The sequence below is a fragment of the Zingiber officinale genome, chromosome 9A (genome assembly GCF_018446385.1).
Source record: "Zingiber officinale cultivar Zhangliang chromosome 9A, Zo_v1.1, whole genome shotgun sequence".
NCBI lineage: Eukaryota > Viridiplantae > Streptophyta > Magnoliopsida > Zingiberales > Zingiberaceae > Zingiber > Zingiber officinale.
This window is the reverse complement of record NC_056002.1, coordinates 35868353-36012531: the sequence shown is the minus strand read 5'-3', so window position 1 is coordinate 36012531 and position 144179 is coordinate 35868353. Positions and strand designations below refer to the sequence as shown.

Below are 144179 nucleotides of genomic sequence, written 5' to 3'. Positions count from 1 at the left end.
GGAACATAGTGAGTATTTCACTCAATTTTATAGATTGTTTACATGTAATATAGTTATTTGAATGTTTGCTAATCAACTTTTGGTCCTTTCATGTAGTGGATATATGTCGCCTGAATATGCAATGGATGGAATATTCTCAGTGAAGTCGGATGTATTTAGCTTTGGTGTTCTTGTACTGGAGATTGTAACTGGGAGAAAGAATCGAGGAGCTTATCAATATATCAACCACAAAAATCTTGTAGGCCATGTAAGTGAAACAAAATTTCACTATAAGATAAAAAAAATAGCTTTACTTCCTAATGCTACCACATTACTTCTACGATTATTTTCAGGTGTGGAGCCTGTGGAAAGAAAACAAAAGCTTAGAATTAGTTGATGAATCCATTGCTCAATCATTCTTCCCCGATGAAGTTTTGAGATGTATAAAAGTTGGACTTTTATGTGTTCAAGAACAGCCAGAAGATAGACCAACAATGTCATCCGTGCTATTAATGCTGAATAGTAATAGTTCTCTACTGCCAGAACCCAAGCCTCCTGGTTTCGTCATCACAAAGGAGCTTTCTGAAACTGAAACATCCACAAGTAAGGGCGATTCGTTATCTAGGAATCATGTGTCTATTACAATCTTGGATGGTAGATAAAAGTTCTTATAGATACTAGAAATTTTTTACTGAGTTTTGAGATAATTGTTTTTTAGGACTTTGAATGCAAAGCAAACTTGTGCTGTTTACTAGAAGATTATGTGAAGTATCTGTATGAGCAGTAACTTTGAGTGGTCTGAATATTAAGCGGCTGTTTTGCAGATGGAATACTTAAAGATTATTATCAATATTAATTACAGTGTCAGACATCATTAACATCATTCTTTAGACTAAGAATATTATTAGGAGTAGTTTAACTTTGTCATTTGCATCTAAAACGATAAAAGTTGTCTTGCATTCAACATGATGCAGGGATACCTCGTGGTCAAGACGAAAAAGAAGCAGACAAGGTCGTCTTTCTAAACCAGCTCATTTCGAACTATCGCTAAACATTAAGATCATAATCAATATAACTACAATAGAAAAAAAATTTAGATTATCCAACAGTTAGTAGCATCATATTATGTCTTTCAAAAGTAAGACTAGAATATAAAGCGTTAGACGAGATTGAGAAAAGTTTATATCATTGACACACTAAAATCTCAAACAACCCTACTATCAAACAGTTTGTTAGGCCCTTTTTTTTTTTTGCCAAAGTTTCAAAACGTAAATATTTTATTGGGGCTTATGGTTGCCTTCGGAAGTGTAACTCATCTAACCTCACGTAGTCACTCAATAATTCAAGTGTAAGACACATCCTACTGAGAAGAAAAAAGTATTACAAGTTGTTTAAAACAATAGTATTCGCTAACTTAGCGATTTGTTTTTAGTCTACTACATGTGCTAATGCTTCTTACACTGAGTTCTATTATCTCCGTAGCCGAGTTCAGAAACAAAGCTTGCACTTAGCAAAATAACAAATCTACTTGCCCTAGCTCTCCTAATAATCTATTAACAAACATGAAAGATTCTTTAACTAAATTCAACATACCTATACATTTGGCATCCCATTTCTTCTACTTTGATTATTAAATATTGACCTAAGATTGTGATCCATACTTGGTTTGAAGATGTGTATTGCATGGTACTTGATAATTTGCCTTACCATATATTTCTTGAATCAAGAAACCCCAGTTGGCTTGGTTTAGGTAGCAATACATTGTCACTTCCTAACGTTAATAGTATGGATGCCATGGTTGGTCTGTCACAAGGCCTCTCTTGAACACATAAGAGACTGATGCTTATGCATTTCATGACTTCTTCTGTGGAAAATGAAGTGCTAATTATCTCATCTATTGATTCCAAGGCTTTATCATTTATCCACAATCTCCATATCTACAATCACTTATTACAATTATGGTCACATCAATAATGAACCTTAAAGATTTAAATATATGATACTTTCATAATCTAATAGATTTAGATGTTGTGCAAAAGGAAGAACCTCAGTGTTCCTTTGGCTGCTCACGATTTCAAGTACCAATATTCCAAAACTAAAAGTATTAGATTTGATTGAAAATGTTCCATTCTTGATGTATTTATATCCACTGCCACAAAAGAGATGATCAGTGAACCATGCAATGTGATTTCTAATGATCGAATAGAATACCACCTACTATATTCCAACAACTCTGTTGTTCAACTATTTCATCTCTGGCAATTATTCTTATCATGCCAAAATATAATATTTTGGGATTCATATCTCTATCAAGAAGAACGTTACTTGCCTTCAAGGATGGAGCCATCACTATGAATGATTCCAAATCTCAATTTGTGATGAAGGTAAAGAAGGCCCCAAGCAATAGCGACAATTAATGATATTATAACTAAGTCTAGTTCAACCGTCTACTCTCTTAGCCCTATAGGAAAACAAAGAAGTTTTACTAGTCACTGAACACAAAACTCACCAAATAGAAGTAGATGATCAATTACTCACCAAATAGAAGTTTATCTTGTTGGATTTTATCTTGTTATTCGGTAGGCTTGGATGTTATTTTGTAACACATGGTTTTATATTATTATGAATAATCCCATTAAGTGATTTAATTGATGTTAATTATAGGTGTGTGTTATTGGATGTGAGTTTATATGTGTAAAATTTGTTAACTCACATTTTGTTATTAATGATGAGTTGATAACAGAATCGGATCTACTACTATATATAGAGTATGGTCCCCATAGGATTGAAGAGATCTCCCTACTTTCCATTAGTGATGACAGTATGACGTCTTAATCTTAGTTTCTGCATAAGATCCACCTACTATTTTTTTCATTATAGGATCATTGGATTTCATGGACGATGCTAAGACAATGGCAGATCTATTGCATTCATGATAACTTTATTTTAGTTGTTGTCTTATTGTTTAATTTAATTTGCTACTATAAAATTATGATGTTAACTAGTTCCTGTGCATGAATCTTTTCAAGTTCATATGGTTGCAAGAATCTTGATGTTAGCGAACAAAAACTATTGCACCTAATATAGCGAACAAAAACTTTTAATTCGATTAATGCACTTGATTAACAAGATTAGTTGATTGTCATATAGTAATAATCAATTGTTGTGCTTAAAATCGAGCATAAAATGTTTTTGAGTCGATTGTGGCATTCAATTGACTTGGTCAATCAACTACTATATAGTAATAATCGAGTGATGTATTCGAGGTTGTGCACAAAACTTTTGGATTGACTGGTGTACTTGATTGCCGTCATTAATCGACTATTGTTTAAGATCAGTCCATTAATGGTCATAGGATCGAGCACAAAAGGTTTGTCAATCAACTAGGGTATTTGATTGTTTGCATAATTAGTCGATTGTCATTAAGTATCAATAGACTAATGTGGTTAACCTTAGCACACTAAAATTTTCAATTGATCAACTCACTGGACTGCTAATAACATAGACTGCAACGATCAAGATTAAATTGTGCACAGTTTCCTTAACAATCAACTAATGCTCATTACATCAATAGATTTTTGGGTTAGCGCTCAACTATTATTAGGGATTAGTTGACTATCTCTGCTCAGTTAGGTTTCATATGGTTTCTTGAATCTATTTATACACATGTTACTAAATTGTGTTGGTGCAAGGAGCACTAGACGATCAAACCTAAGTTTTGATAATGGAAAAATGTTTTAAGTTAAGTGTTATTATTGTTCTAACAAGTTTAATTGAGTGTTCAGGAAAGTCCTAAGTAATCTTAGGTAAAGGGAAAGTCCTACCTGTGGTTAGACAATGAAGTCCTGGTCTAGGGTACTGGGCAAAGTCTTGGCGGGTTGAGAACGTTGGGAGAAATCCTAGAGTTGAGAACGCTAGGTGAAAGTCCTTGGGGTCGTGGACACTAGGTGAAAGGTTGGACGGATCAAGAATCGGGCGTCCAGCATGAAGACTTGATGTCTTGGACGCTAAGCAAAAGTCCAGATAGTCTGGAGAACCGGTTTGACAAAAAATAATTTCTCCTGAGAATAGTAGGCAAGGATGCGTTCCCCAAAGAGGGAACAGTAGGCGTTAGTCCGACCTAGAGTTTCAACAAAACTCAAAGTCAGACTAGACAGTCTGGAGATGGTCAAAATAATTCTTTATATAACTATTTGCCTATTATTCTAATTTTGTTTTGCAAGAAGACTAACATTATACATGTTAGGATTTTTTCTTTGTTCGGTCGACTGAACATCCGGATCGGTCGATTGAACCCCAAGCAAAAAGATTAGATTTTAGCTTATGATGAAGTTTTGACTGAGGGATCGGTCGACTGAACAGGGAGGTTCAGTCAACCGAACGGTGGATAAACAACGAGTTGATCGGACTAGATAAGCCAACGATGATAGTGGGATCAGTCGACTGAACAAAGATCTCATCTAAAGCGCCAGCATTTGGATGGAAAGTCGGGCCGATACAGAAGGATCAGTCGACCGATCAGGTGGATCGGTCGACCGATAAAACTCAAGTTATGAATAGTGATCCTGAGATCAGTGGATCGGATCAGGTTCAACTTGGCTATAAAAGGAGACCTCGACCAGCACTTCAAGACAGTCATTCAGAACAATCTTCTCTTGTATGCACTGCTCAAAAGACGATTCTACAATGCCGTAATACTACTCCGACAATGATTACGTAAAAGATCCAACTTTCTAAGTTGTTTATAAACGTTGTTTTATTGCAATACTTGTACTTGTCATTTTTGTACTCTATCTGTAAAGATTTTTTGAAACTATAGTGATTGTCTAATGAAAGCACTCTCACGTGCGGGTCTTGGAGTAGGAATCGTCATAGACTCCGAATTAAGTACAATTACTTGTGTTTTTTTATTTTTGTTGTGCATTATGTGTTTTGCGAAAAACGTGAAAGCCACGATCACTATTCATCCCCCTCTAGCACAACATCCTACAATTGATATTGGAGTGGGGTCATTTTAAATTGGTTAAACCACCGTTTAAGCATTGTTTTTGTGGTATTTTTTTCTTAGAGATGTTTGGAATCAGTGCCATCACCCCTTTTAATTAGTTTTTCGCAATCGAGTTTCTTTGCTTCTCAAAGTCAATGCAACACCACTTGAGTTCTTAGTTGTTTAATTTTTTACGCACTACTAATCCAAGACTCAGTCTTGGAACATTTGTTGTTTTTTCTTGTGTGCGAGGTTTTATCTCAATGGCCCACCAGGAAGGCTATAGTACCACACGCCTGCCTCTTTTCTCCGATGAGGACTTTGGATACTGGAAGAGCCAAATGGAGTACCGCCTAAAGACGCAAGTCAAAATGTGGATCATCATCCAAACCGGCTTCTCACTACCACTCGACGACACTGGAAAATCAGTATCATATGAAAACTGGGACCAAAGTATGATGAAGAAGATTGAGGTCGATGCCAACGCAATTCAAACACTCCAATGCGGCCTGACTAAAGAGGAGCTAAACCGAGTTAGCCATTTCTCAAGCACAAAAGAATTATGAGAAAAACTCATCGAACTGCACGAGGGGACCTCCGACACAAAGGTAAGTAAGAGAGATTTAATTCTTAATAAATTATATAACATTAAAATGTAGGAAGGTGAGTCGGTGAGTTAGTTGCATACACGCATCCAAGACCTTCTCAATGACCTCCACATAATTAGACAAAAAGTGGAGAACCGTGACATCATTAGGTACGCGCTAAACGCTTTTTCGAGAAATACATTGTGGGTATTAATGGTAGATGCCTATAAGGTATCTAAGGACATTTCCTTAATTAAATTAGACGAGTTATTTTTCAAATTTGAACTTCACGAACATACTAATGCACTTCCGACCCAGAAAGGTATTGTGTTGGTTGTAGGTACAAGCAAGAAAAAGGAGTCTAGGAACAAGAGCCAAACTGAACCCGAGTTTGAAGACCAATCAGACTCACAAGATGATGACGAAATCACCATCGAGCTCGTTAACCTAGCACAACAACTGTGCAAGAAAAGGAAGAGCTTCACACGACGCAAGATCAAGAAGGTGATCCAGTCAAAGATGACTCAACCAAGTCCAAACGCAAAGGCCAAGTTTGAAGTCACCTGCTATGGTTGCAACAAGAAGGGACATATCAAGGCAAATTGTCCAAACTAGAAGAAAATGAAGAAGCAACAGAAGAAGAAGACACTACAGGCAATGTAGGATGAATCTTCATTAGAAGATTCTAACGAAGATCTCCAACCGACAAGCTTCCTCGCACTTCTGGTTCAAGAACAAGTCACCGAATCCGAGTCCGAGATAGAATTAGAAGTTGAGTCCGAGTGAAGCCATGGATCTGTATCTGGTTCAGAAGGCTCCTAATCCACTGTAAGTATTTCTTTAATTAGATCACATAATTTAATTTTATACTTGTCTAGAAAATTGGCTAAATCCAACCTCCGGATCAAGTCACTCCAAGAGGAGGTCAAAGCTCTCAAAGAAGTTCAACTCAAGTTCAACAACTTGAGGAAGAAAATTCTAACTTGAAAAGTCAAGTCAAGGAACTTAGGGAACTCATTGGAATGATTCACTTTGGGTTCCAAGAACCTTGACCTAATTATTGGGAAACAAAGGGCCATATACAATCGATCCGGACTTGGGTATAAGGACAAACATAAATTCAAATCTTACCTGTCTTTTATTAATCAAACAAATAGAAAAGTAGTCCAAGCATGAGTTCCCAAGTCTAACTTGGTTAATTAAGTTGGACTTGATCAATATTGGATCCCCAATGATTAAATCCGTTACCTTGATAGACCTTATTGAAACTATGATCCAGGGTAGGAGTGTCAAAAATGAACCCGATCCGATGACTCAACCCGAGTCGACTCGAAAAAAATTAGGTTCATGTTGGACATTTTCGGGTTCTGGTCGGGTTCGGGTTGGAGGGTTGGAGAGTAAAAAAGTTTCGGGTTGGGTCGGGTCGGGTTCGGGTTGACTTAAATATAGGATTTTGAGGGTTTTTTTTGGGGTTAAATCAAATTTTATTTAAAAAATTTAGATATTTTTATGTATATTAATATCATGTTTGTATGATAATGATGGAGTATTGAGATAAAAGTGAAGAATTATAGGGAAAATAGCCCAAAAAAATTGTTTTGAACAGGATTTTCGAGTTATATGGGTCGGGTTCGGGTTGATCGGGTTGGTCGGGTTCGGGTTCAGGTTGAGGTGTTTTGGGTTGAACTCGGGTTCGGGTCGGGTTCGAGTTGGGTTAAAAAAAAAAACTCAACCCGACCCGACCCACCCGAATTGACACCCCTAATCCAGGGGGAGTCAATAGAAAGACCATCTTCATTATTAGATAAACCTGTTTGATGTTTGCTTTACTGCTTTCCTTATATATACTTAGATTAGGATAGATAAGGACTTAGGCTTGATCAACACTTATTTAGTTAGACCAAGAAATCTTAAAAAGAAAATTAAATATTTAATTTCTTTAAAAGACTTTGTCTAGAAGTGGTTATTGCTTCAATATCCAAGAAGGTCTAGTGTCTCGCCATATCTTGAAAGCCAATTATTGAAATGAATATTTAATGAACTAACTGTTAAACCTTTGTCTAACTTAAATATAAATTAATCCTTAGATTTTAATATAAATTGAAGATAAAATTAACCATCTCACAAAACTGATAAGGTTCCCTGATTGATAATTTAGAAAAGGATGAGATGGACTTAGGTTTAAAATTAGTTAACTTAAATTAAAATCAAATTAACTTAAATTACTTAAACTAAATCTAATTAAATTTAAATCAAATCTAACTTAAACTTAAATTAAATCAAACCTAACTCAATCCAATCAAATTAAACTCAAATTAATCATAAATCAAATTAAACTTAAACTTAAATCAAACTTAATTTAAATCTACTTTAAATCAAATTAAACATAAATCAAATTAAATTTAAACTTAAATCAAATTAAACTTAAATCTAATCAAATTAAATATAATCAAACTAAACTTAAATCAATTAAACATAAATCAAATTAAACTTAAACTTAAACAAATTAAACTTAAATCTAATCAAACTAAACTTAAATCTAACTTAAATTAAATTAAACATTAAATCTAAGTTAAATTAAGTTAAACTCAATTAATCATCTCACAATCACCCATAGATATAACATAATTGACAACCTAGATTAGATAAGATGGAAAATAAAGGGTTAAATTCAATCAATCTATCTTATAATTGTTGGTGCAACCTTAGGTCAAGGTTGACTTGGTTGACCTGACTCGAGTTGACCTGACTCGAGTTGTGTTTTGATGTTTGACGATGTTTGACGAGAAGAGAGTTGTATTCTTGATGTTTGACAAGAATAGGTGTTCGGGAGATTGTAGGTGCAACCTTAGGTCAAGGTTGACCTGGTTGACCTGATTCTGGAAAAGTCCAAGCAGGGAGCTTGGCACGCGAAAAGTCCAAGCAGGGAGCTTGGCATTGGAAAAGTCCAAGTATGGAGACTTGGCACTGGAAAAGTCCAAGCAGGGAGCTTGGCACGCGAAAAGTCCAAGTATGGAGACTTGGCACGGGAAAAGTCCCGTGAGTGAAGCCAGGCGGTGAGAAAGTCCTAACTGGGATGTTAGGCGGTTGGAAAGTCCCGGTGAGTGAAGCGAGGGAAAGTCCTAACTGGGATGTTAGGCGGTTGGAAAGTCCTGGTGAGTGAAGCTAATGGAAAAGTCCTAACGGGATGTTAGGCAATGAGAAAGTCCTAACTGGGATGTTAGGCGGTGTGGAAAGTCTGGTGAGTGAATCCGAGCAAGGAAAATCGATGGATCGGGATGATCGGACTTACGGTGTTGGAAAGTCCAAGTAGGTCAAAGGGATTGACGGACACTTGGCGGGGAGTTCTAGCAGTCGAGGGTGACCGGATGCTAGGGATGAAGTACCAATAGGTCAAGGTTGACCGGATATTGGTTTGAAGTCTTGGGACTTGGTTTGGGCAAAAACCAAGCTCGGATCGGTCACCGACCGATCGGTGATCTGTTTTCTTTGATCGATGCGGTGACCGATCGATCAAACGAAGCTCTGTTGATTCTTGTCGATCGGTGACCGATCGAAGAAAACGAGGCGAAAGGCTGATCGGTCCACGGATCGATCAGGGTATTCCCTGGACCGATCAGAGACGAGCATCGCGAGAAGGAAAGGAAGGGGATCGGTCTGTGGACCGATCCACCTCTTCCCTGATCGGTCTGTGGACCGATCAGGGTCCTAGCCGTTGCGACGCAACGGCTAGTTTCTTCACTGTTTCTTCTTCGCAGGTATAAAGGATCGGGGGCATCTGCTGTGCGTTACACTCCTTCTTTCTTCTGGAAGTTCTCTCCTGCCTGAAGCTTCTGCTTCTTCTGGTGCTCCGAGCTTTGCTGAGCTCAACCGCTGCTGAAGCTTCGCGTGAGCTTCCCCGACAGTTTTCTCGACTGGCTTGCTGTTGCATCTGTCCGTGGAGTTGCTACTTCATCAGGGACCTCAGTCGACGAGAAGGCAAGCTTGTTTGTTTTACATTCATTTTGTTCTTGCTATTCTCTTGTACTCTTAGCTTGCTGTTGCAAGTGATTGTGGCGAGGTTTCTCCACCCACAAGGAGTTGATATTAGCCGGTTCTCCGGGGACTCATCCACCGACGGATTGATAGGGCTCGTCCACCTTACGGACACGCCGAGGAGTAGGAGTATCATCTCCGAACCTCGTACATCGCTGTGTTAAGGTTTGATTTTCTTCTCCTGTTTTCTTTCTACTTTGTATTTCCGCTGCGCTAACCTAATCGTAGGAAGAAACGAGAAAGATTGGGGTCGGCTATTCACACCCCCCCTCTCTAGCCGTACGAAGGATCCCAACAATAATCCATTTAAATTAGATCCAAATCAAATACTTTATGTATAGGAACATAATGATTTAGACCAATAGATGTTGGATAGTGGATGCTCTAGACACAGGACTGGAGAATGATTGAAGTTCACCAAGCTAACTCAAGAACTTAGGGTCAATTGCATTTGTCGATGATGGAAAACTTAAGGTAATTGGAATACGTAATATTCGTCAGTTGCATAGGAGCCAGGTCAGCTGCTATATGAGTAGTCGCCTCTGGCCAGCCAACCTAAATTTGTACTTCCTCCTTCTTTTCATACACTAGGACGAGCGACTTTTCTTGAATGACGTTGACCTCCATCCTTTGAAATTTTATCCTCCAACTCACGTCGACACGTGGAGCTTCGTGATTAGCTAGGCTATGTCACATTTCAAGCGCTCGAAAGGGATCCAGGCGCCCGGAGCCTCTTATATAAGGAGGGTGAAGGATAGAGAAAAGATAACGGACAACACAAGATCTTCCATTGCTTTCTCTGCTGTGCTCTTGCGACGCTGCGACAGACAAAGTGCTATTTTTCTTTTTACTCTTTATTGTCCGTATTTCTTTTTCCTAAAAGCAATTATGTACTCTACTTTTGTAATATTTCGAATTGCTAGTGGATTGCCCAACGAAAACACTCAACGAGTGCGGACCTTGGAGTAAGAGTCGACATAAGCTCCCAACCAAGTAAAAAATTACTTGTGTTAACTTTGTTCTGTTTCGTGTTTTCCGTTGCTTACTCGCTTAAATTTTAAATCGATATTCACCCCCCCTCTATCGAATTACACGATCTAACAAGTGGTATCAGAGCAAGTATCGCTGATTTGGAGTAACCACCAATCAGACAGGGGGTGAAATTCTTTTCCATTTTCTTTTTCGGGTTTCAGTTTTTCGTTATATTCCAAATTGGTATCGTTATCTTTTTGGAAATCTTCTCGTAACAATTAATCTAAATTGGTGCAACACCAATTCAGTTTTACATATTTTTCTTAATACCACACTACTAATCCAAGATAAAGTCTTGGGATTTCTTGCTTTTGTTTGTGTGTGCAGGACAAATATGTCTCAAATTGAAGGCTTCAGCATAGTACGCCCCATATTCAACGGGGATGATTTTTCATACTAGAAGAAGTGGATGGAGGTCTACCTGAAGACCGATTTCGATCTATGGTTCAGTGTCACCAGAGGCTACAAGGTGTCGATCGAAAACTCTGGAAACCCACTAGACCCAGAATAGTGGACTCCGGACATGAGAAAGAAGTCCTCAATGGACTACAAAGCTCTCAACACGCTGCAATGCGGGCTGACGAAGGAAGAGCTGAACTTAGTGGGATCGCACCAAAACACTAAAAAGCTATGGGACAAGTTGATCGTGTTGGAACCCCAAGGTTGTTTTGGTGTGATCAACAAGTTAAGTTAGGTCCTGTGTTTCTAACCTTGTGTCCAAGTATACAGGAGCTTAGGAGCACAAGTAGTCGAGTGGAAGACGCAGCTAGTGAGAAGGACGACACGTAGTGCATCCGAGGGACGAGGCGCTGCGGAAGAGTACACCGACGGACGAGAAGGAAGCGTGCAGTGATGCCGAGGGACGAAAGCCGGAGCGGAAGACTGCTCGAGGAGAAAGAGACGCAGCTAGCGAGAAGGACGACATGCGGTGCGTCCGAGGGACGAAGACTGCTGATGAGTATGTCGGCGGGCGAGAAGGAAACACGCGGCGATTCCGAGGGATGAGAAGTCGGAGTGGAAGCCCACTCGAGAAGACCGGAAGTTGGGTTCGGGTGAGCCCTTTTCCGGATGATCGAGATCACCCAAGCGAGCGGAGCCGGAGTAGAAGGACCCGGATCGAGGCAAGCTGAACCGGAGCAGAGGGCCCGGATCAAAAGTCAACTAGAGTTGACTTAGGGGTCCGGGTGCCCAGACATCCGGGCACCCAGAACCACTCCGGGCGCTCAGAAGTCAATATTTGACTGATTGCCTTTTACGCGATCTAAACGTTGGGGGATAATTATCCCCCCAGGGTGTCCGGAACCCTTCCAGGTGCCCCGACTAAGGTTATAAATATAGCCTTGGTCCAGAAGCTTAAAAACAACTCAGAAATTATAATTCCAACACTTGTGCGCTCTCAGTTGTAGTTTAGCTTCTTTCCTTTGTGCTTCATCATTGTACGAGGCTTCTCCGCCTGAAGGAGTTTCTTTAAGTACTATCATCTTCCTTGGATTAACAACCTCTCCGGTTGTAACCAAGTCAATCCCAGTGTGCCTCGTTTTTCTGATTTACTTTCTGCTTATTTTAATTTACAAGTGTTAGTTTAAGAGTTCGAAAGGTGTTTTTTTGCTTTTTTTTACAGGGCTATTCAACCCCCCTTTTAGCCGGCTGCAACGGTCCTACAAGTGGTATCAGAGCCAAGGCGCTTCAAGAGGACTAACCACCGAACGAAGCAACGAGATGGCCGGACCAAGCATTCACCCACCAAAATACGAAGGAGATTTCGCCACTTGGAAAAAACTGATGCAGGTATTTTTCACAACAGAGTTTGAATTAGTTTTAACAATGGAACTTGGATTTGTAGCTCCATAGGACAAGGAAATACATCTATGGACAAAAAAAGAGCAGACTGACTATGTGGCGAATGACAAAACAGAGTACCATCTGTTAAGCGTTCTTCCGCCACAAGAAGTCAATCGAATCAGCAACTACAACTCCGCGAAGGAACTTTGGGAGAAATTCCTCGAGCTGCATGAAGGAACTTCCAAAGCTAAGCTCGCCAGACGAGATTTGCTTCGCAATCAGCTCACCAGCCTGCGACTTGGGGAAGACGAAATAGTCGCGCATCTGCACTCAAGAATTAAAGAGATCATCACTGGACTGCCGAATCTTGGAGAAAAGGTAAGTAACCGAGATTCGCTAAGGTACATGTTAAATTCGTTTCCAAGAAATTCAAAATGGGCATCACTAGTAGATGCCTTTTACATTTCAAAAGATTTATAAAAAATTTCATTAGAAGAATTTTTCTCGACTTTTGAAGTGCACGAATCAAGATGTGCAGGTTCGAGGAGCCCAAGAACAACGTCGCCCTCAAAGCTTCGAGAGACGAACCTGAGTCGAAATCTTCTCTCGACGACGAGGAAATGGTAATGATGGTAAGAAGATTTAAGAAACTTTGTAAATCTAGATCTACTAACCATCCGCAGGGGAAAAAAAGGACGATCTGCTGCTACCACTGCGACGAAGAAGGGCACGTCAAGGACAACTACTCCAAGTTGAAGAACAAGGACAAGGAGAAGGGTAAGAAGCCCATCCAAAAGTGAAAGGCCCTAAAGGCAACGTGGGATGATACGTCGTCGGAGTCGGAAGTCGAGGCATTCTCCGGACTTGCTCTAATGGCAAGTCATCAAGACGACGACTGCGAGTCAAGCTCTTCCGAAATGAGCATCGATGAAGGGGGAGCCACGTCGAAAGAAAGTAGCAGTTCAGGGGGAGAAACAGACAACGAGGTCGACAAGGTAAGTCAAGTACGATCTCTTCCTCCTGACAAAATGTTTAAGTTCATTAAGCTTTTAATAAAAAATTACTGTAAATTAGAAAATGAAAATAAAAATTTAAAAGTAATTCTAGCTAAGTCCTGCCCCTTAGAAGAACTAGACAAATCAAAATTAGAAAATGAGAAATTGAAATAAGAAAATAAAGATCTGAAAATTCAAATAGATAATTTGAAAAATCATGCATGCTCATCTAATTTTAGAAAATTTAAAAATTTGAATCGATATTATAGATATCACAAGGGACAAATAAGGAATATCTCTAGAAAATATGTCCCTAAGAAATTTTTAATCAACCCAGTAAGTTGTAACTTATTTTGGGTTCCTAAATCACGTTTAAATTAAACTATTGATTAGACTTAAAGCTTTTCAGTGAGAAAATTAAACATTGAAATTCTTTATGAGGCTTTGTCTAAGGAAGTGATTGTTGCTCCAATAACCAAGAAGGCCTAGTGCCTCGCCACGACATGGAAGCCAAAATATTGAAATAAATGTTTAATTAACTTTCTGTCAAAGCATTAAAATTAGAATTAATTAATGCTTTTAAAGTTTTTCAAACATTTTTTTTTCAAAATAGTTTTATACTTATAAAAATTTTCAGAAGATATTTTTTGCCTAAGTTAAAAGTAGTTCTGAAATTGAAAATTTCTGCTTAAATTTTTTAGAAATTTTGTTTCAGAAAATGTTTTTGCAAAGTTGTCTAAGTTAGAATTTTTTTTTATAATTTCACTAATAAACTTTTTTTAAAATTTTACTTAAAATTTTGTTTCAGAGACTGTTTATGTGAAAATTATTGCAAAATTTTTAAGGATCTCAAAATTTTCTAAGTTTTTACCCTTAGATTTATTCTTAGAACTCCATTTTTTATGTGATCAAAGGGGGAGAAGGAAAGTATAAGTCTAGGGGGAGATAAACCAAAAATTTTAACTTGTTTTATTTTTGCACTTAATTGCAAATTTAGTTAAGTTTATTTTATGGATATTTTTACCCTAATTTAACTTGGGTTGCTCACACGAAAAAGGAGGAGATTGTTGGAACCCCAAGGTTGTTTTGGTTTGATCAATAAGTTAAGTTAGGTCCTGTGTGTTTCTAACCTTGTGTCTAAGTGTGTAGGAGTTTAGGAGCACAGGTAGTCAAGTGGAAGACACAGCTAGCGAGAAGGACGACACATGGTGCGTCCGAGGGATGAAGCGCTGCGGAAGAGTACACAGCGGGCGAGAAGGAAGCGTGCGGTGGTGCCGAGGGACGAAAGCCGGAGCGAAAGACTGCTCGAGGAGAAAGAGACGCAGCTAGCGAGAAGGACGACATGCGGTGCATCCGAGGGACGACTGCAGATGAGTACGCCGGCGGACGAGAAGGAAACACGCGGTGATTCCGAGGGACGAGAAGCCGGAGTGGAAGCCCACTCGAGAAGACCGGAAGTTGGGTTCGGGTGAGCCCTGTTCCGGATGGTCGAGATCACCCAAGCGAGCGGAGCCAGAGCAGAAGGACCCGGACCGAGGTAAGCTAAACCGGAGCAGAGGGCCTGGACCAAAAGTCAACTAGAGTTGACTTAGGGGTCCGGGCGCCTGGATTTATTCCGGGTGCCCGGACGTCCGGGCGCCCGGAACCACTCCGGGCGCCCGGAAGTCAATATTTGACTGGATCGCCTTTTACGCGATCTAAACGTTGGGGGATAAAGTTTTATCCCCCCAGGGCGCCCGGAACCCTTCCAGGCGTTCCGACCAAGGCTATAAATATAGCCTTGGTCCAAAAGCTTAAAAACAACTCAGAAATTGTAATTCCAACACTTGTGCGCTCTCAGTTGTAGTTTAGCTTCTTTCCTTTGTGCTTCATCGTTGTACGAGGCTTCTCCGCCTGAAGGAGTTTCTTTAAGTACGATCATCTTCCTTGAATTAACAACCTCCCTGGTTGTAACCAAGTCAATCCTGGTGTGCCTTATTTTTCTGACTTACTTTCTGCTTACTTTAATTTACAAGTGTTAGTTTAAGAGTTCGAGAAAGGTGTTTTTTGTTTTTTTACAGGGCTATTCAACCCCCCTTTTAGCCGGCTGCAATGGTCCTACAAGTGGTATCAGAGCCAAGGCGCTTCAGGAGGACTAACTGTCGAACGAAGCAACGAGATGGCCAAGATTGAAGAGCGACAAATCAAAGACATCAAAGAAGAAGGCTCTCAAAACGACCTGGGACGACTCTTCCTCAAAAGAATCAGAGGCCGAAGATCAGAAGCACCAGAATCATCTCGCATTGATGGCCCGCGAAGCGGAATCGGAGGATGAATCAGAAGGCGGGTCCGAACCCGAATCGAGACACGAGTTCGTACTTGTTTCCGAAGGTCTCGAAGAGGTACATTTTAATTTGAACAAGAAATTTTTTAGAATTATCGCTTGCTTAAATAAAAAATTAACAGTAAAAGAAAATGAAAATAAATTGCTCATTGAGGAAAACCAAAACCTCAAGGAACAAATCATAAATTGTAATCCAACTCAAGACCTAACACTTAAGGAGGAAAATTTAACACAAAAATAGAAAATAATAAATTAAAAAGTATGTTAAAAAAATTTACAACAAGATCTAAGAATTTAGATTTAATTTTAAATAGTCAAAAAGCAGTCTACAATAAAACAGGACTTAACTACAAGTCAAGTTCAAATAAAACATTTAAATCATTAATAACCCAACATAAACAACAAAATAAAGCTTGGGTTTCGAAAGCGTGCTTAACCACTCAAGTAGGAATTAACTAATATTACATACTAAAGATAAAATATATTATATAAAATCTGATAAACCAAATTAAAAACCAAAACATAAACCTAGACCAACAAAATCAAAATCGAAAATTTTTAGAACCCATCAAAAATCAGATTATCATCAAGTTAAATATATTTATAAAAGTAACAGACACAAACCTAGAATTAAAACTTAAAAATAACAGACCAATAATTCAGGGGGAGACTTTCGAATAGTTGACACCTCTAAAATTAAACCTACCCGACAGGGTAACCAAAATCAACCTACCCGATAGGGTAATTAGGACTAGTTCAAAGGGATAATAGTTTAATTTGACCTACAGTACTGGTGAAGTTTTGGATGATAGTAGGTTAGTGAAGCTTCGATGCATATCTAAGAAGATATGGCTTCGACCTAGTGCATTTGGCTAAGTGGAACTAACTGAAGTTACCCCTTATGGATCCTAACCAGTTAGACCAAGGTTTTATACCAAGTTCAGTGGATATGACTATTTTGAAAACCTTGAAGTCATGGTTACTCTAATGATATCCAAGTGACTCACCATAACCCAGAAGTTTATCCAAAAAATGTTATTTGTTGAGCTTAAAGCTAAACCTGAATCTAACACAAAGTTAAACCAAACCCTAAAATTGAGCTAAACTTCATCTCACAAAAATTATAGGATTCCTTGATTGAAAATTTAGATCGGGTAAGATGACTAAGGAATTAAAATTAAATCAAATTAAATTATCTTATTTTTTTTTTAAAAAATCATTTTAAAAATTCTTTAAAAATCATTTTAAAATTTTTTAAAAATCATTCTTTAAAACTCATTTTAAAAATTCTTTAAAAAATCATTTTAAAAAATTCTTTAAAAATCAATTTAATTTTTTTTTAAAAAAATAATTTTAAAAATTCTTTAAAAATCATTTTAAAAATTCTATAAAAATAATTCTTTAAAAATCATTTTAAAAATTATCTAAAAATCATTTTAAAAATTATTTTAAAAACTTTTAAAAAAATTATTTTAAAAACTTTTAAAAAAATTATATTAAAATAATTTTAAAAATTCTTTTAAAAACTTTAAAAATTCTTTTAAAAATCATTTTAAAAATTCTTTTAAAAACTTCAAAAAATTAGTTTAAAATTTCTTTTAAAAACTCTTTAAAAAAATCATTTTAAAAATTATTTTAAAAACTTTAAAAATTATTTTAAAATTTTAAAAATTATTTTAAAAGCTTTTAAAAAATATTTTAAAAATTCTTTTAAAAACTTTAAAAATTATTTAAAACTTTTAAAAAGTATTTTAAAAATTATTTGAAAAAATTATTTTAAAACTGTAAAAAATTCTTTTAAAACATTATTTTAAAAACTTTAAAAATTATTTTAAAAAATTATTTTAAAAACTTAAAAAAATTATTTTTAATTTTTTTAAAATTATTTTAAAATTATTTTAAAAATTATTTTAAAATATTTAAAAATAATTTAGAAATTTTTATAAAAACTTTTAAAACATATTTTTTTAAAAAAACTTTTTAAAAACTCTCTTGAAAACTATGCTAACAAATTAAAAATCAATTTAAAAATTAAAATAAAATTTAAAATTTAAAACTTAAAACTTAAATTAACTTAAAACTTAAATTAACTTAAAAATGAAACTTACAACTTAAATTAACTTAAAATAAAAATTTAAAACTTAAATTTGAATTTAAAATTAAAGCTTAATTTATAACTTAAAATTGAACTTCAAACTTGAACTTAATCTTGAAATTTAAAACTCCATTTAAAATTAAACTAGATTGAACTTCAAACTTGAACTTAATCTTGAAATTTAAAACTCCATTTAAAATTAAACTAGATTAAACTAATTTAAAACTTAAATTTTAACAAATACTAAAAATTTGATTAATAAGTAAATAATTAAAGTAAAAACTTCAAACATTAACTGTACTCTAGTGTACTTAATTAACCTTACATTAAAAAGCTAATTAAAACTTAATTTAACTCAATCAATCTTAATTTCAACATTAATCAAAATCTTAATTTTACTCTAATTAAATCATAATTAAATATTGACTTAAATTGAACCTTAACATTATTTAACTTTGTTTAATAATTTTAATCCTAATTCAACGTAACTTAAGTAAATAAAAAAATAATAAATTGTAACTAATATTTTCAATCAATTAATATAAAATAAATTAATACTAAATTTAATCAAACAAGTCAAGTAAAATAAAAGTTAATCAATAAATCATTGAAAAAGATTAACTATTATTGAGTTAGTAACAAATTACTTATTTAGAATAATTAATTATTCATTAATTTCAATAATCTTATTCTAATCAAACAACTATATCAAGTATATAGAAATACTTATGTAAAAAATATACTTTATAAACATAGGTGTTACTAACCCTAAATCCCCTAAGGGGAAGAGATAAATTAAGGTCTTGAACGTTAACATACAGAAACCTTAGTGTTAATTTAAGAGGGAGAGATAAATTAAGGGAGTAATAAATTAAGGGAGTATCAAATTCAAGGAAAGAATCAATTTTTTTTTTTTACTTAAACATCTCTTTAAAATCCCTTAGTTTTTTTTATTATTCCTTATCAAACTTCTTTTTAAAATCTCTTTTTGAAAGTCCTACCTCAATTTTTTTAAAAAAATTATATATATATAAACCTTACTTTAAATTCTTTTTGCAAATATTTTCAATAGTTTTTTTTAAAAAAATACTGTTAGGTTTAAGGGGAGGATTAACTATTTTCATACTTATTTTGAAATTAGTCTTTGAATAATAATATTTTGTAAATCTTTTTTTTAATTATTAAACTAACTTTTATAAAATTAAGTTCTTACTGGATTAATTTTTTTAATTGGCTTTGAAATCATATTTTTAAAAATTGATTTTGAAAATTAGATTTTACAACTCAGTCTTGAAAACAGATTTTTACTAGTTTTAAAGTTGGTTTTGAAAATTGGATTTTCCAAATAGATTTTAAAAATTAGATTTTCCAAACATATTTTTGAAAATTGATTGTAAAAATTAGATTTTACAAACTTAGTTTTGAAAAATAAATTTTAACTTAGTTTTGAAAATTTGATTTAAAAATTAGACTTAGTTTTAATAATCTCCTGTTTATAAAAATAGTATATTTGAAAATTATATTTGAAAGATGTTTTAAATTTGCAAAAGCTTATTTCAAAAATTAGGTTAAATTTGCAAATTTTATCTTTAAAAATTACTCAAAAATTACAAAGTTATCTTTCTAAAGCTACCTCTCTAAATTTAAAAACTTAGCCAGTTTTTTTAGAAAACTAAAAGCTAAAAGTTTTTAAGTAAAATATTCTATGTTTTCTACTTTAGACTCCCCCGAGTCAATCTAGCCTTAAAGTCTTTGCTGCATTATCTTTTACTTTCTTAATTGCTTAGTTTTCTGTGTTATTTTTGATGAATGTCAAAGGGGGAGGGTTAGGTGACTTAAGTTAGTTAAAACAAAATATCAAATAAGACTAACTTAAAAACCTTATCAATGCTTGCTTTACTTGCATAATTTTTTACTAACTTAACCGAGGTTGTCATTGCATCAAAAAGGGAGAGATTGTTGGTGCGGTTAACACTAACTGTCTAACTCAAGTTTTGATAAATGATAAAGTAGGTTAAGTTAGTTTCATATTGATCTAACACTTCTACGAAGTATACAGGATAAGCCCAGACGGGTTGACGGGTTGATCTGACGTCTGACACGAAGTCCAACTAAGTCGATGGGCTAACTTGATAGCTGGCACGAAGCCTAGACGAGTCGACGGGCTGACCTGACGTCTGGCACGAAGTTCAGCTAGGTCGATGGGCTGAACTGATAGCTGACACGAAATCCAGATGGGTCGAAGGGCTGACCGGACGTCTAGTAGGTAAGTTAAGGTAAGTTACTGGAGGGGAGCGACTGTGAGGACGCATTCCCGGGAAGGGAACTTAGGCGCCGATTCAACTTAGAACCATTTTGGAACTCTAAGTTGAGATCTTGACTAGATTCCGATCTCAGTGAGACGGAATCTAATTACTATTCTGGTTGATTATAAACTATGCTAACACTCTACTTTGTAAGATATATAATTTACGTTTGCCTCGGACTAATGTTTCTTGCAGGAAGGAGATTGCTGGAAAACAAAGGTGTTAGTTGCTATTCGGAAAACCTAATGGTTCCATTGTACAAAAATTTTGTACAAAGGTTTGAACATTTTCCTAGCTACCATGTGTTCTTTTAAATTAAACTCGGATCGCCTATGGAACTTAACACGTTTGATCCTAAGTTTAATTTATTTGTTCTTTTAGGTTTAGACTTAGATCTTTTGCAGAACTTAACACGTTGGATCCAAATCACCTAAGTTATTAATTCCATTAAATATTAATTTCCAAAATTATCTTCCAGGACTGCATGGCGAGGCACATGACCTTCTTGGATATGGGAACAACCACCACCGCCTAGACAAAGCCTTTTAATGAAAGCTAATATTTAATTTCCTTAAATAACTTTAGGTCAACCAAAAAGAACAATCAAATCACAAGGATAAGAAAAATAAAAGAACACAACATCGAAAACTAATTCGAAATTCTAGAATCGCATGCCTCTTGTATTTGGTATTTTTACATGGAGATAAAACTAACATGATATGGAAAACAATATTAGTTATACCTAACTTAGTAGCTAATGACCTCTTGATCTTCTACCGTATTCCTCTTCTAATCTCGGACGTTGTGTGGGCAACGATCTTCCGAGACGAGGACCATCTAGCACCTTTTTCTCCTTCCTTCAAGTTTCGGCCAAGCTCAAAACTTCCAAAGGATGAAGATCTTTTTCCACCAACCAAGCTCCAAGGGATGCAAGCTTTCTCTCCTTCTTCTCCAAGCTAAAATCCGGCCACCACTTGATCTCCAAGGAGGATGAGAGGTTCGACCACAAGGATGGAGAGAAGAGAAAGGGAAGAGGCCGGCCACACCAAGGAAGAAAAGAGGGAGAAAATAATAGAGGTTGTTCACCTTGAAGGTACCCAAAACCCCCTCTTTTATAATCCTTAGCTTTGGAAAATAAGGAAATTTAATTACAATAAAATTTATAAAAGAGATATTTTTATTTTTAATCTCTCCAATAAATTATATCTTCCACATAAGAAAATTTTAAAATTAAATTTTTTTTCTAATTTAATAGGGCCGGCCACCTAAGCTTGGGTTCAAGCTAGGGTCGGCCACCCATGGATCAAGGCTTGGCCGACCCTAGCTTGGTCCTCAAGCTAGCTTGGTCGGCCCCTACAACATGGGTATGAAGGTGGGTATAGGTGGGTATAGTACTCTATAAATAAGAGGCTACGATAGGGACCAAGAGGAGGAATTGGTTTTGGTCTCCCGATAAAATTAAGCATCATGTGTTCGCCCCGAACACACAACTTAATTTTATCAATAATAATTCATTCCACTAGAGAACTATTATTGAACTACCGAACCAATCCCAAATTATATTTTGGGCTCCTTTTTATTATGAGTGTGTTAGTCTCCCTGTGTTTAAGATGTCGAATGTCCACTAATTAAGTGAGTTACTGACAACTCATTTAATTAATATCTTAATCTAAGAGTAGTACCACTCAACCTTATCGTCATGTCGGACTAAGTCCACCTGCAGGGTTTAACATGACAATCCTTATGAGCTCCTCTTGGGGACATATCAACCTAGATCAATAGGACACAGTTTCCTTCTATAATCAACAACACACACTATAAGTGATATCATTTCCCAACTTATCGGGCTTATTGATTTATCGAACTAAATCTCATCCATTGATAAATTAAAGAAATAAATATCAAATATATGTGCTTGTTATTATATTAGGATTAAGAGCACACACTTCCATAATAACTGAGGTTTTGTTCCTTTATAAAGTCAGTATAAAAGAAACGACCTCTGATGGTCCTACTCAATACACTCTAAGTGTACTAGTATAATTATATAGTTAAGATAAACTAATACCTAATTACACTATGACTTTCCAATGGTTTGTTCCTTTCCATTTTGGTCGTGAGTTACTGTTTATAATTTATAAGGTACTGATAACATTATCTTATGTATGTGACACCACATACTATGTTATCTACAATATAAATTAATTGAACAACTACAAACAAATGTAGATAATTTGACCAAATGTGATTCTTTATTCAAAATAAATGTTTACAAAAGCTTAGGCTTTTAGTATACATTCTAACAATCTCCCACTTATACTAATGACTAAGCTGTCATATCTGCTGCCATATATCTGATTCCCATCCCCTCCACATGCCGATCGAAAGCTTTTGCCGGAAGGGCCTTAGTGAAAGGATCTGCCAGGTTATCTGCTGGTGCAATCTTGGCGATGACAACTTCTCCTCGCTTCACGATATCTCTATCAGGTGGTACTTGCGCTCTATATGTTTACTTGTCTTATGGGCTCGTGGTTCCTTCGAGTTTGCAACTACACCGCTATTATCACAATAAATTGTGATGATTTTGGGCAAACCAGGAATCACATCTAAGTCCATTAGAAAGTTCCTGAGCCATACTACTTCTTTAGCTACCTCAGAGGCTGCTACATACTCAGCTTCCATGGTTGAGTCCGAAACGCATTTCTGCTTAACACTCCTCCATGCAATGGCTCCACCTCTTAAAGTAAACACATAGCCTGATGTAGACTTACTATTGTCCCTATCTGATTGGAAATCTGAATCTGTGTAACCCACAGGGAGCAAATCGTCTGCTTGGTAAACTAGCATATAATCTCTAGTCCTTCTCAGATACTTTAATATATGTTTTACCGCAATCCAATGTCCTTGTCTAGGGTTATTCTGATATCTACTAACCATGCCCACGGTAAAACAGATATCAGGTCTCGTACACAACATTGCATACATAAGGCTTCCTACAGATGAAGCATAAGGAATTCCTTTCATGTCCTCTATCTCCTTTGATTTCTTCGGAGACATCTCTTTAGATAGAGCTACTCCATGCCTAAAAGGTAAGAAACCTTTCTTGGAATTCTGCATGCTAAAACGAGCAAGGATTGTATATATATATATGAAGCTTGGGACAGACACAACATTCTTTTCTTGCGATCCCTTATAACTTTGATCCCAAGAATGTGTGTACAATCTCCTAAGTCCTTCATATCAAATTGTTTGGACAACCATACCCTTATGTCCGATAATACCTTGACATTGTTGCCAATTAACAAAATATCATCTACATATAGTACAAGAAATATCACCATGTTTTCGTTACACTTCTTGTATACACAAGACTCATCCGGACACTGAATAAATCTATATGACTAGATTACTTCATTAAACCGGATGTTCCAAGACCTTGAAGCTTGCTTCAGTCCATAAATGGACCGATTGAGCTTACACACTAGATGCTCTTTGCCTTTTTCAATGAACCCTTCTGGTTGCTTTATATGGATGTTCTCTTCAAGACTTCCATTAAGGAAAGCTGTCTTGACATCCATTTGCCAAATTTCATAATCCATATGAGCAGCAATAGATAAGAGTATCCGGATAGACTTTATCATGGCTACCGGTGAAAAGGTCTCCTCATAATCGATTCCCTCTTTCTGAGTGTACCCTTTCGCAACAAGCCTAGCTTTGAAGGTTTCTACCTGCATCCGACGGCTTTTACACCATCAGGTGGTTCTACAAGCTCCCAGACCTTATTAGAGTACATAGAGTCTATTTCAGAATTCATTGCCTTTTGCTAAGATGCTGCATCTATATCTTGGAGTGCTTCATCATATGTTTGGGGATCAAGTTCATGTTTACCCGGGATAAAGTTTGAAGACTCTCCCAAAAACATGAATCTCTCAGGTTCCCTCACAACTCTCCCACTACGACGAGGCACCGTCTGTGGTTGTGTATCATGTGTAACACGTGTTGCAGTCTCTTGTGGTACTTCATCTTGTACTGTTGGTACTAAAGTAGACGTGTCCTCTCTAAGTTCTTCTAGAACAACTTTGCTACTGGGCTTGTGATCCATTATATAGTCTTCTTCTAAAAACTGGGCATTGGTGCTAACAATGACCTTCTGGTCTTTAGGACTATAAAATAAATCACCTTTCGTTCCTCTGGGATAACCCACAAACACGCGAACTTCTGTACGAGATTCTAACTTATCAGCATCTGGTTTCAGCACATGTGCTGGACTATCCCAAATCTGAATATGTCTTACACTGGGGTTTCGCCCATTCCACAATTCTGTGGGAGTAGAAGATACTGATTTAGAAGGTACTAAGTTCAGAATATGCGCTGCCGTTTCCAGAGCGTATCCCCAAAACGAATTTGGTAATTCTGAATAACTCATCATCGATCTAACCATCTCCATAAGAGTCCTATTCCTTCGATCTGCCACACCATTCTGTTAGGGTGTACCAGGTGCAGACAATTGGGATTGAATCTCGACCTCTGATAAGTAATTCCTAAACTTTCCTAAGAGGTATTCGCCACCACGATCAGACCGTAGTGTCTTGATACTTTTACCTAGTCGTTTCTCCACATCAGCCTTGTACTCTTTGAACTTATCAAAGCACTCAGACTTGCGGCACATTAGGTAAATGTATCCGTATCTTGAATAATCGTCTATAAAAGAGACAAAATATTCAAAACCACCTCTCACCTAGATAGACATAGGACCACACAAATCAGAATGAACCAATTCTAACACTTCTTTGGCTCTATACCCCTTGGCCTTAAAAGGACTTTTGGTCATTTTACCTTCCAAGCAAGATTCACAAGTTGGAAAATTTTCCAACTCTAATGAACCCAAGAGTCCATCGGCTATAAGCCTTTGAATCCTACTTAAGTTAATATGACCAAGCCTTAGATGCCAAAGATATGCTTGGTTCATTTCAAAAGGTTGTTTACTCTTATTAGTGTTAGAAGATGTGTTATAAATTTCCATATTTTGCTTTGTGGGAGAAATTAGATTTAAAGTATATAAATTGCCAACTAATGCACCAGAACAGATAATCACTTTATTTCTCTTTATAACTACATTGTTATTAAAAGAAACAGAATATCCATCCAAAAATAGTTTAGAAACTGAAATTAAATTCTTTCTAAAACTGGGTACATAAAGACAATTTCTTAAAACCAATTTTCTATTTCTATTAAAAGATAAGTAGACGTCTTCCACTGCAACAGCCGCCACCTTAGTAGCATTACCCATGTAGACGGTTATCTCTCCTTCATATAATCGTCGGGTTTCCTGGAACCCCTGCAAAGAATTGCAGACATGATCAGTGGCTCCTGTATCTACACACCAGGTGCTGGTAGATAACACCGCTAAACATGTTTCAACAACCAGAGCATGAGATATACCTTTGTTGTTTTGATTCCTATGAGAACAGTCCGCCTTCCAATGCCCTGATTGCTTGCAGATGAAGCACTTGCCCTTCGGCTTCTTGACTCCATCTTTAGGTCCTGTACTCTGAGATTTATTCACCTTCTTTGCTGAGCTAACTTGTTTCTTCTTCTTCTTTCCTTTCGGTTTAGAAGTAGAACCATTTTCAGCATAGTGAATCTGAGAATTGTGACGAAACAAATCTTCTGCTGTATGAAGTTCTGTCAGTAGTTCCGTCAATGAATATACTCTTTTATTCATATTGTAATTCAGGCAGAATTGCTCAAAGCTTCTAGGTAGCGTTTGGAGGATCATATCGATCTGGGTTTCCCCATCAATTTTTCTTCCAAGGATTTATATTTCATTCAGATAAGTCATCATCTTTAGGATATGATCCCTCACAGGAGTACCCTCTTGCATGGTGTCACGCCCCAGAGGAGTCTCTGTCCGAAGAAATTTCGGCAGCATCTCCCCTGTACGGCGGACAATATGAAACTTTCTACATATCACATATACATCAGCCACAGGCGGCTGGAATGATAACAATAAATAAAAACAAACACCACGCAGTTTATAAAGATATTCAGCCTCTGGCTGTCACAACCACGCAGTTAATAATAGTAATCAATAACAATAGGACTCTGACTCAAAATCCACCCTACTCCACTACACTCGTAAAGCTCAAATCCAACGAACTCACCTCTTCTGCCGTCCAGGCAGGTACGTAGTAGAATGAAATCCAATACCATATCAAAAATCCATAAAAAGGTGTCAATCCATACAATATCTATAGGAAAAATCCAAAGACAATACTAAAACAAAGTCTGATATAGAAAAAGGCCAAAATAAAACCAATAACGAACTAGTAGAGAACTAGCTCTACGTGCATATGGGGGCCAGCGACTGGAACTGCTCCGGACAGCCTCAACCTGAAAATATCAACAATGGAGGCGGGGTGAGTCCAACACTCAGCAGGTACAACTGATATGCATAATAAAATAAATAACAGACAACACTAATCATGCGTACAGTCTCCTGAATATGAGGAGGATAAATGCAACTGAAATGAAATCAGAAGATAACTGTACTGACCGGATCAAAGTATAAAGGTAACAGGTCGTCAGACCGAGTGAGCCATAATCCTGTATGCATGTCAATCAATGCATCCAAACAAATGCAGCATATAAGTGCAGCAATCACAAGCAAATAAAAATGCAATAAATGCATATGTCAACCCCATACTCGAAATCAATGCTCCTGTGATGGGATCTTGTCGGAGTACTCCTGTCCTGTGACCCCAAATCATAAATGGGGAGCTCAATGCTCTCATCTCCGGTACACGATGACGGGGAGGATACCACGCTGAGTCTCCGACCAACGGAGCCAAACAAAGTCCACCATCTGCCGGCTACCACGCTACCCTAAATGCCAACGAGCCAAGCAGGCGGCCAGCTACCAGAGTCGCGACCAGGAGCCAAGCAGAACCGCCACACACCAGCCAGATATACAAATCCATGGGTGATGTGTGCATATAACTGGCGATGAGCTCAACCAAAGTAGAGCCGACAATCGCACAGCATGCAATCATGATGCATGATACTGAACATGGTAATCTCATGAATAACATGGCATAATCCATATAAATAGATACAAAGTGTGTACCACAAGAAGACGTATCAAATAGAAGGTACACAAATCGAAGAGGGTATCAAATAAACCCTAGATCCATAATATAACAGAGCATGTGGTTAGGTCACTACCTAAGGCATATGTGATCAGGTAGATAATATGCAGTGCAGAATAAATAAGCAAACAACATGTACTAATCATGTAGTGACCAACCGAAATAAACAGGTAACACAATTACTGTTATATGTTAAACATATTATCATGCATATCAAAAGACACAAGTCAAAGTACCCGCCTCCGAAAATAGAAAGGATCGTATCCGGTCCAAATCTAACATCGAGATATCGTCTCGCGTCAAGGTCCTGTGACAAACAAAAAAAAAAAATCTTTTTATTTAGCTACACTCCTATAAATAGCTAAATAAAAACCTCCTACACTAGATTAGGGCAATAACCCAAATCAACAATCACATAAACCTAACCCAAAAACCTTACCTCACTTCTCACAGCAAGAATGTTACTGGAAATTATGGCCAAAACAATCACCGCTGCTGTGGAACCCCGATCCTCTACCAGCGCAATGAACCTACAATTATAGATCACTATACTCAATGAGCATGATCTTCCACCCAACACAAGTGCTGCTCACAACACGAATCAAAGCACAAAACCAAAAACCAAACCTTAAACCCTTACCTCCAATTCACAGTCGTTACAAGAACCAATAGCCACTGATTCCAACCACAGCACAACCCCACAGCAAGTTCCTACTGCTGGAATCACAAAATTGCTGCCCAAATTAGAGTTGTTACTGCCGGAATCAGAAACACCCCACAAAACGTAAAAACCTCACCAATCTGTGACCTCCAAGATCAATAAGGCACGCGGCTGGAGGCTAGGGCAGAAGCAAGGAATCGGCTGGGGAAATTCGGGATGAAGGCAGTGGAGAGAAGGTCGGCACTGCTCGGCGTCGGCGGAGATGCTAGGGCACAGAGGGAAGGCTCGGCCAAATTTAAACCAGACACGGCACAATAAAGGAAGAAATGGTGCTCTGCCGTGGGGAGGAAGGGAGGCTCGGTCGCCGGCACAGAGAATCGGAGAGGGCGATGGCGCTAGGTTAAACCTAGTGGCCGGCGAGGTATCGGGAAGAAGAAAAGAGGGAGTCGCGGGGGCCGGCGTTGCTTCGATCCAGAGAGGGCAGCGGCGCAAGAGGGCACAGCGGCTTCGGCAGGGCTCAACGGCGGCCGGCGGATCGTGTGCGGCGGCGAAACCGTGCGGCGTCGGTTAGGGCTCGAGAGGGTGCGGCGGCGTCGGGGAAATAGGGAAGAGATGCGGGAAATGGCTCGGGTTCGGCGACAAAAGAAAATGAAAGAAATAAAGAAAATGAAAAGGAAAAGGATATATATAAATATAATCTTTTCCTCGCTTAAATCGGGTAGCCTAAACAGGCTTTTCCGGACCCCATTTTTATCCCCGTCAACTCGTCCGTACGAGCTCCGAAAAATCTCCAAAAATTCTGAAAAATTCCTTTATTAAGATTCGCCTATTTTCCGGTATTTTACACATGGTGGCCATCATTATCTTTCTCATGGCTTCTTGCCTAGAGGCCCGATCCTGGTGACCAAAGAGTTTCTTGAGATTGTTCATAATGTCATAGGCTATTGGTAAATCTTGATGTTGATGTTGCAATACATTTGACATTGAAGCCAAAATATAACACCGCGCCATCTCATCTGTTTTTACCCATTTTCTATGATACTCAATCTCCTCTTGGGTAGATTCACCATTGGGTGTATCAGGGCAAGACTCAGTCAGTACAAACTTATAGCTTTCAGCAATTAGAACAATGTCCAGGTTCCTTTTCCAATCTATGTAGTTAGGACCAGTAAGTCTGTTCTCTTTTAGTATGATGGCTAGTGGGTTGAAAGTCATCCTAAGAATCACAAATAACTTTTGGTCAGAACTCTAAATTTAGAATAATATTGATTCCTCAAACAATACTATTTTAAATTAACCAACACCTCAAAATACCGTGAATTTTGTATGCCACGATAGTGTGGACGTATATAAATTCAACATTTGTAAAAGGAGGGTTTAACCCATTAATTTTATTATCTTGTCAACCTAACTTTTTGACAAATAATATTAATAGTTGGTTTCGTTTGGTCACACGAATAATAGCAGTGACTCCGATGGGGAGGATACTATTAGACGTGTCTAAGTGTATACCATTACTTGACACTAAGTCCATTAATAATATTGTGCCCCTTCCGATGGGGAAGATCACACGCTCTTAATTAACTTCCTATAGTCATCCAAAATGGAAGTTTGTTCTAGTGATCCACAAACAAACTCATCCGATATGGAGGAAGGCACTCAGAGCCAACGCGCAAGTTTGTTTGCATCACTTACAAACCAGTAATGGAGACCGTGGAGTTTATTTAAAATCCCTCTCCCACCTAGTTATTTAAAGCGAGGAATTTTGACTATGCTAGCCTACTAAACATGTATACTAACATGCACACACAAGACAGTATAAAAGCAATAAATAGAAAAACTAATTTTCAACTATTATGGCTTTTATCTATTGGTGTCCTCTGTGTGTTGTCATCCCTAGCTGCTGCCATTTTTGGCCACCGCCACCGGGTCTAGTTGTCGCATCCATCTTGCTCCTTGTTCCGCTGCGCCTCTGGTCCTCAAAAGATTCCACACCTTACAAGATTCAATCCGCGACATAAATAGAATTTTACATTTTTCGATCCTATATTCCTCAAAGGAATGTACATGTATCTAGATCAAAAAATAAAATCCTAATAAAACTAAATACAACTCCTGCTGTATTTTATAATACAATCATGAACACACAATAAATGCCCTTGACATGTCCAAGGGTCCAATCACACACATAATAACTATAAGCCATAATAGTTGGATCCTGCATCCACAAAGTTAGCACATCCTACTATTAACCTACCTAAATTATGTATGACATGTGCTTAATTAAACTAATACCAAATACACAGAGGCAAAACCCTAGCTCTGATACCAATTGTTGGTTGCTACTCGGAAAACCTAATGGTTCCACTATTCAAAAATTTTGTACAAAGGTCTGAACCTTTTCCTAGCTACCATGTGTTCTTTTAAATAAAACTCGGATCGCCTACGGAACTTAACACGTTTGATCCTAAGTTTAATTTATTTGTTCTTTTATGTTTAGACTTGGATCTCCTGCAGAATTTAACACGTTCGATCCAAATCACCTAGGTTATTAATTCCATTAAATATTAATTTCCAAAATTAGCTTCCAGGATTGCATGGCGAGACACATGACCTTCTTGGATATGAGAACAACCACCACCGCCTAAACAAAGCCTTTTAAGGAAAGCTAATATTTAATTTCCTTAAATAACTTTAGGTCAACCAAAAAGAACAATCAAATCACAAGGATAAGAAAAATAAAAGAATACAACATCGAAAACTAATTCGAAATTCTAGAATCGCATGCCTCTTGTATTTGGTATTTTTACATGGAGATAAAACTAACATGATGCGGAAAACAATATTAGTTATACCTTACTTAGTAGATAATGACCTCTTGATCTTCTACCGTATTCCTCTTCTAATCTCGGACGTTGTGTGGGCAAGGATCTTCCGAGACGAGGATCACCTAGCACCTTCTTCTCCTTCTTTCAAGTTTCGGCCAAGCTCAAAGCTTCCAAAGGATGAAGATCTTTTTCCACCAACCAAGCTCCAAGGGATGCAAGCTTTCTCTCCTTCTTCTCCAAGCTAAAATCCGGCCACCACTTGATCTCCAAGGAGGATGAGAGGTTCGACCACAAGGATGGAGAGAAGAGAAAGGGAAGAGGCCGGCCACACCAAGGAAGAAAAGAGGGAGAAAATAATAGAGGTTGTTCACCTTGAAGGTACCCCAAACCCCCTCTTTTATAATCCTTAGCTTTGGCAAATAAGGAAATTTAATTACAATAAAATTTCCTTAACTTTCCTTGACATGAATTAATTAAGAAAAATTAAATAAAATTTCCTAATAGATCATGTCATGGCCGACCACCTCATAGAGAGCAAACAAGGTAATTTTCAATCAACAATTAAAATTCCTTATTTGTCTTCGGAAATTTTAAAAAATAAAATTTCCCTTTAAAATCCCTTCATGGTTGATAAAAAGAAATTTCTATAATTTTAATTTTTCAACATGTGAATAATTTATAAAGAAGAAAAATAAAATATCCTTCCAATCTACAAATAAGGAAAGAGATTTAATCTCTTTCTTTAATCTTTTGTAGAAACTTATAAAAGAGATATTTTAATTTTTAATCTCTCCAATAAATTATATCTTCCACATAAGAAAATTTTAAAATTAATATTCTTGTCTAATTTAATAGGGTCGGCCACCTAAGCTTGGGTTCAAGCTAGGGCCGGCCACCCATGGATCAAAGCTTGGCCGGCCCTAGCTTGGTCCTCAAGCTAGCTTGGCCGACCCCTACAACATGGGTATGAAGGTGGGTATAGGTGGGTATAATACTATATAAATAAGAGGCTACGATAGAGACCGAGAGGAGGAATTGGTTTTGGTCTCCCGATAAAATTAAGCATCTCGTGTTCGTCCCGAACACACAACTTAATTTTATCAATAATAATTCATTCCACTAGAGAACTATTATTAAACTACCGCACCAATCCCAAATTATATTTTTGGGCTCCTTCTTATTATAAGTGTGTTAGTCTCCCTGTGTTTAAGATGTCGAATGTCCACTAATTAAGTGAGTTACTGATAACTCATTTAATTAATATCTTAATCTAAGAGTAGTACCACTCAACCTTATCGTCATGTCGGACTAAGTCCACCTGCAGGGTTTAACATGACAATCCTTATGAGCTCCTCTTGGGGACATTATCAACCTAGATCACTAGGACACAGTTTCCTTCTATAATCAACAACACACACTATAAGTGATATCATTTCCCAACTTATCGGGCTTATTGATTTATCGAACTAAATCTCATCCATTGATAAATTAAAGAAATAAATATCAAATATATGTGCTTGTTATTATATTAGGATTAAGAGCACACACTTCCATAATAACTGAGGTTTTGTTCCTTTATAAAGTAAGTATAAAAGAAACGACCTCTGATGGTCCTACTCAATACACTCTAAGTGTACTAGTATAATTATATAGTTAAGATAAACTAATACCTAATTACACTATGACTTTCCAATGGTTTGTTCCTTTCCATTTTGGTCGTGAGCTACTGTTTATAATTTATAAGGTACTGATAACATTATCTTCTGTATGTGACACTACATAATATGTTATCTACAATATAAATTAATTGAACAACTACAAATAAATGTAGATAATTTGACCAAATGTGATTCTTTATTCAAAATAAATGTTTACAAAAGCTTAGGCTTTCAGTATACACTCTAACAAAAGGGCCCGGACGCCCGGAAGGGATCCGGACGCCCAGAGGCAAGTTTTATCCTCCAACGCACGTCGACACATGGAGTTTTGTGATTGGTTGGGCTACGTCACATTTCAGGCGCTCGGGGCCTCCTATATAAGGAGGGTGAAGGCTGGAGCAAAGATAACGGACAACACAAGATCTTCCATTGCTTGCTCTGTTGTGCTCCTGGGACGCTGCGATCGACAAAGTGCTATTTTTCTTTTTACTCTTTATTGTCGGTATTTCTTTTTCCTAAAAGAAATTCTATACTCTACTTTTGTAATATTTCGAATTCTAGTGGATTGCCCAATGAAAGCACTCAACGAGTGCGGGCCTTGGAGTAGGAGTCGACATAGACTCCGAACCAAGTAAAAAAATTACTTGTATTAGCTTTGTTCTGTTTTCATGTTTTCCGCTTCTTACTCGCTTAAATTTTAAATCAATATTCACACCCCCCCCTCTATCGAATTACACAATCCAACAATGATTTTACTCACTGAGTGGATTGTGTTGGTGCAAGGAGTATCGAAATTGAACCTATATTTGATATTGTCATAGGTTCAAAGTTAAGTTCTGTTATAATCTAATGAAATGATAAAATGTGTAGGATGCTTAATCAGGAAAGTCTTAGTTGAGGCTAGGTAAGGTAAAGTCCTAGTTTAGGCTAGATAAGGAAATCCTAGTTGAGGTTAAGCAAAGGAAAGTCTTAGTTGCAGCTAGGTAAGGAAAGTCTTAGTAGATCGTGGAAACCAAGCAGAAAGTCCAGATGGATCAAGTGAATCTGACATATGGCAAATGGATTCAATAAGTCTGGAGGATCCGATATCGAATAAAGAGGAAGCCCTGACAGGCCGATCTGATGCTGAGCAGTTTAAGTCCAAATAAGTCTGGAGGACTTGATGTTTGGTAAATGAGTGAGATAAGCTCCTTAAGAAGTTGTGTGTCGGTAGGGGCAAACCTTAGACGTTGATCCAACGGAGGTTTGTAAGTTTAGATTAAGATAATTCTAACTCCCATACTCATGCATCATTACTATTTATTATGCTAACTCTATTTTATAGAACTTCTATTATTATATATTATCTCTGCTAACTTTATTTTACAATAAAGTTTCAAAATTGATCGAAGGTTCGGGTTATCGATAGTTGGGATCAGTCGACCTATCCATCCAGTTTGGCACAGATCAGATCAAAGTCTAGCAAAGATGGTACGCAGTGTTTTCAGTCGACCAATCAGTGGGATTGGTCGACCGATTAGGCCAATGCGGCAATGATCAAATCGAAGCTCAGCAAATATTGTATACACCTTGTTCCGTCGACTGATAAGTTGGATCAGTCGACTGATCAAAATAAGAAAATAGCAGGTGATCAGATCGAATCAAGAAAAGAAGGAAAGTCTTTAGTTTCCATTGATGGATTAGTTTATCGATTGAAAGAACAATAGAAATAACTAGATTGAGCTGATCAGATTAGAGCAAACAAGGAAAGACACAGGATTCAGTCGACAAATTGGATGTTCCATCGACCGTAAGGATCAATCAACGGAAAGGGTGTTCAGTGAACCGAACGTAGCCTATAAAAGATCGTGGGACTTGGAGTAGCAGTTGTTATACTACGAACCAAGCAAAATGAGCTGTCTTTATTATTCTTTTATTCTGTTACTACTATTACTTTGATTTACGTTTCAAAGAAAAGATTTTAAACGAATGAGATTCACTGCCCCCTTCTCTCATCTACTACGATCCTTCAAATTATGGGTCATTCAACCAATTTTTATGTGAGGTACGTGCCTCATTGGGTTAATTGCGAGTTGTTCACCTATTCTTATGTGAGACATATTTCAGATAGATTAGTGATCATTTATAGTGACATAGTTAGGATTTTAAATTAGGGGTGGTTTTCAAAAATTTCAAACATTAATATAGATTGATTTTCACAACTAAAAAACTAAATTTCAAATTTAAGGAGAAAAAATTGAACTTAAATTTGAAAATTTCTACCTTGGCCCTGAGTTCTAGTTGAAACAATGATTCGTTGATTCCTAGAGTTTATCTATGACAAAGTCAAAAAATCATTTATGATCGTGCTTACTCATAATATTTAGCATTTTTACATATGAAACTTCCATTCAGATCTAAATAATCATCATAATTAATAACCTAATAAAATAAAGTTTATACTTTACAACTTTCCTTCCTACCTTCAATTAATGAAATAGAAAAAAAGAAAGTAACAACTTACTCCTTTTATTGTTGTTGTGGTTGGACAAAGGGGAAAAAGAGTGGCTTGTAAAGGGTTGTTCATTGGAAAAACTAAAAGAAGGGTGTTGCTTTTGAGAAAAACAGAGAAGATAAGATAATTCATTAGCAACCTCGATTATCTTCGATGAGCTCGGCAACGATACAAAAAGAGCAAGACAAAGCAAAATAGGACTATTCTTGCGATGCCAACAAAATCCTAGAAAACATGAAAAGAGGGGCAGTAGTTGATGTTGCATTCCTTGCATGCTGGAGAAGAGAAAGGGGAAGAAAAGAAAGCTATGGTACTTGAGAAGTGGAGAGGAAAAAAACGTCAGGTTTACAATCATTGGAGAAGAGAAGAAGATGAAAAAAAACTGGGAAGAAGAGGAAGGGAAAATAAAAGCAAGAAATTAGCATAGGCATGTCAATGGCGTACGACATGGGGGCTACAATGTGTATAGGAAGAAAAGGCAGAAAAAATGTAAGAGAAAGTTTTCACAAAAATACCATAATTCATTTTAAACCAATTGAAAACATTTAAACTTTAATTTCGTTCGATCGTAACTTGACCAAATCAACTCCAAATTAATCTTATTTGAATCAATGAAATCATTATCTCCGTGCCTACTCGTTGAATTTAGTTCAAACCCGATCCAATTTTAATTTAGCACTCTCACTTCGTGTTCTACATTTAATTTATCCATTTATTATTATATATTTTATTTTTAAAATTCAATATTTAACATTCCAAGTGGCGATATTTTTTCATAAAAGTGGTACCAATGGATAGCTTAGGTCAAGGGCTTTCCAAATATATCATCAATTTCAGTTTTCGATGACGAACGATGATGAATCAATAAGTCAAAGTAGCGGTGAGAATTTTTCAAATATATACTATTAATTTTATTTTATTTTTAATCCAGAGGGGGCGGGCATACCCCCTCTTCACAACGTGACTATGCAACTGATCATTCACCTTATATATGTATGTATATGTGTATACATAAGGTATAATTTATATTCGGCAATTTACCAAAGAGCGCATATAGAGATCTGAATTTACCAAAAGGCGCACTCTACTTTGATATTTACCAAAAAACGCACCTTTTTAAAAGCATTTCCTATTTTACCCTCCTGACAATTTGACTTTTTTTATCTTTTTCTTTTCTCCACTATTTTTCTCTCTCTTCTCTCTCATCTCTTTTTTACAGAACATATAAATAATATTAGTTAATCTTTTAATAACATTTTAATACATTTGAAGAAACAAAAATAAATAATGAATAGCATATTTGAACTCCTTGCAATTTTAGAAATCCACCGGAACTAAAATGAGTGTAATCGGAGCTCTCTAGGTCGATCAGTGGGTTTCGGTCAAAACCCACTGATGGACCTAGAGAACTCCGATTACATCCATTTCAGTTTCTATGGATTTCTGAAATTGCAAGGAGTTCAAATATGGTGTCCATTATTTATTTTGGCTGTTCATAGACGTTAACATGCAAAATCAAAGAATCGGCAAAAAAACCCACGTTGGGCCTGATATAATTCCATATCAGGCTCAACATGAGTTGTTTTTGACGATTCTTTGATTTTATGTATAAACATCTATAAAAAGTTGAAATAAATAATGAACACCATATTTGAATTCCTTGTAACATCAGAAATCCATAGGAACTGAAATGGGTGCAATCGGAGCTCTCTAGGTCCATCAGTGGGTTTTGGTCAAAAACAGCCCATGTTAAGCCTGATATGGAATTATATCAGGCCCAACGTGGGTTTTTTTTACCGATTCTTTGATTTTGCATGTTAACGTCTATGAACAACCAAAATAAATAATGGACACCATATTTGAACTCTTTACAATTTCAGAAATCCATAGAAACTGAAATGGATGTAATCGGAGTTCTCTAGGTCCATCAGTGGGTTTTGACCGAAACCCACTGATCGACCTAGAGAGCTCCGATTACACTCATTTTAGTTCCGGTGGATTTCTAAAATTGCAAGGAGTTCAAATATGCTATTCATTATTTATTTTTGTTTCTTCAAATGTATTAAAATGTTATTAAAAGATTAACTAATATTATTTATATGTTCTGCAAAAAAAGAGATGAGAGAGAAGAGAGAGAAAAATAGTGGAGAAAAGAAAAAGATAAAAAAGTCAAATTGTCAGGAGGGTAAAATAAGAAATGCTTTTAAAAAGGTGCATTTTTTGGTAAATATCAAAGTAAAGTGTGCTTTTTGGTAAATTCAGATCTCTATATGCACCCTTTGGTAAATTGCCGATTTATATTAGATAGATTATAGGTGATTCACCATATGTATATATGATACATCTGGTTGGAATGCGGCTTATATATACAATATATGCCATATTTTGGTTTTTTTTATTATTTAAAATTTTACCTTATGAGTATGTCATTTAGGGTTTTCTCTTTATTAAAATGAAAAAAAATTTGAGATGCTCACTAAGTGTGGGACATAATATATATGAGATATCAAAACTATATACAAACATGATATTCTGAACAACTTATCCTATATAACCATGGACAACATCCCATTTAGATCATGGTCAAAATTAAATTTTTTATTCTCCTCTCTCAATTTCATACAATTTTCTTATGTCTACTATATACAATTCTCTTATCCCTCCTGTATAACCAAATCTCTCCCCTATATACAAAACGGTACTGTTTTTTTTTTCTTTTCAAAATAGCATCAACATGGTGCTATTTTGAAATCAAAACAGCACCGTGCAATGCCTTTTTTCCGCGGTGCTGTATATAGTCAAATTTGGTTAGTTTTTATATTTATGTCACTCTAATATTGTTAAAATTCACACGCTGTGAGCAAAATTAGCGTTGCGACAAGTTAGCGCGTGTAAGACATGACAATAGAAGTTAGTGGGAGTAAATGAACTAAAATATTTATTCCTACTTCACCTCTAATACAAATGGAGGAACTTTTATTTATACTGAAATATTAACTCATATGATTGAGCAAATACCTTAGTCATCTTAAATAATTTATTCAATTCGTCGAATACTCATCTTTAAAGATCGTTATCCTTCTCATACAAGTAGTCATTGACTTTGAATCTTTAACTCTAATATTAGGTTAAATAAGGGGGAAAAAAAATCAAGGGACTCTGACTTTGATGCTAGCCTTCAAATTACACCTTTGTGGATTGATATTTAAGTTTTTAGTCCGCTTACGCACGTCATCTGCTCTGACTAGTCAACGGCCCAAAAGTTTTAAATTGTCCAAAAAAAAGAGGTACCGATCCAAAGCATAAATCAATAAAATCTTTAGCAAAATATATTTTAAAGGGATTTTTTTTAATTTTTTGAGACAGATTTCGGAAGCAGAGATTCCATGGAAAACATTCGAGCTTTCACCTTAACGATCCGCTGATTTCTACTTCAGCTGCGGTAGTAAACGCCTTTCCGGTGTTCCGCCATGATCGCGAGAATTCTGTTCCTTGTCTACTTGCTCGTTGCTGTCTTCTTCTCCGCCTCCTCCGCCGGCGACACCTTAATCCCCGGCCAACCCCTCCTTGACGTTGCGGACGCGACCTTGGTCTCCGCCGGAGAGACCTTCGAGCTGGGCTTCTTCAGCCCCGACGCCAACTCCACCAACCGCTACCTTGGGATATGGTACCACAGTTTGTCTCCCCAAACCGTGGTTTGGGTCGCCAACCGGGAGAGGCCGGTCGCCGGCCGCACCGGCCGGCTTTCCCTCTCTCCGAACGGTACGCTCCTAGTCACCGACGGCGGCAACTCTTCGACGGCCGTCTGGTCGTCATCGTCAGGCTCGCTCGCCCTCGCTAGCCCCGTCGCGCGGCTCCTCGACACTGGAAACTTCGTCGTCGGGGAGGAGATGACCTCCAGCCCTCCGGCGTGGGAGAGCTTCGGCTTCCCCACTGACACGCTCCTCCCGGGCATGCAGCTGGGGGTCAACACGACGAGCGGGCTCAGGACCAACATCACGTCGTGGAGGAGCGCCACCGACCCGGCCTCCGGGGACTACACCCTCGGCATAGACTGGCACGGAGTTCCCCAGCAAATGCTCTGGCGCGCAGGGCAGAAGTACTGGCGCGCGGGGCCGTGGAACGGCCTCTACATCACCGGCGCGCCGCAGATGGACACCGAGAACCTGTTGCAGTACCAAATAAGCGTTGACTCTAGCGAGTTCATCCTTTCCTACACCGTCAGCAACCCGTCGGTGGCTGTAAGGATAACCATCAACTCCTCCGGGCTGAACGAGATCCTCACGTGGGTGGACGAGCGGCAGGGATGGAACGTGCGCGGCTACGTGCCGCTGGATCCCTGCGACAACTATGCCCGCTGTGGCCCCAACGGCGTCTGTTCCCCCGCCATGTCGCCGCTGTGCCGGTGCCTGCCGAAATTCCATCCCGCGAATCCAAGGAACTGGGATCTCTTCCGCGATTGGTCCGGCGGCTGCATGCGAGACACGGACTTGGACTGCCGGAACGCCACCGACGGGTTCATCAAACAAACAGGGCTCAAGTTACCGGACACCTCGACGGCGACGGTGGACGAGAGCCTGAGTACTCTGGACGACTGCCGGAGTTGGTGCTTGACCAACTGTTCCTGCACGGCCTACGCCAGGGCCAACTTCAGCGGCGGCGGCGGCGGCAGCGGGTGCATCATCTGGACCTCGCCGCCGACGGACATGAAGTTCTTCCCCGACAGCGGAACCGGGCAGGACCTCTACGTCCGCCTGGCGGCCGCCGACGTCATTGCCGGTGAGCAGAATAGCCTTCCCTCACTTCTCATTCTCATCCATATCGTAGGTTAATTCATACCTCAAATCTCTGATTTGCAGTCTCAGAATCCAACCACTCGAATCGAAATCGTCTGGGAATAATTATAGGCAGCTCTTGCGCAGCAATTTTCCTCCTCGCTTTCGTTTTGATCCTATGGAAGATGAGAAGAAGTAACAACAAATGCACACACAAACTTCATCTCTTTTCTCCACTCTGTTCTTAGTCGATCCTATCAACCAGATCTCTTTTGTTTGACAGAGCACCACGTTCCTGAAGAAGCAGCAGAAGGAGAAGACCTCGACCTACCTCTGTTCGATCTCAAATCAGTCGAAGATGCCACTGAGAACTTCTCCATTGCCAACAAACTTGGAGAGGGAGGATTTGGCCCTGTTTACAGGGTATGCTAAACCCTTATCATATTGCAGTCTCAGCATTTACATTCCATGGATGTGTTGATTGATTGCAGGGTAAATTGAGTGAGGACCAAGAGATGGCGGTCAAGAGGCTTTCCAAGACATCCACCCAGGGAGTCGATGAGTTCAAGAACGAGGTGATGTCTATCGCCAAGTTACAACACCGGAATCTTGTTAGGCTTCTTGGCTGTTGCATTCAAGCCGGGGAAAGAATGTTGATCTATGAGTATCTTCCCAATGGAAGCTTAGATACTTTCTTATTTGGTTAGTCTTCCCCTAATGAGCAATTTGGTGATCTTTCCATGAAACTAACTACTAGTTTTTGAGAATTGAGCAGATAAGGATAAGCGTGAATTAGTGGATTGGAAATCTCGGTACAATATAATACTAGGAATTGCTCGAGGTCTTCTTTATCTTCATCATGATTCTAGATATAGAATCGTCCATAGAGATCTAAAGGCGAGCAATATCCTTCTTGATAAAGATATGAATCCAAAAATTTCAGATTTTGGCATGGCAAGGATATTTGGTGGTGATGAAACAATGAGGAATACCACTAGGGTTGTAGGAACATAGTGAGTATTTCAGTCAATCTTATAGATTGTTTGCATGTAATATAGTTACTAAAATGTTTGCTAATTAACTTTTGGTCCTTTCCTACAGTGGATATATGTCGCCTGAATATGCAATGGATGGAATATTCTCAGTGAAATCAGATGTATTTAGCTTTGGTGTTCTTGTGCTTGAGATTGTAAGTGGGAGAATGAATCGAGGAGCTTATCAATATATGGACCACAAAAATCTCGTAGGCCATGTAAGTGAAAAAAAAAAATCATTATAAGATCAAACAATAGCTTTACTTCATAATGTTGCCACATTACTTATTATTTTAAGATAAAAAAACTTCATAATATTTTCATATTATTTACTTCTATGGTTATTTTCAGATGTGGAGCCTGTGGAAAGAACATAAAAGCTTAGAATTAGTTGACGAATCTATTGCCCAATTATTGGTCACTGACGAAGTTTTGAGATGTATAAAAGTTGGTCTTTTATGTGTTCAAGAACAGCCAGAAGATAGACCAACGATGTCATCTGTGCTACTAATGCTGAATAGTAATAGTTCTCTACTGCCGGAACCCAAGCCTCCTGGTTTTGTCATCACAAAGGACATTTCTAAAACTGAAACATCGACAAGTAAAGGTGACTCGTTATCTAGGAATCATGTGTCCATTACAACCTTGGAAGGTAGATAAAAGTTCTAATACATGCTCCAAAATTTTTTCTGAGTTTTAAGATAATAAATTCTTAGAACTTTGAATGCAAAACAAACTTTTGCTGTTTACTTATTGATTCTGTGAAGTGCTTGTATGAGATGTAACTTTGAGTGTTCTGAATAGCTGTTTTGTAAGTGGACAGTTAAAGATTATTATCAATATTAATTACAGTGTCAGACATTATTAACATCAAGTTAATCTGAAAACCTAGCTGATAGCTAGGGAATAGAAGACTTCAACATCAATCTTGAGACGATAAAGGATATAGAGAATAGTGTTAGGAGTAGTTTAACTGTCATTTGCATCTAATAATGTGTTCTATTCAATGTGACATGGGGACACCTCGTGGTCAAGACCAAAGAGAAGACAAAAACAATTGTACATATGTTATAAAAAATCATTAAAATTTGTAAGAGCATTTGGATGTACAGGTTGACTTAGGTTAGAGAGATCTTATTAGTGCTAATTGTTAGTATCCGGGGTAGTTTTGATATGGTCAATCAAGTTCAGTTAGGTCTTGTTATGTTTGATCCTTGTATCTAAGTGTGAAGGAGTTTAGAAACATAAGAAGTCGAGCAGAAAACGCAACTACCGAGTAGAATGACACGGGAAGAGAGTCGACGGACTCGGTGCATCGAAGGACAAGATGTTGCCGAAGAGTACATCGACGGACGAGAAGGACGTGCGCGACAGTCCGAGGGACGAGAAGCCGGGGAAGAAGGCTACTCGAGGAAAAGGTCAGAGTTGGGTTTCGAGTGAGGTCAATTCCGGACGGCAGGAGCATCACCCAAGTGAGCGGAGCAAAAATGGTTAACAAGGGAAGTTAATCATTTTTGGATGAAGGGGGTCGAAGGCGCCTTCAAAGGCTTGGAAGACGTCTTCCATGAACAGTACCAAAGGCGCCTTCAAAGACTTGGAAGACGCCTTCCATAAACAGTACGAAGGCGCCTTCAGTGAATAGTACCAGCCAAAGTTGTCGTTTGTTGTCGTTGATTTGTGGATAAAACTTTATCCACTTGAAGGCACCTTGAACCCGTTTGAAAGCGCCTTCCAAGAGTTAGAAAAAGCTGTTGTTGGAGCTCAGAAATAAACAACAAGTATTGTACACTTTCCTAGTCTTTCTTTTTAGCTATCAACTTCTGTAAGAGGCTTCTTCGCCTGCAACAAAGGAGAATTCTAGTGGAGCTTTTTTCAACGCCTTGGATTAACAACCACCTAGGTTGTAACCAAGTAAATCAAAGTGTCCTCTTATTTTCTTTTATTTAGTTGTTCATTTAATTTATTATTGCTACTGTGCTACTAATCAAAAGAATGAGAAGGGGTTAATTTTTTAAGCAATTCACCTCCCTCTTGTCGGTCCCACTGTGCCAACAAGTGGTATTAGAGCCAGAAGGCCTTAGAAGGACTAACCGCTGACTGAAGCACCGAGACGATGGCTAAACTGAACATCTATCTACCAAAATTCGAGGGAGAATTCACGTTGTGGAAGAAACGTATGGAGGTATTTTTTAAAATTGATTTTGAAATTCTTTTGATAATTAAATATGATTTTGTAGCTCCAAAGTCCAACAAGGAGTAGAAAAAGAAGAGTATATGTGAACCAATAAGGAGTAAGCGGACTTCATAGCAAATGGACGAGCCGAATTCCATTTGTTGAGCATGTTGTCTCAACAAGAAGTTAGCAGAATTAGCGCATACAAATCAGTAAAGGAATTTTAAGAGAAGTTTCTAGAGCTACACAAAGGTACATCCAAAGTCAAGCTCGCGAAACGGGATTTGATCCGGAGCCAACTGATCAACCTCCGGCTAAAGGAAGGAGAATCAGTAGCGCAACTGCACGCTAAATTGAAGGAGTTGATCACCGGACTCACGAGTCTCGAAAAAAGATAACAAATCGAGATTCCCTAAGGTACACATTAAATGCTTTTCCAAGGGCACCCGAATGGTCCTCAATTATCGACTTCTATTATATTTTTAAAGATCTAAAGGCAAGCACATTAGAAAGTTTATTTTTCACTTTGGAACTTCATGAATCTAGATGTGCAGAATCAAAAGAGTCCAGACAGAACATCGCCCAGAAGGCAAAAACGGACGATCCAGACTCCGAAGCGTCAATTGATGAAGACAAAGCGGCCCTAATGGTAAGAAAATTTATTAAATTTATTAAATCTAATAAATTTAATAAGTCACAAGTGAAAAAACACTTTCAGAGCAAAAGGAAGGTTCGATGCTACAACTGCCAAGGAGAAGGGCACATTAAGGACGATTGCCCCGAACTGAAGAAGATAAAGAAGGACAAGGGCAAAAGACCAACAAGATCAAAGCACAAGATCTTGAAAGCCACATAGGATGAATCGTCATCCTCCGAGTCCAAAATCGAAGCCTACGTCGGACTAGCTCTAATGGCAAACCACTAAGAAGAAGATGAAAGTAGCTAAGAGATGAGCATCGATGAAGGAGCACTACAATGAAGGGGGAGACACGAGGTAAGTGAGGTATGTGCATTTTCTCCCAAACAGTCTTTCCAATTCATTAAAAATACTTTCAAAGAACATAGTACAATTAGAAAAAGATAATACTAGGTTAAAATTAAACATAGCAAAGTCATGCCCCTTAGATATATTTGATAATCTAAAGTTAGAAAATGAAAAATTAAAAGTACAAATAAAAAAACTATAAAATGACTGCATATTTGAATTCGAATATCTTTCGAAAATCAGTATTAAAAAATAATGCTAGAATTAATTCGTACATAAAAAATCACTAAGGACAAATTAGGAAAATCCCTCGAAACAATGTACCTCTAAAATTTTTAATAAATCCATTACGTAGGAACTTATATTGGGTTCCAAAATCTTTGTTAGATTAAATTTTATTTTTTTTTTATTTTTATTTGTCTCAATTAGAAAAAAAATATTTGAAATTTCTTTTACCGTTAAGTTATTTTCTATAAATTTATTAAATGTCTGATAATTATTTTTGAAAAATATTAGTTTGTTAAAAATTCTTGTTATGTACCCCTCGAAATTTACTTTAAAATTTTCTAACTGTCTATGTTATTTAATTGTTTTTATGTAATCAAAGGGGGAGAGATAGGTAAAAGTTAAGGGGGTTAAGAGGGAGTTAGGATCATTCAATTCCCATAATTTTTATCATTGTGTTTATTTTTGTTTAATCATTACTTTACTATTTCATTGCATTTTTTACCCTAACTTGAATTTGGGTTGATGCACATTAAAAGGGGAGAGATTGTTAGTATCCCGGGGTAGTTTTGATGTGGTCAATCAAGTTCAATTAGTTCTTGTTGTATTTTATCCTTGTGTTTAAGTGCACAGGTGCTTAGGAACACAAGAAGTCGAGCGGAAGATGTAACTACTGAGAAGGATGGCATGAGAAGGGAGTCGACAAGCTCGGTGCATCCGAAGGATGAGATGCTGTGAAAGAGTATACCGACGGACGAGAATGATGTGCACGGCAGTTCGAGGGACGAGAAGACGGGGAAGAAGGCTACTCGACGAAAGGGTCGAAGTTGAGTTCGGGTGAGGTCAATTCCAGACGGCTGGAGCATCACCCAAGCAAGCAGAGCAAAAATAGTTAACAAGGGAAGTTAATCATTTTTGAATGAACAGTTTAAATGCGCCTTCAAAGGCTTGGAAGACGTCTTCCATGAACAGTATGAAGGTGCCTTCAGTGAACAGTACCAACCTAAAATAACTGTTTGTTGCCATTGAGTTGTGAATAAAACTTTATCCACTTGAAAAGCCTTGAACCCTTTTGAAGATGTCTTCCACCCACGGATAGGATTTTTCAAAAGCTATAAAACAACTCCTGGAGTTAGGAAATATTCAAGAACTTGGGCAACAAGTATTGTACACTTTCTTATTCTTTATTTTGAGCTATCAACTTTTATAAGAGGCTTTTTCACCTGCAACAAAAGAGAATTCTAGTGGAATTTTTTTCAACGCTTTGAATTAACAATCATTTAGGTTGTAACCAAGTAAATCAAAATGTCCTCTTATTTTCTTTTATTTATTTGTTCAATTAGTTTATTATTATTACTATACTACTAATCAAAAGAACGAGAAAAGATTATTTATTTATTTTAGGTACTTCATCCTCTTTTTACCGACCTCACTGCATCAATACTAATATTTGTTACTCATTGTCTAGTTCATTTGATAATTTTGTAATAACTTTCTTAGTTGTTAGGTGAGGCAAAGTGACTATCCATGAGGTGTTAGACAAAACTAATACATTTACCCGAGCCATAATGCAGAGAATAAGATTGGAGGGCAAGACTTCCGGTTGCATTAGAAGGTAAGTCACAGTAAACAAATCCACATGACAATAAGAATGGAGAAAAGTTTATAGCATTGATTAGAGGCAGAGTTAGGAATTATAATTTACCCGAGCTAAAAAATTTTAACGAAAAATAAAATAATACATAACAATTAAAATCATAAATAAGATACCTGATCATTGTAATCTCAAAAAGTTCCTGATTAACAAGATCTTCAATGTTTTTGCTATAGAACTTGTAAGATTGGAAAGCATTCAATAAAAATTTTGACAATGTAATCATTTATATCTTCATCTGAAAGAAATTAAAAAACTTTAAATAAAATAAATATTTTTAAAACCAATCGTTCAATATTGATGATCCAAATTAAACATTTCTTAACTAAAGGATACAAAGATGCATGATCCGTATAAACATATACATACTATTGAAGTTCTAATTTATGATTTTTTAAAGTATAATATTCATTAATTATAAAATATGAGTCCGTACTTGAAGTCAACTCTCTTAATATAGATAATCATATAATTTATCAGAAAATCCTCTCTTATTCTATTACAAAGAACTATTTTAACATGCTTCATAGCTTAAAATGCATGCTAATCTTGTCATGCAAATCGACAAAGTTAAAACTAGATAGTTCAACTTGTAGATCAAATAATAATATTACAACTTTTTTGTTTTAAATAACTCTTAACACAATTATGAGATATAATGGATATTTTCTAAAAAAAATTCTCCTAACCAATTACATCGATCTCATAATATTATGGCTGACACCTCAAATAATGTACTTCATGTTCAATAAAATCCTTAGGATAATATTTCTCAATGAGAATACAAATCTGGTCAAAGTCAAACAATTTAAAATTATCTTTTAGATCCAAAGCAAAACTAAGTACAAGAAATTCTATTTGTTTCATCACTGAATCTAGAGTTTAACTCTTCCAATTGAAAATTTATTACAACATTAAATATATCATAATAAAAGTGTTGCTTAATTGTGATGATATCCTTTTGTTGGCATGCAAAATCCGGCAATTATGTTATCGAAGGAATAACCTTATTGGATTTTCTGGAAATTTTTAGATATTTTTCAAGATTTAAACGAAGTTCGTATGACACATTTAAGGGGATAGAGCTATTGGACTCGGAGAAAGCCTGTTTAGAATATCAATTAAGTTTGGAGTTGATTAATTTCATTTACCTAAGATTTGGATTAATTAACCTAAGGTATAAAAGCAAACACCTTAAGTTTATTTGCCCTAAATCCCTTTCTCCCGATTCTTTATCATCGGCCCACCTCTTCTCCTCCCGATCCTTCGTCGCCACCACTTGATCGTCGACGCCGAGCTACCTTTCTCCTTTGTCGATCCCTGGAGGTCGTTGGGTTGTCTTCCTCCCTGGGTCGTCACTCCACGCGAGTAGGTCTTCGGCCAAGAAAGGGAAAGGCCGAGCCCTAGTGTCGATTGTCCCTCGCTGCATCTCTGCGCATCGCGTCTCCGATCTTCATGTTGCACTACTCCGGTCGACCTTTTTCCTCCACTCCCCATCGCTGGTCAATCGCGTCACACCCGTACACAGCATCGCGGCACGATCGCATCATATCCCTGCTTGGTGTCGTCGATTGATTATGTTGACACCTCATTATCGCCGTTGATAGGAACCCAGGGGCCTATGACGTGGAAAAATCGAAAGAGAAAAATGTAAAGGGGATAGGGTGATCACTTCGAGGGGATCGACCTCCAATAATCAAATGAAATTGATTAACTAAAAAGGAAATTACTTGTTCTCCAAAATTACATAACGTCTCTTTAAATAGAGACCTAAACTACCTTTTCAAAAGAAAATGTCTAAAAGAAAAATAAAATAAAAATATATTTTCAAGAGAAAATGTCTTATTAAAACTTATCTAGAAAAAAAAAAGGAAAAGTCTAAAACTTATTTTAGAAAAGGAAATAAAGTTAAAGGATTTATTTGAATAGATCCATTAAAGGATCTTATCATTCCACCGCCTTTCAAAACAACCTTGTCCTCAAGGTTGTTTATAATAAACTCTGGAAATTTTTCTTGAATGGTATCATATAATTCCCATGTTACATCATTGATAGATAAATTGTCCCACTGAATTAATGGCTCAACCGTCGCTTGATTGTTCTTTTTCACAAGTCTCCTTTCTAAAATAGCATAAGGTAGAAATTTAACTTCACCATTTGAATTCACTTCAGGAAGGTGTTGTTAAGGAGTAAATTTATTACCTAATTTCTTCTTTAAACAAGACACACGAAATACAGGATATATTTTAGAATCTTGTGGAAGCTTCAAACGATAAGCAATAGGTCTAATACGCTCTATCACTTTATAAGGGCCATAAAATTTCGGTGACAACTTCATAGAGGTTGAAGGATGAATTGAAACTTGTTTGTATGGTTGAAGTCTTAGAAAAACCCCAATCTCCTATTGCAAATTCTCTTTCCAAACGATGCTTGTCGGCCAGTTGCTTCATTCTTGCTTGTGCATTGCATAAGTTGTTTTTCAAAAGTTGCAATATTTGGTCCCTTGTGCGTAGGTTTTGGTCGACTTGATGTACATTTGTTGATCCATGTGTGTATGAGCTAACTGAGGGTGGTATACATCTATAAACTACCTCAAATGGGGTAATCTTAGTAGCTGAGTGGTAGGTCGTATTTGTTAGAGTGTATACTAAAAGTCTAGTGATCCTATCTGAACGATGACTCAACGGACGCTGGGCACGTGGCGCTCTCCGAATTGCTGGCGTAGATCTCCGACTGGTCGTACGGACCTCCGGTGAACCTGCAAGGAAGTCGGGCCAGGAAGGGGTTCCCGGCGACGACCCTCCGACGCTCAAGTCAGGCAAGAGGAAATGCAGAAGTGGCTTTGAATACGGGAGAATGCGTACCTCCGGCGAAGTGTGAGGCTCCTTATATAGAGCTGTGAAGAGGCTCACGCACACATACCGAGGCGAATACGTGTCCTTTAACCATACCTCAATATGGGCTTGTCAGAAGAGCTTACCTGACATCATACTGCTACAGTCCAAGCACATCTCTGATGGGACAGCGGAACCCTCTGTCGTAAGATCCTGCGTATAGCCTGGTCGTTGAACATACCCGCTGTCAGAAGATGTTCCCTTGTCCTTTTGTCTCTTCTTACCCCATCCCAAGCATCCGGCCGGTCGGCAGTCCCTTCACGTCCGGCCGGTCGTATGTGCTAGTTCGCTTGGGAGATTTCTGGTTGTGTGCTCTGTGGAGACTGTTCGCAATATTACTACTTTATGCCTTCGGCCGAGCGGGTTACCCGCTCGGCCATACCACCCTGTTCAACATGAGCGTCGGAACCCCGACTCCCCGCCGGGGTGTCTTTGCTTCCGTTCAGAACGTTCGGCTGGTCGCCCCAATCTTTATCCGCTCGGACAAACCCCTGGTTGAACTTTTACCTTTCAACCTCCACATGGCGTTGACTCTGCTTAAAGGGGGGTCCCCCCTCCTTACTACCGGATCATCTAGCTTTTTGTATAAACATATAAGAATCACATTGGTCAAATACCTACATTTATGCTAAGTGTAGTTGTCCATTTAATTTATATTGTAGATAACATGGTGTGATGAGACACATAGAAGATCATGTTATCAGATCCTTATAAATTATAAACAGTTGCTCACAACCAAGATGGAATGGGACAAACCATTGGAGTGGTTGTAGTGTAATTAGGTATTAATTTATCTTGACTAATAAATTCACTAGTACACTATGAGTGTATTGAGCAGGACCAATTGAGGCAATATCTTTTTATACTGACTATATAAAAGAACAATACCTCTGTTATTATGGAAATATGTACTCTTAATCATGATATAATAACAAGCACATATACTTAGTATTTATTTCTTTGATTTATCAAATGGTGTGATTTATCTCGTTAAATCAATAGGCCCGATAAGTTGAGAAATGATATTATTTATATGGTGTGTTATTGATTATAGAATGAAACCGTGTTCTAGTAATCTAGGTTGATGATGTCCCCTTGAGGAGCTCATAAGGATTGTCATGTAAACCCTGCAGGTGGACTTAGTCCGACATGACGATAAGGTTGAGTGGTACTACTCTTGGAGCTAGATATTAATTAAGTGAGTTGTCAGTAACTCATTTAATTAGTGGACATTCAATATCTTAAACACAAGGAGACTAACACACTCATGATAAGAAGGAGCCCATATAGTAATATGGGATTGGTGCGGTAGTGCAATAATAACTCTTTAGTGGAATGAAATATTATTGATGAACTTAAGTTGGGTGTTCGGGGCGAACATGGGAAGCTCAAACTCATCGGGAGACCAAAACAAATTCCTCTTCTCGGTCCCTATTGTAGCCTCTTATTTATAAAGTCTTATATCCACCCAAACCCAACTCCTTACCCACCTTAAGGTGGCCGGCCAAGCTAAGCTTGGAGCCCAAGCTAGGGCTGGCCAAACCAAGGTTAGATGGGTTCAAGTTGTGGCCTACCCTAGCTTGTAGCCCAAGCAAGGGTGGCCGACCATATTGAATTCAAAAGGAAGTTTTATTTTGTAAAATTTTTCCTTTTATAGAGATCCATTAAAAGGTTTAAAAGGATGATTTTAATATAAAACTTTCCTTTTTTAGATCGGTCATAAAAGGAAATAAAAGAAAGTTTTTATTTTGTTGAAAACTTTCATTTTATGTTGGTTTTAAAAGAGAGTTTTAAATTTTAAAATCTTTCCTTTTATAGCTTTCTACAAAGGAATAAAAGAGATATTTGAAATCTTTTCTTATTTGTAGTTATCTATAATGTGAAAAGAAATATTTTAATTTTTTGATAAAACTTTCCTTTCTTGAAACCATATTTTATTTTAAATCTTATCTTTTATAGATATCCATAAAAGGATTTAAAAGAGAGAGATTTTAATTTATAAAACATTCCTTTTAGAACTATACACAAAAGGGATTTTTAAAAGAGAGATTTTAATTTTTTGTTTAAAATCTTTCCTTGCTTAGAGAACAAGCATGTGGTCGGCCATGACAATTAGAAAAGGAAGTTTTAATTTTTAAAACTTTCCTTTTTAGTCATTGGCAAGGAATATAAGGAAGTTTTAATTATGTTTAAAACTTTCCTTATTTGCCAAGACCAAGAAATATAAAAGAGATGGTAGAGGTGCCTCACCTCATAACAATACATCTTCTATTCCTCTCCTCTCTTCCTTGGTGGTGGTCGGCCCTTACTCTTTCTCTCTTCTCTTTTGTTTTTCCTCTTGGTAGCCTGCGGCATATTGGTGTGGAGATCCATTGATGGCCGGTTGCTTGAAGGAGAAGAAGAAGAGAAGGAGGTTCTCTTATCTAGCATCCCTTGGAGGAAAGTTAGTGGCTGAACTTCATCATCTCTTGGAGAAAGTTGGTGGCCGAAACTTGAAAGGAAGAAGAAGGCTTGGGTGGATTCTCGTCTTGGTAGATCGTCACCCACACGACGTCCAAGATAAGAAGAGGAATACAATAGAAGATCAAGAGGTCTATAAGTTACAGGAGATATAACTAGTTATTAGTTTCCGCATTATAACTAGTTCATCTTTTGTATAGATCTTGAAAAACTAAACACAAGAAGTTATCTATTTTAATTATCATTTTTATTATCGATTTTCGTTTCAATTTCATGTTTTGATAATATGTTTCTATTGAGGTCTCTATTGTTAAACCTTGTTTACTGTGAGAAGTTTAAATATCTGATTTCTTTGAAAGGCTTTGTCTAGGCAGTGGTGAATGATCTCATACCCAAGAAGGCCTAGTGTCTCGCCACGTTTGACCTGGAAGCCGATCCTTGAAATAGATATTTGATCAACTTCTGTAATATGGTTTAACTTAGGAAGATCACATTGGTTGAACTTAAAGTCAGAATATTAAGTTTCGTTCCCAATTCAAGTTTAACTTCTAAAGGAAAATTTTGGATTAATAATATTAAGCATCGTTTGCAATCCAAATTTAACTTTAGTAGAACACATGGGTAGCTAGGATAGTTTTATGCTTGTACAAATTTTTGTACAGGGGAACTAGGACGATATTCCGAGTAGCAACCAATAGTATTGTACCACTATTCTAAGTTATGTTGTTGACTTAGTTAATCATTTCCAGTCAAACCCAGGATCGAGACACTAGAAAGCAGTGAAGAGGATATTCAGATATCTCAAAGGCATAACAGATTATTGCCTCTGTTTCCAAGGATCATATATAAGCCTAAGTGGCTATACAGATGCAGATTGAGCAAGGGACCTTGATGACAGGAACTTCACTTCTGACAATACTTTCTTGTTGAATGGTGGTGTCATCTCATGGAATAACAAGAAGCAGGCTTGTATAGCCTTGTCGACAATAAAAGCTGAGTATGTGGCTTGTGCAATGACTGTGCAAGAAGCTGTCTGGCTAAGAAGGTTCCTGAAGCATCTGAAGATTGTTGAGAACGGTGGGAGTCATGTTACAGTGTACTATGACAGTCAAGCTATAATAACTTTTTCCAAGGATCCCAAATATCACAATAAAGGCAAGTATATAGAAATTAAGTATAATTTTGTAAGAGATATTGTTGACAAGAAAAAGATAATTCTTGAGTACATCCCTACACGAAATATGCTTGTTGATCCTTTTACTAAGTCATTGACTAAAGAGTCATTTCATGGACATGTGAAGTCTTTGGAACTTCGAAGAATATAATTTATTGTAAATATATTTTGATAAATAAAAAATGTCATGATCTATTCAGTGTATGTATCTTTGTTACATTCGAATAAAAAGTCTCGATAAGCATGTTGGTAGATTGAGATTGGTCAACTCACATGGACAATCATCTCTATTTGTTAAGTATAAATAGAAGTAAGACTGTTGCTTATGGGGCAGCTTATGCAACTGTGAATAGAGACATACTCATAAGTTAAGATCGTCTTAATAATTGTGTCAAGATGAGATCATTTATGTAATGATTGGAGTAAATGCACCCACCATTTACTGAATCTGCTTAAAGCCATATTGGAATTCATATGTTGAATTTAGGATTAGATATTAGGTATATCTAGATCAAAATCTATATGATATTAAATTTTGGGAAAAACTTGCGCTTTTTTTAGTAAAGAAAATTGTTGGGACCAAATATGTAGCTAGAGGGGGTGTGAATAGCTCGGCGCGATCTCGTGCTCGTCGTTGCTTGCTTCTTGTGATGAAATGCAGCGGAAAATACAAAGAAACAGCCACACAACGCTAACTCGTAGATTTACTTGGTATCCACCTCAAGAAGAGGTGACTAGTCGAAGAATCTACACACTCACGTACCCTCCACTAATAAAATACTCCTTTACGGTAACTACCGAAGGAGGAGAAGCCCTACAAGCTCACAGTACAAGAAGAAAGGGAAGGGAGATACAATACAAGCAAAAGCTTACAAGATATGCACAAGTAACCCTAACCCTAGCTTCTTCCTCGCCTCTTGACTTGGACGTGCACCAGCACAAGCCTCCAAGAACCTTTAAGTTCTGGCGTGAGAGCTGTGGAGAACTGCTCTGAAGATCTGAGTAGAGAAAGAATCGGAGCCGTGGAAGTTCTCTCTTGAGAGAATTACTCGCCCATGGCTAAATACGACGCCAACGGTCGAATCCCAATCGATTGGGGAGGCTTTCTGTGCGATCGGCGATTCTCCCAATCGATCCACCGATCAATTGGGAGGAGGCTTGTCGCGAAGACTCACCCAATCGATCAGTCGATCGATCCAGCTCATGATTTCGCCCAAAATCAAGTCTAAAGCCTCCTAAACCAACATCTGGTCAACCATGACCTGTTGGTCCATCATGCCTAGCATCCGGTTACAATTGACCTGCTAGGACTCCCTCACCAAGTGTTCGATCAATCCTTTTGACCCACTTGAGATTTTCTCCTCGTGCCAAGTGTAATACCCACTAAGCTTTTAAGATAAACATGAGAATGATGAACTTGCCTTAGAAAAAATATTAGTAGAATGTTGAACCAAAAAGGAAATAAAAAGAAATAAAAATAGGGAGTGGTCAAGGATTGAACCTTGAACCTCTCATGATGTAAATGATAGGATTAATGGGTAATAACCAGTTGGGATAGGAATGAAATATTGATAGCAAAGGAGGGAAACTCATGATAAGGATGAGAGTAAAAGCTAGCCAAAAGAAAGCAAGAAAAGAGCAAGAGAAAGGCAACTTGCCTTTCTTCTTTTCTCTCCCTCTTCCTTTCCCTTTGCCGTGACTTAAAGAGGAAAATTAAGGGGATTCATTCCCCCTTGTTTCATCATGAATGATGAGAACAAATAAATAAATAAAATAAAAAGAAAATGGAAAAAAAGGGGCTAAGGGAGAAGGAAAGCAAAAACCAATTTTGCTACCTCTTTCCCCTTAACATAAAAGGGAGCATGTAAAGAGAAGATTTTTATTTTTTCTCTCATTCTCTCCTCTCCATCACCGAGAGCCTCAACCCCCTCTCCTCCATTTTCGGCCCCCAAAACAAGGTTCCTCCTAGGATACAAGGAAGGTTACCAAGGGAAATCAAAGGAGGAGAACAATAAGAAGAGACTCTTTCTTCCATCACCACACTTTAGAACCACAAGCGAAAAGGATGTAAGTATCCCCTCACCTGTGGTACAAGTGGTTTTAATGTGTTTTTGGATTTTATGAGGATTTTAAAACCTAGAAACAAAGTTGTGAAAATTCGGCCAAAGAAAGGACTTGTTGATCCTAGGAATGTTTAATATAAGCCTTGATTCATGATAATTTTTCTATGCTTTGTAAGAAGGTTTTCTCTCATATTTTTATATATATGTGATGCTGGATTAGAGATGTACCTAACCCTAGAGTTTCGGCCAAAAAGATTTTATAAGGGCTAGGGAATTTATTTGTTTACCTAACTTGCACAAAACCCTCTAAATAAATGGTTAAGGATCCATTATTGTTTTCATACTTGAAGGTTACTTGGAACCAAAAGTACCCCACTCACAAGTTTCGGCCAAGGAAGGGTTTAGGTCTAGGAAGACTTGAATTTAAACTCACCATGTTTATATGATAGAATATAGAGTTTCTTAAAGAGTTGCATGCTTGTATGTTGATAGAAACTCATGAACATCACTTTTAATGTTTCGGCCATGGTAAGGTGGATGCTTTAGAATAGCTTAAACAGATTTTTAACATGCTCAAAACCTCCATGACAATAAGATATGAAAGTTGTTTGATGCTCCCATGCTTAATTAGAGTATAGGAAAATTGGTTGCATGATATATGATAATTATGACCACAAGGGTCCTAGCTTGTTTGTGAACCAAACTTATATGTATAGTTTCTTTGATATTTTTGCCATAAAACTTGTTTAGGTTTTTCCATACTTTAGGCCACCTAAAACCTAGTTTAAAGACTTGGAAGGTTTCGGCCAAACATATGTTATGAGATAAAGAAAGGAAAAACCTAGGAAACCTAAGACACAATTTAAATGTATGCTTATAGTGCTTGACTTTTATACATGTTATGAAATGTGTTATGACTTTCTATGCTTTTATGCCATTTGAACAAATTCCATGCTTGATGAGGTTCGGCCATGTAGGGTTTAAAGACCTAGAAACCTTAAAATTTAGACCTCATGTGTTAAAGATGCTTCTTATGAAATTGAGATAACATGTTGATTGTGTTCACATGCTTATATATTTAACTATAATTCAAATGGACACCTTAAAGTCTCGGCCATGAAGGGATACATGCCTTAGAAACCCTAGAACTTGCATTGAACATCCTCATGTCACTCTCCATGAAATATGAAATGTAGAGAGCTAAAAATTCACATGCTATATGTTGTTAGTGACCTAAATTGATGCTAAGGGAAGTTTCGGCCATGACCACTTGTATGATGCCATTTATAAATTTATACATGATGTTAGAGTAAGTTCACATGCTTGTATGCTTGCTTGAAAACCTAAATGAGTACTTGTAAGTTTCGGCCATGACATAATTTTAAGGGCTTAAAGGATTTAGGAACTAACTCAATTGTGCTTACCATATTCCTTGAAACAAATGCTATAAATATGGTTAAGGTTTCCATGCTTTATGTCATTTAGAACCTTGTTTCACACTTGTTAAGGTTCGGCCAAATGAGGTTAAAGGACTTGGAGAACTTAGAGTCCAAGTAAATCTTGTTTATAATACTTCCTATGAGAATGATATGTGGATGAATTAGGTTCTACATGCTTGGATGTTGTTTAAAACCTAAATTGGCACCTAAGAGGGTTTCGGCCAAGATAAGAATCCAAGGGATTAGGAAGCTTAGTACCCAAATTAATCATGTTACATTGTTCCTTTTGATTGGATGAACACATGATGCACTTTTATGCTTAGACATGTATGCTTGTGAACTATACAAGATGAGAAAGTCTACGATATGTTATGAGTTCAAAATATGCATGTTTTATGTTATGATATGTGGGTAAATTTTACATGCTTTGATGATATGATATGAGCTGAAAGTGATGCATGCTTATGTTATGATATGTGGTTAAATTATGCATGCTTTGATGTTATGTTTAGTGCTTAAAATATGCAAGCTTTCATGATATGCTATGTGGTTAAATTATGCATGCTTGATGATATGCTTTATGCTTAAGATATGCATGTTTTTATGATCTATGCCTAAGTGATGCATATTGTTATGATATGATGTATGCCTAAGTGATGCATACTTTTATGGTATGATGTATGCCTAAGTGATGCATGCTTATGTTATGATATGTGGTTAAATTATGCATGCTTTGATGCTATGTTTAGTGCTTAAAATATGCAAACTTTCATGATATGCTATGTGGTTAAATTATGCATGCTTGATGATATGCTTTATGCTTAAGATATGCATGTTTTTATGATCTATGCCTAAGTGATGCATATTGTTATGATATGATGTATGCCTAAGTGATGCATACTTTTATGGTATGATGTATGCCTAAGTGATGCATACCTTTATGACATGATGTATGCCTAAGTGATGCATACTTTTATGATATGATGTATGCCTAAGTGATGCATACTATTTATGACATGATGTATGCCTAAGTGATGCATACTTTTATGATATGATGTGTGCCTAAGTGATGCATGCTTTTATGATGTATGATATGTATAAGTATGACATGTACTTTACTTTATATGGCTTGTACCAAGGGTGAGCTCCATAAGCGCCCCGGGGTCGATGGAATAAGACTCGGGCCTCGTTAGGGATGGGCTCCTAAGTGCCCCTAGGTCGATGGAGTAAGACTCGGGCCTAGTATGTTTGCCTTGTAGGGTTCAAGACTTGCTACCTTGGACCTACATAGGTTGCGCGCAATATGTAAGTGGTACATAGCCGGGATCCCCTTTAAGTTGAGATTATGTTCAAGTATATATGTAAGAAGAAATGGTTTTAAAGATCATGAGACATACACATGTTTTTCAGATACATGTTTTTCAAAATCATATTGCATATACCTTATGATGATTTATGATATGCCATGGTTAGATATGATTATGTTATGTTCCATGATATGTCCATGTGTAGGATATGCCATGACTCCTTATGACGATATGCCATGATTAGATACGATTATGTTATGCTTCATGCTATGCTTTACGCTATGATATGTCATGACTAGTTATGATTTCTTCATGTTGCATGATATGCTTAAAAGAGTATGTTACATTATGTCATGACTAGTTGAAATGATGCCATGTTGAGACATTCTTTGATTATACTATGATTTTCGGTTTTAGTGAGTAGGAAAGGAACTTACTGAGCCATGAGTGCTCACAGCTTACTGTCCTTGTACCACAGATAAAGGAAAAAGCTGGATGAGCTAGAGGAGCAGCAGGAGAGGCAAGGAGATGTGTGTGACAGTGGCTAGGCAACCAAATAAGAACCTGCTTTAAAAACTTTTAAAGAACTACGCTTTGGTATCATGAATTGTAGTACCGTATGTGTGACTTGATGTTATGTTTCTACTAATTTTGATATCATGTTATCGAGGCCATGATAGTGTAGTTCGGATTTGATGAAAAGGAAAACAAAAGAAAAGTTTTTATTAAACTAAGAAAAGTATTTTTAAGTCTTCCGCTGTTTTAAAAAAAGAAAAATTTGTACATAGAGTATCGTAGCCCCGTCCCTTAGGGTTAGCAGGGAGGGCGGGCGTTACACCAAGTATCCGGTCAATCCCTTTGACCTACTTGGACTTTCCACCAGATGTCTGGTCAACCTTGACCCATCAGGATTTCCTCGTGCCTGGCTTCACTCACCAGGTCTTTCCATTGCCTAGCTTCACTCACTAGGACTTCCAACTGCCTGGCTTCACTCACCAGGACTTTCTAACTGCCTGGCTTCACTCACCAGGACTTTCCAACTGTCTAGCTTCACTCACCAGGACTTTCCTTCTGCCTAGCTTCACTCACCAGGATTTTTTTTCTACCTAACTTCCCAGTTAGGACTTTCACCTGGCTTCACTCACCAGGATTTTCCAGTCAAGTATCCAGTCAGCATTGACCTACTTGACTCTCCTTCACAGTCTTCCCACATGAATAATTGCACCTGTAATCTTCATGTGTTGTCTACATGTATTGTCAAACATCGAACCCCAAACATCAAGACTCGAGCTTGATTCAATTCAAGCTCAGTCAACCAGGTCAACTTTGACCTAGGGAATATTGCACCAACAAAAATAATATCGTAGCATGTGATTCATACCACATGTAATATGGGGACAAGAAGGGTAGTAGAAGAATGGATCCCTGCTTCTCTATTATGTGAGACCCTTGAGATTATAAGTTAATCTCATTTTTACCCTAAGTGATTATTTAGCTGTCTACTTGAAGTTCTGATCAGTGTTTGCTACTTTAGTATGTTTTTTATTGGCTATGGATGATTCAGTTTATGGAACATAACTAGGAAAGTGACGGATTAGAATGAATAGATTCTAGATAAAAATGAAGATTAAGATTGATTTACATATGTGACATTTATTCACTGGTACTAGTTACATTTTTAGTTCAGTATATAAAATGTAATTGTGAATAATATGTTTGATTGGAGATGGTGAACATGCTCTTGATATAATAGTCAATATGAGATATTAGAGATGTTCATATTAATGTAAATAATTTAATCTGGGATAAAGGCAAGTTATGATCTCTCTGATTCATTATATGGAACAGCTAAGTAAGGTGTGATAATCTTCTTAGCAATTAAATGTTCAGTGTGCTTGCTGTTGCACGAACCATTTACCCTAATGTATAGAATGGATGTTCTTATTTGGTTTTTGTGACTAATTAATTTTGCTCTGGTCTTCGTGATCTGATCACCTTGTCGTCTATATGACTGACATGGTCTATGTGACTAGATAACCTTTATGAATTGACTTGAACGAGTGAGAGATGTCGGAGATCGGCTACGTTGCAAATAATTTGCAACATTTACGTTGAGGAGATGATTGATTCATCTTCCTCGACGTATGCTGTAATAAAATGAGTCATCAAAGCATCGGTTGCAAACCGATGCTTTCAGTTGATAAATAGACGTCCAAGAAATCTCGAGGAGGGAGCGAGGTGATCGTGAGTGAGCAAAGACAAGAGCATTCGGAAGCAACAGAGGTTTTGGTTTGTGGATCTTAAGAAGAGCTTTTTGAATCAGTTTTGTGATCGCTCTTCGACGGAAAGCGGTGACAGGTGACCAAGTTCGTCTCGGGAGATCATTGTGAGTTGTTAGTATTTTATTTTGTGCTTGTTTCATGCTGTCAAAAAGACAACAGTATACCGGGTCGAATCTTCTCTCGCCGAGCTTATTGCCAATGGAAAAATTGTTGGCGGCATTGACAATGGCGCCGAAGTCAAATAAGGGGAGGTTCAAATCTTCTTCTCCAGCTGCTATAATCACGCACCTCTCTGCGTGCCGAGAAGAAGACAGTTTCAGCAGATGGATTAGCCTGAGAATTACAAGGTGAAAGGAGGGATTAATGATTTGCTCTTCCATTTCCATATGCAAAAATCAGCGATGGATAGCAGAAACGACGCCACCAAAGTAACTGCTACGATCAGCCCTACACGCCGCCGGCGAGGAGTGCTTGATTCAGAGTAGGCTACAAAACATAGATAGGAATACGTTGATATGGATGAAAATCGTGAAGGTACAGTAGACTAATTTGTTCACCTTCGATAAGATCGGCGGCGGCGAGCCTGACGAAGAGATCCTGCCCGGCGTCCCTGCCGAAGGAGAACTTGATGTCCGTGAGCTGCGTGGTCCAGCGAATGCAGCCGCTCCCGGTGACGTTGGCGCTCGCGTAGGCCGTGCAGTTGCAGTCGTTCAGGCACAGACTGCCGCATTCCTCCAAGGTCAAACTCGTGTTCATGACCGCGATCGACATGTCCGGCAGCTTTACGCTGCTTTGGGTGAAGAATCCGTCGGTCGTGTTGCGGCAGTCCAAGTCGGTCTTCCTCAGGCATCCGTTGGACCAGCTCTTGATCAGGTCCCAGTTGGTGAGGTTCTTGAGCTGGAACCCCTGCAGGCACACGCACATCGGCTACGAGTTGGGGGAGCAGATCGCGTTGGGGCCGCCACGGTGTCGCAGGGATCCATGGGAACGTATGCTCGAACGCTCCACTGGTGGTTATCCTCCGCCCACACCAGAAGCTGAACCTGGCCGGAGGAGTTCAAGGTGATTCTGGAGAGGAAGGAGCTGTCGCGGACGGTGTAGGAGTAGACGAATTGTTGGGGGGTCGCCGGCTCATAGTGGTACTCCACCAGATTCTCTTGCCCCATCTGCGGAACGCCGCTGAGGTAGAGCCCGGTCCACGGCCCCGACCGCCACAGCGGCTGCATGCCGGCCCACAAGAACTCCTCCGGCACGCCGTCCATGTCGACTCCCAGAACGTAGTCCCCCGGCGCCGGGTCGCTGAGGCTCGTCCACGCCGTGAGGTTGATATTGAACCCGCCGGCGGTGCTCCGACAGAACCTCATCCCTGGGAGTATCGTGTCCGTGGGCACGTCGTAGCTCTGCCACGCCTGATAGCCGTTCCCGGATGCCTCCCTGACGATGAAGTTACCATCGTCGCGGATCTGGGCCACCGGGTTGCTCACGGCGACGGAGTTGGCGCCGGAGGACCAGAATTCCGTCCCCGAGCTGTCGTCAGTGAGAAGGAGCTTTCAGCTAGTCGTCAATGAGAAGCGGCCGGAGCGTCCGGTGAGCAGTCGCCGGCGGTTGGCCACCCAAACGTAAGATGGAACTGAGATGTTGTGGAACCATATTCCGAGGTAGCGGTAGGAAGAGCCGATCGGGGAAAAGGAGCCCAACAAGTGTAAAATTAACGATATAATCTAACATAGACAAGAATGCAAAGTCAAAGGCACAGTCAATGAGAGAGGCAAGAACAGGTAGGAGATTTCCTTCAGAACTAGTTATAATCATTAAACCTAAACAGATTTTATTAAAAAAATAATAATTCTCCCAAACTCACTCAACTCCAATGGTTGTTTCAATCATATTTACATCATCTCAATAAAGAATAATTATGGAATAATTAGGACAATGCAATTACTTCTAACAATAATGCTAGTAATATATTGTTCTTATTAGTTTAAAATATTTACATCTTCACTTAATTTTTATTTGCAGAGAAAGCTAAAAAAAACCTAACTGGTTGACTTTACTATATCTATCAATTGGTTTTAAATGTAGACTACAAAGACTTAATCAAGAGTCAATCATTTGGTATGAGATTGCTTTCAAGCACCAGATAGACTCGTATACAATTCCAACAAAGAATCTGAAACTTCACCTCAGTACAAATTGTCTTTCTGCATCGTTTAATGTTGATCCTAAAAGGAAGTACTCAATCTGCAAGGATTTAGAAATGATCATAAACAAAAAATTTAGTTGAATGGCTTCCTTAATCATCTTTTGTTTAGAATCAGTAATTCAAATAATGTTTGTCAGAGCAATGCATCATGCTACTATCTGATTGCCTAAGAAATAGAACGCTGGCTGCGAGAATGGTCAACCGGTTCAATACTGTTTCGAAGCTCGGAGAAAAACAATAAATCAGTAGCCGTTAATCTGCCTATGAGTCGTTCCTGAGTAAAGCTCCTTGGCGCCAGTAAGGCGAGAAAAGGGAAGTTGATTCTGACCAGGAATCTTATTCTCTAGCCTACCATCGGAAACAGATCTCGAGAATGATTGAGCAAGCTCCAATGCAGAGGCACCTTTTCCAAATCGAGGTCCAGGAACTTCAGATTTTTGATTCTCTATGACGGGCTTGCGCCAATTGTCAGTATCCGCCCGAGGTTGTTCAAGTGGTTTGTCACTCTCTCTAGAGTTCTTTCTGTTATTATTTCTCCACAAAGCACTTTGCATATCTACTCTCTCATTATCCGGGCGATGGTCTTTGCTCTCCGTATCCTTTGCAGTCCTTTGCCCAACGGATAGCCTCTCAGCTCTTTCTCCAAGTTGGGTTGATGAATTTGGCTCTGTCTTGTGATCGATCTTCAGAAGATCATTCCTAGTCCTTGCAAAAAACGTAAAACAAACGACATGAGCTATAAATTAGCTTTGAAAGGCACCTAACAAACCCCATAGTTAATTCACAATTAGACAATAAGATAGGAAGGAGGAATGCACGTGTTACAAACCACCAACACAATTTATAGCCACTATTGAGAAGAGCAGAATATCAAATAGAATAAATGGACAAACCTACTCAACAGTGAACAGTTAATGCAGTAGAGATGTACTCAAGGAACCTAAATGTACAAACATGTGAGCTGTGAATCTAGAAAATAGTCATAATTTTTGTATCACACTGAACAACTCTACAAGAACAGTTAGATCAAAGTTACAAGAGTCGTGACTTAAAATATTAATATACAGACAAAAGGTTGGGAAAAATCAACAAAATTGCATTATACAGAAGTACAACTGTATTTTTATTGGCCCATAATGTTTTTAAGACCCACTACAAAGCAAGTCCTTTGAAGCATAAACTAAAGAATGAAAATATGGCAATGAAACACCTCTTCTGCTTATATAAATTAACAGTCATTTATCTTTCAATGAATTTAGTCAAAGAAACAAGCAACAAGATGAAAGTTCATGATACAGACAGTGACTACCTGTTGGATGATCTGATCATGTCAAGCTCATTAGCTGCAATATCTATGCCACGCTCCTTCAAAACCTGCAAAATTATGATTAATTGCTATATAACTAAAAGAAAGATTTAGAAGGCACCAGAAAACCCATCCTGCACTGGGACCCAAGAAGAGTTCTGCATATATAGATAAACAAAGAAACTTACTAGTTCCCGTGGTCGAGCTCCGCCAAAAACACTTTTCCTACAATAAAGCAAGGTAGTACAGTTCATAAGAAATCAGTTACATTGTCACTGATTCAAGGAAGATCTTTAAGTGTTATAATCAATGCGCTTGTGCAATATGAGAAAAGCAAAAGACACCCTTATGAATTTATAGCTAGCCAATAATTCGGTCCAGAATCAAATATCATCAGTGGATTAAAAATGTCAAAAAATATGACGCATATTTATACCTTTACTGTAAAATATAAAGCATATCCATGAGTGAAACCTAGGAAATAAGCTCCCCCTTCAAAAGCTCCATTTCCCAACCTCTCTACAAAACATTGTGCATCAAATCAATGCGATGACCCAAGATGCACAGGATTAGACAAAGTTACCCAGAACACTGATCCAATTGTTGAAATGTGGGCATATGCATTAGTAGTCTCGAACTAATACACTGCTTACCTCAGAGAATGGACAAAATGGGATTAGTAAGTGTAGTCTCCTATGTAAATATACTAGTGAAGCCTTTTGTGTGCTTGTGTGATGGTGACTTGGTGCCTAATGTGTTCATATGGTTCTTGAAATAGATGAAATAAAAGAGGAGAGGTCATTTCAGAACCCTTTTCCATATGTTTATTAACTCTTAACTATTTATATTGAAATCAACACCACCTATGTGGGTCTCAATCCCAGATGAAAAAAATAAAATTAAGTCGACAAGTTTGTGAATAAATCTCAACAGTATTTTTTGTAAACCAGGTCTTCATTTGTGAATCTGGATTTTAAGTAGAGAAATGGCCTTAGAATTCAATGATAGATAAATCCATGTAATCAATGACAAAAATTGAGACTCATCTTTTTGATCTAGAAACCAAATCATTGCATCATATTCAATCCCCTCAAAATGTTTACATCTTTTTCAACATATCAAAAAAGCAATCAGTTGGCATGATCTAAAAAATGAAGAGCCAAGATAAGTGATCAGTAAGAGTGAAATCAATCGATGGCTGAATAATCATTTTGGATATACAATTTTGTGCTTTGGCCAACATGACAATTTATCAGGTTGGTTTACACAAAATTCAAATAGAAAAGAGAAGACAACTAAAGCAGCTGAGAGAAATGTAAAGTTATCAGCTATCTGCAGAACAGCTACAGAACTCAAATATAAAGAACCTAAAAAATACAAACAAATAGCTAGACTCCTTTTAAAAAAAACTAATTTGTATCATGAACTTTACATGTTCTACAAATCTATAGTAAACTTTCAAACTTAACAAATCCATCCCAGAGTTAACTCTCAATCAAGTTGTCGATAAGTAATGATGTAACCTAATCGGCAATTTTGCTGACTCAGATTTCACATCACTCATAATTAAATCCAATCAATCAAAAAAAAAAAAATCAAAGTAATATCAACACCTGCCTTTTCCCTGCCGTCTCACCTCCCATTTTGCAAGGTGGCTGATACGGCAAGTAAGGTGGGACCTCCGAAATTGGGTTCGACGTCAAGAAAGTCAACTGATGTAACGATCAAAGTCAAAAAGAGGTCACCTCCCGAGTCGTATCGATGTCATTCCGAAATGAGCCCAGTGTCACCGCCAAGTGCTCTGGCCGATCGAACCAAAGGGCCGATCAGACATGCTAGGCACATCGCTCGGTTGGACCGAACTCTATATTCAAGTATAGCGGCCGAATGCAAGATGAACCCCGACATAAAGTCCGACCGGACAAATTGTCTAGGCATATGTTGAATCCCCAATCTCAGTCAGTCGGCCCACAGGACTTAGCTCCCCACTACACAAAGGCAGGGCCCCCAATCTATAGCCGATCAGCCCTAGAGCCGATTAGACTTACGGGGCCCAACTCCCCACTTCTCCATAGGCAAGGCTCTCAACTCACCATAAAAATGTGAGACAAATGAGTTTAGCATAGAAGAGATTCTGACCTCTCCCTGTCAGCACCTCCTTCTGACTGCTCAATAGTTTGTGACCGAGGCTTTAGATTCAGTTTGGGCCGTTCAATTGCTTGCTCCCCTTCATCTGCTCCAGCTGACTCTGGTTTTGGAAAATTTAAATTGCCATGCACTTCATGGGCATCGTTCATGGATACCTGATATGCCTACACAAGTGCCAAATAACAACCACACGTTGCAAACAATTTACCAACACAAGAAGATTGTCGAACAAAGGATACCACCTATACCTGCTTGTCATCAAAATCCCTAATTTGAATATCTTGAGATTCAAGTGGCTTTCTTCTTGGGAGAAGCTTAAGCTTTGGACGCTCGAACACCTCTGTCGCACCTTGCTTGTGTACTTTTGACCCACTGAACGTGCCATCACAGGAAGTTGGCCGAACACCCTCAAACAAGTAACCAATAGTTTGTTTCTCGTTCACCTCAGGGTACATTGGAGATCTTGCCCGATGCTGATCTTGTACCCTAACTGGATAAGAGACTGGTAAAGCCCTCTCCTTGACGTCTGCATAGACCACCTGCGACGAAACTGATTTTGGATTCTCCCTTTCTAGATCCCGATAGATGCCGTCTACAATTCTAACTGTCTCAACAAACTGCCTTTCCATGTCTTCCCTTTCATGGGGTCTGACAGTCTCTGCCTCTGGATGCCTTAAGTTCCATCTGCCCGATGACACCTTCTCAACTGCGCTCGCCTGTGCGAGCCTCGATGCCGAACATACAGGTTGGGTCGGCAAAGAAGGCGGTGGCTCACTTCCGACTTCCTTCCTCGGACCCCAAGCAGGGCCGCCGTTGTTGGAGGGACGAGGAGAGGGGGAAACATGGCCAGGGTTAGGCACAGGAGCGATGACAGGTGAGGGAACTATCGGACTCGAGATGGGGCGCTTGGGCTCGGATCTGGGAGGGGCAAAGGGCCGGAGAACATCGTCAGGGGCGGCGGCGCGGCGGGGGACGGAGGAAACGTCGAAGGGCTCGCGCTCATCCTCATCAAAATGCCTGCCGATGTGGGGCGGATGCGAGAGGAACTCAGCGGGTCGTTCCTCTCGGGCGCGAGCAGGGGCTGAAGCCGCACCTGCGGATCCGGGACGGGGGCGGAGAAAGTGGTGGTTTTGAAGGTCGGACCTGCCGGCGCCGGGTGGTACACCAATGCTCCAAGCGCCAGGTCGATCGGTCGGCCTAGCGGAGCTGCACGAAAGAAGGAAGAGGGGGAAAAAAACTCATCTTTTTTCCCTTTTGAATCGATCGGAAACTCAAAGAGAAGAGGCAATAGAATCAAGGAAAAGCAGTTGTACGCGTTGTTGATGCCGCTGCCAGGTGCTGAGGGGAGGACGAGTTGGGAAGGGATGGAGCCGCCATGAAAGTCCTTAAGCGTCATGGTCAAGGAAGCCTTCTTCTTCGACATCTTTTCTTCCTCTCTTTCTTCGGCACCTTTGGATTCTCCGCGATCTTGAGAAATGAAACAAGATGAAAGCGAAGCGAAAGAAGCGAGATCTCGATTCCCGATGGTGATGGAAGTGGACTGAACATATGGGCTTTTAATTGGGCTGGTTAGTTGGGCCTATTATTTTCCCAACGAACTCAATCAGTCATAAACTTCTCCTTTGTTACCTTTATTTTTCATTCAAAATACTCTTATTAATGTTATTATAACAATTTTAATTACAATAAAAATATTTTTCAGATAATAAAATAAAATAAAATATCCTTTTAATGATAATACAAATAAGAGCAACCTATTTAATTTTTTTGAAAAATATATATATAATTATCTAACTTCTTATGTCATTACAGTTGATAGGGTGAGGAAATGAGCGTTAGAGGAAGCAAATGATTTAGAGCTTCACTTTTCAAAATTGATCAATATTGTAATCCATCATTATTACTTTATCAGGTTAAAATGAATAGTTAATTCTTTGTGAGAAAGACTAACACAGGATAAACACACACGGCAGAAAATTAAAAAGAGAATTATTAAAATAATACTCTATACGTGATTTAATAGTTAAAATGTCCTATTGTATTACATTTTGGAACAAATTTGAGTAAATCAATCCTTGTATCCTCTAATACTATTGTAACTCATGAACCACCCTAGGGGTCCTACAACCTTATTATTCAAGGTATGGTTTATATATAAGGATCTAAATTTAGTCTCTATTTTCTTCTTTAATTCTTTACTTTTTATCAATCTCCAACGCCTAAGAGTAACTGAAGTGTTGAACAAACTTTGTCGGATAATTCTGACATCCTCTAACTTGTATTGCATTATTTTCATACAGAGTTCCTACTCCAACATCCAACAAATTTAATTTCTTACACATCACTAGATATAATAATAATAGCTATTTAGAGCTTTTGGTTACAACCCTACGCATTAATTAATTAGTTTGCCATTGCATTTAATTTGAATGGATTTTCTATTATTTAAATAAGCTCCAATTTTTTATTTTTTATTTTTTTGGTTTTGGTACTATCATTTGTTTAGTTTTGCAGGTGAGTCTCCTTCAAAGACCTTTGCTGGATCTCATCTTATTTTTGTTTCTTTTTCATTTGTTTGTATAAGATTCAAAAGTATTTGCTGTTCAAGCTAAGCTATGGATGATCATCGGCCTATGAATCCTTCCCGAGGCCTATGAATCCTTCCCGAAGGCAATGTAGTAGGATTAGTGTGTGTCAATAGCATAGGATGAAATTCGACTCGTCGTTTCTTTTTTACTCATTTTATTGTGTTCGTTCTATCAAAATTAGTCGCAGCCACTATTAAAAAAGTTATTTTTAACAACGAATATTAATGACGATATTAAATACCGTTATTATTGGTGGTTCAATAACAACGAGATTTAGTACCTGTTATTGATGTGTCTGCATTAACGACAATATTTATTCATGTCTTTGATGTTTTGTCATTAACGACTGTATTTGTTATTTTGGTCGTTATTGTCATGCCTTTAACGATAGGATTTTCTCCCGTCATTATTGCAAAATCTTTTATGATAGGATTTCCTCCCGTCATTATTGAAACATTCTAACTAATTAAGAAAAAATTATAATAAAAATTGACACAGTGGATAATATTGGTTCCGTTGATTTGTACATGAATATCAAAAGTGACATAAATATACCAAAAATAGAAAATACAAAAATTACTAAAAATAGCAGAAAAGTATTCAGATGCTTGAACAGTAAGACAAATCAAATTAAAGACACAAAATTATCTCCTGATTTAATGGTTGAGATGATCCAAATATGTTGACTCAAATTAAATCAAATTAAAGATACCAAGCTATCTTCTAATACAATGGTTGAGATGACTTTTGACTCAAATCAATTAAAATGACCACATATATGCATCGAACATCGAGCCCCCCCCCAAGGTGCGTGCATGACTTCATCTTCCTCGTGTGCTGCCATTGCCATTGAGCTCGAGAGATAGAGATCAGCAGGTTCGACGGGCAACAAGGGCGCGCAAGGTCGGCGGGCAACAGGGGCGCGCAAGGTCCGACGAGCAACAGGGGAGTGTGCGACTCTTCATCTTCCTCGGGTTCTGTCGTTGCCATTGCCGTCGAGCTCGAGAGATCAGTAGGTTCGACAGGCAGTAGGGAAACCCTATTCCTACAGTGACTTTGCTTACCTTCCCTATAGTTTTGTGTCCCCTTCCACCTCTAGGGCTTTGAGCACACAATAACGACTCCTCACTGCAGTTCCACCGTCGCAGAGAAAATCAAGAGATCGACAATCCGACGACAATCTCCAAGCTCCTATTTCAGGTGAGATTTTTGCTTTCTTCCTTTCTATTTCCTTTTCTATTTTCTCTTCATTTTCTATGACAAGGATCCTTAGAATCTGATTACTTGTATTTTCTCTTCATTTTCTATGTCAGAGAACCTTAGAATCTGATTATTTGTATTTTCTCTTCATTTTATATGGCAGGAATCCTTAGAATCTAATTACTTATATTTCCTCTTCGTTTTCTACAGTAGAGATCCCTAGAATCTGATTTGTAGTTAAATTTATCCACCTTTTTGAATATAGAATGGCACCCGATAAGAAATGGATGGATCTTATTAATGATCCACTTGATGAAGCATATGGACAGAGGATTGAAAATTTTTTGGACTATGCTTTTGAAAGAACAGGGGCAACAAATGAAAGTCAATGCCCATGTGTTAAATGTGTAAATGTACATTTTGGGTCTAGGGAATTCGTTAAAATGCATTTGATTGTTTATGGAATACTTCAAAATTATAGATTTTGGTATCATCTATTGGAGCAGGAACCACCAGATGATCGAACCTGAGTTTTGATTATGTCAAAAGGTCAAAAGTTAAGTTGTCTTATGATTTAACAAGGTTAATTGAGCTTGCAGAAAAATCCTAAGTTATCTTAGACAAAAGTCCTAGTGGATTATAGGCAAGTGAAAAACTTTAGGGGGAGGTAACCCTAGGTCCTAGGGGTGGTAACCCTAGGTGATGGAAAGTTCTAGCTATAGTTAGACAGGTAGAAAACCCTAGGGGTGGTAACCCTAGGTTATGGAAAACCCTAGGGGAGGTAACCCTAAGTGCTAGGGGTGGTAACCCTAGGTTATGGAAAATCCTAGGGGGTGGTAACCCTACGCGGAAAGTTCAATGGATCTAGAGAACCGGTCTGGCAATAGGTAGTCTCTCCTGAGAGGAATAAGTGAGGACACGTTCCCTATTGAGGGAACAGTAGGCGTCGATTCGACTTAGGATTTCTGGAGGAAATCCGAAGTCAGAACCGGACAGTCCGAAAGCTGCCAAGTTATTGATTTATATATCATTTACTTTTTTGTCTAACTCTGTTTTACAGAAACTAACAATTGTGTAGGATTAGTTTCAGCCTTGATCGGTTGACTGAGCCGGGGATCGGTCGACCAAACCTCCAAAGCAAACAGATAGATTTCTAGCCAGATAAACGGGTTCGAGTGAAGCACAAGTGATTTTGTAATACCTTTAGTTCTTCCAAGCATATTCATTACAATGTTGAAGATATTATCAAATAAATTTTTCTGAACATGCATCACATCTAAATTATGTCAAATGAGAAGATACTTCCAATATAACAACTTAAAAAAAAAACTTCTTTTAGTCAATAATTTGTCTCATCAAAATTAGGCTGAGATACTGGTAAGAATTCATAGCTGTCTATTTGGTTAATAATTTCTTCACCTGACTTGATTATTGGTGGAAGTTTTCTAACTACAATATTCATTATGAAATTTTTCTTATTTACCTGAAAGAGTGTTTAACTAGTAAAAATTTACGGTAATTATTGTTACAAATTATAAGTGCATAGTTACGTCATCAATAATATAAAAGATTATCAAACTCATAAGGACTGATTATAATCACTAGTGATCTGTCAAGTAGAATTAGCTAAATAATTGACAATGACAAGTTATGTGCTAAGTAAGAGAAATAAGGTGACAAAAGGTGAATACGCTCGCCCCCAGCGTCCCCGCCAACCCGTCCCAAGGCCAACACAGAGGAGGCAAATCACGGGTGGCTAGCTAAGCAAGAGAAATAAGATTGAGAATAAGAGAGAGAGAGAGAGAGAGAGAGAGAGAAAGTTGCTTTAGGGAGATATTCTAGGGGTTCGGTTTCATTGTGATGTGTATCAATGTATCATGGTTCACCAAGTATCTATCTTTAATTCACATGCACTTGTAGGAAGTTAGATTCATTACCGGCTCTCCCCTGCTGTGGTCAAGCCGGCATGATATTTAGATTAATATCCCTTGCTATGGACTAGGAATGCCTCCTATGAAGTCCAGTAATGGGTCACCCCTGCCACTAGGGCCCCTCGATCATAAATTATAAAAAGCACTCATACTCAATATCATTAGAGATAAAGATAGCAATTACGTGCAATTTCCTACTTCCTTGTTGGGAAATTGCTTCTCCTTTCAAGATCATACCCTAGATGTCTGTTAACAGGTTACCCTTGTCACTAGAGCCCCTTGGTCATACAATCTAGGGCATCCCCCTACGGGATCAATAATCCAATACAACAATTCAATCAAACATGAGAAATAAGATCAAACACAATGCATACACATAAGATCAAATAAATACAAAGCATGGTAATATCATCTAGATAGGAAATTGACATATCCATGAGTTCTTATATCAATCTACACCATAATTATTCCCTTAATCCTAGAATAATAGATCTACTTCATGGTTAGAAGAAAAAGATCCAAAGACATAAAGATTAAAAGTATATAAATCCAACAAGAAGAGGAAAGGAGAAGAATACTTATCTAGTTGCGTCAAGTGACTTTCAGATCCAATCCTTTGCTTACGGAGTCGATGTGATGATGGAAACGACGTCAGATCGTCGAACGAAAAGCATGGAGAGTGTGGATCATCACCAAGATGGATCTCCTTAAAGGAAGAACCTTCCTCCCTTTAAAAAGGGAAAGAAACCCCCTTATATAGTGCAGGGCATGGGTCTGGCACGGCTCGTGTCATGGTCGTGTGGAATTCACATAGCCAAGTTCCTCTTGGCTATGTTGGATATGCTCGATGCGATGTGTGATAAAACACGTTTCGTAAACATGTATAGCGAAAAATAAAATAATAATAATTCCTAAATTATTACATCACACGCATCACATGCATACAAGGATACAATATGTCAAACATGATCACATAATTAAATTTTTACGGAACATAAATTTACGTTAGGTGTATCTTACGGATGACCTGTAATGAGAAGGGCATCAACTGTAGCGACACTATCGAACCTCGCCTCTATTCTTATCCATGCCGAGCTCCTCAAGACAACTCCTTGAGTATAAGTCTCTCCTTCGGAAGTTACTAGCCATGAGCGAAGAAGAGGGATCAAGAGGAAGAAGAAGAGAAGCACACAAGGAAGATATTTCTTCCTTGTAGTGGTCACGATAACAAGGGAAAGGGCTTCCCCTTGTTGGTGGCGGCAAAGAGAGAGGGTATAAAATACCGAAAAAGGGCAGAAAATAATAAGGAGAATTTTCCAAAATTTTTAAAATTTTTTCGGGAATTTTTCAGAGCTCATATGGACGAGTTTACGGGGATAAAAGTGAGTCTCGAAAAGGCCTGTTTAGGCTACCCTGTTTTAGTGAGAAAAAGTTTTATTTATTTATTTATATTCTTTTCCTTTCTATTTTCTTTTTCTTTCTTCCCTCCGCTGATCCGTTTCTTTCCCCGCGTGCCGAACCTGTGCCCGTGCCCTAATCTCGTGCCAAGCGGTTTCCTTCCTCGCGAACAAAAGCCGAGCCATTTCTCTTCCTCTTCTCGTCTTTGCCCTAGCACACATTGCGCACAACATCTTCTTCTCTTCCTCCTCTCCCTCCCGAGCTCTGCCCTAATTTCTTTGTCGCCTTCTCCTCTATGCGCCGACACCGACCCAACGCCACCTTGCTTCGCCACTTCACCAAGCCGCGTGCCGATCACCGGCCACGGGAAACCCCAGTGTCGACTTCCCCTTCACATCGCTCAACACCGACGTCACTGTCACTATCCTCTCCGCCCACTGTCTTCCTCCTGAGCACTTGGTGTCGATCCGCTCCTCTACCCCCATTGATCGGCCACTCATCCCGCGTGCCATAGGTATATTTTTCACTGCCGCTGTGAGGCCTACGCCGACCATCACCAGAGCAACTGAGTCTTCCATTTTCTCTGGTCGACGCACTCCGATCTGCCATCTCCGACTGCTTCTATCGTTGAGGTGCTGATTTGTTGCCGATCCTCTTCCTTGCTGTTGATTGAGGTCTCGGTTGAAGTGGGAAAGATTCCAGCAGGGAGATTGTGCTCTATGGGGTGTTCTTGGTCCGACCCATCTTGTTCCAGCGTCAACAGTGCCTAGGTAGTGAGGTAAGGAGTAGGGAATTGTATCCTTGTTGTAGATGCTGTGTTGTTTGGACTACTGTAATGATTTTTGAGTTCCATTCCAATCTGGACACTAAAATGTAGGGTATTTGATTTAGAGGGCAGCACCATTTACCTCGCTTCAGTCAGGTTTATTCGCTGCAAGTTGTCTCCGGTTGTGGATTCACATAGCGGCTGTGAATTGAGGTAAGGTATAGGGTTTTATTTTGATCATGTTGTCGATGATTGATGGATGGGTTAATAACTAATGTTAACCTAGGTACATGTATTGAATTAGGGCTAAATCGGATAAGATGTTATGATTAACCATGCTTATTGCAAGTCCTAATTCGAATGGATTAGTTAGAAACGATTGAGGAGTTTAATGATTCAATTAGGGTTTATAATTGGATCTGGATTTATATTAGCTTCTCGAGGATTTGATTTAGCTAATTTATTTATATGTAATTAGCTAAATTTGGATACCATGTACTACAGGACTTTGACGCGAGACGAGTATCTCGACGTCGAATTTGGACCGGATTGGACATTTCTTATTGGAGGCGGGTACTTTGACTTTATGTCTTTTGATATGCATAATAATGTTTTTAACATATAGCAATGATTATGTTTCTCATTTGCTTCGGTTGATCACTACCCGACCTGTTACATGTTATTTGTTTATTTTTATGCACATCATGTTAGTATTTACCTGATCATACATGCTTATAGAGGTAGTGACACAACCATATTGTATATTATATTTAGGACCTAGGGTTTTTGATACCTTATCTAATTTGTGTACATTTGTTTTGATTCATTGTCCCGTGGTACACATTTTATAGTTATATATGGATTGTTCAGGATATTGCCATGTTTAGTGTCATGCATCATATTGCATGCTGTACGATAGTCTGCTCCATTATTATCGAGCACATCGCCAGTTACATGTTTACGTACACACCACCACTCATGGGTTAGTGGTAGATCAGATAGGTGTGTGGCAGTTCTGCTGTTTGGCTCCGTTGGTCTGGTGACTCAGCGTGTTAGCCGACAAACGGTTCTGTTCTGTTTGGCTCCGCTGGTTTAGTGTAGCAACGTGGTAGCTGGCAAGCGGTTGGACTTTGTTTGGCTCCGTTTGTTCGCTCATGAGTAGTGTGATGCAGCGTGGTAGCCGACAGAGATTCCTCCCCGTCATCGTGTACCTGGAGATGAGAGCATTGCGCTCCCCCATTTATGATTTGGGGCAGGAGTATGTGTGTACTCCGACAGCATCCCGTCCACTCGGTCACTCATTAGGAGCAGTGATGGCAGAGTGCACGGTTGTCACAGCCCTACCCACTCGGTCTCACCATTATGTGTGAGATGACTGACTGGCGTCAGGGGTGACCATGACATTGGCATCATATGTATGATGCATTTATTGTTTGTGTTTGCTGCATTTACTTGCTACATTTATATGGATGCATATGATTGACATGCATACAGGATTTATGACACTCTCGGTCTGACGACCTTGTTATACTTATACCTTGGTCCTGGTTAGTACAATTTTTCTCCTGCTTGTTTCAGTTGCATTTATCCTTCTTGTATCAGGAGACTGTACGCATGATTAGTGTTGGTTGTTATTTTCTTTATTATGCATATCAGTTGATATCCGCTGAGTGTTGGACTCACACCCTCCTCCGTTGTTATTTTCAGGTTGATGCTGTCCGGAGAGTTCCAGTCGCTAGTCCCCTGCAGTCCACGAGGACGTCGTGTTGAATTTTTAGTCTTTCTTGTTTAGACTATGTTTAGACTTGTTTTTGTCTTTTGATACTTTGGACTTGTATTAGTTTACCTTATGGACAATGCCGATGAGTTTTATTGGATTTGTTTTACTACACGCCTGCCTAGACGGCAGAAGAGGTAAGTTGATTTTATCGTCGAATTTGAGCTTTATGAGTGTAGTGGAGTAGGACATCGATTTTGTGCTTTATGGGTGTAGTTGAGTAGAGTTGTTTTTGAGTCATACTATCACTGTTACAGTTTGTTAAATTATTAACTACGTGGGTGATTGTTTATATTATTGTTATTGTTCCGGCCGTGTTGGCCGAGGTATATGTGGCCCAGAGGGCGATGTAGAAAGTTTCAGATTGTCCGCCGTACAGGGAAGATGTTGCCGAAATTTCTTCGGACAAGGACTCCTCCGGGGCATGACAGAGGGGGGAGGGAGAGGAGAAGAAAAATTGGGTTAAGGTTTTCCAAAAACCTTACAAACCAATTAATGATCTCATGTGTATAATCTTCTCTCAACCATATCAATATATAGCTCTTATTAATGAGTTGGATTAGAAAGTCCAAATTCAATCAATTATCCCTTAACAAAAAATTTGTCCATTAATCTCTTGGTTTAGTTCACAACTAAACCAAGTTGGTTCATGACTCATGATTAAACCAAATATGGTCCAACTCTTTCATAAGAGATGTGGCTCATTTGCGCTTCCATTGCGACAAATATTTCCATATTTGTCTTATGTATGGTCCAACCAAATATTTATCTCTTGATCTAAGAATCTTATTTTTTAACTTGTGTTACGTCTTTTAGAAACTCATTAGTACGTGTGACCCAATAGGTGTAGGAGATCAGTGGCCGCCTAGAAGGGGGTTGAATGGGCGACACCCCTAAATCGATAGCTACACTTGTTAGTTTGCGCAGCGAAATAATACAAAACAAGCAAACTAAAGACAATAAGGAAAGTACAAACCATTAACACGTTCATTTACATGGTTCGGAGATAACTTACTCATACTCCACGACTGTTTGTAAGGTGGACGATCCCTTAATCCGTCGGTGAATTAGTCCTTGAAAACTCTGGCTAGCTCAAACCTCATTGTGGGTGGAGAAACCTCACCATAACATTCACCAAGAACACTTGGATACAAAGGAAACCTTAAGCACTTAGTGACTACTAATTAGATTTTAACCAAGTCCAATTTCGTCACCTTAGCCGACCATCCCAAGTTCCTTTTTATAGAGCTTAAAAGAAAATAGCCCTGCTATTTTACCGTTACTAGTCGACTAGTCCTTGTATTAGTCGACTGGTGCCAGCCCAATGACTCTCTACTAGTCAACTGGTGTCTGATGTGCGTAAATTATATATACTTTTAATTATGTTTTGACACACATCTACTTGTATTTTATTAGTATAATCTATGTTTATTGTACCTTATTTCATTATAATGTCATATTTTCATTATATTCTATTCAGAAATGTGCTCTTTGCTTGTTTTGATTGATAGGACACAATTTAGAGCAAAAATAGAGCTTAAATGAAGTCTAGAGCTTCCAGAATGTCTGGGACGTATGGAACTCACATGGACATGTGAAAACTAAGTATTTTCATGTTCTGGCCGTGTGGAAGCCATGTGGGGGTCATGTGGAATCCACACGGCCATGTGAAGGTCATATGGAATTTTCAGCACTGTAGACTAAAACTAAAACATTCATAACTATGTGATCGGTTGGAGTTATGGGTTGTTCTTTATATCAAAATGTAGATAACTTCAAGATCTACAACTTTTATGAGACTTCAACCAGAGAAACCCCCATCTCGATTGTATAAAAGACGTTGCAATGAGACATAGCCATGTAGAGCCATGCCAAGGGCAATGCAAGGGGTGTGTGAGATCCACATGGCCGTGCAATACTTCCAGAGAGTAAGCAATGGTTGGACATGTAAGTCACATGACCGTGCAACATTTTCAGAGGTCAAAAAGTGTCAGGCCGTGTGAGCCACACGGTCGTGTAGCCCATCCATAACTAAAGCGGAACATGGTCGTGTGAGCCACACTACCGTGTCACCTTGGCCAAGAGAAAGAAGAAGGAGGTCGTGTAGAGGCCACACGGTTGTGTCATGAGTCGTGTGGTGCCCTTGCCCTGCTCTATAAAAGGGGTTTTTCTCCCCTTTTCACGGATCTTGGGCTTGGGGCTCTTCCTCATTGCTTGGGGAAGGGTTCTCCCCTTTGGGGAGTCCTTAGATCTTCCATCTTTAGCGATCCATCCTCCTCCAGAGTAAGGGAGCGCCTCCGAGGACGCCACGCATCAAGGATAAGCTTTCTCTTCTCTATATCTTCATGTATTGAGTTCTAGCTTGCTTTACTTATCCTCTTTGGTTGTAAATTCCCTTGCAATGGAGTAGATCTATAGATCTAGGATGTAGGAAGTAGTTGTGATATGCTGTGATGTATGAACTATGTATTTGGACATTTTCTTATGCAATGAAGTGTTTATATCATCATCTATGTGTTGGTTAGTCCTAAGAAAATTATACCGGTTCCACTGTACAAAATATTTTTTTACAAGTGTCGAACCTTTCCTTAAATAAACTATTGTGTTCTTTAGAAGTTAAATTAGGAATCACAGACGGAACTTAACATCATCGATTCCAAATTTAACTTATCTGTTCTTAATGGTTTAGATTTGAATCGCAAGCGGAACTTAACACTATTGATTTAAATCTACCTAACTTATTAATTCCATAAATATTAATTTCCAAAATTGGCTTCCAGGACTGCATGGCGAGGCACATGGCCTTCTTGGATATGGGAGCAACCACCACCTCCTAGGCAAAGCCTTTTAAGGAAAGCTAATATTTATTTCCTTAAATAACTCTAAGTTAACCAAAAAGAACAATCGAATCACAAATTCGAAAAAGAAGAAAACACAAACTCGAAAAAACTATTTCGAAAACTCTAGAATCATATGCCTCTTGTGTTTGGTATTTCCATAAATAACTATACAAAGAAAACTAGTATGATGCGGGAAACAATTACTAGTTATACCTTTCTTTGTAAGCAAAAATAACCTCTTGATCTTCTACCATATTCCTCTTCTAACCTCGGACGTTGTGTGGGCAACGATCTTCCGAGATGAGAACCACCAAGCACCTTCTTCTTCTTTGCAAGGTTCAGCCACTACAAGACTCCAAGAGAGGATGAGGTTCGGCCACCACCACCAAGCTCCAAGGGATGCAAGAACGAATCCTCCTTTCTCTCCTTTTCTCCAAGCTAGATCCGGCCACCAAAAAGACTCCAAGAGAACAAGATGGTTCGACTGCAAGAAGGAGAAGAGAGAAGAGGAAGAGGCCAGCCACCACATCAAGGAAGAGAGGGAGGAGAAGAATAATAGAGTTGTTCCAATTGAAGGCACCTCTACCTCCTCTTTTATATTCCTTGGTCTTGGCAAATAAGGAAATTTAATTAAAAACTTCCTTTATTCTTTTGCCATGAAAAAGAAAAATTAATTTATTAAAAATCAATTTCCTTATTTCAATAATATTGGTCGGTCACTTATTTCCCCAAAACAAGTAGAGTTTTAATTAAACAAGAATTAAAAATCCCTAATTTATTTTCATAAATTTATAAAATTTCTCCAATAATTTTATCCCTTCATGATTGGTTAGTAAAAGGAAATTTTATAAATTAAAATCTTTCTTTTAAACATGTGGATAATTTTCAAAAAGGAAAGTTATCTCTAAAAATTAAAATCTCCCTTGAATCTACAAATAAGGAAAGATATCAAATCTTTTCTTAATATTTTGTAGAAATTAATAAAAGAGAATATTTAATTTTTAAACTTTCTTTTAATTCATGAACATGGTTAAAAAGGAAAGTTTTCTCAAAATTAAAATTTCATTTCAATCTACAAATAAGGAAAGATTTCAAATCTTTTCTTAATCTTTTGTAGAAAGCTATAAAAGGAAAGATTTTAAATTTTAAACTCTCTTTTAAAACCATGATATCCACATAAGAAATAATTTTAATTAAAAATAAATTCCCTTTTAATATGGTCGGCCAATCAGGCTTGGGCTCCAAGCTATGGCCGACCAATTAACTTGGCTCAACCTTTGGGTCTTGGCCGACCCTAGCTTGGGTTCCAAGCTAGCTTGGCCGACCACCAAAAGTGGGTAAGAAGGTGGGTATATGGTGGGTATAAATCTCTATATACAAGAGGCTACGATAGGGACCGAGAGGAGGAATTGGTTTTGGTCTCCCGATGAAATTAAGCTTCCTGTATTCGCCCCGAACACACAACCTAATTCCATCAATAATAATTCATTCCACTAAAGAACTATTATTGAACTACCGCACCAATCCCAAATTACTTTTTTGGGCTTCTTCTTATTATGAGTGTGTTAGTCTCCCTGTGTTTAAGATGTCGAATGTCCACTAATTAAGTGAGTTACTGACAACTCATTTAATTAATATCTTAGTCCAAGAGTAGTACCACTCAATCTTATCATCATGTCGAACTAAATCCACCTGCAGGGTTTAACATGACAATCCTTATGAGCTCCTCTTGGGGACATTATCAACCTAGATCACTAGGACACAGTTTCCTTCTATAATCAACAACACACACTATAAGTGATATCATTTCCCAACTTATCGGGCTTATTGATTTATCGAACTAAATCTCACCCATTGATAAATTAAAGAAATAAATATCAAATATATGTGCTTGTTATTATATTAGGATTAAGAGCACACACTTCCATAATAACTGAGGTCTTTGTTCCTTTATAAAGTCAGTATAAAAGAAACGACCCTAAATGGTCCTGCTCAATACACTCTAAGTGTACTAGTGTAATTATATAGTTAAGATAAACTAATACCTAATTACACTACGACCTTCCAATGGTTTGTTCCTTTTCATCTTGGTCGTGAGCTACTGATTTTAATTTATAAAGAACCGATAACACAATCTTCTGTGTGTGACACCACACACTATGTTATCTACAATATAAATTAATTGAACATCTACATTTGGTATATATAAATGTAGACACTTGACCAATGTGATTCTTATAAATGTTTATACAAAAGCTAGGCTTTTAGTATACACTCCAACAATCTCCCACTTATACTAAAAGACTATGCTGCCATACATCTGATTCCCATCCATTTAACATGCCCATCAAAAGCTCTTGCCTTAAGGGCCTTAGTGAAAAGATCTATAGGTCATCATTTGATGCAATCTAGGCGGCAACAACTTCTCCTCGTTTATACGATTTCTCGTATTGGGTGGTACTTACGTTTTTTTGTGTTTACTTGCCTTATAGACTCATGATTTCTTCGAGTTTGCTACTGCACCACCATTATTACAATAAATTGTAATAATCTTTGGACAAACTAGACATCATATCTAAGTCCATCTTGAGGTTACTGAGTCATTTAGCTTCTATGACTGCCTCAGAGACTGCCACTTACTTAGCTTCTATGGTTGAGTCCGAAAAAGTACTTTTGCTTATCATTCTTCCATAGTTATGACTTTTCCTCCTAAAGTAAACACAAAAACCCCGAGGTTGACTTACTACTGCCCCTCTCTGATTAGAAGTCAAAATCCTTGTTATCCACAGGGATCAAATCATCTGCCTTGTAAGCTAGCATATAATCTCTTGTGCCTTTAAGGTACTTCAATATATGCTTTACCGCAGACCAATATCCTTGTCCAGGGTTACTTTGATGTCTGTTAACCATGCCCACGGCAAAACAGATATCCAGTCTTGTACACAGCATTGCATACATTAGGGTTCCCACAGCCGAAGCATAATGATCTACCTTCATTGTCCTTTATCTCCTTTGATGTCTTCGAAGACATCTCTTTAGATAAAGATACTCCATGCCTAAAAGGTAAGAAACCTTTCTTGGAGTTCTGCATGCTAAACGAGCAAGGATTTTATGGAGCTCGGGATAAGCACAACATTCTTTTCTTGCGATCCCTTATGTCTTTGATCCCAGGAATGTGTGCACATTCTCCTATGTTCTTCATATTGAATTGTTTGGACAACCATACCCTTACTTCTGACAACACTTTGATATTGTTTCCAATTACCAAAAATGTTATCTACGTATAATACAAGAAATACCTGTAGGACCGTTGGGCCGGCTAGAAGGGGGGGTTGAATAGCCCTGCAAAAATCAAAACGCAAACACCCTTCTCAAACTCTTAAACTAACACTTGTAAAATAAGAGAAATAAATAAAAGCATAAAAGTAAAAGGCACACCGAGATTTACTTGGTTACAACCGGGAAGGTTGTTAATCCAAGAAAGCGTAGCACTAGTATCTCCTTCAGGCGGAGAAGCCTTTTACAGCAATGAAGCGCACAATAGAAGCTTAAAACAGAAAAGCGTACAAGTGTAGAAAGAATGCTTGAGTTCTCAGTTGATTGATAGCTTCTGGACCAAGGCTATATTTATAGTCTTGGTCGGGGCGCCTGGAAGGGTTCCCCCAACGTCCAGAACGTGAAAGACGCGTTCTGGTCAAACTTCACGTTCCGGGCGCCCCGGGCTGCTCCGGGCGCCCCGGACAGTTCCGGGCGCCCCGGAGCAAAAAGTCAACTCTGGTTGACTTTTGCGTCCGGGACCTCTGCTCCGTTTTAGTCCCGCCTCGGCCCGGGTCTTCCGCTCCGGATCCGCTTACTTGGGTGATCTCTGCCATCCGGAAAAGGGCTCACCCGAACCCAACTTCCGGTCTTCTCAAGCGGGCTTCCCTCCGGCTTCTCGTCCCTCGGAATTGCCGCGTGTTTCCTTCTCGTCCGCCAGCGTACTCATCCGCAGTCTTCGTCCCTCGGTCGTCGACCTTCTCCCTAGCTGCGTCTCTTGCTCCCCGAGCAATCTTCCGCTCCGGCTTTCGTCCCTCGGAACCACCGCGCGCTTCCTTCTCGTCCGCCGGTGTACTCTTCCGCAGCACCTCGTCCCTTCTCTTGCCGTCCTTCTCGCTAGCTGCGTCTTCCGCTCGACTACCTGTGTTCCTAAGCTCCTGCACACTTAGACACAAGGTTAGAAACAACGCAGGACCTAACTTAACTTGTTGATCACACCAAAACAACCTTGGGGTTCCAACAATACCACCACACTTCCATCACACTACTTGTATACACAAGACTCATCTAGACACTGAATAAATCCATAGGTCTGAATTACTTCATTAGACCAGATGTCCAAGACCTTGAAGCTATGCTTCAGTCCATAGACTGATTGAGCTTGCACACAAGATGTTCTTTGCCTTTTGCAATAAACCTTACTGGTTGCTTTATATGGATGCTTCCTTCAAGACTTCCATTAAGGAAAACTGTCTTGTCATCCATTTGCCAAATCTCATAATCCATATGAGCAGCAATAGATAAAAGAATCCGGATAGACTAAAACATGACTACCGATAAAAGGTTTCCCTTTTCAACAAGTCTTGCTTTGGAAGTTTCCACCTTCCTATCTATCCCTCTTTTCCTATTGTAGACCTATTTACACCAAATAGCTTTTACACCATTTGGTGGTTCTATAAGCTCCCAGATTTTATTAGAATACATATATTCTAATTCTGTATTCATTGCTCTTTACAAAGATGTTGTATCTTTATCTTGGAGCGCTTCGTCATATGTCTGGGAATCAGGTTCATGTTCACCAGGGATCAGGTCCAAAAACTCTCCCAAAACATGAATCTCTTAGGTTGCCTAACAACCCTCCCACTATGACGAGGCACTTTCTGTAATTGTGTATCATTTGTGATACGTGTTGCAGTTTCTTGTGATATTTCATCTTGTACAGTTGGTACTAGATTAGACATGTCCTTTATTATTTCCTTAAGAACAAATTTACTTATGGGCTCATGGTTTATTACATAGTACTTTTCTAAAAATCAGTCATTGATGCTAACAATGACCTTCTGTTTTTTAAGACTATAAACCTACTTTCATTTCTCTAGGATAACCTACAAACAAGTGAATTCCTATCCAACTTATCATTGTCTCTCTTCAGCATATGTGCTGGACTACCCGAATCCGAATATGCTTCAAAATAGGCTTACGTCTATTCAGCAATTCTATATGAGTAGAGAGTTCTGACTTTGGAAGGTACTATGTTCACTTCCGTTTCCAGAGTATATCCTTGAAATGAATTTGGTAATTTTCTGAATAACTCATCATCAATTTACTCATTTCCTTAAGAGTCTTATACCTTCTACTACACCATTCTGTTGGGGTGTACCAGGTGTAGTTAGTTGGGATTAAATCTCGACTTCTGATAAGTGACTCCTAAACTTATCCTAAGAGGTACTTGCCACTACGATCTCACCGTAGTGCCTTGATACTTTTACTTTTGACGTTTTACTGCATCAGCCTTGTACTCTTTGAACTAATCAAAGTACTTAGACTTACAGCACATCAAGTAAATGTATCCTTATCTTAAATAATCATCTACGAAATATTCAAAACAACCTCTAGTCTGGATAGTCAAAGGTCTACACAAATCAGAATGAACCAATTCCAATATATTTTTGGCTCCATACCCCTTTGACCTTAAAAGCTTCTTGGTTATTTTTCCTTCCAAATAAGATTCGCAGGTTGGAAAGATTTCCACTACCAATGAACCCAAGAGTTCATTGGTTATAACCTAGCCTTAGACACCAAAAATATGATTGGTTCATTTCCGAAGGTTGCTATCTCTTAAAGTTAGAAGATGTGTTATAATTTCCATTTATTGCATCATGGGAGTTATTGGATTATAAATTGTCTACCAACATACCAGAACAACATACTTCCCTCTTTATCTTGATTACAACTTTGTTATTAAAAGAGGTAGAATATCAAGTTCTTTGAATAGTTTAGAAACTGAAAACTAGTTCTTTCTAAACTTGATATGTAAAGACAATTTCTCAAAAATCCATATTTTATTCCTATCAGAGGATAAACATCTCCCACTGCAATAGCTAGTACTTTTACAGCAGTGCCCATGTGGACGGTGATTTATATAGTTGTCGGATTTTCTGGAACCCTTGCAATGAATTGCAGACATAATCAGTGGTTCCTGTATCTACACACCAGGTACCGGTAAATAATACCACTAAATATGTTTCAACAACTAATAAAATACACCGTTATTGTTCTCAGTTCTGAGAGGGCAGTCTACCTTAATGTCCAAGTTTTCCAATCATTACAATTGGGACAACTAAGTCTATTCTATAATATAACAACTAGGGGATTGACTAACATTTGAAAACCTAAGAATCACAAAATTATTTGGTCAAGATCAACATTTCAAAATCCCCATGAATTTTATATGCCACATTAGTATGGACGTATACAAATTCTAAAAAGAGATTTTATCCATTAATTTTATTATCTTGTCAACCTATGACAAATAAAATTAATAGTTGATCTGTCTTTGATCAAATATTTGGTCAAGACTCTAAATTTAAAATAATATTGATTCCTCTAACAATACTATTTAAATTTATCAACACCTCAAAACACCGTGAATTTTGCATGCCACGTTAGTGTGGACGTATACAAAATCATCATTTGTAAGAGGAGGGTTTTACCCATTAACTATCTTGTCAACCTAACTTTATGACAAATCAAATTATCTCAAACACCGTTAATTTTGTATGCCACGTTAGTGTGGATGTATACAAAATCAATCATTTGTAAGAGGGATTTTAACCCATTAATTTTATTATCTTGTCACCCTAGTTTTATGACAAATTAATAGTTGGTTTCCCTTTGGTCACACAAGTGATAGCAGTGACTCCATTGTGGAGGATATTATTAAATGTGTCTAAGTGTATACCATTACTTGATACTAAGTCCATTAAATAGAATTGTGTCCCTTCAGTTGGAGAAGATCACACACATCCTAAATAACTTCCTATAACCATCCATTAAGGAAGTTTGATCTAGTGATCCGCAAACAAACTCATCCGTTGTGGAGGGAGGCACTCAGAGCCAACACGCAAGCTTGTTGCATCACTTACAAACCAGTAATGGAGACCATGGAATTAATATACTAATCCCTCTCCCACTTAGTTATTTAAGGTGAGGAATTTTAACCTATGCTAGCATATAACACATGCATACACACACATCACAGTAAATAAAAGCAATAAACATGGAAATTAATTTTCCAACTATTATGGCATTTTCATCACTGTCCTCCGTGTGCTCCAACCCTAGCTGCTGCCGTCTTTAGCCATCGCCATCGGGTCAAGTTATCGCATCTATCTTGCTTCTTGTTCCGCTGCGCCTTTAGTCCTCCGATAGCACCACGCCTCGCAAGGATACAATCCGCGACAAATATAGAATTTTACATACATCGATCCTATATTCCATAAAGGAATGTACATATATTCTAGATCGAACAAAAAATGTAAAATCCTAATAACTAATACAGCTCCTGCTGTATTTAATTTTACAATCATGGACACAATTAAATGCCCTTGACATGTCCAAGGGTTCAATCACACACAATAAAATTATGTCATAATAGTTGGAGCCTGCAACCACAAAGTTAGCACATACTACTATTATCCTGCCTAAATTATGTATGACATGTGCATAATCTAATTTGAAAACCAAACACACAGAGGCAAACCCTAGCTCTGATACCAATTGTTGGATAGTCCTAAGAAAATCGTACCGGTTCCACTATACAAAAAATTTTTGTACAAGTGTCGAACCTTTCCTTAAATAAACTATTGTGTTCTTTAGAAGTTAAATTAGGAATCGCAGACGGAACTTAACATCATTGATTCCAAATTTAATTTATCTGTTCTTAATGGTTTAGATTTGAATCGCAAGTGGAACTTAACACTATTGATTTAAATCTACCTAAGTTATTAATTCCATAAATATTAATTTCCAAAATTGACTTCCAGGACTGCATGGCGAGGCACATGACCTTCTTGGATATGGGAGCAACCACCACCGCCTATGCAAAGCCTTTTAAGGAAAGCTAATATTTATTTCCTTAAATAACTCTAGGTTAACCAAAAAGAACAATCGAATCATAAATTCGAAAAAGAAGAAAACACAAACTCGAAAAAACTATTTTGAAAACTCTAGAATCATATGCCTCTTGTGTTTGGTATTTCCATAAATAACTATACAAAGAAAACTAGTATGATGCGGGAAACAATTACTAGTTATACCTTTCTTTGTAAGAAAAAATAACCTCTTGATCTTCTACCGTATTCCTCTTCTAACCTCGGACGTTGTGTGGGCAACGATCTTCCGAGATGAGAACCACCAAGCACCTTCTTCTTCTTTGCAAGGTTCGGCCACCACGAGACTCCAAGAGAGGATGAGGTTCGGCCACCACCACCACCAAGCTCCAAGGGATGCAAGAACGAAGCCTCCTTTCTCTCCTTTTCTCCAAGCTAGATCCGGCCACCAAAAAGACTCCAAGAGAACAAGATGGTTCGGCCACAAGAAGGAGAAGAGAGAAGAGGAAGAGGCCGACCACCACACCAAGGAAGAGAGGGAGGAAAAGAATAATAGAGTTGTTCCAATTGAAGGCACCTCTACCTCCTCTTTTATATTCCTTGGTCTTGGCAAATAAGGAAATTTAATTAAAAACTTCCTTAATTCTTTTGCCATGAAAAAGAAAAATTAATTTATTAAAAATCAATTTCCTTATTTCAATAATATTGGACGGTCACTTATTTCCCCAAAACAAGGAGAGTTTTAATTAAACAAGAATTAAAACTTCCTAATTTGTTTTCAGAAATTTATAAAATTTCTCCAATAATTTTATCCCTTCATGATTGGTTAGTAAAAGGAAATTTTATAAATTAAAATCTTTCTTTTAAACATGTGGATAATTTTCAAAAAGGAAAGTTATCTCTAAAAATTAAAATCTCCCTTCAATCTACAAATAAGGAAAGATATCAAATCTTTTCTTAATCTTGTGTAGAAATTAATAAAAGAGAATATTTAATTTTTAAACTTTCTTTTAATTCATGAACATGGTTAAAAAGGAAAATTTTCTCAAAATTAAAATTTCCTTTCAATCTACAAATAAGAAAAGATTTCAAATCTTTTCTTAATCTTTTGTAAAATGCTATAAAAGGAAAGATTTTAAATTTTAAACTCTCTTTTAAAACCATGATATCCACATAAGAAATAATTTTAATTAAAAATAAATTCCCTTTTAATATGGTCGGCCAATCAAACTTGGGCTCCAAGCTATGGCAGGCCAATTAACTTGGCTCAACCTTTGGGTCTTGGCCGACCCTAGCTTGGGTTCCAAGCTATCTTGGTCGGCCACCAAAAGTGGGTAAGAAGATGGGTATATGGTGGGTATAAATCTCTATATACAAGAGGCTACGATAGGGACCGAGAGGAGGAATTGGTTTTGGTCTCTCGATGAAATTAAGCTTCCCGTGTTCACCCTGAACACACAACTTAATTCCATCAATAATAATTCATTCCACTAAAGAACTATTATTGAACTACCGCACCAATCCCAAATTACATTTTTGGGCTCCTTCTTATTATGAGTGTGTTAGTCTCCCTGTGTTTAAGATGTCGAATGTCCACTAATTAAGTGAGTTACTGACAATTCATTTAATTAATATCTTAGTCCAAGAGTAGTACCACTCAACCTTATCATCATGTCGGACTAAATCCACCTGCAGGGTTTAACATGACAATCCTTATGAGCTCCTCTTGGGGACATTATCAACCTAGATCACTAGAACACAGTTTCCTTCTATAATCAACAACACACACTATAAGTGATATCATTTCCCAACTTATCGGGCTTATTGATTTATCGAACTAAATCTCACCCATTGATAAATTAAAGAAATAAATATCAAATATATGTGCTTGTTATTATATTAGGATTAAAAGCACACACTTCCATAATAACTGAGGTCTTTGTTCCTTTATAAAGTCAGTATAAAAGAAACGACCCCTAAATGGTCCTACTCAATACACCCTAAGTGTACTAGTGTAATTATATAGTTAAGATAAACTAATACCTAATTACACTATGATCTTCCAATGGTTTATTCCTTTCCATCTTGGTCGTGAGCTACTGATTTTAATTTATAAAGAACCGATAACACAATCTTCTGTGTGTGACACCACACACTATGTTATCTACAATATAAATTAATTGAACATCTACATTTGGTATATATAAATGTAGACACTTGACCAATGTGATTCTTATAAATGTTTATACAAAAGCTAGGCTTTTAGTATACACTCCAACACTATGTGTGTTGTGCCTTGTATGTGTTTGACAAAATGTGTGTGAGGTCAATCCATGTAGATGTAGGGTTTAGATCACCATGTAGAGAAAGTGTCTTGGATTGTAAAACCATAGGACCTTGTGACAGAAGGTATCCCTTAATTTTTATGGCATTTCCTTGAAACGGGGATCGATTCTTTATTAGGAAAACTAATTAGAGTTTAGAGGGTTCTCCCAAATTAATGTTAGGAAGTGATATGTGTAATCTAGGAACGTGGACCGAGGGCCCTGGTGACAGAGGGATAGTCCTATAATCGGACTTCCTAAATTACCTCTTTTACTTAATTGCATTAATCTACCGTTAGGAAGTGATTTGTGTAATCTAAGAACGTGAACCGAGGGCCCTTGTGACAGAAGGATAGCCCTATAACCGGACTTCCTAAATTACCTCTTTTACTTATTGATGTTAGAACTTGGATAGACTCTTCAGTGCAATCTTCGCGGGGTTGTATCAAACTTTAGTTAGAACTCCTACACGAGTGTAAGTATGGAGTTAGGGAGATGAACAATGCATAGGGACATTAACTAACATCATAACGAAACTCAAATCCTAGTATCTATTCCCCTTCATTCACTTATGCTTTTTTACTCTCTCTCTCCTCTCTTTTCTTTCTCACTAGCGTTTATGAACCATTTTAGATTGTCTAGATAATTCACTGTGCAAAGTTAACTAGTGCTTAATTAACAGTCCCCGTGGGATCAATAATCTTTGTATTATTGATGACGTAACCGTGCACTTATGGTTCGTAACAGTGTCATGTACCAGTCGACTGATCTTAGTCGTTTCGGGCACAGAAGCTTTCTGTGCTCTCCCCCAGTCGACTGATCCCAGTACTAGTCGACTGGTACAACCCTAAACCTAGGGTTCCCTTTCCCGAGTATATTTCTCTCGCACTCGGACCCTCATGACTCACTTGAGTCTTCTTCTTTGTAGCTTCGACTTCTTGCCTCAAGCTTACTTCCTTTGGCTCTCGTCCCTCGGATGCATCCTAGCCCACGGGTCGTCCCAATGCCATCCTTCACCTATGTCTCGAAGTGCGCTTCCCTCGGCTCTTGTCCTTGCCGCTTATCCACGGTCCCTCGAATGCTCCATCCTTCACCGAACCCAAAGCCATCAAGCTAAGTTATATGTGTATCCTGCAAACTTGCACACTCACATACGCATATCAAATAACAAGAGTAATCCTAACTTAGACCCTTTGCCCAAATACCAAAATACATGGTCGCACAGACCATTGGGATTGCTCCAACAATAGGTTCCCGGTTTATCTTAGTCATCCATAATTAATTACTTAATTATAAAATAATCATGAGTAGCACCTAGTAAGACATCATGATCCCCAATTATCCAAAAAATTATAGTTGATCTTATAATTAATTCTAAACCCTTCAGCAGCTACAGTGAGACATGCTTCATTCCTTTCACTTGTCTTATACCCACTTGGTTCAGGACATGGTCTATGTATCTTGTCCCCACTAGGCTGACTACGTCACACCTATCTCAAATAATACTTCCATGTTTCGCGGATTCAAATTACTCGTATATGTGTACAAGAGTCTCGCACTTTTAATATGTGATGCTTTGGCCAAAAACTTTGAGTAATAATTCTAACGAGTAGCCATAGGATATATGTCTCCTCACAAGGAGTGGTGAATCCTCTATGGGCTATCCAAACACCTTCGGACACTTCAACTTATACCCAATCATCCCGGGTCCACACCTCAATGAGATGCTTACTTAAGATGTCCAAGTATAAGTCTCCATGACCAAGATGACTTGTATACCTCAAGTCGAAGGAAACTGACATTCGTGCTGTAGTAAGAACTTCACAGACATATCTATATATATGTAGAGAACCATATGAAGTCTTACAGTGAGTCACTTCAATAAACTAGTTACCATAACCAGTATCCACGTTTAACTCTTGACACCCAATGTCTTCAGCTAATGAGAAAATAACTGCTTAACCGAACCAAGGTGTATAACCCGTGCCAGTCTTACAGAATTGATGATGTCCGAATGCATCAATTCGACAACTAGGAAAATTTCAAATATTCATAATTGCACATATAGAGATAATCACTAGTTACGATTCAATCACAAATTCTCTCATGTTATAAATTATATTACGGGCATTCAGTAAATGAGTTTAAGACAATCAAACATATAATATGCAGTCAAATAGTGAATCTATACTTATCAAATAAATAGAAAAAATCATAAGACAATTATCTTAGGATATGCCTCAAATTCTAATAGTCTTCGAGTCAAGTGGCACGGTTGTGTGGAATCACACGGTCGTGTTCTGCTAAGCCTCTGGTCGATCCACATGGCTAGTGTCTGCATCAACCCTAGAAAGTTGCATGACCGTGTGAGGTCACACGGTCGGATTCTGTTTCTCCTCTAGAAGGGCACATAGCCGTGTGGATTCACACGACTGTAGCCAACTTCTTCTCTGCTTCATTGCACGACCGTGTGGAATCACACGGCCAAGGTCTTCTCCTTCTCTGCTCGGTGGCACGATCATGTGAGATTCACATGGTCAAGCCCCCTTTTCTTTGTTTGCTCCCCGGGATCATCTTCAAGCGCCGTTTTCACTCCAAAAGTGGCTCATGTTAATAGAAAAACACACAAAGAGCATATCTCTGACAAAAAAGAGTAATTATGCTAAAAATATAATAAGAGGTGTAAAAATGTACATATCAATTGTAAACAAAATACGTGAATGTGCGTCAAAGTATGCATAAAAATGTATATAATCTACGCACATCAATTATTAGATTAAAACACTTTCCCACTATAAGGTAATAAAATGCATCAGACTGTTATGCAATGTGAGCATACTAATTTACCAGTCGTGCTCCATCTTAACAACATTAAGTATACTAAAAAATCACTAATCATCCATAATAAGGTAGCTAGGAACATAAAGTTAGTTTACTTGCAACATCGTAAGTCTCCGAGCCTATATTACATAATTCATTCAGCTCGACAATTAGAGGCTGTAAAAAAATATATTTATCTTCTTTTTCGGATTCATTGGAATTGTAAGAAGTACGGTAAGGAACATAAATTTATTTTTCATCCACATCCATGGCTATAAGTTATACGGTGTTAATAAAACTGACCAAGATGAATATTATTGTCCTAACTTACTAAATAGCTGAAATCCATCTATAAAAAGTTTAAGTCTCGTAATACGTTATTCCAATGCAAATGAGGGAAATATTATATCAAGATGTTTCTACGCAAGGAAGTCACAAGGATGATATATTATATCTCCTTCGTGCACATGCTCATGATGTCACCTCATATGACTTGCTGTTGCAGCAGATACATATAAGCGTTGAAATCTAGTAGTTAACGGAAATTATACATAACATTTAATGTAATTTTTTCTTCTTATTTCCTGGTATGTGATTGTTAGGGTCGATTGATGCTAGAAGGGGGTGAATAGCTCGTTGTGCTCCGTTGGCTTGCTTCGGTGTTGTTGATATGCAACGGAAAAAACTCGAAACAAGACTCAGAATGCTAACACATAGATTTACTTGATATCCACCTCAAGAAGAGGTGACTAATTCAAGGATTCACAAGCAACACACTCCGATCCACTAATAAAAACACTCCTTCTCGGTAACTACCGGAGGTGGAGAAACCTCGTACAAGACTTATACAACAAGATATACAAAAAGAACAAAATATAAGCTAATATAATCGCAAATCTTACAAGATTTACAATGAAGAAACCCTAGCTTGCTCTTCTTCTAGCTTGAATACACCTCTTGACTTGTTTTGAAGTGCAACAACACTCCTCTCTAAGCCTCCAAGATCTAGTATATATGTATCAGCTTGGTGGAGAAGAACGCGTGCAGATGGGGATAGAGCTAGCGAAGAAGTGACGAAGAAATCACTCGTCAACAGCTTTAACCTGCGTAACGGTCACATCCCAATTGATTGACCAATCGATTAGGGAGGCTTAAATCGATCGGCTGATCGATTCAGAGCGCCTCTGTGCTGTACTGGAAAAGGCCTGAATCGATCAACCGATCGATTCAGGCTTCCTCACGATTAAGTCCAGATGGGTCAAGGAAATCCAAATGAATCAAGGATGACCGAACATCTGGTGGAAGGAAATTCAAGTGGGTCATGAAGCACCGGACACTTGGCACAAGATGGTAAGTCCAAGGTTGACCGGACATTTAGCACGAGGAAAAGAGTCTAAGTGGATCAAATGATTGACAGGACACTTGGTGATGGAGTCCCAACAGGTCAAGGTTGATTGGATGTTGGGTTTGGGTGCCCTAGACTTGACTCGGGCGAGCTAGGGTTGGTCAATTTGATCAAGTGATCAAATTAGACCGAGTCCAATCGATCAGCTGATCGATTGAACACAGTGAGCTGATCGATTGGGCACAGTGCTGCGATAACAGCATCCCAATCGATCGGCTGATCAATTGGTGGTGCTCAATCGATCAGCTGATTGATGGGGAAGTATTTTATGCTCGCGACAATGGCTCCTAATTGATCAATTGATCGATTGGGCTACAGTTTGTCACAGCACTGTGCCCAATCGATCAGCTGATCGATTGGACTCGGTCCAATTTGATCACTTGATCAAATTGACCAACCCTAGCTCGCCCGAATCAAGTCTAGGGAATACACACCCAACATTCAGTCAACCTTGACCTATTGGAACTCCATCACCAAGTGTACGGTCAATCTTTTGACCCATTTGGACTTTTCTGCTCATGCCAAGTGTCCGGTCAACCTTGGCCCACTTGGACTTACTATCTTATGCCAAGTGTCCGGTCCTCTATGACCCACTTGGACTTCCTTCCACCAGATGTCTGGTCATCCTTGATCCATCTGGATTTCATTGTGCCAAGTATTCGGTCACTCTTTTGACCTACCTAGACTTTCCAACATCAGGTGTCTGGTCAACCTTGACCCACCTGGATTTCCACGTGCCTAGCTTCACTCAGCAGGTCTTTTTATCTGCCTAGCTTCACTCACTAGGGCTTTCACCTAGTTTCACATACTAGGATTTTCACCTAGCTTCACTCACTAGGATTTTCCATCTACCTGACTTCACTCACCAGGACTTTTACACTGCCTGGCTTCACTCACCAGGACTTTCACCTGTCTGGCTTCACTCACCAGGACTTTCACCTAACTTCACTCACTAGGATTTTCACCTGACTTCACTCACCAGGATTTTACCACTGTCCAACTTCACTCACCGGGACTTTCACCACCAAGTGTCCGGTCAACACTGACCCACTTGGATTTTCCTTTCTGCCAACCTTCTTGTTAGACTTGTCTTTGCCTAACCTCCAGTTAGGATTTTCCTAGTCAAGTATCCAATCAATCTTAACCTACTTGACTCTTCTTTTCATCAAACTGGTTAAATTTTGACTATAGGAGAATTGCACCAATAATCTCCTCAATCGGACGATTGCATCTGCAATCTCCACATATTGTCAAACATCGAAACCTAAACATCAAGACTCAAGCTTAAGTCAACTCAAGCTTAGTCAACCTGGTCAACCTAACCCAGGGAATATTGCACCAATGGTGATTGCCATGCTTATAATGAGGGTGAGTACAGATTTTGCATTCATTCAATTCACTTTATTCATTCTAAAATATCATGAAGTTATTTATGTAACAATCAATCTTCATTGCAGGCAAATCTAAACTCCTCACTAATTCTTTGTACTGTAGAAGTTATCAGTTATTATGTGATCAGCAATGAGCAACTCTGACATCAATTGGCAAATGCTATCGTAACGTCATTTTGAGAAATGATGTTCTATTTTGATGTTTAATAACCTTGCAGTAGCTGATAGTTGAGAATGACTAGATGGAATGTTTTCCCACACTTCTCTTTCACTAGCCAATATGTCATAGAGTTTGAACTTCAGGTGTTGGTATTTCATCTATATTGGAATGATCAACTGCATTTATCACATTGTGAACCATTGATTATAATGCATTCTTATTAGATGATGATTCCCCTAGAGCAGTTGTTTCAAATGAAAAAATAATTGAAGTTCTAAGTCGATAAGGATAATAAGGCTCTCTATGACAGTACCAGTTATAGTAATTTGAAACAAATTATTTTTTATATAGATGTACTTTCATAGTGACCTCATCATGGAAATCTTTATTTTTTACATTTGAAATGATTACATGGATAACGTAACTCGATAACATTCAAATATTATGAATGACTCTTTGAAAAGTTCACAAATTCTTCAACTTCAGTAAAATATTCATCTCAGATAAAACTATTTTCTAATCTATTATACATTCAATTTTACCAACATTATATTTTATCTTAATGAGAATAAATTAACTTTCCAATATTACCAACACAAGTACAAGACTCAACAATTATGCAATTAATACAAGAGAGAGGTACTTCAAACCTAATTCCATATAGAGAGAGTTACTATACAACTTAGCATATTATTAAACATGCATCCATCAATACAAGAGAGGTACTACAAACATAATTCCATCTATTAACTAACAACAAATGAACACATAAAGAGTAAGTATACAAGAAGTTGCTCTGCTCTACAAACTATGTTAAAATCCTCCATATAGTCTTTAGGATTTTCTCACATTACCATCTAGTTGTGCCTTGTGCCAAGGCTAACATCGCAGTCGGCTGAGTCCTTTCGGTCGGACAAGTCCTTCCGGTCGGACGAGGCCTCATCGCTAGGGCTTAGGCCACGACTAACAGAGGGCTCACGGCCATGGCAGATCTAGCCGGCTAAGCTTGTTCCAAGGATTAGTCCGCCACCGACAGAGGACTCGTGGCCTAGGCAAATCTAGCCCGCCAAACTCGCGGCTAGCTAAGTTCTCTGTCGTAAGCTCAAGGTATGGAAAGCTCGGGGCTGGAAGCTGACAATCAGCTAAGCTCACAGTCGACCAAGCTCACAATCGCGAGCTCTCATCACATTAAAAATGAGACGAGTGGGAAGGTAGAAGATCATACTGAGATACTGAGATCGAGGAGGAGAGACCGTTGGAGATGCTAGAGATCAGAGAGGACGCTGGATTGGAGAGGCCACGGACGCTAGAAATATCACCGAAATGGAAAAATAGGACAGATATACAAGTTCAAAGTTTAACTATAATTTTAATCTCAAATTAGCGTCGTAGGTTCATTCTATATTAGAGATGAATTTTAAATTCAATTTTTAATATACAGAGACGGATATATTTAAATACTGGAATACTAATTAGTTTCATATTAACTAATATTTTTTTATTAATTTAACGACGGCATTAAAGTTTCGTCTGAAGAAACTCCGCCGCCAATATCGAACAAATGAAGCGTCGGAAAGGAGAAAAGGTAGTCGCCTCTCTTCCTGTGTGCTCGTCCAGCGTTCGAAATGAACTACGACCGGAGAAGAAGACGATACACTTGCTAGTTGCTAGAAAAGACAGCACTTCCTTTCTTAACAAGGACAGACAAATTGAACAACCAAAGAGGCAATCGAGAGAGAGATAGAGAGAGTACATCCCAAACTCCTCATCCTGATCATCATCCACGTCGGAAACCAACTGCTTCTTTATTAATTCCGACCATGACGCTTTGTTCCTGCTGCGAAGTCCTATGCGTCCACGATCTCCCCGGCGTCGGACGACGCCAGCACCAGCTCCGGGCGCACCGACTCCTCCCCGATGCTGCCGTCGATGGCGTTGGGCCGCCCCAACGCCTTCAGAGCCAGGTGCGCCGCCTTCTGCCCCGAGATCAGCATAGCCCCGAAGGTTGGCCCCTGCACGCAACCCAACCAACAGACCGAATTCCATCGGCAAAAAATCAGACCTTTACTCTTTTAGCAGATCAAAATCAAATCTTTCCGCTAAAAAATTGAAGTTGAGCAGGAAGAAGACAGTAATTGGGAGCGACTGCTCTGTTTCTTCCACCAATAATTGCTTAGGATTGAGTAGGAAAAAATTTTGATACCATTCTCGGAGAGCCGTCGATCTCGGCGACTTCCATGCCGGTGACGATCATGCCAGGCACGACCTCCCTGGTGAGGCGCACGATAGCGTCCTCCGCGGTGTTCATGTCGAGGGCCTTCATCCCGGGGACCGACCCGATCATCCCGATATCCTTGAGCCGCTTCACGCCGGTGGCGCCGAAAGGGCCGTCGTGGCCGCAGGAGCTGACCACCACCCTGGCCTCCATCACGTTGGGATCCATGCACGACTGGGTGTCGTGGTTCATGGACACCAGCGCCCAGTTGGTGACGACGCCGGCGACGCGGCCGTCCTTGACGATGAGGTCCTCTGCCGCGACGGCGTTGAAGAGCTTGACGTTAGGGCGGGCGAGGAGGCGGCTCATGATGGTGGAGGTGAGGAGGGCAGCGTGGCGGACGACGACGTAGTTGTCGGCCTCGTCGTAGGGTACGCCGAGCTCGTCGAGGAAGAGGTGGGCGGGCTTGCGGATGACCATGGCGGAGAACAGCTGGCCGCCGAGCCACGCTCCGCCGCCAGGGGAGACCGACTGCTCCACGATGGCCACGCGGACGGAAGGGTCCTTGGAGAGCTCGAACGCACAGGAAAGCCCAGCGGAGCCTGCGCAGACGACGACCACGTCGGTATCGGCATACGTGATCATGTCCGTCATGTAACGGCGCGTCATCTCTCGGGAGACGACGGACTCCTTGATGGGCGCGAAGCGGAAGCCGTCAAGGTCGTACTTGGGGGTAGCGATGGCGGCGGTCACGGAGAGGGAGGAGCGGCCGGTGTGTGGGTAGGGTAGACGGAGGCCTCCCCAGGACGAGCGGTGGGAGAGGAGGCGCTTGGGGTTAGCGAGAAGGGAGGAGGTCGTCGCCATGAAGGCCGCCATTGGAGGAGCTCGGCGTTCGATTGGAGGCTTTGCACTTCACGAGAAACCTGAGGTGCAAATAAATAAATAGATGCTATTTTCTCATCAAAATATCTATAAGAATCTATCGTTAGATTTTTGCCATTTCTGTATTGAAAATTTTCTCTGTTTTTTTTTTTAAAATTATTTATTGGGAGAAGATATTTTGGGCGCGCAACGAACGAGTGAGTGGCTGCATGGTGGCCATGTTGCAGTCACTTGCGTCAGCAGGGAACAAAAAATAATGGAAGGGCTCCACTTGCCAAGTTGCCATGCCTAAACAAATAAATACGTTGAACAAGAGCTACCAGAGACAGCGGAAGTGCTCAATTTTCCATGCCTGAAGAAATGGGTGCAACAGAGCCTGATGACAACGATACAAGTGGAATCATTTTGGAGTTTTTGCCTACCATAATTTATCAAACGGGTCGAATCTGTACGTTAAAAATGAATTATAATGTATACATATAATTAATATATAAATATGATATTATTAAAATATTTTTGATAATAATTTACAAAATGTATTTTAACTTGTCAAATTTTAGTCATTTAATATTATCCTTTATCCTTTATCTTATATCCTTTATCCTTTATCTTTTATGGAAGAAGGTATATAAATTTATAAGTTGATCAAAAGGTGTATTATATTTTGATATTTATCAAATAGTATTTAATTTTCTATTTTCCCCTTCTACCCCTCAATTATTTGTCTATCCTTTTTCCTCTTTTTTATGCATATAATTTTTTTTTCTCTTCCCTTTCTACAATGCATGCATCCTCTCTTCTCTTTCCTCTCTATTTAGGAGATATATGTTGGTGCAACCTTAGGTCAAGGTTGACCTGGGTGACCCGACTCGAGTTGATCTGACTCGAGGTATATTTTGATGTTTGACAAGAATGGAGAAGTTATATTTTGATGTTTGACAAGAATAGAAACTTGGGGGATTGTGGGTGCAACCTTTGGTCAAGGTTGACCCGACTTGAGTTGACCTGATTACGGAAAAGTCCAAATATGGAGACTTGGCACGGAAAAGTCCAAGTATGGAGACTTGGCACGGAAAAGTCCAAGCAGGGAGCTGGGCACGGGGAAAAGTCCAAGTATGGAAGCTTGGCATGGGAGGTCGGAGAGGGCTCGGTAACTCGTTCTCTGGACTGGATAGAGTCGGAGAGGGCTCGGTAGCTCGTTCTCCGGACTAGGTCAGAGAGGGCTCGGTAGCTCGTTCTCTGGACTGGATGGAGTCGGAGAGGGCTCGATAGCTCGTTCTCCGGACTAGGTCAGAGAAGGCTCGGTAGCTCGTTCTCTGGACCGGACGAAGTTGGAGAGGGTTCGGTAGCTCGTTCTCTGGACTAGGTCAGAGAGGGCTCGGTAGCTCGTTCTCTGGACCAGACGTGGAAGTCGGAGAGGGCTCGGTAGCTCGTTCTCCGGATTAGGTCAGAGAGGGCTCGGTAGCTCGTTCTCTAGATCAGGAAGGCTTTAGGGTTTAAGGCTGGGAAATTAGATCGGTATGCTGACCGATCCAGTGATACTATGGGTATCTAGATCGGTCTGCTGACCGATCCAGTGATACACTGATTCTCACTATGGGTCATCTGATCGGTCTGGTGACCGATCAGTAACCAAATAGATTGGGAGAAAGAATAGGAGGGATCGGTCGGTGGACCGATCCACCTATGGCATGATCGGTTCACAGACCGATCAGGGCTCTGCAACCAACTCTCTGTGAGAGTTGGGATCGGTCCCCTGACCGATCATATCCGTCCTGCATCGATCAGGGTGGAGCCTGATCGGTCCAGATCTAGCCGTTGAGTCACAACGGCTAGATTTCTGTGTCTGTGTCTTCTTCTTCGCAGGTTCATATAAATCAAGGGGTGGAGGGCCTCTAGATGTGAGGTGACTTCTTCTTGCTCCTGCGATCTGAGCTTTGTTGAGCTCTCCACTGCTGAAGCTTCGTGTGAGCTTCCCTCGGCTGGACTCCAACTGATCAGTTGTTGCTGTTGTTGGCATCCGTGAAGTGGTTTCTTCATCACCAGTCGACGAGAAGGCAAGCAAACTAGTGTTTTTACATTCATATTGTTCTTGGCTTCTTGCTTTATCTTTGTACTCCGATCTTGCTGTTGCAAGAGAGATTGTGGCGAGGTTTCTCCACCCAGAAGGAGTTTTTATTAGCCGATTTTCCGGGGTCTCATCCACCGACGGATTGATAGGATTCGTCCACCTTACGGACACGCCGAGGAGTAGAAGTATCATCTCCGAACCTCGTTATATCGTCGCGTTTGAGGTTTGATATTCTCCTGTTTCGTTTCTATCTTTTATTTCCGCTGCGCTAACTAAAATTGTAGAAAGAAACGTGAATTTAGGGTCGGCTATTCACACCCCCCCTCTCTAGCCGCGTCCGAAGGTCCTAACAAGTGGTATCAGAGCAAGGTCGCTCTTCGTCGGATTAACACCCGGGGGAGCACGAGCTAGAGAATGGATCAACTTGGAGAAGACGTCACGATTCCACCCTTCTACGATCGCGACGACTTCGTGTATTGGAAGGTAAGAATAAAGTATTTTCTTATGACTAACCTAGTAAATTGGAATTGTATACAAGTAGGTTTTATTCCTCCAGTGGATAAAGAAGGAGAACCTCTCGAGAAGAAGAAGTGGACGAAGGAACAAATCCACCAATCCATAATCAACGACGAGGTAACGAAAATCTTTGAATTTTCATTACCTAATGATATCTTGTGTAAGATAGGTGGATACAACAATGCCAAGGAATTGTGGAACAACTTGGCTAAGTTCCATGAGGAGAGCTCCAATTCAAGTCATGAAGAGGAGTCAAGTGAGCCAAGTAACTCACATCATGGAGGTATGGAATTAGAAGTTGAGGGCTACTCAACATCTAAGGAAGAAGAGGAGGAGAGTTCTTCTTCAAGACTGGAGCAAGAAGAAGAAGCCTCTACCTCCAGAAGGGATGAAGGAGAGAGCTTATATCCATCCTCAACCCTAGGTAACTCAAGCAACTTAATTTCAAGTAAATTACATATAATGTGCTTTGAGTGTAGGGAATATGGGCATTACAAAAGTAAATGTCCAAAGAGGATTAGGAAGACTCCACCGGCACCAAAAGTCAAGGAAGCCGGAGTCCCGATACGCAAGGGCAAGGAGCACGTGGTGTGCTTCCAATGCAAGCAAAGGGGACATTATAGGAGTCAATGTCCAAGGGGGAGGCAACCTCACAAGGACAAGAGACCAAGCACATCTATGGGGGGAGCTAAGGCAAACCCTAAGGTATCCTTTAAGGCACATTCTTGTAATTCTAATAAGACACATGCTAGTAGTTCTATTGCAATTGTCAATAATGATAAGCATGATAACCATAGAAACCGATACATGTGCTTAGGTGCCAAACATGTTAGCCTAGATAAGGACAATGCTAGAAATGCCAACCCTAGAGTTAACTCATCTAAGGTTAAGGAAAACCTAGATAGGAATCCCAAAACAACTAGACATATGCCTAGGAATACCTCAAAGAAAAATGGAAAATTAAAGCTTGAGGTATTAAAGAAGGAAAATCAAGTCTTGAGGTCAAAACTTGACACTTTAGAAAAGGCTCTTAAGAATTTGGAGAAGTCAACTCTAGGGTCTAAGGGTCAAAAATCAAAGCCCAAGGACATGAGAGGTTTGGGTCACAAACCTAAGTCTCAAGTGGTCAAGCCCGCTTACCATAATGTTCCATTCGATTATGGAACAAGACCTAGGGCTAAGAAGACCATCACCAAGGTCACAAGGGGAGTCACCCCTAGAGTTGATCTTGATGAGTCCCAAATGACCAAGGCTTTAAAGCCTAGGAGGGTCATTAGGAGGGTTGCTAGGGAAGTCATCCCTAGTGAATATTTAGTGAACCCAATGAGCTCAAATAGGTATTGGGTTCCTAGGAGCGTGATTCCTTCACGCTAGATGGTTTAGGGTGTGCCAACCTTAATTGGATAGGTAGTTAACCTACTCATGGCAAAATGTGGCATTTTAGGAATTTTCAAGGTGTAATCAAGCCTTGAAAATGAAATTAAAAATTATTCCTAAGGTGATTAGGATGTGCCAACCACATTTGAGGAGTTTCCTAGGATCAATCTAATTGGCACATAGTGATCTAAAAATCTTTAGTATATGATTTTAGGTCTATTACACTTAGGAATATAGAATTTATGGTAAAATGATCAAAATTATCAAAAATGACAACTAAGGCTAGAATTAGGTATTTTCTATACCTTTATATGTTATTTGTCATACATTGTTTGTCATATGCCATGTCATGACATCATATTTATTTTATTATCATTTGAAATGTCATGATAATGCTTAGGTTAGTTATATGTCATGCCTTATTTAAGTTTCATACTTGATGACATGACATCATGACATTGGCACATGTTTCCACTTATGATATTATTTTATGCCATGTCATCATCTCTTGCATTTATGATCAATTAATTTGATTTAAGGATAGAAACACAATTTGATATGGAGATCAAATTGTTATTTAGAAAATGCATAAGAACTTAGCTTAAGATGACCTAAACCCATATCTCACATCAAAATTGACTTGGATGTGTTTGATACACCTTAGATGTGTGTGAGATTTGTTGGTGCAACCTTAGGTCAAGGTTGACCTGGTTGACCAGACTCGAGTTGACTTGACTCGAGTTGTGTTTTGATGTTTGACGAGTTATGTTTGACGTGAACAGAAAAGTTGTATCTTGATATTTTACAAGGATACAAGCTTGGGAGATTGTGGGTGCAACCCGTGGTCAAGGTTGACCTGGTTGACCCGAGGTGAGTTGACCTGACTCGGAAAAGTCCAAGCAGGGAACTTGGCACGGGAAAAGTCGAAGTAGGGAGCTTGGCATGGGAAAAGTCCAAGCAGGGAGTTTGGCATGGTGAAAAGTCCAAGCAGGGAGCTTGGCACGGGAAAAGTCCAAGTATGGAGACTTGGCACGGAGAAGTCCAAGTATGGAAGCTTAGCACATGGGAAGTCAGAGAGGGCTCGGGAGCTCGTTCTCTGGACCGGATGGAAGTCGAAGAGGGCTCGGTAGCTCGTTCTCCGAACTCTGGTCAGAGAGGGCTCGGTAGCTCGTTCTCTGGACCGGATGTGGAAAGTCCTGGTGAGTGAAGCCAGGCAGACAGATAAGTCCTAGTGAGTGAAGCCAGGCAGTGGGAAAGTCCTGGTGAGTGAAGCCAGGCAGTGGGAAAGTCCTGGTGAGTGAAGCCGGGCAGATTGGAAATCCTGGTGAGTGAAGGCAGGTGAAAATCCTAGTGAGTGAAGCTAGGTGAAAGGGAGTGACCGGATACTTGACACGAAGAGAAAAGTCCAAGTGGGTCAAAGGGATTGACCGGACACTTGGTGGGGAGTCTTAGCAGGTCAAGGGAGTGACCGGATGCTAAGCATGATGTACCAACAGGTCAAGGTTGACCGGATGTTGGTTTGGAAGGCTTGGGACTTGGTTTGGGCAAAAGCCAAGCTCTGGATCGATCAGTGGATCGATCTGGTGACCGATCAGTAACCAAACAGTAGCCTACTGAGTGTTATCTGATCGGTCTGCAGACCGATCAGGAAACAACGATCAGAAGGCAAGAAGTTCGGGAGAAAAGGAAGGGACATGCATGCTGATCGGTCCCTGGACCGATCAGAGGAAGCTCTGATCGGTCCCCAGGACCGATCAGAGGTTCCCTGGACCGATCAGGCTGAAGCCTGATCGGAGTTATAAAAGGAGTTCAAGGGCTTCTACAATGCACTCTGGCTGCTCTTCTTCTTCCTACTCCTGACTGTGATCGAGCTTTGCTGAGCTCTTAGCTTACTGAGCTTCGTGTGAGCTCCTTCTTGAAGCTTCGGGTGAACTTTCCTCGACTGATCAGCTGCTGCTGTGAGTTTCCTGAAGTTGCTGCTTCGGGTTCCAGTCGACAAGAACAGTAGACAAGCTTTGTTTTGTACATTCATATTGTCTTCTGTTTTGTGCTGTATTTTTGTACACCTTTCTTGCTGTTGCAAGAAGTTTCTGTGGCGAGGTTTCTCCACCCAGAAGGAGTGTTCTTATTAGCTGGTTTTCCGGGGACTCATCCACCGACGGATTGATAGGCTTCGTCCACCTTACGGACACGCCGAGGAGTAGGAGTTTCATCTCCGAACCTCGTTATATCGACGAGTTTGAGGTTTGCTATTCTCCGTTGTCATTTCTATTGTTTATTTCCGCTGCGCTAACCTTGATTCGTAGAAAGAAACGAACTATTTGGGGCGGCTATTCACACCCCCCCTCTCTAGCCGCGTCCATCGATCATAACAAGTGGTATCAGAGCGAGGTCGCTCTTCGTTGGATCAACACCCGGGGGAGCACGAGCTAGAGAATGGATCTATTTGGAGAAGATGTCACGATTCCACCCTTCTACGATCGCGACGACTTCGCGTTTTGGAAGGTAAGAATGAAGTACTTTCTTATGATTAACCTTGAAAATTGGAGTTGTGTTCAATTAGGTTTCAAGCCTCCGATGGACAAGAAAGGAGAAACCCTAGAGAAGAAGGAGTGGACCAAGGAACAAGTCCACCAATCCCTAGTCAACGATGAGGTATTGAAAATTTTTGAATTTTCTTTACCTAATGATGTTTTGTGTAGGATAGGTGGATATAACGATGCCAAGGAGTTGTGGAACAACTTGGCAAAGTTCCATGAGGAGAACTCCACTTCAAGTCATGAAGAGGAGTCAAGTGAGCTAAGTAGATCACATCATGGAGGCATGGATTTAGAAGTTGAGGGCTACTCAACATCTAAGGAAGAAGAGGAGGAGAGTTCCTCTTTAAGATCGGAGCAAGAAGAAGAAGCTTCTATCTCTGGAAGGGATGAAGAAGAAAGTCTTCATCCATCCTCAACCCTAGGTAACTCAAGCATTTCAATTTCAAATAAATTACACATAATGTGCTTTGAGTGTAGGGAGTATGGACATTACAAGAGTAAGTGTCTAAGGAGGATTAGGAAAACTCTACCGGCACCAAAAGTCAAGGAAGCCGGAGTCCCGATATGCAAGGGCAAGGAGCACGTGGTGTGCTTCCAATGCAAGCGAAGGGGACACTATAGGAGCCAATGCCCGAGGGGGAGGCAACCTCACAAGGACAAGAGATCGAGCACATGTATAGGGGGAGCTAGGGCAAACCCTAAGGTAATCTCTAAGGCACATTCTTGCAATTCTAGTAGGATGCATGCTAGTAGCCTTATTGCTATTGTCAAGAATGATAAGCATGTTAATTATAGGAATCAATACACGAGCTTAGGAGCCAAACATGTTAACCTAGATAAGGACAACTCTAGAAATGTCAACCCTAGGATTAACTCATCTAAGGTTAAGGAGAACTTAGATAGGAATCCCAAAACTACAAGACATATGCCTAGGAATACCTCAAAGAAAAATGAAAAATTAAAAATTGAGGTATTAGAGAAGGAGAATCAAGTCTTGTGGTCAATACTTGATACTTTGGAAAAGGCTCTTAAGAACTTGGAGAAGTCATCTCTAGGGTTTAAGGGTCAAAAACCAATGTCCAAGGACAAGAAAGGTTTGGGTCACAAACCTAAGTCCCAAGTGGTCAAGCCCACTTATCACAATGTTCCATTCGATTATGGAACAAGACCTAGGGCTAGAAAGACCATCACCAAGGTCACAAGGGGAGTCACCCCTAGAGTGGATCTTGATGAGTCCCAAATGACCAAGGCTTTAAAGCCTAGGAGGGTCATTAGAAGGGTCGCTAGGGAAGTCATCCCTAGTGAATACTTAGTGAACCCAATGAGCTCCAATAGGTATTGGGTTCCTAAGAGCGTGATTTCATCACACTAGATGAGTTAGGGTGTGCCAACCTTACTTGAATAGGTAGTTAACCTAATCATGGCAAAAGGTGGCACTTTAGGATTTTTTTTTTCAAGGTATAATCAAGCCTTGAAAATGAAATTAAGAATTATTCCTAAAGTGATTAGAATGTGCCAATCAAATTTGAGGAGTTTTCTAGAGTCAATCTAATTGGCACATAGTGATCTAAAAATCTTTGGTATAAGATGCTAGGTCTATTACACTCAGGAATATAGAACCTATGGCAAAATGATCAAAATTATCAAAAATGGCAACTAAGGCTAGAATTAGGTATTTTCTATACCTTTATGTGCTATTTGCCATATATTTCTTGTCATATGCCATGTCATGACATCATATTTATTTTATGATCATTTAAAATGTTATGATAATGCTTAGCTTAGTTAAATGTCATGTTTTATTTAAGTTTCATACTTTATGCCATGACATCATGACATTGGGACATGTTTCCATTTATGATACAATTATATGCCATGTCATCATCTTGTGCATTAGTGATCAATGAAATTGATTTAAGGACAAAAACATAATTTGATATGGAGATCAAATTGTTATTTAGAAAAATGCATGAGAATTTAGATTAAGCTAACCTAAACTCATATCTCACATCAAAATTGACTTGGATGTGTTTGATACACCTTAGATGTGTGTGAGATATTAGGATTGTGAGTTAGGATCAAGGTGCATAGTCCTTGTACCTAGATGAGCCTAATTCTAATTGGGGATCATAGGGAAAGCTTGTGTACAAGTCATGTACATTTAGCCCTAAGATTGTGGTCCCAAATTAAAGGGTTTAAAATCATTTTAAAATTGATTTGAAAAACCTTGATGAAGCTTTTCTAGTGATAGCATTCATCATTGAGCAAAGTGATACAAAGATGAGTTAAATTTGAGCTATTTCAAAGACTTTTGAACTTTGTATCAAGATTTGAAAATGGAAGTTATTTTCATAGAAAACTATTTTTCCATGATAGTATATGTTATGAGGAATGTATCCTCAAAATTTTACAATTATTGGAATTTTCTGTAATTTACTAGAGGTTTCTGAATTTCGTGGGGAGAAATCAGAACTTATCAGACCTTTATCAGGTTTGTGGACCGATCAGAAGGGTTTCTGATCGGTCCAGGGGAGCCTGGATCGGTCACTGTGACCGATCCAGAGGGAGCCTGATCGGTCTGGAGACCGATCAGGGCGTGCCAAATTGCTGAAATTCGACTGGTTGTCTGAAATTTCAGCTCGGGAGTTGGTATTTTGAAGGTTTGAAACTCTCCAAGACATTGTTGGTGCAATGGTCAAGGGAGAGTTGACCTTTAGGGGAAATTTTACCTATTAGTCAAGGGGAGTTGACTTTTAGGGGGAGTTTTTACTCCTAAAGACTTGAGTGAGTGATATGAGATTATCACTAAGTTAATTGTTGGACCTTAGTATCAAGGGGGAAATTAAGAGTTTCAATGAAAGGTATGAGACTTTCATTAGGAAGAAACTCTTGACCTTGATTCACTCTTTTTGATGTGTGTCAAAAAGGGGGAGAGTAGAAAGGAGAATGGAGAATGTCTAGAGAATGTTCAGGGAAGAACATTAGAAAACCTAAGTTAGGTTATCGGGTTAACCTAATTTGATTATGGGTTTGATTATGAGTTTTGTCAAACATCAAAAAGGGGGAGATTGTTGGTGCAACCTTAGGTCAAGGTTGACCTGGTTGACCAGACTCGAGTTGACTTGACTGGAGTTGTGTTTTGATGTTTGACGAGTTATGTTTGACAATGTTTGACGTGAACAGAAAAGTTGTATCTTGATGTTTTACAAGGATACAAGCTTGGGAGATTGTGGGTGCAACCCGTGGTCAAGGTTGACCTGGTTGACCCGAGGTGAGTTAACCTGACTTGGAAAAGTCCAAGCAGGGAACTTGGCACGGGAAAAGTCGAAGCAGGGAGCTTGGCATGGGAAAAGTCCAAGCAGGGAGTTTGACATGGTGAAAAGTCCAAGCAGGGAGCTTGGCACGGGAAAAGTCCAAGTATGGAGACTTGGCACGGAGAAGTCCAAGTATGGAAGCTTGGCACATGGGAAGACGGAGAGGGCTCAGGAGCTCGTTCTCTGGACCGGATGGAAGTCGGAGAGGGCTCGGTAGCTCGTTCTCCGAACTCTGGTCAGAGAGGGCTCGGTAGCTCGTTCTCTGGACCGGATGTGGAAAGTCCTGGTGAGTGAAGCCAGGCAGACGGATAAGTCCTGGTGAGTGAAACTAGGCAGTGGGAAAGTCCTGGTGAGTGAAGCCAGGCAGTGGGAAAGTCCTGGTGAGTGAAGCCGGGCAGATTGGAAATCCTGGTGAGTGAAGCTAGGTGAAAGGGAGTGACCGGATACTTGACAAGAAGAGAAAAGTCCAAGTGGGTCAAAGGGATTGACCGGACACTTGGTGGGGAGTCTTAGCAGGTCAAGGGAGTGACCGGATGCTAAGCATGATGTACCAACAGGTCAAGGTTGACCGGATGTTGGTTTGGAAGGCTTGGGACTTGATTTGGGCAAAAGCCAAGCTCTGGATCTATCAGTGGATCGATCCAGTGATACACTGGGTATCTGGATCGGTCTGGTGACCGATCAGTAACCAAATAGTAGCCTACTGAGTGCTATCTGATCGGTCTACAGACCGATCAGGAAACAACGATCAGAAGGCAAGAAGTTCGGGAGAAAAGGAAGGGACATGCATGCTGATCGGTCCCTGGACCGATCAGAGGAAGCTCTGATCGGTCCCCAGGACCGATCAGAGGTTCCATCAGGCTGAAGCCTGATCGGTCCAGAACTAGCCGTTGGCTTCACAACGGCTAGTCTTCTGTCTTCTGTTCTTCGCAGGTGCAGTGGAGGTTATAAAAGGAGTTCAAGGGCTTCTATAGTGCACTCTGGCTGCTCTTCTTCTTCCTACTCCTGACTGTGATCGAGCTTTGCTGAGCTCTTAGCTTACTGAGCTTCGTGTGAGCTCCTTCTTAAAGCTTCGGGTGAGCTTTCCTCGACTGATCAGCTGCTGCTGTGAGTTTCCTGAAGTTGCTGCTTCGGGTTCCAGTCGACAAGAACAGTAGGCAAGCTTTGTTTTGTACATTCATATTGTCTTCTGTTTTGTGCTGTATTTTTGTACACCTTTCTTGCTGTTGCAAGAAGTTTCTGTGGCGAGGTTTCTCCACCCAGAAGGAGTGTTCTTATTAGCCGGTTTTCCGGGGACTCATCCACCGACGGATTGATAGGCTTCGTCCACCTTACGGACACGCCGAGGAATAGGAGTTTCATCTCCGAACCTCGTTACATCGACGAGTTTGAGGTTTGCTATTCTCCGTTGTCATTTCTATTATTTATTTCCGCTGCGCTAACCTTGATTCGTAGAAAGAAACGAACGATTTGGGGCGGCTATTCACACCCCCCCCCTCTCTAGCCGCGTCCATCGATCCTAACAAGATTATGAGTTAGGATCAAGGTGCATGGTTCTTGTACCTAGATGAGCCTAATTCGAATTTGAGGATCATAGGGAAAACTTATGTACAAGTCATGTACATTTAGCCCTAAGATTGTGGTCCTAAATTGAATGGTTTAAGATCATTTCAAAATTGATTTAAAAAAACCTTGATGAAGCTTTTCTAGTGATAGCATTCATCATTGAGCAAGTTGATACAAAGATGGATTAACCTTGAGCTATTTCAAAGTCTTTCGAACTTTGTATCAAGATTAAAAAATGGGAGTTATTTTCATAGAAAACTATTTTTCCATGATAATATATTTGATAAGGAATGTATCCTCAAAATTTTACAATTTTTAGAATTTTCTATTTTTTGGGGGTTTCTGAATTTCGGGAGAAAAATCAGAAATCCTTATCAGAGAATTGTGAACCGATCAGAGAAGATCCTGATCGGTCCAGGGAAGTCTGGATCGGTCACTGGACCGATCCAGGGTAGTGTGGATTGGTCTGGTGACCAATCCAATGAAGTTCTGATCGATCTGGTGACCGATCAGAGTGTGCCAAAATGCTGATTTTCGACTGTTGTCTGAAATTTCAGCTATGGAAGTTGGTGCTCTAGATTTCTAAAGGGTTGAAACTCTCCAAGACATTGTTGGTGCAATGGTCAAGGAGGAGTTGACCTTTAGGGGGAGTTTTACCTAATGGTCAAGGGGGAGTTGACTTTTAGGGGGAATTTTTGCTCGTGAAGTGTTTTTTTAATAAGTGATTATCACTAAGTTGATTGTTGATTTTAGTATCAAGGGGGAAATTAAGGGTTTCAATGAAATGTATGGGACTTTCATTAGGAAGAAACTCTTGACCTTGATTCACTCCTTTTGATGTGTGTCAAAAAGGGGGAGAATGTCCAGAGAATGTTCAAGGAAGAACATTGGAGTTTGGGGAGAATGTTCAGAGAATGTTCAAGGAAGAACTATTGGAAAACCTAAGTTAGGTTATCGGGTTAACCTAACTTGATTATGGTTTTTGTCAAACATCAAAAAGGGGGAGATTGTTGGTGCAACCTTAGGTCAAGGTTGACCTGGGTGACCCGACTCGAGTTGACCTGACTCGAGGTATATTTTGATGTTTGACAAGAATGGAGAAGTTATATTTTGATGTTTGACAAGAATAGGAACTTGGGGGATTGTGGGTGCAACCTTTGGTCAAGGTTGACCTGGTTGACTCGACTTGAGTTGGCCTGATTACGGAAAAGTCCAAGTATGGAGACTTGGCACGGAAAAGTCCAAGTATGGAGACTTGGCACGGAAAAGTCCAAGCAGGGAGCTGGGCACGGGGAAAAGTCCAAGTATGGAAGCTTGGCATGGGAGGTCGGAGAGGGCTCGGTAGCTCGTTCTCTGGACTGGATAGAGTCGGAGAGGGCTCGGTAGCTCATTCTCCGGACTAGGTCAGAGAGGGCTCGGTAGCTCGTTCTCTGGACTGGATAGAGTCGGAGAGGGCTCGGTAGCTCGTTCTCCGGACTAGGTCAGAGAAGGCTCGGTAGCTCGTTCTCTGGACCGGACGAAGTTGGAGAGGGCTCGGTAGCTCGTTCTTTGGACCAGACGTGGAAGTCGGAGAGGGCTCGGTAGCTCATTCTCTGGACTAGGTCAGAGAGGGCTTGGTAGCTCGTTCTCTAGATCAGGAAGGCTTTAGGGTTTAAGGCTGGGAAATTGGATCGATCTGCTGACCGATCCAGTGATACTATGGGTATCTGGATCGGTCTGCTGACTGATCCAGTGATACACTGATTCTCACTATGGGTCATCTGATCGGTCTGGTGACCGATCAGTAATCAAACAGATTGGGAGAAGGAATAGGAGAGATCGGTCGGTGGACCGATCCACCTATGGCCTGATTGGTCCACAGACCGATCAGGGCTCTGCAACCAACTCTCTGTGAGAGTTGGGATCGGTCTAGGGACCGATCAACCTAGGGCCTGATCGGTCCCCTGACCGATCAAATCTGTCCTGGATCGATTAGGGTGGAGCCTGATCGGTTCAGGTCTAGCCGTTGAGTCACAACGGCTAGATTTCTGTGTCTGTGTCTTCTTCTTCGCAAGTTCATAGAAATCAAGGGGTGGAGGGCCTCTAGATGTGAGGTGACTTCTTCTTGCTCCTGCGATCTGAGCTTTGTTAAGCTCTCCACTGCTGAAGCTTCGTGTGAGCTTCCCTCGGCTGGACTCCAACTGATCAGTTGCTGCTGTTGTTGGCATCCGTGAAGTGGTTGCTTCATCACCAGTCGACGAGAAGGCAAGCAAACTAGTGTTTTTACATTCATATTGTTCTTGGCTTCTTGCTTTATCTTTGTACTCCGATCTTGCTATTGCAAGAGAGATTGTGGCGAGCTTTCTCCACCCAGAAGGAGTTTTTATTAGCCGGTTTTCCGGGGTCTCATCCACCGACGGATTGATAGGATTCGTCCACCTTACGGACACGCCGAGGAGTAGGAGTATCATCTCCGAACCTCGTTATATCGTCGCATTTGAGGTTTGATATTCTCCTGTTTCGTTTCTATCTTTTATTTCCGCTGCGCTAACTAAAATTGTAGGAAGAAACGTGAATTTGGGGTCGGCTATTCACACCCCACCTCTCTAGCCGCGTCCGAAGGTCCTAACAATATGCATGCATGCAAATCATAATATGGGTCTGATATGATTTCATATCAGGTTCATTGAATTAGAGTTTAACATATTTTTTTCGATAATATTTTTATACCTTTGAAGAAGTCGAAATATGCAATGGACGGTACCATTGAACTCCTTACAGTTTCAGAAATCTATAGGACCTAAAATGAGTTAAATCCGAGATTTTTAGGTCCATTAGTGAGTTTTGACTCACTAATGGACTTAAAAACCTCATATTGGACTCATTTTAGGTCATGTAGATTCCTGAGCCTGTAAGGAGTCGAACGGTATCGTCCATTGCATATTTTGACTTCTCCAAATGTGTTAAAATATGGTCGAAAGAATCAGCTAAATATAATATGAACCATGGGCCTGATATAGTTTATATCAGACCCACGTTTGGGTTGTTTTAGCTGATTTTTTGTATAATATTGTAACACCTTCGGACAAATCAAAATATGCAATGGATGGCACCATTCGATTCCTTACAACTTTAAAAATACACAAGACCTGAAATGAGTGCAATCTGAGGTATCTAGGTCCATCAGTGGATTTTGATCGAAATCCACTAATAGACCTAGAGACCTCAGATTACACATATTTCAGTTCCTATGAATTTATGAGGTTTCAAAGAGTTCAAAAATGCTATCCATTGTTTATCTTAACTTCTTGGAGGTGTTATAATATAATAAGAAAGAATCTGTAAAATTTTCACGTTAGACCTTAAACATGTATAAGAAGTTAGTTCTTTTCCCCTATCAAATCTCGACAAGTAGTCAATGCTTATTGACTAGGGTTATACATCAATTATCAGTCTTCATGTTTATCTTTTAATAACATATTGATTATTACTCTAACAATGAATGAAAGTGAACAGATCTATTCTGCTACACAATTTTTTAGCAACACAACTAAAGCATTGTTTGCTTAATTAGCCTCTCTGCAAAATAATTAGCATAAAGTAATTTCAAATTATCTTGACTGCATTTTACATGACATTTGAATTGTTCATTCTAATATCTGATACTAAAGAAGTAAGACTTATGTAAAAAGAATAGCTAAAAAAAATTAGGAAATCGATATGACTACATGAGGACTTTGAGAAGATATAGAGATAGAACAATGTAATGCTACCAATCCAACAGATGAAAGGAAAGAAAATGAATATGATGTTATTGAATTCTTTTTAGACCACATTTTTGGTTCATTTTAGACCCTTTTTTTTATTGTCCAAAGTTAGCAGACATAGGTGAGGAGCATAAGGTGCTGATCCTCTTTCATTGATGAACTTTGAGGAAGAATCATAACACAATAAACATGCACCAACAAGGATAAGAATCACAACATAGTAATCGTGGAGATTTTTTCCTTAATATATTATAACACCTTTGAGAAGTCAAAATAAACAATGGATAGCATATTTGAACTCTTTGAAACCTCATAAATCCATAGAAACTTAAATGAGTGCAATCTAAGGTCTTTAGGTCCATCAATGAGTTTCGGTCAAAATTCACTAATGGACCTAGAGACCTTAGATTGCACCTATTTCAAGTCCTGTGGATTTCTAATGTTACAAGAAATTGAATGGTGTCATCCATTGCATATTTTGACTTGTCCTGAGGTGTTAAAATGTTATAGGAAAAATCAGCTAAAACAAGCCAATACGGGCCTTAAATGAACCATATCAGATCCACATAGGGTTGTTTTAGTTGATTTTTCGGCCATATTTACACCTCTGATGCAATGGATAGTACCATTCAATTCATTGCAACCTTAGAAATCCACGGGACTTAAAATAGGTACAATCCGATATCTCTAGGTCCATTAGTGAGTTTTGACCGAAACCCACCGGTGGACCTAGAGACCTCAGATTGCACTAATTTCAGTTCTATAGATTTATGAGATTTCAAGGATTCAAATATACTATCCATTTTTATTTCATCTTCTTGGAGGTGTTATAATATATTAAGGAAAAATCTCCATGATTACCGTGTTGTGATTCTTATCCTTGCTGGTGCATGTTTACTGTGTTATGATTCTTCCTCAAAGTTCATTAATGAAAGAGGATCAACATCTTATGCTCCTCACCTATGTCTGCTAACTTTAGACAACCAAAAAAAGGGTCTAAAATGAACCAAAGATGTTAGTCTAAAGAAGAATTCAATAACATCAGATCCATTTTCTTTCTTTTCATATGTTGGATTAGTAGCATTACATTATTCTATCTCTATATCTTCTCAAAGTCATCATGTAGTCATATTGATTTCCTAATTTTTTTTAAGCTATTTTTTTTACACAAGTCTTACTTCTTTAGCATCAGATATTAGAATGAACAGTTCAAATGGCATGTAAAGTGCAGTCAAGATAATTCAAAACTACTTTATGCTAATCATTTTACAGAGAGGCTAATTAAGCAAATAATGCTTTAGTTGTGTTGCTAAACAATTATGTAGCAGAATAGATCTGTTCACTTTCATCCCTAGTTAGAGTAATAATCAATATGTTATTAAAAGAAGAACAAGAAGACTGATAGTTGATGTACAACCCTAGTCAATAAGCATTGACTAGTTGTCGAGATTTGATAGGGGAAAGAACTAACTTCTGGTACATGTTTAAGGTCTAACGTGAAAATTTTGCAGATTCTTTCTTATTATATTATAACACCTCCAAGAAGCTGAAATAAACAATGGATAGTGATCCTGTTTGAAAGTCGAGTCGACGGATGTTGGGGATGTGGCGCTCCTGTTGATCGTGCAAAGACTCCAAGTGAAGCGGACCTGTAACCACAACCACGTCAGTACCGAGCTAGGGAAGGGTTCCCTGGCATTGGCCCACCGAAGCTCAAGTCAGTCACCGATGATGTGGAAGTAGTAGAGTGAAGAAGTAGAAGAACAGTAGCAATAGTAATGTGCGCATACCTCCGCCGAACCTTGGACCTCTTTATATAGGGCTCCCACAGCGCATGCACATGCTTCCCAAGGCGTGCATGCTTCTCACAGCTTTCCATGAAAAGACCTATCAGTAAAGTGTCTCTGACACAATATCTTAATGAGTTGAGCACATCTCTGACGTGACAGTGGAAGCTTCCGTCGTACGATCCTCTGTCTGATCATGTCGCCAACCATGTTGTTTGTCGGTGGCTCTGGTTCCCAAAAGGATATTGTCGGATACTCCTTTTGTCTGTTACTGAGCCGAGCGGGAGAGCTGCTCGGCTAACCTTCCACTGTCCGAGCTTCACTACCATCGGGAAGCCTGGTCTGAGTATAATCACTACAACAAAAACCCTCATAGACATCGGTTTTCCACCGGTGTCTATTACATTTTCGACCGATGTCTATGAAGGCGATGTAAAAGGTCTGCCATTTTAGACATCGGGTTAAAACCGATGTAGTATCACTTAACGACACCGGTTTTCGAATCGGTTATTAACCGGTGTAGTATCACTTAACGACACTATTTCATCAATGGTGTAAAACCGATGTAATATTATATGGTAATAACACCAGTTTTGGCAGCGGTATACGACCGATGTAATATTAGTTAATGACACCGGTTTTGCAGCGACGGAAAATCGATGTAATATCAGTATTTTTTACCAACACAAATTTGATTTCTGAAATAGTGAAAAATCGACAATAACCAAGAAAATACACAAATATTCACAAATTACACAAATATTCTTCATTCAACAGTATCCATAAAATACACAAATATTCACAAATTACATAAATATTCTTCTTACAACAGTATTCATAAAATACACAAACATTCTTTTTACATCAAAAGCTAATAGATATCAGAATCAAGGTAGAACATTCTTTTAACAACACATCAAGGTAGAACATCGTGAGTCAAAAATCAAGTTAAGGCTACATTAAATTATGAGAATCAGAATCTGTTCAACTTGCTATACTGCTTCATTCTTCTTGCGCCTTTCATTTCCCTAATCTCACCACTTTTCACCTTCAAATGCCTAGTTTTCTGATTTAAAACATCCACTGTTCTAATCTGTCAAACAAAAGTATTATTTGGTCTACTTAACTACATTAAAGAACAAAAACAGAAGAATAATACATGCTGTTAATAATGCATTGCTGATGTAGTTTTTGTCAATACAACTCAAGGAGAAGACTGAATTTGACTTACCAAGAAGATTCAAGATACAACCTGTGTCAAAACTTAAGAAAAATCTGTGTCAAAATTTGAGAAAGAGAATTCCACCTTGAACAATAAATTGAGTTGAAATCAATGTTGAGCAAGTTCACGTTAGGAGACTACCTCAGGAATACATTCAAACTTTATAAATACTAAAATTCTATAACCATCTTCCAGTATTGACCCAATTACCACTTTAAATTAATTATATTAGCTAACATGCATTGTCAATTAAAATATCAAGACCGAGATTTTAGGTGGCTCTGGCTATCTGAAACAACACCCTTGAACAAGTTTAAGTAAGCATATGACTATTCCTACTGCCAGTGTGTATATATTTATGTATGAGCATACGAAATCCGTGTATATAGTTTTTCTCTCCACAACTCCAAGTTCACAGGTTAAATATAACATTATCGATCAATATGCTAGAAATCAAGGTCACTCACACATCCCTTGGTACTAGGCCCTTAGAATGGTACCAAAGATACAATGTTCTTATTAAATCATTCAGTCTCCAAGTTAAATCATTGCCATGAATGGAAATAGCATAAAAATAATAAGGGAAAACGAAGTGTTCTTCACTCACCATGTGCCATAAAAATAGGAGGTCAGCATCTCTCTGATTGATGACTCCCATCTGCTTGCTGAGGCGAAGTGCATTCTCAGTTAAATTGGCATTGGCAGGGTCAAAGCCCTGGTAAAGGTACAACTTTTCAGGTTTTACATTCTTATCACCATACTCCATCACATGAGACCCTGCACTGTATGTGTTCTGGTTTGATGTCCTCATCTTCACCTGAACACATTATCAGAGAAACCCTTCAAAAAAACAAGAAGAGGACTATAATAGAGATTAACAGGAACTTACTGACTCATACTGTTTCCTAACCGTTTCCTCCTTTAGATTGTGATTCTCACTGCCATAAATATAATTAGAAGGTTAGCAATGCCATCATATTGAAAAGGCTCCTATGTTTGGAGGATTTCTACCCTTAAAAACAAGAATACCATTACAAATGGAAGTTCTGGCTCCTTTTTATCTTTTAAATGAGTTGGCACACCAGGCTGTGTCAAAATTAAGAACCAAGATATGACTTTTGCAGCAGTAAAATTTACATTCTGTTATTGTGACAACAGTAACCACACGCTAATTTCTTGACAAAGTTTTTCAAGAAAGACCAAGTTATGGCTTTGAGAAGAGTAAAAGGTAAAAAGCATTTAATGTCCAAAGCAAAATTTTCGTGGGGAAATTTTAAACAAATAAAGCTATGTCATTAGCAAGACTTAAAAGTGTAGCTATTCTGTAATGCACTAACATCTTGTAATTAAAACTAAGTTACTAATCAGAAAATTCAACAATTGAACTTGGATTCGATGCTCTAATCCAATTTGTTGTACTTCAGTGCCTCTTTGTTGTACTTCAGTGCCTCTTTGTTGTTTCATCTCAAAAGAAACAAAATCACTGAAGAAGGAAATACATTTAAAAAAAAATTCCTTAGCGGAACCAAACAATCTAATGTCAGCCCATTAACATGAAAAAAAATAAATCAAATGCAATAAAATGTTTAGACCTTTTGAACTTGACAACAGATATGACTTGTTTAGGTATAAAACTCAAATCTGTCTTCCATCCATGCAACGTTGTACAAGTCACCAAGGCAAGTCATATATTCCGGTGGTGGTGGAGGATCCATCCCAGGACAGTAGGTTCCCCAGCTGCTTTCAACAGCATTGGATGCTGTTGTCACATATACATTAAGGTCTTCTGGCATTAAACCTTCAAATATACTGCCACTCTCACATGCTTCCACATAAATAATCTGTTCAAACGAACACCAACAAAGATCAGCAATTAACTTGGTTATAATACACGTTTTGTAATCAAAAGTTACCCATCAGCTACACTCACACAATTATAGAATTTACTACTACCTTGTTTCAAGGCAAGTCATGAGAATCGTCAGATAAGTCACATAAACGTAAAAAATAATCAACAAGTCACAAGCAACCACTATAAAGTGTCCAAGTACCAAGTGTATGTTAAATATGTAAAAGGGAGACAAAAAAGAAAATCATCATAATTACTCAAAAAGCAAACCTATTTCACCAGGTGGATCGGATACATTCCTTACCTCATGGCTACATGTCATTATTTTACCTAAAATTAAATTTATCAAGGTTGTGCAAATCATACCTAGAATCTTGTTAACCAATATGCGAGCTTTTTCTGCACGTTTGAGATTTAAATGTGCACCTCTACTTGAGTTATATCTGTTGTCATCCTGAATGGAAATTATGTACGATAGAGATTAAATTCTGTTAATTTCAAGCATTTTTCCAAGGGAATGAATAGTGCATGACAAACTTACATACTCCATGGACAAATTGAAGTTCACCGACTAGAGTGTATAATGAAATGCATAAAGCAGTATATGTAAAATTTACAACTCATGTTGATTGCAACTGCTTTCTTACAAAAATTCTTGTAAAAAAGGGCAGTATGGTTCTTTCTTTCACATGACTTGCTCAAAGTTGGGGAACAAAAATATTCTGAAATGGAAAAAATGGTTCAATATATAACCAATAACAAAATTCCCCATCATAGACATACTTGCATAAAATAAAGGGTTAATTAATAAATCTATTACAACCTATGGAATTCCATATCTATGAAAACATTAAAAAGAGTTAATAATTAGTAGCCATCGTAATTTACTTCCATGGAGAACACAAAAGGTGCAACCTTTACCAATGTCCCAGCGGAAGGTGCGATTTTTATGGTCCTAATGAGACGATGCTGCGGTTACAAAGAGAATTAAGAGCAAAAAATTAAGGAGAGAAAACAATGAAGAAATTGACAGTACTTTTTTTTCACAATATAAATGCTATTGCATGGACAGAATTTATTATTGATGATGCTTGGTGATCAATATTGAGCACACAACTATCATGCAGACGAAACCAAGTTTTCTTGCCTAAGCTTCCTTTCATCTGACAATGTCTTGGCAAATTTAACAAGTCGTTCCTTGTTCGACATTGTTCCTCCCTCCCCATCCACCACCGGCACCGATTGCCCAGTCTCCAAGTTCACCCGCGACACCGGCTTCTCCAGCAGATTCTCCCCAATCTGAACTAAATTTCTTAAGTTCCACTTCGTTGAATTATCCACCGAAGCCACAGCGCCAGTCAAGGTATCGTCCTGCCATTCAATCAATCGTACAATATCTTCAGTTAAAATCGATCGAGTTAGCGCATGCAGCTATACGGAGAATCAGTCGATTAATTACCTGTATGCGAAGGTAGTTGCCCTCACTTTCCAGTGCCTAGAAAACGACTGAAGCATAGATATCCACCATGTCCGAGGTTGCCTCCTTGAAAATTTGGACGAGTGGTGATTTTCCTCTGTTCCACAGCAGCAATCCCCATCGAGCGCTCTCTCAGGCACTGTACCTCTCCGTCTGTTTATGTGCTCCAGTCCCAATCGAGATCACCAGAAATTGATGGTAGTCCATCGGATTATACGACTCGAAATCCTTGTTCGACTCCAGAATTTGCTACTTGGAAAGTCTCTCTGACTCATGGACTAAAGTAAATCGATTGTAAACGCAGAAACTACACAGTGGCATTACCTCGAACGCTAAACGGACAACCTTCTTGGCGCGCTGAAACACAGAGAGATTCCCTCTGCAAGAGTGTATGTGCTGGAACTGGTCAATGTCGAGCTTGCGAGTGACCTAGCCGAACTGGATGTAGACGAAATCGGAGTAGGGGAGGTCGACCTTGTTGTAGCTGACGCCGTACCAGATGAGATAGCTCCGGATCTGGACACCCTCGAGGTTGGAGACGGAGCCGTAGCCGAGGAAGCAAGACACGCGCGGGGCGTAGTAGACGATGTACTCGAAGTAGACGTAGCACTCTCCGTAGAGATCGATGACGAAGTAACCGTTGGAAGCGACGGAGAAAGACTTGACGGTGTCAGGGAGGATGCCGGGAGGGAGGTTGTACTCCTGGAGGATGTCGTAGATAGTGGAGCTGTTGGACGGCGAGGCCGACGATTGGGTAGTCACCACCGCGGAGAGGGAGGAAGGGAAGAAGAGAGAAAGGAGGAGGAGGGAGGAGGACATGGCGATCGGGAAGGAGAAACCCGACGGATTTGGGAAGGCAAGAAGGAGAGCTAAGTTTTGACTGCGGAATATAAAAACAAGTGTTGTGGAAAAAAAACATACTAAAATGTGAAGAAGGCTTCCTCTTTTCACCCAAAGGGAGGAGTTGGAGGAGATGGTCGGAGGAAGGGCATCGTGTCTTGATCCTGATTGGGAGAGGAAGGGGCGTCGATCTAGGAAGGGGACGAGGGAGATGAGGTTGAGAGAGATGGTCGGAGGTTTAGGTTTAGGTTTAGGCTGAGAGAGATGGTCGGGCGGGATATAGGTTTAGGTTTGGAGGGAACTTCATAGTGTTGCAAATTTTGGCAAGTGGGAAAATTAAAATATTTTATTTTGGTTTATTAACATCAGATTTTAAAAACCGCTGTTAAAATCAATGTCTATTAATGAAAAAAGGCGCTCATAGACATCACCTAAAAAATCGATGTCTATGAGCGAAAATCTGCGCTCATAGACACCGGTTTTTGGAAAAACCGGTGTAAAATATTCAAAGACATCGGTTTTTGCTTAAAACCGTTGTTGTTCCACCGATGTCTATGAGGGTTTTTGTTGTAGTGAATCTGCTCGATCGTGACTTCGCTTCGTCGGTTCTGAGTTTGATGTAAGACCGAGCGAGTTGACCGTTCGACATGTGCCTCACCGATACTTGGCTCTAATGAGCGTCAGAAGCTCGGCGCATGGCCGAGCAGTGATGATATCGGACAGGACATTCTTTATCTCGGTCGGGCAAGTGGGTTGCTCGACCGACCGATGATATAGGGGAGTGGACCTTGACTTTGACCCCCGCCGTGGCGCTGACCCTTCACGGAGTGGGCCCTTCCTTATCACCGCATCACACATACCTCTCCCTTAAGTCTAGTCGAAGGAGGTTGTAGGTCCGACTGACTGGACAAAAATTATCTCTGAAGATAGACCGTCCGATCGGCTGTGACACTTATTGGGCTCTGATCGAACTGCTGAAGGATGTCGATCATCCATGAGGCTGATCCCTAGAGCCGCTCGGCACTATAAATAATCGCCCTTGGGAAATTTTCCTTTGGTGTTGATATGGTGCATTATCGTGGGGTCAGTAAGATGATGTGGTTAGGAGTCAAGACCACAGGATGGTCAGAGGTCAAGCTTATGTGGAGGTCAGAAGTCAAGCTTACGTGGAGGTCAGAAGTCAAGCTTACGTGAACGTCAGAAGTCTAGCCCCCGTGGAGGTCAGAAGTCAAGCTTATGTGGAGGTCAGAAGTCAAGCTTACGTGGAGATCAAAAGTCTAGCCCCTGTGGAAGTCATAAGTCAAGCATGTGTGGTCGTGGTCAGAGTCTCAGCTGACGGGGCAGTCAAAGGATAGGATTACAAGTTGGACCAGATCCATCCTTGATAGCAATTAAGAACTGGGCCCACAGGCCAGGTATAGCTAAGGAGTGGGCCCACAAGCCAAGTAAAGGCGCAGAAAGAAAGGCCTCTGGCGTAGTATAGGCCTGGCGTACAGGTCGGAACGTACAAGCCATGGATAACAGCGGACAGAAGAAGGTCGGGATACAGACCTGGCGTACAGGTCGGAACGTACAGGCCATGGATAAAAGCGGACAGAAGCAGGTCGGGATACAGACCTGGCGTACAGGTCGGAACGTACAAGCCACGGATAACAGTAGACAGAAGCAGGTCGAAATATAGACCTGGCGTACAGGTCGGAACGTACAAGCCATGGATAACAACAGACAGAAGCAGGTCGGGATATAAACCTAGCATGCATGTCAGAACGTATAAGCCATGGATAACAGTAGACAAAAGCAGGTCGGAATACAGACCTGGCGTACAGGTCGAAACGTACAAGCCATAGATAACAGCGGACAGAAGTAGGTCGGGATACAGGCCTGGCGCACAGGACGGAACATACAAGCCATGGATAATAGTAGACAGAAGCAGGTCGAAATATAGACCTGGCGTACAGGTCAGAACGTACAAGCCATGGATAACAGCAGACAACAGGTCGGAATACAGACCTGGCGTACAGGTCGGAATGTACGAGCCATGGATAATAGTAGACAGAAGTAGGCCAGAATACAGACCTGGCATACAGGTCGGAACGTACAAGTCACGGATAACAGCAGACAGCAGGTCAGAATACAGACCTGGCTTACAGGTCGCGATATACAAGCCAGGGGGTATGGAAGACAGAAGCAGGTCGGTTAATAGACCTGGCTTACAGGTCGGGAAGTACAAGTCAAGGATTATGGAGGACCGGAGCAGGTCGGGATATAGATCTGGCGTATGCTCACCAAGGACACAGGTCGAGCCTCACATCCTCATGGCATGGGATGAAAGGATCAAAGTGTACAAGTCGGAACTCAAGATTAGCAGAAACAGACAGAAGCACACAGGTCAGGATTTATAGCCTTATGGTTCAGGATACTTAGATTGATAAAACATACAGGTCGGGATGGGTTAGCCAAGGATACAGGTCAGGATTTATATCCTCATGGTCCAGGATAAGCAAAGTTGGAGGTAGGCATACAGGTTGCGTTAGAGGAAGTTAGACGTACAGCTTGGGAGTAGGGATAAACAGAACCGAATTAAGGTATACAGGGCGCGACACGTAATACCAATAAGAGACAAGACTGGTCAGGGTTTGCAATAGGAGATGCATAGGACAAGGTTCAAAGCACAGGTCTGGAGGCGATATCAGATCGGGGTAGCAAGATATCAGAACGAGGTTAGCAAGTGTAAAGGTCCAGCGTAGCAATCACGAGCGGAGGATGCCAGGCACTATAGGATAAACAAGCCAGGGAATCGTAACTGCCTGTCAGAGAATAATCAGTGTGTCAGGGAATATGCTAACAGTCAAGGCTCATTACCCCTTTGGCTCTGTCGCCGGCCTATGAGGAGGTGTCACGTGTCATTCCCCACCAGACAAAGCCTGACAGCCGACATTCCCTGACACCCGCCAGACCCCAGAAACATCCGTTGCGGTATAAAAAGGGATGCTTTGTCCCTTATGCAGGTAGGCTCACTCGTCATTTCTTACTTATCTTTACTTTTCATCCTTTCTCTGTGTTTCTGGGGAAAAAGTACTTGACTTGAGCGTCGGAGGGCCTAACCCGAGGACTTTTCCCCTGGTTTCTGGTCTCTAACGACCCGTGGGCTCGTCTGAGTGTGCGCAGAGTCTTAGCGTCATCTTCCCGGTCATCACCCTTCGCCATCCGCCTGTGTGAACCCTTCTGGAGATTGCCAGGTAGATCGGACGCTGCAGCGACTTTCTGTCAACTTCCAGTACATCGAGGTCTGCCTTCATCCGACTCAGCTTCCAGACGGGATCAAATTTGGCGTCGTCTGTGGGAATAAAACCACCTGTTCCGGAACGTGAAGATGGAGGAGTCTGGCCGCATCAATGTCACCATGACCGCAGGAGAATATGAGCTCTTCAAGGAGGCCAAGAGGTGAATGGCCTCCGAGAAATAAGCAACCGTCTCGCGACCGCGCCAAGCTCCTGCTGAAACTTCCAAGGAGCCCATCCCTATTTCAGATCGGGGCTCTAAGAGAAAATAGCCCGAGGGGTTTCCCCAAGTTCCTTATCGCGAGCCTGACTTGGGGTATTATCAGCCAAGACCCCATGGCCCCAACCTTAAGAAAGAACAACCTCCAGTCTCTATGGCTGAGAGTTCCTTACCTTGAGACTCGAGGAAAGGGAAGGCTCTCGTCATACCGGAAGTGTTCCCAGAAGATCCGGACGAGAGAGTACCCTTTTCAACTTGGATTTTGAACGAAAAATTACCTAAGGGCTACAGGGCCCCATCGATCGGGGAATATGAGGGGAGCAAAGACCCGGAGGATCATCTAGGTAAGTTTAAGAATGCAGCTCTGTTGCATCAATATAGTGATGTTGTCAAGTGTCGAGTTTTCTTAAATACTCTATCTGGCTCGTCACTAAAGTGGTTTGATGGACTACCACAAGGATCCATCTCCTGTTTCTTGGATTTCAAAATGGTCTTCCTTCGTCGTTTCGCTAGCAGCAAAAAATATCATAAGACTAATCATTGCCTTTTCACTCTTAAGCAAGGGCCGACCGAGACTTTAAGAAGTTACATCAACCGCGTCAACCAAGTGGCCCAGGACGTCCCCATCGCCACTTCAGAGATTCTGATGAGCGCTTTCTCCCACGGATTAGGAGAGGGAGAATTCTTTAGAGATCTCATCAAAAATCCCGCTCGGAATTTTGATGAGATGGTGGAAAAAGCCTCTTGCTATATCAAAGTAGAAGAAGCACAAGCGACCCGGAGGAAAGACGAGAGACCACCTCCATCTGTCAATAAGTCAGAAAGAAGGGTACCTCAACCACCCCCTCAACCTCTTCCACGCGCTAGAGAAGCCAGGCCCACCTTCCAGCCCGGTCCGGAGGTTAGACCGGCCCCCCGAGTCACAGCTGTGCATGATCCCCGATCTAGATCATGGAACACTCGATATTGCACCTATCATCGATCTCATACTCATGACACTAATCATTGTTTTCAGTTCGCTCGAGATTCCAAGAGGGCTGCCGAGTTAGGCTTACCCCCGCCCGAGTTAGCCCCTCAAGTGCTCAAGATGATAGAAGAGCAGCGAGCCTCGGCCGGACAGGTCGGGCAACCCCAACCCGACCTAGCTAGACCCAGTGCTCATCAATCCGATCGGGGGGGGGGGGGGGGGGGAGCCGGAGATAGAACGGGAGGCAAAGAATAGAGGCAACGTTGTCGTTCGAGAGATTGTCATGATATCTGGAGGGCCAACCGATGGAGATTCGGGGAGAGCGCGCAAGTCCCATGTGCGTCGCTTAGAGGTCCATACTATTGGATGCCGCTAGGAGCAAGCTTCTAGTCCTGTCATTAGCTTCAGGTCGGCAAACCTGGAAGGTCTGGAGCTGCCTCATGATGATGCCCTTATCATCAATTCCATTATCGCCAACAGCCGAGTGGCTCGAGTTTTTGTTGACACCGAGAGCTCGGTTAATATTCTGTTCAGAATTGCATTCGAGGAGATGTAGATTGATGCCACTGAACTCCAGCCTGTGGCCACGTCTCTATATGGATTTACAGGCAATGAAGTGAAGCCAATGGGTCAGATTAAGCTGGCCATATCTCTGGACACCGAGCCATTGGTGCGCATTAGGAGGAACACTTTTATAGTGGTTGATTCCCCCTCCTCTTATAACGTCATCTTGGAAAGGCCCGCCCTGCATGAATTTAGGGCTGTTGTTTCTACCTTCCATCAAAAAATCAAATTTCCCATTGGTGAGCAGGCCGGGAAAGTTAAGGGAGAGCAGAAGGTGTCTCACCGATGCTATATTGATATGGTCCGGGTGGAGGCTCGGAAGAATCAAAGGATGCAAGATGGTGGCGTCCATGCTGTCCAAGAAGAGCCTTTGCCTATGGCTGAAGAACCCATCCCCTGGGAAGAGGTGCAATTATACATTGAATGCCCTGAAAGTTTAACTCGCTTGGCAAGCGACCTGCCTCCTCCTCTCAAGGAAGAATTAGTTCAATGCTTGATCCGCAACCGAGATGTCTTCGCCTGGTCTACAGAGGAGTTACCTGGGGTCAAGCCGGAAGTAGCAGAGCACAAGTTACATCTATTACCGGACTCCCGACCGGTCAAGCAAAAGAAAAGGAACTTCTCAGCCAACCAGAACAAAATAATCAGAGCTGAGGTGGATCAGCTCAGGAAGGCAGGCCACATTCAAGAAGTGCAGTTCCCATCCTGGCTCTCTAATGTGGTCTTACTAAAGAAGCCCAATAATAAGTGGAGAGTATGTATAGACTTCCGAGATCTCAATCGAGCTAGTCCCAAGGATTGCTATCCTTTGCCCCGGATCGATCAAATGGTGGACTCAACTACCGGTTGCGAGAGGATCTGCATGTTGGATGTCTACCAGGGGTATCATCAGATCCCTTTAGCGGTGGAGGACCAAGAAAAGGTTAGCTTCATTACAGCTGATGGTACCTTCTATTATACTGTCATGTCCTTTGGTCTCAGGAATGTAGGAGCCACGTACCAAAAGATGATGGATAAGATCTTCCGGGAGCAGATCGTGCGCAACGTGGAGGTTTATGTAGATGATATACTAATTAAGTCCCCTTTAGCCGTGAATCTGATTCAGGATGTAGAAGATACCTGCAAGACTCTCTGACAATATGGGATGAAGTTGAACCCCTTGAAATGCTTGTTTGGAGCTAAAGGAGGAAAGTTCTTGGGCTACTTAGTGACCGAGCGAGGAATAGAAGCTAATCCAGAAAAAGTTCAGGCACTACGTGATATGCAAGTTCCTCAGAATTTGAAGGAAACGCAGAAGTTGGTCAGCAGAATAACAGCCCTGTCAAGATTCATTTCCAGATCCGCAGACCGGATTGCTCCTTTCTTCAAAGTGCTCAGGAAAGCCTCTAAGTTCCAATTGGATGAAGAATGTACCCGAACTTTTGAGGAGCTGAGGAAGTATTTGGAGGCTTTGCCATCTTATTCAAGCCGGTTGTCGGAGAACCATTATGGGTCTACTTATCTGCCACCCCTGAGGCCGTAGGGGTTGTGCTTGTTAAAGAACATGATAATGTACAACGACCAGTGTATTTCTTCAGTCATCTATTAAAAGGGGTCGAGTCTCGATACACGACCCTCAAGAAGTTGGTTTATGGATTGGTTCTTATGGCTCGGCGGTTAAGACCCTACTTCCTGGCACACCCTATCACAGTTCTGACCAATAGCACCATGTGAAGAGCCCTGACTAATGTAGAAGTCGCAGGTCATCTTATCAAATGGGTGACGGAGCTGGGAGAATATGACATACAATATCAGCCGCGCACAGCCATCAAGGCGCAGGCCTTGACAGATTTTTTAACAGAAATTCATCAGACTAACTCTGAAGAAACTTGGAAGGTCTATGTGGATGGGTCAGCAACTCACCAAGGAAGCGGGGTCGGGGTCTTGTTGATATATGCCCAAGGGGATATACTTCAGTTGGCTGTCCGGTTGAATTTCTGAACCACTAACAATGAGGCAGAATATGAGGCTTTGTTGGCGGGACTGCAGGCAGCCCGACACGTAGTGGCTGCCCGGGTAATCATTTACTCAGATTCCTAGCTAGTAATTCAGCAAGTGGTCGACAACTTTATGATAAATTGTGATAAGTTACAAGTATACCGGGAAGCTTATGAGAAGATGAAGGAAGAATTTGTAGAAGTTACAGTAACTAAGATCCCCAGGGTAGAGAACGAAAAAGTGGATGAGCTAGCAAAGATGGCCAGTTCCTTAACTACTTGGGTATTGGACCGATCAACGGTACAAACCTTCCTTATAGCTCAAATAGATTTACAAAACAATAAGGAAGCAACTATTGATTGGCGGGCACCCATGATTATCTATCTTAGGCAGGGTACCTTACCGAATGACCCAGAAGAATCACGGCTGGTCAGGAAACAAGCTCATGCCTATGTCATGATCGGGGATCATCTATACAAGAGCTCCTTCTCTAGACCCTTACTCAAATGTCTGGGTATGGAGGAGGCGGACCAAGCCTTACGAGAAATACATCTGGGATGCTGTGGCAGTCATGTAGGTGGTCGGACATTATCTCGCAAGGTACTCCTGGTCGGGTATTTCTGGCCTACTTTATAGAGGGATGCTCACAAGCTGGTAAATACCTGCCTGTCCTGCCCAAAACATCAGAATTTGACACACTGACCAATGGCTCTGCTAAGAACGTCTATAGTCTCGTGTCCCTTTGATCAATGGGGCATGGATATTGTAGGACCATTTCCAATGGCCCCAAGTCAGAAATATTTCTTACTGGTAGCGGTGGATTATTTCTCTAAGTGGGTAGAAGCAGAGGCCCTGGCCAGGATCACAGAAGATGTTGTCATCCAGTTTCTATGGAAGAATATTCTCTGTAGGTTCGACATTCTGCACAAACTGGTATCAGACAATGGGAGACAATTTCAAGGGCAAAAAATCCAGGCCTAGTGTAAGGGGTTTGGCATAACGCAAGCCTTCACTTTAATGGCATACCCGCAAAGTAACGGCCAGACCGAGGTGGTCAATCGAGAAAAGTATGAGGTCTGAAGGTTAAGCTGGATCATGTGGGAGGTAACTGGGTGGAAGAGCTGTTGAGCATCCTATGGGCCTATCGTACAACACTCCGAGAAAGTACAGGTCTGACACCATTCCATCTAGTTTATGGGAACGAAGCGGTAGTACCCATAGAGATTGGAGTGCCGTCAGTCAAGAGGACATTATACGATGAAGGAAATGCAGAGCGGCGGCTGGCTGAGCTGGATCTCATTAGTGAAATCTGCGACAGGACAATAGCCCGACTAGAGGCCTACCGACAAAGAATGAGGCAAAATTATAACAAAAGAGTAATTCCTCGATTCTTTGGGGAAGGAGATCTGGTCTGAAAGCAAGTTAAGCCCGTGGGGGACGTGACCAAGTTAGCACCCCAGTGGGATGGACCTTACAAAGTCATCAAGAAATTATCGTCTGGAGCTTATTATTTACAGGATAACCAGGGAAAGAAGTTAAATCAGCCTTGGAGTGCCAACTACCTGCGACCTTACCGAGTTTAAAGAATTATATAAAGAAGAAGAGGTCGGGCTGTCACATGTTTGACAGACCGGGGTAACAGGTCGGGGCTAAAAGTAGACCAGATAGTGCAGTAAGAGGATATGTTAGAACGTAAATTGTATATCCTAATATTTCTTTCGACAGACTAAGAAATTTTAGCAAAGTAAACCTCAAAGTGCAGGTGGATGTGTAGGAAGAAAAGTAATAAAGTATTTCACAAGAAATCAGTAAGTCACATTATGCATAGGCAATCGGTGATGATCATTTGAAAGGAGCAAAGATATCATCCGGAATCTCTTTAAGGATCCGGTCATGATCTAAAGGTTCAGTAGGTGAAGCTGATTTTAAGTAGCCTTGTTCGTAGAGTTGTCGTAGAGCCCCAGCCGTACCATAAATAACAGCTGAAGAGAAACGTTGTCCTGCTTGCGTACAAAACTCTGGAGAGCGCAGGTACAAGTCATGGCTCTGTTTGCAGCGGTCATTCTCTCCTTCCTTATAGACGGCCAGGGCTATGGATACCCCCTCCGTAGTAGCATGAGCTTGCGATAGTTCAGCCCAGACGGCCAGAAGTTCTGCTACCTGAGACGCCAGTTGGGTCATCTGGGATTCTAATCTTTTGCTCTGCTCCTGTGCTAGGGTTTCAGCGGCACGTAGTTTCTGGGTTAACTGGTCAAGGGCTTGTTGATGCACCAAAGCTTGTTGATCTACGTGTTGCTGGTGCATGACATCAACCTGGCTTTTTTCTTCTTGAAGGCCTTTAAGCTTGTGGTTAGCCTGTGCCAGGGATACTTCCAAATGGGTCTTCTTTTTGGTCAGGTCCTTTATTTCGGCTCTCATGGCATGACTAGTCTGTGCAGGGTCATTTAACTGAAGCTCCAATTCTGTTACCATGTCCCGCAACACCTTATTCTGATAATGAGTGGCATGGAAGGATTGATTTACTATCAGGGACTCTGTACAATCCTGGGACATAAAGGAAATATCAGATAAGAGCGGGGAGGATAATAGTTGCTGGGATCATCGAAGCTTACCTTGATATACAATTCTGAGAATCTATCCATTTGGGCAGGTGGTGACAAGAGCTCCATCTGCTGCATACTTTCTTCCCATAAAGTGGCCAAACGACCTTTCATTGTGAAGGAGCTGGTGGGAACATCTTGCTGTGCCCTTAACCCAACCTCGGAAGGGGCAGTGGTACGGTAATGGTGATGAACAGGTGGTGATGGCTGTGAAAGCCCAGCAGCTGAGCCAGAAGAAGCTGAAGGGGGCACATGAGAAGGCTTTGGAGGTGAGGTAGTTGGGGAAGGGTGATGTGATGGGCCAGCTTCGGTGCTCTGGTGCTATTGAGAGGAGGAAGATGGAGCTAGTGGAGGTTCGACCGGAACCTCGTGTGGAGCAGGAGCATCTGGCTGGCTCGGGATAGGAGTAGTGGTTGCAACCGGAGGTGAAGGAGGAGGAACAGCGGAAGGGTCCGAGTCTTGGCTAGGATTGGGGGCCCTGCGGCGAAGTCTCTGAGCCAAAGGCTGGTCATCCGAGTCAGAATCTTCGGAAGGTAGCCGAACCCTGCGCCGAGAAGAAGAGGGGGCATCATGACTCGAGTGGTCATTTACAGAACGTGCCCAACGAGCCGCCTGAGAGGCTTCTCTGAAGGTAGGGCTGGCATAAGTCACGTTGGCTGATCTTCGACCACAGCCACGACCAGGGCTAGAAGTCGGTCGGGAAGGATTAGTTGATTGAAGAGGCGTCGGGGCAGATGGCCTAGTTGTAGGCGAGGATCGGGGACGAACAGAGGTGGCAGGCCGGGATGTAGGCGAAGTCCTAGGACGAGCGGAGGAGGTAGATCGGGCAGTAGACGAGGCTCTGTGAGGAAGACGGGGTCGGGGGGTCGAAGAGGTAGCCCTACCGACCTGGGTTGAAGTAGAGTAGGGGAGCGATCTCCTCTCTAGAATAACTCGACCGCGCCGCATTATCTCCATATCACTTATAGGAAGAGGCTGAACCTCTGAGGCAGGGTTGAAACATCAGCTGTACAAAACAGAGTGTGGGGTCAGTTACAGTAGGTAAAACAACATGCAGGAAGTCACAAAAGAACTAAAAGAAAAGCTTGCCCAAGGAGTGAGGTGTTTCAGGAGTAAGGTAGCTCAGACGGAAATATGACAGCAATTCCTCAGATAATAAGTGCGTTAAGTTCAGCTGTCATCCTGCTAAGCGAGATGAAGCCTCTATATAAGAGGTATCAAGATGAAAATCTCCTAGTGGCGGGGTCGGGGGAAGAAGCGATTGCCATTGCAGGGGCCATTCTACTTCATGAGGGAATTGAATGAAGAAGAACTTGCTCCTCCAGTTCATCTCAGCAGGCTGTAGGGGTGAGAAAAAAGTAGTTCGAAGGCGCGGTTGGAAGCAGAATGAGCCTTCTTCCTGTTGCCGAAGGGTGAAGAAGCAGTGGAACAAAGGGGCAGACTAGGATAGTTCGCATACGTCGCAGAGTACTACAAATCCATAGAGGAGCCTTATAGAATTCGGAGTCAGTTGACCCAGGGGGATTTTGAAGTAGCGGCACACATCAGAAAAGAAGGGATGAAGAGGGAGACGAAGGCCAGCCATAAATTGTTCTTTAAAGAAGGTGCAATAACTGTCGGGAGGAGCAAAAAATTGGTGCACTCCAGTGGGGATGATCACATGGGTGTTGTCAGCAACTCCGTAAGTACATCGCAGATCATCTAGGTCTAATTCATCGAAGGTGGATGAGCTAGGGAAATACATCGCCGCCAGAGAAGACAGATGAGAGGAAGATGCCATGTGAACAGAAGTAGACGGAGAAGAAATCAAGCTGGAAGCTATCGAAGCAAAAACAGAGATTCAGGAGTAGTAATGGATTCAGGCGGGAGGAAGAAGAAGATGTGAAAAGTCTGGAGGCAAAAGCGAGGGGAGAGTATTTATAGCTGTTGGGTGCAAGGGTAATTTAGTCAGTTGTCATCCACCGGTCCACAACAATTGGCGGGAGCAAAAAGGGCCGATGGATCATCTTAGAAAGTAACGCCCAAGGGTATATTTGGAAAAGTGTCTGCACGAAGTACGAGGAGATAGATTTCGGGAAAAAACGCAACAGTTATAATTGTCCTATGAACCTTTAACCCTCTCTTTCCCGCTCTGGTCTTAACCCTCGATTTCCTGCCCTGGTATTATCTTATATTGGATTAAGATGGAAAAAGCAGACCAGGGTGATTGGCTAAGCCAGACTGAGCCAGGGCGGTCAGCAGGAAAAGGAGAGTGAATCAGGTTGGAGTAAAGAAGGGAACCCCGACTGAGGCCAGTTAAAACTTGAACCAGAAGGTCGAAGTACACATCCATATCGCCGTAGTCCATACCGCTCAGGAAATATACAAGGTAATTGATAAAAAACTAACAAGCCAAGGGGAGATCAAAAACAAGTAGTCATGTCATAACATATCATAAAAGAGTTAAAGGGTCATATATAATAACAAGTTCTGACATACAAGAATCGTCGACAATATACAAGATATATAGAGCCACATTAAAGTTCAGCATTAGAAGGAGGCGCGGGGAGGAGAAAGAGGTCGTCGTCATTCTTGAAAGTAGGATATGACGCGGCAGGAAGCTCGTTCATCAAGCGAGTAGTGCCCAGGAAGTTCTCTGAAGGTGCGGAGTGCAGCAGACCCTGCTCAAATAGTCGACGAGCTCCGCCGGCCGCCCCACAACATAGCATAAGGTTCATCAAACCTCCTATCTTCCTCAAAAAGAAAGGAAATGAGACGTAGGATAGCTTATACGCTCTCAGACGACCAGCTTCACCTGCCTGATAATCTTCTAGCTCTACCTGGGCCTTCTAAGCATCAGTTTGGGCCAAAGCCAAATCTTTTTGACTCTGGGAAGCATTCTCCTGAGTCTTCAAAAGATCGGTCTGCAGTGATTTGATTGTAGTTTGGCTGGCCTCCCAATGACTTTGGATGACCTATTCCCGGTCGGCGCTGGAGGCTAGTTAACCCTGAACATCTGTTAAGTTTTTCTGAAGAGTCTCTTGAGTTTCTTGTAGACTCCTCAGATCAGAGGATAGAGTGGTCAACTGGGTGTCCTTCTCATCCAATTCAACCATGAGCGAGCGACGCCGCTTCCCCTCAGAGACCAACTTGGACTCGCTTGTCTTCAGAGCCGCCTCCAAGGTCTTTATTTTATCAAAAGCTACATGGGAGATGTTCTGGCCGGACTTTGCAGACTCCCCAATCAATCGAAGATACCCCGCCAGGTCCCCGAGTGTCAGGTTGAGTGGATCACGAGGTGTAAGCGGCAGCTCCAATTCTTGAAGGCGAGCCTTCAACACCTCATGCTCCCTCTGTAAATTGGCTGCATATTGGATCACACTCAAACTAGCGGAGCAGGCCTGCATAAAACACAGAAGGAGGGGTTATAAGGAATTCAAGAGGAGGAGCCCTGATAAAAGTAAACTCACAGAAATTATCTGACGAGAGGCTTGGTCCAGCCCTTCCATCGGCGGATTGTTCCAAAATCTTCGATTGCCTGACCGCCATGACGTGGCTAACTCGCCCTGCAGCTGAACCAAGCCAACATCGGGAGGAGCCTCTTCCACAACTTCTTCAGCGGCATCAGGCTCGGTGGAGGAGGGCAGGCGCCAAGAGGTGGTGAAGGCATACTTTTTGGGGATTCTCCCCCGGGATCAAGAAGTGGAGGCTGGAGCGGCTGTAGGAAGCGAGGCAGATAAAGTTGCATAACTCCCGGGTTAGTCCATTACGTGAAAAGGGATCTGCCTAGGAGATAAGGCCTGAGCAGGAAGAGGGGCCTGCTCAGGAGACAGAGCCCGAGCGGGTGTCGGGGCTGATATTCTGGGCGACAAGGTGGGAACCTTTGGCCCAAGAGCAATCTCCTGGTCGGGAGTAATAGCCCTGGCTTCAGAAGATTGAGAGGATGTGGATGAACACCTAAACCGCAGGAATAACCCTCTTCCTTTTGCGCTGGAGGTGTAGTCGTTTAGCGCGGGGGGGGGGGAGGGGGGGGGAGCGGCTCGTTCTTCCTCGGCCTGTTCTAAGGTGGCAAGGTCTTCCATTGAGGCTACATCCAAGGGAAGAGTGGGAGGAGCTTCCTCCCGAGCTGGCACAGGAGGGGCAGACTGTGAGGAAGCTACTAAGCCCTGTTTAAGCTCCACACTCAGGGCTTTCAAAACGACGAGAGATTGTTGTTTTATATTTGAAGAATAAGCCCGGAGCATAGCAGCCTCTGCAAAGTGAAAGAGAGATACCTCAGTTAGTGAATAATATCAAGAAGGAAAGCAAGGTCTTACCTAATGGAGCCCCTATCTCTGCATGAACTGGGCTGAGCCCGAAAGAATACAAAAAGCCTTCCAATAGTATTATGGACAAGGGAACGCTCACGCCTTGGAGTTTTTCTGAAGCGGCGTCGCAGGAGAACTGATGTTGGTGCACAGGGAGATTAGAAGGAATGTCAAAGCGCCATTGGGTTGGCTCGACCAAGGGTTCAGGTAACCTAATAAAGAAAAAATGAGATTTCCAACCTTTGTTGGAAGAGGGCATGTCAGAAAAGAACTTATAACCAGGTCTAGCTTGCACTATGAATACCCCCGGTTCAGAGTGTTTGAAGGAGTAAAAATAATGAAATAGCTGGGTGGTCAAGGCGATTTGATATATGTGACATAGAATGACGGTGCCACATACAGCTCTGAAGAAGTTGGGAGCAAATTGAGAAGGGCAGATACCAAAGTATTGGCTCAGGGAGGAGATGAATGGATGTATGGGAAAACGGAGGCCTCCTAGAAGCTGATCCTTGAAAATAATCATGAAGCCTTCAGGAGGGGATGAGGGATGTTCGCTGGGTGTGGGGACTCGAAGTTCGTAATCCTCGTTAAGTCTTAGGTTAGATCGAATTACGGACAAGTCATGGTCGTCTATGTCAGAAATGTAGTAAGAATACCAGAATGAGGCCTTACCATCCGCCATTATCAAAGTGAGGAAGGTTGAAGAGGAAGTCAGTCAAAAGGGGGAAGAGCACTAGGCGTGAGGAGTTAAGAAGGGGAAGGGCTAAGGCACCAGGGACAGTAAAATAACGAGGAGGCGAAGGTAGTCAAAACGCTCAAGACGATGACGGCGGACTGCCTTTAGGGCTTATAAAGTGTGTTTTCCTGGGGAATATCGAAAGATAAGTCGAGTATATTTTTGGGTAAAGCGCCCAATGCCGTCCGACCATAAAACGACATACTCTTATGGGAAGTCGTGTATAAAAAGGAGTGGAGTCAGTGGCGTCATACGGCGTAAGCAATAAAGGCGTGAGACAGGTATCACCCCCCTAGGAAGCGTATTAATGATAGACGTGATAAGGAAATCATGAGATGAAGCGGGCGTACGGAAGCGCCTGCTATGCGATCTTCTCGGGAAGCGGCGAAGAAAATGGGCGGGAAATAAATTCGAATGTTGCAAGGCTACATAGTGTCACTTTCCCGAGGGCTGAGTAAGATTTAAATATTTTCACAATATGTCTGATACTATATATCTCTTGACTGCAGATGAGGTCAAAGTGGTCCCTGTTAGGATGTATACTAAAAGCCTAGCTTTTGGTATAAACATTTATCTAGAAATAAGAATCACATTGGTCAAATGTCTACATTTATGATAAATATAGTTGCTCAATTAATTTATATTAAAGATAACATGGTGTGTGGTGTCACACACAGAAGATCAAGTTATCGGTTCCTTATAAATTATAAACAGTAGCTCACGACCAAGATGGAAAGGAACAAACCATTGGAAGGTCGTAGTGTAATTAGGTATTAGTTTATCTTAACTATATAATTACACTAGTACACTTAGAGTGTATTGAGTAGGACCATTAGAGGTCATTCCTTTTATACTGACTTTATGAAGGAACAAAGACCTCAGTTATTATGGAAGTTTATGATCTTAATCCTAATATAATAACAAGCACATATATTTGATATTTATTTCTTTAATTTATCAATGGGTGAGATTTAGTTCGATAAATCAATAAGCCCGATAAGTTGGGAAATGATATCACTTATAGTGTGTGTTGTTGATTATAGAAGGAAACTGTGTCCTAGTGATCTAGGTTGAGAATATCCTCAAGAGGAGCTCATAAGGATTGTCATGTTAAACCCTACAGGTGGACTTAGTCTGACATGATGATGAAGTTGAGTGGTACTACTCTTGGAGCTAGATATTAATTAAGTGAGTTGTCAGTAACTTACTTAATTAGTGAACATTTGTTATCTTAAACATAGGGAGACTAACACACTCATAATAAGAAGGAGCCCAAAATGTAATTTGGGATTAGTGCGGTAGTTCAATAATAGTTCTTTAGTGGAATGAATTATTATTGATGAAATTAAGTTGTGTGTTCGGGGCGAACACGGGATGCTTAATTTCATCGGGAGACCAAAACCAATTCCTCCTCTCGGTCCCTATCGTAGCCTCTTGTATATAGAGATTTATACCCACCACATACCCACCTTCTTACCCATCCAATGGGGCCGGCCAAGCTAGCTTGGAACCCAAGCTAGGGCCGGCCAAGACCAAGTGGATAAACCAAGTTGATGGCCGACCAAAGCTTGGGTCCCAAGCTTAGGTGGCCGACCTCTAGAATATTAAAAAGGATTTTTATTAAAATTGTTTCTTATGTGGATATCAAGGTTTTTAAAAGAGAGTTTAAAAATTAAAACTTTCTTTTTATAACTTTCTACAAAAGATTAAGAGAAGAGATTAACCTCTTTCCTTATTTGTAGATTAAAAGGATGGTTTTAATTTTTGGTAAAAACTTTCTTTATTTGTAAATCATCTACATGTTTAAAAGAGAGTTTAAAATTTGAAATCTTTCCTTATTTGTTGATTAAAAGGTGGATTTTAAATTTTAAGAAAACTTTCCTTTTAAACCATGTTCATGATTTAAAAGAGAGTTTAAAAAAATTAAATATTCTCTTTTATAAGTTTCTACAAAAGATTAAGAAAAGATTTGATATCTTTCCTTATTTGTAGATTAAAAGAGATTTTAATTTTTAAAGATAACTTTCTTTTTATCCACATGTTTAAAAGAAAGATTTTAATTTATTAAATTTCCTTTTTATAAACCAATCATAAAGGGATAAAAATTATTGGAGAAATTTTTATAAATTTCCGGAAACAAATTAGGAAGTTTTAATTCTTGTTTAATTAAAACTCTCCTTGGTTTGGGGAAATAAATGACCGACCATGTTATAATGAAAATAAAAATTATTTTTAATTAAATAAATTTTTCCTTTTCATGGCAAAAGAATTAAGGAAGTTTTTATTTAAATTTCCTTATTTGCCAAGATCAAGGATTATAAAAGAGGGGGTAGAGGAGGCTTTATGGAAAACGACTCTATTATTCTTTTCCTCCCTCTCTTCCTTGGTGGTCGGCCTCTTCCTCTTCTCTCTTCTCCTTCTTGTGGCCGAACCATCTTGTTCTCTTGGAGTCCTTGTGGTGGCCGGATCTAGCTTGGAGAAAAGGAGAGAAAGGAGGCTTTACTCTTGCATCCCTTGGAGCTTGGTGGTGGTGGCCGAACCTCATCCTTTCTTGGAGTCATGTGGTGGCCGAACCTTGCAAAGAAGAAGAAGGTACCTTGGTGGTTCTCGTCTCGGAAGATCGTTGCCCACACAACGTCTGGGATTAGAAGAGGAATACGGTAGAAGATCAAGAGGTCATTATCTACTAAGTAAGGTATAACTAATATAGTTTTTCGCATCATGTTAGTTTTATCTTCATGTAAAAATATCAAATACAAGAGGCATGCGATTCTAGTATTTCGAATTAGTTTTCGATGTTGTGTTCTTTTATTTTTTCTTTTCCTTGTGATTTGATTGTTCCTTTTGGTTGATCTAAAGTTATTTAAGGAAATTAAATATTAGCTTTCTTTAAAAGGCTTTATCTAAGTGGTGGTGGTTGTTCCCATATCCAAGAAGGTCATGTGCCTCGCCATGCAGTCCTGGAAGCCACTTTTAGAAATTAATATTTAATGGAATTAATAACCTAGGTGATTTAGATCGAACGTGTTACGTTCCGTAGGAGATCCAAGTCTAAACCTAAAAGAACAAATAAATTAAACTTAGGATCAAACGTGTTAAGTTCCGTAGGCGATCCGAGTTTAATTTAAAAGAACACATGGTAGCTAGGAAAAGGTTCAGACCTTTGTACAAAATTTTTGTACAGTGGAACCATTAGGTTTTCCGAGTAGCAACCAACAATTGGTATCAGAGATAGGGTTTTGCCTCTGTGTATTTGGTATTAGTTTAATTATGCACATGTCATACATAATTTAGGCAGGATAATAGTAGGATGTGCTAACTTTGTGGATGCAGGATCCAACTATTATGACTTATAGATATTGTGTGTGTGATTAGACCCTTGGACATGTCAAGGGCATTTTATTATGTGTGCATGATTGTATTATAAAATACAGCAGGAGCTATATTTAGTTTTATTAGGATTTTATTTTTTGATCTAGTTACATGTACATTCCTTTTATGGAATATAGGATTGATGGATGTAAATTTTATTTTATGTTCGATCTAGTTTACATGTACATTCCTTCGAGGAATATAGGATCGAAAAATGTAAAATTCTATTTATGTCGCGGATCGAATCTTGCAAGGCGTGGAACCTTTTGAGGATCAGAGGCATAGCGGAACAAGGAGCAAGATGGATGCGACAACTAGACCCGGTGGCGGTGGCCAAAGATGGCAGCAGCTAGGGTTGGCGACACACGGAGGACAGCAATAGATAAAAGTCATAATTGTTGAAAATTAGTTTTTCTATTTATTGCTTTTTATGCTATGCTGTGTGTGCTTGTTAGTATGCATGTTAAGTAGGCTAGCATAGTCAAAATTCCTCACTTTAAATAACTAAGTGGGAGAGGGATTTATTTTTAAATAAATTCCACGGTCTCCATTACTAGTTTATAAGTGATGCAACAAGCTTGCGCGTTGGCTCTGAGTGCCTTCCTCCATATCGGATGAGCTTGTTTGCGGATCACTAGATTAAACTTCCATTTTGGATGACTATAGGAAGTTAATTAAGAGCGTGTGATCTTCCCCATCGGAAGGGGAACAATCTTATTAATGGACTTAGTGTCAAGTAATGGTATACACTTAGGCACGTCTAATAGTATCCTCCCCATCGGAGTCACTGCTATTATTTGTGTGACCGAAGAAAACAAACTATTAATTTATCAAATAAATAGGTTGACAAGATAATAAAATTAAAAACCCCTCTTACAAATGTTTAATTTTGTATACGTCCACACTATCGTGACATACAAAATTCACGGTGTTTGAGGTAATTTTATTTGTCATAAAGATTTATTGACAAGATAATTAATGGGTAAACCCCTCCTCTTACAAATGTTTAATTTTGTATACGTCCACACTATCGTGGCATGCAAAATTCACGGTGTCTGAGGTGTTGGTGAATTTAAATAATATTGTTTGAGGAATCAATGTTATTTTAAATTCAAAAGTCTTGACCAAATATTTGATCAAAGAAAGATCAACTATTAATTTTATTCGTCATAAAGTAAAGTTGACGAGATAATAAAATTAATGGATAAAATCTATTCTTTGATTTTGTATACGTCCACACTATCGTGGCATACAAAATTCATGGGGATTTTAAGGAATTGATCTTGACCAAATATTTTTGTGATTCTTAGGATTTAAAATGTTTGTCAATTCCCTAGTTGTTTTACTATAGAAAAGACTTAGTAGTCCCAATTGTAATGATTGGAAATAGGACTTGGACATTAAGGTAGTCTGTCTTCTTAGAACAAAGAACAATATAGGTGTATTTAATTTATTAGTTGAAACATGCTTAGTGGTGTTATCTACCAGAACCTAGAGTGTAGATATAGATGTCATTAATCATGTCCGCAATTCATTGCAGGGTTCCAGGAAACCCGACAACTAAATGAAAATAAAAACACAATCCACATGGGCACTGCTATAAAAATGGCAGCTGTTACAGTGGGAGATGTTTATCTTTTGATAAGAATAAAATATGGATTTTAAGTAATTGTCTTTACGTACCAAGTTTAGAAAGAACTAGTTTTCAGTTTCTAAACTATTCAAAGAACTTGATATTCTGCCTCTTTTAATAACAAAGTTGTTATTAAGAAAAAGAGGGAAGTTATTTGTTCTGGTACGTTGGTTGGCAATTTATAAATCCAATAACTCCCACGATGCAACAAATGGAAATTAGTAACACATCTTCTAACTTTAAGAGAAAGCAACCTTCAGAAATGAACCAATTATATCTTTGGCATGTAAGGCTAGGTTATATTAGCTTGAATAGGATTCATTGGTAGCTGATGAACTTTTGGGTTCATTGGTAGTGGAAATCTTTCCAACCTGCGAGTCTTACTTGGAAGGAAAAATAATCGAGAAGCTTTTAAGTATAAGGGGTATGGAGCCAAAGATACATTGGAATAGGTTCATTCTGATTTGTGTGTTCCTATGACAAGAGTTAGTATCGAATATTTCGTCTATTTTATAGACAACTATTCAATATACAAATACATTTACTTGATGTGCCACAAGACTAAGTGCTTTGATTAGTTCAAAGAGTACAAGGCTGATGCGGAGAAATGTTAAAGTAAAAGTATCAAGTCACTATGGTAAGATCGTAGTGGCAAGTACCTCTTGGGAGAATTTAGGAGTCACTTATCAGAAGTCGGGACTCAATCCCAACTAACTGCACCTAGTACACCCCAACAGAATGGTGTAGTAGAAAGAAGGTATAGGACTCTTATGGAAATAAGTAGATTGATGATGAATTAATTTCCAAATTCGTTTTAAGGATATACACTAGAAACAGAAGTGAACATAATACCTTCAAAAGTCAGAACTCTCTACTCCCATAGAATTGCAGAATGAGCATAAGCCTAGTCTGAAGCATATTCAGATTTGGGTGGTCTGGCACATGAGAGACACTGATAAGTTGGGCAGGAGTTCACTTGTTTGTGAGTTATCCTAAAAGAACGAAAGTAGGTTTATAGTCTTAAAAAATCAGAAGGTCATTGTTAGAATCAATGACCGATTTTTAGAAAAGGACTATGTAATAAACCACAAGCCCATAAGTAAATTTGTTCTTAAAGAAAGGACATGTCTAATCTAGTACCAACTGTACAAGATGAAATATCACAAGAAACTGCAACACGTATCATAAATGATACACATACAGTGGCTCATCGTAGTGGGAGGGTTGTCAAGCAAACCTAAAAGATTCATGTTTTTGGAGAGTTTTTGGACTTGATCCCAAATGAACATGAGTCTGATCCCAGACATATGATGAAGCACTCCAAGATAAAGATGCAGCATCTTGGCAAAGAGCAATGAATACAGAATTAGAATTCTAATAAAATCTGGAAGCTTGTAGAACCACCAGATGGTGTAAAAGTCATTGGGTAAAAATAGGTCTACAATAGGAAAAGATGGATAGACAATAAGGTGGAAACTTTCAAAGCAAGGCTTGATGAAAAAGGAAACTTTTTCACTGGTAGTCATGCTTAAGTCTATCTGGATTCTTTTATCTATTTGGCAAGTGGATGCCAAGACAACATTCCTTAATGAAAGTCTTGAAGAAAGCATCCATATAAAGTAACCAGAAGAGTTCATTGCAAAGGGCAAAGAGCATCTTGTGTGCAAGCTCAATCAGTTTATGGAATGAGGCAAAGCTTCAAGGTCTTGTAACATCTGGTTTATCAAAAAAAATCCAGACCTATGCTTTTATTTAATAACCGGATAAGTCTTGTGTATACAAAAAGTGTGATGGAAACGTGGTGGTATTTCTTGTACTATACGTAGATAACATTTTTAGTAGTTGGAAACAATATCAAAATGTTGTCAGAAGTAAGGGTATGGTTGTCCAAACAATTCGATATTAAGGACTTGGGAGAATGAATATATTCTTGGGATCAAAGTAATAAGGGATCGCAAGAAAAGAATATTGTACTTATCCCAAGCTTCATATATCGAAAAAAATCCTTGCTTATTTTAAGCATGCAAAACTCCAAGAAAGGTTTCTTACCTTTTTAGCATGGAGTAACTTTATCTAAAGAAATGTCTCCGTAGACATCAAAGGAGATAGAGGAAATGAAGGCAGTTCTTTATGCTTCGGCTGTCGGAAGCCTAAAATATGCTATGCACGAGATCAGAAATCTGTTTTGCCAAGGGCATAGTTAGCAGATATCAAAGTAACCCTAGACAAGGACATTGGACTGTAGTAAAGCATATATTGAAGTACCTTAGAGGCACTAGAGATTATATGCTAGCTTACAAGGTAGTTAATTTGGTCCCTGTGGGTTGCACGGATTTTGACTTCCAATCGGATAGGGACAATAGTAAGTCAACCTCAGGGTTTTGTGTTTATTTTAGGAGGTAAAGTCATAACTATGGAAGAGTGATAAGTATAGGTGCTTTTCGGACTCCACCATAGAAGCTGAGTATATGGCAGCCTCTGAGGTAGCCATAGAAGCTGTATGGCACAGATACTTCAAGATAGACTTAGACATGATTTCTGGTTTGCCCAAAAATTATTATAATAATAGTGGTGCAGTAGCAAACTCGAAGAAACCATAAGTCTATAAGGCAAGTAAACATAATAGAGTGCAAGTACCACCCAATACGAGAAATCATATAAACGAGGAGAAGTTGTTGCCGCCTAGATTGCATCAGGTGATGACCTATAGATCCTTTCACTAAGGTCCTTAAGGCAAGAGCTTTTGATGGGCATGTTGAAGGGTTGGGAATCAGATGTATGGCAGCAGATATGGCAGCTTAGTCTTTTAGTATAAGTGGGAGATTGTTAGGATGCATACTAAAAGCCTAGCTTTTGGTATAAACATTTATCTAGAAATAAGAATCACATTGGTCAAATGTCTACATTTATGATAAATGTAGTTGTTCAATTAATTTATATTGAAGATAACATGGTGTGTGGTGTCACACACAGAAGATCATGTTATCGGTTCCTTATAAATTATAAACAGTAGCTCACGACCAAGATGGAAAGGAACAAACCATTGGAAGGTCGTAGTGTAATTAGGTATTAGTTTATCTTAACTATATAATTACACTAGTACACTTAGAGTGTATTGAGTAGGACCATTAGAGGTCGTTCCTTTTATACTGACTTTATGAAGGAACAAAGACCTCAGTTATTATGGAAGTGTATGCTCTTAATCCTAATATAATAACAAGTACATATATTTGATATTTATTTCTTTAATTTATCAATGGGTGAGATTTAGTTCGATAAATCAATAAGTCCGATAAGTTGGGAAATGATATCACTTATAGTGTGTGTTGTTGATTATAGAAGGAAACTGTGTCCTAGTGATCTAGGTTGAGAATGTCCCCAAGAGGAGCTCATAAGAATTGTCATGTTAAACCCTACAGGTGGACTTAGTCCGACATGACGATGAAGTTGAGTGGTACTACTCTTGGAGCTAGATATTAATTAAGTGAGTTGTCAGTAACTTATTTAATTAGTGGACATTTGTTATCTTAAACACAGGGAGACTAACACACTCATAATAAGAAGGAGCCCAAAATATAATTTGGGATTGGTGCGGTAGTTCAATAATAGTTCTTTAGTGGAATGAATTATTATTGATGAAATTAAGTTGTATGTTCGGGGCGAACACGAGATGCTTAATTTCATCGGGAGACCAAAACCAATTCCTCCTCTCGGTCCCTATCGTAGTCTCTTGTATATAGAGATTTATACCCACCACATATCCACCTTCTTACCCATCCAATGGGGTCGGCCAAGCTAGCTTGGAACCCAAGCAAGGGCCAGCCAAGACCAAGTGGATAAACCAAGTTGGTGGCCGGCCAAAGCTTGGGTCCCAAGCTTAGGTGGTCGGCCACTAGAATATTAAAAAGGATTTTTATTAAAATTGTTTCTTATGTGGATATCAAGGTTTTTAAAAGAGAGTTTAAAAATTAAAAGTTTCCTTTTATAACTTTCTACAAAAGATTAAGAGAAGAGATTAATCTCTTTCCTTATTTGTAGATTAAAAGGATGATTTTAATTTTTGGTAAAAACTTTCTTTATTTGTAAATCATCTACATGTTTAAAAGAGAGTTTAAAATTTGAAATCTTTCCTTATTTGTTGATTAAAAGGTGGATTTTAAATTTTAAGAAAACTTTCATTTTTAACCATGTTCATGATTTAAAAGAGAGTTTAAAAAAATTAAATATTCTCTTTTAAAGTTTCTACAAAAGATTAAGAAAAGATTTGATATCTTTCCTTATTTGTAGATTAAAAGAGATTTTAATTTTTAAAGATAACTTTCTTTTTATCCACATGTTTAAAAGAAAGATTTTAATTTATTAAATTTCTTTTTTATAAACCAATCATGAAGGGATAAAAATTATTGGAGAAATTTTTATAAATTTCCGGAAACAAATTAGGAAGTTTTAATTCTTGTTTAATTAAAACTCTCCTTGATTTGGGGAAATAAGTAGCCGGCCATGTTATAATGAAAAGAAAAATTATTTTTAATTAAATAAAATTTTCCTTTTCATGACAAAAGAATTAAGAAAGTTTTTATTTAAATTTCCTTATTTGCCAAGATCAAGGATTATAAAAGAGGGGGTAGAGGAGGCTTTATGGAAAACAACTCTATTATTCTTTTCCTCCCTCTCTTCCTTGGTGGCCGACCTCTTCCTCTTCTCTCTTCTCCTTCTTGTGGCCGAACCATCTTGTTCTCTTGGAGTCCTTGTGGTGGCCGGATCTAGCTTGGAGAAAAGGAGAGAAAGGAGGCTTCACTCTTGCATCCCTTGGAGCTTGGTGGTGGTGGCCGAACCTCATCCTTTCTTGGAGTCATGTGGTGGTCGAACCTTGCAAAGAAGAAGAAAGTGCCTTGGTGGTTCTCGTCTCGGAAGCTCGTTGCCCACACAACGTCCGGGATTAGAAGAGGAATACGGTAGAAGATCAAGAGGTCATTATCTACTAAGTAAGGTATAACTAATATAGTTTTCCGCATCATGTTAGTTTTATCTCCATGTAAAAATACCAAATACAAGAGGCATGCGATTCTATTATTTCGAATTAGTTTTCGATGTTGTGTTTTTTATTTTTCTTTTCCTTGTGATTTGATTGTTCCTTTTGGTTGGCCTAAAGTTATTTAAGGAAATTAAATATTAGCTTTCCTTAAAAGGCTTTGTCTAGGCGGTGGTGGTTGTTCCCATATCTAAGAAGGTCATGTGCCTCGCCATGCAGTCCTGGAAGCCAATTTTGGAAATTAATATTTAATGGAATTAATAGCCTAGGTGATTTGGATCGAACGTGTTAAGTTCCGCAGGAGATCCAAGTCTAAACCTAAAAGAACAA

At 39.7% G+C, this 144179-nt stretch overlaps 6 protein-coding genes across 6 annotated transcripts in view; 2 read left to right on the top strand and 4 right to left on the bottom strand.

Moving 5' to 3' along the window:
- The window catches only part of LOC122018951 (G-type lectin S-receptor-like serine/threonine-protein kinase At4g27290), a 3376-nt gene extending 2541 nt beyond the window's left edge, over positions 1–835 (top strand). Inside the window, exons 5-7 of the mRNA XM_042576431.1 lie at positions 1–8; positions 97–247; positions 333–835. The exon at positions 1–8 is cut by the window's left edge and continues 230 nt beyond it. Of these exons, the coding sequence (XP_042432365.1) occupies positions 1–8; positions 97–247; positions 333–641 (468 nt within the window). The 3' untranslated portion in view covers positions 642–835. The remainder of the gene's footprint in view (positions 9–96; positions 248–332) is intronic.
- Positions 836–38285: 37450 nt separating this feature from the next.
- Positions 38286–41549, top strand: LOC122018952 (receptor-like serine/threonine-protein kinase SD1-8). Its single transcript, XM_042576433.1, has 7 exons — positions 38286–39689; positions 39770–39880; positions 39969–40108; positions 40177–40387; positions 40461–40698; positions 40787–40937; positions 41071–41549. Exons 1-7 carry the CDS (start codon positions 38381–38383, stop codon positions 41377–41379), a joined length of 2469 nt encoding a protein of 822 aa, XP_042432367.1. The 5' UTR covers positions 38286–38380; the 3' UTR covers positions 41380–41549.
- Positions 41550–59607: 18058 nt separating this feature from the next.
- Positions 59608–61397, bottom strand: LOC122019843 (putative serine/threonine-protein kinase receptor). The gene is made up of 2 exons (XM_042577404.1): positions 59933–61397; positions 59608–59861 (listed from the first exon to the last, which is right to left on the bottom strand). Exons 1-2 carry the CDS (start codon positions 60297–60299, stop codon positions 59716–59718), a joined length of 513 nt encoding a protein of 170 aa, XP_042433338.1. The 5' UTR covers positions 60300–61397; the 3' UTR covers positions 59608–59715.
- LOC122019147 (S-locus-specific glycoprotein S6-like) lies at positions 60303–61582 on the bottom strand. The gene is made up of 3 exons (XM_042576643.1): positions 61566–61582; positions 60419–60902; positions 60303–60377 (listed from the first exon to the last, which is right to left on the bottom strand). The coding sequence occupies exons 1-3, from the start codon at positions 61580–61582 to the stop codon at positions 60303–60305; spliced, it is 576 nt and encodes a 191-aa protein (XP_042432577.1).
- Positions 61529–66532, bottom strand: LOC122019842. The gene is made up of 6 exons (XM_042577403.1): positions 66346–66532; positions 65281–66238; positions 65024–65196; positions 63073–63109; positions 62888–62952; positions 61529–62283 (listed from the first exon to the last, which is right to left on the bottom strand). The coding sequence occupies exons 1-6, from the start codon at positions 66453–66455 to the stop codon at positions 61821–61823; spliced, it is 1806 nt and encodes a 601-aa protein (XP_042433337.1). The 5' UTR covers positions 66456–66532; the 3' UTR covers positions 61529–61820.
- Positions 66533–95443: 28911 nt separating this feature from the next.
- Positions 95444–96928, bottom strand: LOC122021558 (thiamine thiazole synthase 2, chloroplastic-like). Its single transcript, XM_042579677.1, has 2 exons — positions 95983–96928; positions 95444–95791 (listed from the first exon to the last, which is right to left on the bottom strand). The coding sequence occupies exons 1-2, from the start codon at positions 96868–96870 to the stop codon at positions 95627–95629; spliced, it is 1053 nt and encodes a 350-aa protein (XP_042435611.1). The 5' UTR covers positions 96871–96928; the 3' UTR covers positions 95444–95626.
- Between the last annotated feature and the right edge of the window lie 47251 nt (positions 96929–144179).

Excerpts from the sequence above, each read along its gene's own strand:
- LOC122018952 (XM_042576433.1), top strand. The coding sequence starts at position 38,381 with ATGATCGCGAGAATTCTGTTCCTTGTCTACTTGCTCGTTGCTGTCTTC. Across the intron at positions 39,690-39,769 it reads GGCCGCCGACGTCATTGCCG|TCTCAGAATCCAACCACTCG; the intron begins GTGAGCAGAATA and ends TCTGATTTGCAG. Across the intron at positions 40,699-40,786 it reads ACTAGGGTTGTAGGAACATA|TGGATATATGTCGCCTGAAT; the intron begins GTGAGTATTTCA and ends CCTTTCCTACAG.
- LOC122019842 (XM_042577403.1), bottom strand. The coding sequence starts at position 66,455 with ATGTCGAAGAAGAAGGCTTCCTTGACCATGACGCTTAAGGACTTTCAT. Across the intron at positions 65,197-65,280 it reads GGGATTTTGATGACAAGCAG|GCATATCAGGTATCCATGAA; the intron begins GTATAGGTGGTA and ends GCACTTGTGTAG. Across the intron at positions 62,953-63,072 it reads GAGCTCGACCACGGGAACTA|GTTTTGAAGGAGCGTGGCAT; the intron begins GTAAGTTTCTTT and ends ATAATTTTGCAG.
- LOC122021558 (XM_042579677.1), bottom strand. The coding sequence starts at position 96,870 with ATGGCGGCCTTCATGGCGACGACCTCCTCCCTTCTCGCTAACCCCAAG. Across the intron at positions 95,792-95,982 it reads TCGACGGCTCTCCGAGAATG|GGGCCAACCTTCGGGGCTAT; the intron begins GTATCAAAATTT and ends GGTTGCGTGCAG.
- LOC122019843 (XM_042577404.1), bottom strand. The coding sequence starts at position 60,299 with ATGTGCGTGTGCCTGCAGGGGTTCCAGCTCAAGAACCTCACCAACTGG. Across the intron at positions 59,862-59,932 it reads CGCCGCCGATCTTATCGAAG|CCTACTCTGAATCAAGCACT; the intron begins GTGAACAAATTA and ends TATGTTTTGTAG.
- LOC122019147 (XM_042576643.1), bottom strand. Across the intron at positions 60,378-60,418 it reads CCTTGAACTCCTCCGGCCAG|CGTTCGAGCATACGTTCCCA; the intron begins GTTCAGCTTCTG and ends CCACCAGTGGAG.